The following is a 144,179-nucleotide window of genomic DNA, read 5'->3' on the forward strand; positions in this document are numbered from 1 at the left end:
CGCCCCCTCGGCCCCCTGGATAAACACAATCTACACGTACATACGAGAGGCGGCCACAATGGCCAAGAGCCGATAACCTGGCCGTTGTGCAGACACATACCTCTATGATGACGATGGGTCGAGCATGGCACTTAACCTCCAGGTTAGCAACCAGTAGGGTGGCAGGGCTGCTGGAGTAGTCGGGGCCATCACCCCTGCATAGGTGGCTCTGGACTGCCCTGCCCCGCCACTGGCGTAGGCGAAGTGGCCATCAGGGCAAGTGCCACGCCCACCCCAATGTGGGCTTTGTCATCTTGGAGTATTGAAAAATCGGCGGGGGGGGGGGGGGGGGGGGGGGGTGTAGGGGGCGAGCGAGGTGCAACGATGTACTCTCCCCCTAGGAAGGTACGCAGAGGAAGAAGGAAAGGAAGAGAATAGAGAGCAAGGGACACAGCGGGAGGAGGAGGATAGCGGCACAGAAGGGTGGGGGACCGTGGATGGATTGATGCCTGAGATGGGAAACTCCTGTGAAGCTGGATGGTGGGAGGATAGGTGAGCATAAGCAAATCTTCAGCTCGCGAGGGGGCACAGCAAAAGCACATTCTCCTACCCTACGATGACTACACCAATGTAAATAGGCGCTGGTTTGCGAGGTCTTCAGCCCAAGTTGAGCTGCTCGCAGAAAAATACTTTTCACTGTACCTCGGTACACGTGACAATAAACAAACCCAATTAGGGCTTGGCAAAAACACAGTCTGTGCTCCCATCCTGGAATGACACCAATGGAATCCAATGTCCTCCCTGCCAAAAGAAGCCGCTGATGTATGAGGTTTTCAGCTCAGGAGGGGCTCAGCAAACACACTTAAAACTGCATCCCCCTACCCTGGAACAAGCACACCTGATGGAAGAAGGAAGGCTTTGTCCTTGCTGGTGATGATTGGGAGAACCAGGCAGGGCGGCGACTGAATAAGCAGTCCAGAGGGTTCTGCTCCCACCTTGGTGTTGAAGTCGCCTTCTTCTTGTCCTTTTCTCCTCCCTTCCCTCACCTCTCCTTCCGCCAGGCAGCTCAGCAGCAACCAACACCGGAAACAGGCAGCATTCTGAGCAGCAGGGAGAGAGCACGAGCAGCAGCCACTCTCCACCACAGCAACTACCTCACAACTTCAAAGTCCGCACTGGGAGTGCCTGCTTCAGATTGGCCATACAAAATTGCCCCTTAGAATCCAAAGATGTTCAGGTTAGGTGGGGATTATGTGGTTACTAGGATAGGGTGCTCTTTCAGAGGGTCGGTGCAGACTCGATGGGATGAATGGCCTCTATGATTGTATGATATAGACATAGAATTTACAGTGCAGGCCATTTGGCCCATCGAGTCTGCACCGGAAAGACCAGCCCACCTGTCTGGTCTCTGGGTCTGGGTCAGAGCTGACATCTGCTGCACCCGTGTGATGCTCCAATGACATCTTGGTGAGTCTTCATTTTTTTAACCTTCCTTGAAGGATCTTTCTTCTCAGCCTTGTATCTTTTTTTAATTCACTGGGCCTTTTTCTCGTGGCACCATGTTTCATTGTGTGGTTGGGGTCTAGATCGAGATTTGGGGGATTATCTATTCTCCCAAAATGTACTGCTTATGCCTGTAGTTTCTCAAAACCTCTTTATTTAAAGTAATTACACATTTCAACCTCTATACAGGGTTGGAGATCTCCTTCCAGATCTCGCTTATTTCTCAGTCGTGATCCGAGATCATTATTTTATTAGCATATGTATACTTCTGATTTTAACCCATTACTCACTGACCACTTTCACAATGCTATTCATAGGCCTCAGCTGTGTGCAAATTGGCTGCTGCATTTTCTAGAATAGGGACTCACTTCAAAAGTACTTAATTGGTTGCAAGTACTTTGTTTGGGCTGTCCTGTGGTTGTGAAAGGTGATATACAAAGTGTTCACTAATCTAACAAAAGCTACCCTATTTTCGCTAATTCTATTCAGTAGTTTTGAGTATTTACTTTTTACATATTTCCAGCATTTGGAGTTTCGTTACTTACTTGTTATGCATTTTGTTGAAAAAGATAGTGCCATGATGTTGTATTGCAAGTTTACATTGCATATTATGTGCCTGCCTCTTACTCTGGGGTACAGTAGCCATTTGCCCGCCCGACCATATATCTCACCGAGATGGCTGTTGTTAATGCATGAACCGAGACAATGATTGTCGATGGATATAGCGCAAAAGAAGTGCTCAACAAATAGTATATGTGCATCCTCTTCTGCTTCATCCCACTGCATTGTTATCTTAATGGGTAAGCACAGCCGTGAGTCCGAACTGACCAGAATAGCACCTGCGCAAGTTGTTGGAGTAAACACAATGAGGATATTGTGACGACACTGCAATAGTGTCAAAGGGCGCTAGCCAATAGGAACACAGCACGGACTGGCGAGCGAGGCAGCCAATCATTGGAAGCTGGCAGATAGTTTTAGCCACTGAGGACAGGGATTGCTGAGTTCTGAGCCAATGGATGTACAGGGTTCTGTGCGTGCTCTGATTGATTGGAGACTATTGGAAAGGACTAATTGAATCGACGCATTGTACCTCATCATCACCAACAGCTAGCGGGTTGTGGCCAATGAAAGAGCGCCGGTGATAGCACGTGGTGTGTTTTTGGCGGTTTTTATTCAGTAGATGTGTGGGGGACATCTGGTGATTGAAAGTGGGTTTGTGCAGAGCGCGGGAGACAAAGGGAACGAACGAGAGAAGGAGCGAGGGTAAGGGGAGCGGGCAAGTGTCGCAGCTACATGCATGTACCGAATAACTGGGATTGGATTAAATTAATCATCTGGAAGGAGGAGGATTTAAATTTAGTTGTGATTTACAAAATATTTTTAAACGTTAGAATTTCGGACCAATGCAACAGATCGGTCTGGGAACGGGTAGGTTAATTGGGGTTAATGCAGATCTGCCGTGTGCAAGGGAATCCGACAATATTTAAGAAGGCAATAATTTATTGTAAAGTTAAAATATAGAAAGTAGTGTAATTGGTTTTTTTAACCGAAGTGGTGCAATTGATTTGTGCATCTTTGAAATCCAAATTATCCGTAGGTGCTTATTGCAAGACAAAGAAGGGAAGGGGGAGGGGGGCAGCGAGGGCGCTGTCTGCTTTGAGCAAGATGTCGGCTCGAAATACAAAAATGATTTGAGTACGTTTTGTTATGCTATTGGGGATCCAGCTTTTAAACTGTCGTATTTCAAACTGAAATCCGTGCAGGGCTCTGTAATATTCAAATCCACTGAGGGTTAAATGTTTTTTGTTGTTAACGGGTTATTGTCTGGGTACAGTCATCGAAGAAACCAGGGAGGGGCACCTAACCAGATATTTTGGGAGGGGAATTTAAAGGTGACGTAAAATATTTCAAGGTGTCAGTTGCAGCATTAAATTTATAATTGCAACATCCTTTGCACCTGTTTGAATTATTAAACACCGCTTTGGCAATTTGTTGGCACACGCGTGTTTGCACTTTTGTTTTCCTTCTGATCTTCAGTCCCTATGTTTTTCGGCTATCAAGAAATACAGGGACGCTTTGTTCCGAAATAACGTTCCTGGATTGCTTTTCCTGTCTTAGCACAAAGAGGGCTTCTGTGAACCGCTCAACACAAAAATGCAAAGTCAAGCGCTTTATTGAATTGCTATGAAAATAAGAATTTTTGCACCACTTTTTCCAAGGCAAGTTTCCCTCCGCCCGGGGACAATGAATCGCTTTGTATACCTGTAATTTTAATCGGCGGGGGGGGGGGGGGACTAGCGCTTCGAGTGAAATGCTGCTTTTGAGTCCCGTTTTGGGTGATCGACTTAGTCGCATTTACTTACAAAATCGTGCGTGCATCATTTTTAAACAAACTTCCTTTGCAGTAGTTTTTAAATCCATTAGTTGGGAGTTGGAACCATTTTTTTATTCCGCTGTTCGATATGCTCGCCTTGAAGCATTGTTAACTTCACACCGAAAATGCTAACTCTAAGCTGTGCAAATTGATTTTTTAAAAAAAACCTACATTTTAATTTGGTTGGTTTACAGACTATTGTCTGTTTATGGGGTATTAATACATTAACCGTTAAACTGGCACCAGAACAACTAGACTGTCATTCAGCTGAGTAGAACATGCTTTCACATCTGCCAGACTGTTGGTACTGCCACCATTTTCTTTGGCTTCAGGTGGCGCTCGAGTCTTGTTGCTGTCTGCAATGTCTGCCTTTGTGTGGGTTGAAGCACCTTCCCCCAGATTGAAGCTGATCCATTATCTATGGGCTAGGAATTTGGGAATGATGAGGAGTTTCCATCACATTTGAGGTTGTAAATGCTGCTTGAAATTTTTCAGCAACAACAAATTGTAGTCTTGTTGGCAGTTTTGTTTTACTCACTGGCAGGTCAGTTTCGCTGCCTTTGATAATTAATCTTAAGGCTGAATTATCTGGATGCATTCAATTCCACTGCCACTCAATTCCACTGCCACTATCAAAAGTGGATAATTCTCATCCTGTCAATACTAGGTTAGTTTAAAAATAGTGAGGGTGGGTGTCACTTGGCTGTCTGCCAGGAACCATTCACTTGTGAGAGGTGGGAGTTAAATATCTAGAATGATAAACACAAGATGATATTTGTGCCTGTGCGATCTCCATGAAAGAGCTATTGAATTAGTCCCATTTCTTGCTCTTCTCTGCTTTTGTACCCCCCCTTCTCTGCTCAGAGCACCCCCTCCCCCTTCTCTGCTCAAAGCACCCCCTCCCCCCTTCTCTGCTCAGAGCACCCCCTCCCCCCTTCTCTGCTCAGAGCACCCCCTCCCCCCTTCTCTGCTCAGAGCACCCCCTCCCCCCTTCTCTGCTCAGAGCACCCCCTCCCCCCTTCTCTGCTCAGAGCACCCCCTCCCCCCTTCTCTGCTCAGAGCACCCCCTCCCCCCTTCTCTGCTCAGAGCACCCCCTCCCCCCTTCTCTGCTCAGAGCACCCCCTCCCCCCTTCTCTGCTCAGAGCACCCCCTCCCCCCTTCTCTGCTCAGAGCACCCCCTCCCCCCATCTCTGCTCAGAGCACCCCCTTCTCTGCTCAGAGCACCCCCTTCTCTGCTCAGAGCACCCCCCCCTCTTCTCTGCTCAGAGCACCCCCCCCCCCTTCTCTGCTCAGAGCACCCCCCCCTTCTCTGCTCAGAGCACCCCCCCCCCTTCTCTGCTCAGAGCACCCCCCCCCCTTCTCTGCTCAGAGCACCCCCCCCCCCTTCTCTGCTCAGAGCACCCCCCCCCCCCTTCTCTGCTCAGAGCACCCCCCCCCCCTTCTCTGCTCAGAGCACCCCCCCCCCCTTCTCTGCTCAGAGCACCCCCCCCCCTTCTCTGCTCAGAGCACCCCCCCCCCTTCTCTGCTCAGAGCACCCCCCCCCCCCTTCTCTGCTCAGAGCACCCCCCCCCCCTTCTCTGCTCAGAGCACCCCCCCCCCTTCTCTGCTCAGAGCAGCCCCGGCTTGTCTAACCCCTCTGCTTGGGGAGGGAAGAGGAAGAAAGGTGTCTCCTCTAGACTGGCTGATGAAGGTCACTCCTGGTAATGTCAATACCATATTCCTGGTAACCCAACCTATCTTAATAACTAAATGTCTTCCAAGCCCTTGATTTATCAAAAATCCATTCCAGCTCACTGGTTGGTTGGCCTCTTTAGATTCTAATCCTACCCTGCTTTTACTTTGATGACCCCTTAACACACACAGACCTAGATACACTGGGTCAGTTATAAAAATCACACTTGTCAAAGAGACCTGATGACACTTAATGAGCATGAACCTGATGCAGTCTGTCACTTGTTGGTACAAGTGGAGCCTTGCAGGAAAACTTGACTGCAGATGTGGTGCACCCCAATCAATGACTCATCATTGAAGACTGTCCCTGACGAGATTGAGCACCATTAGGCCACTGTGGAAGCTATTGCCTGGCTTGGTGATTACTGCACACACTAAGTGTCGCCTCTAGTTATTAAGCCTGACACTGCTCTTCCATCTGTTATCAGTCCTCTGTTAACCAAATTAATGCTTTTTCAGTTGAAATGTGTATAGGCACTATCTAATGGCTACTGTATGCAGTGACTGTCTTGAACAAGCCTTCAATAAATATTACACTTATGCATTGTCCAGGTTTTCAGTTTATGGGATATGTACGCCACATTTAGGGTCAGTGTTTGTACAAACATCTCTCCATTTTTTGTTTCTTGCGCTGTGTGGTTTGTTAACTTGGGATTTTCCTCCAGTGTGCTAATATGATCCAAACCTAGAAGCAGGAGGAGGCCCCTCGAGCCTGTGCCGCCATTCATTATAGCAGATCATCAAGTTCAATACCCTGATCCTGCCACCCCCCCCCATATCCCTTTAGCCCCAAGAGCTATATCTAATTCCTCCTTGAAATGTCAACATTTACCAATTCTCATTGGTGATTTTGCTTCACTAGATCAAAATCCATTTTACACAAACTTTACTTGGTATCCTTGACTCTTGAACATGTTCAGGAGGTGGCTACTGGCATCTGAATATAATTTCATGTAGTGCAATGTATTAATGCACTTCAATTCCTTTCCAAATGCTGAGTAGTGATTGTGTTGACAATGACCAGTGTTAAGTTCCGCTTCTAAATGCAACCCGTAGATTTTGTTGAAAGGAATTTGGTAATCATGCATTTCTTGATGCAACTTGCTAATGAATTTAATAGCAGTTAGTGCAAAAATCTGAACGTGAACAATCAATGAGGCATAATCAGACTTTTATTTCACTATTTCAATAGTGTTAGTAAATAGTGCAGCCTGCTGTAATCAATGCCGTCATGGTGCCAATCATTCTGTCTGCAGTCTCCTCGTTTTAAGTGATTTAAACACTGCCAGATGCTACAGTTGCTAAAACATTAAATTGTCAAGGGAGTTTTTTTGTTTTTGTTTTGTCAAACTGGAAAAACAATACAGCTTTCAAGTAACGTCTAATCTTTCTGTGACTGTTGTCTTTGGCTTCCTCCAGGCTACATCTGGCTGGTCCTCTTTGTAAATCCTCCCTTGTCTTGACTGGCTGATTCTTAGCACGTGTTATTCCAAATAATTGCATCCTCTTGATTAGGAAGTTCAATTTTGGCAAAGAAAATGCAATTTGTCCATGTTTAACTCTTGTTTGCTCAGAGGCTTAACAGTTGGAAATTGGCATTTCTATGTTTACTAATCTCGGGAATGCCATTATCTGTGACTTGCACTATCAGATGCTCGACAGCAGCTCTTACGGATATATAAATTAACTGCACATTTATTTCCTGCAAGGACCTGTGAACTGAGCTGGGGATGAACACTTAACCTCTGATACAACATCAGTTGTACTCGGTACTGTACTTTCCTGGTGGTAGCCTATTTTCTAGTATTGGTTTAATTTAGGGGGTCCCTTGGTCCAAACTAAATTAATTTTTAACATGGGTATTTAAGATAGTAAACTGCACATAACATTATCATTATCATTATTTCTGCTTACCCAATTGATTACCAACTTAGCTTCTGTTTTCCTTGGGTAAACAAGACAAATTGCAAGTAGAGAAGCAAAATACTGTTGCTGGTAATCTGAAATAACTGGCAACACTCAGCAGGTCTGGAGGCAATAATCTGTGGAAAATTACCAAATTAGTGTTTCCGATCTCATCAGAACTGATTCTGATGAAAGGTCACAAACCTGAAGTGTTAACTCTGACACAGACCTGAAACATCATCCTTCTGCACACCAGTTATTCTGTTCAAGTAGACCTTCAGATACATGTTTTACAAGGGGTGGCATGGGTCGCAGTGGTTAGCACTGGGTTTGATCCCGGCCCTGGGTCACTGTCCGTGTGGAGTTTGCACATTTCGTGTCTGCGAGGGTTTCACCCCCACAATCCAAAGATGGATTGGCCATGCTAAATTGCCCTTTAATTGGGTACTCCAATTCATATTTTAAAAAAATTAAAAAGGCACCTTTTTACTGTTCTAGATTCCAATGTTCTGATTTTGCGACCCCAAAATAAAGCCAGGGTTACTGGCCAAGCTGTAATACCTTATGATGCCTCTGGCCTATTGGTAATCTGCTCCCTCTATTCCATGGTATTGCCAAATCCTGCTGGTTTCTGAAGTAGCCATGTGACCACCTGCCCCAATATTCAACCTCACTCCTAAATCACAAAGCTTGTCTTGCTATAAGATCTGAATTTGACAGCCCTTGTATGTATAGAACCTATATTCTAAAGATCCAGAGGCTGACTATTTTGGTGAGTATTTTTGTCAACCAGGTTAAACTCCTGGAATGACTTGCATATTAGTGTGACGCGCAAGCAGCACAGAATAGCTCCAATTTCTCATTCCTGGTGTTCCTTCATATTAGACAGCAGAAATTGGCTGAGTATTTCGAATCCTTTTGGTTTCTCATGAATTGGAGGGGACAGAAGGCATGTTTCTGGTTATGTAATACAAGTGTGGGCCTATTGAAGAAAGCTGTAGTTGTGGACATTCTAGATGGGAAAGAACCACCCTGGAGCTGCTTTTAATTTGCGTTTAGATTGATTTTGTTTTTCACCTTTTTGAGATCATAGGCTCTATATCAGCTATAGTAGTGACTAGCTATCCCTTTATATGATTAGCTGAATTGTTATCTGCAGGCAATTCTAAACTTGCCATGCTCAACAACAAATATTGGATGTTGAAAATGTGGTAATTTCTGAAAGCATGCTGCTCATTTAAAGTGTCTCATAATATCTGGGATATATTCTTGGCTTTATTGCTCCTGCAAGCATCTGACTTTTAAGCTAATGTTTCATCACCTCTATTTCTATTGTCCGTGAAAAGAAACTACAGCTACTAGAAATTTGGTATGTACAACAGCGGCACAATAGCAGTGGTTAGCACTTTCGTCACAGCTCCAGGGTCCCTGATTTGATTCCCAGCTTGGATCACTGTATGCGGAGCCTGCAAGTTCTCCCCGTGTCTCTGTGGGTTTCCTCCTGCAGTCCAAAGATTTGCAGGTTAGGTGGATTGGCCATGCTAAATTACCCTTTGTGTCCAAAATTAGTTAGGTGGGGTAACTGGGTTAAGGGGAATAGGGTGGAGGTGTGGGCTAAAGTAGGGTGCTCTTTCCAAGGGCTGGTGTAGACTCGATGGGCCGAATGGCCTGCACTAAATTCTATGAACAGGACCTTAACATGACTGAATCTGCACTAAGAGTAGTTAACATGTCTTTCAATACTGATGGTCCTTTTAAAGTGCCCAATTTGTTTTTCCAATTCAGGAGCAATTTAGCGTGGTTAATCCACCTATGCTGCACAACTTTGGGTTGTGGGGACAAGATCCATGCAGACACTAAGCATGTGCAAACTCCACATGGCCAGTGACCCAGGGCTGGGATTGAACCCAGGTATTTGGTGTCTTGAGGCAGCAGTGCTAACGACTGCGCCACTCGGGGTATGGCAGCTGCTCGGCCCAAGATCACTGCAGAGTGTGGTGAACTTAGCCCAACGCATCACACAAGCTTGCCACCCTCCCATTGATTCTGTCTACACCCCCTGCTGCCTCAGAAAGGTGGACAGCATTGCCAGAGACCCCTCCCACCTAGGTTTGCCCTCTTCCAGGCCCAAGTCTGAAGACCCACACATCCAGACATGGGATCAGCTGCCCCACAGCTACTAGACTCCTCAACAACTCCCTCGGACTGATCCGTTCCCTGTAGAACACTATACATGATGCCTGACTGATCTGTTCCCTGTAAGAACACTACACGAGACACTATACTGCTCTTGCTCATGTATTTGCTTTGTTTGACCCTTGTTCCGCACTCTAACCAATCACTGTCAATTATTCTTTTTGTCTACTATGTATATACTGTGTATGATCCGTTGGCCGCAGAAAAATACTTTTCACTGTACTTCGGTACATGTGACTAAGCAATCAATACTGACCATCCTGATATTGTGGCATTTATTTTCCTTTTTACAATATCCTGCTCTGTCAGCCTTGATTCTTCACAAGTTTGTTTGTTATTTTGGAAATTATGCTAATTTTTTGCCCTAAATGTTCTGACCACAGGATCTGTTCACATTTGGATAGCATTCAACACCTGAAAGTTCACAACCTGTCTTGTTACATAATGGCATCGGCATCAGCTGGTAAGTACAAGTATAGAATGAACTGAGCTTGTAGCCTGGGAGATGAGGGGAGAAATGTTTTGAATGCCAGCCTCTGTAGTCCCTTAAAATTGATAACAAGATTTTATAGTAATTAGGCTGATGCAATTGTTGTACACTTGACCTCGCATGGTAGCATAGTGGTTGCACTTACTTCACAGGGACTTGAGTTCAATTCCCAGCTTGGGTCGTTGTCTGCACATCTCCGTGTCTGCGTGGGCTTTCTCCGGGTGCTCCGGTTTCTTCCCACAAGTCCGGAAAGATGTGCTTGTTTGGTGAATTGGACGTTCTGAATTCTCAGTGTACCCGAACAGGTGTCGGGAGTGTGGCGATCAGGGGCTTTACATAGTCATTTCATTGCAGTGTTAATGTAAGCCTACTTTTGAGACTAATAAAGATTATTATTATTATATAACTATACCAGGAATGGAGCACATTTTAGTTTGAGACACTGGTGTCTTGCTGGGTGAATAAGTTGAATTTAATTTTACCAATTACAGCACTGATTTGGTTTGTGCTGTATCTTTAAATTCCAATTGAGAGAAATGCAGGACTCGATGATCTGACTGATGGTGAGGTTATTCTTGTTGAATTCAACACTTTCACATGCTACTATTTATGCAACTACAAAACAATACTTAACTATCACCATAGCACAATGTTGCTTTGTCAACCACAATAAATAATGTCTTGAGACATACTGGATTCAATGGTCAGTGGGCAGATTTAACATTTGACTGGTTTTGTACATTATTCAGTTTATTTTTGTTTTTTTATAAATTGAGTACCCAATTCATTTTTTCCAATTAAGGGGCAATTTAGTGTGGCCAATCCACCTACCCTGCACATCTTTGGGTTGTGGGAGCGAAACCCACGCAAACACTGGGAGAATGTGCAAACTCCACACGGACAGTGACCCAGAACCGGGATCGAACCTGGGACCTCGACGCCTTCAGCAATGCTACCGTGCTACCCGTACATTATTCAATTTAGAACATTCTATTGCCTGATTATGTCATCAAATTTGAGATGTAATTTTCTTGTCATTAGTGGATTGTCATGACACAGCTTTTCCTGACTGCACTGTTCTTTGAGGTCCAATTTATTCTCCTAAAGTTGGCAACTGCACTGAATAGATGTGTTTCTCAGATATCCAGGTGAAAGAATTGGACAAGCGATCTTCTGGCCAGGCTTTTGAATTGATCCTGAGCCCACCTGCAGCTGAAGCTATTCCGGAGTTTCCCCTTTCTCCTCCAAAGAAAAGGGACCTTTCGTTGGAAGAAATCCAGCGCAAACATGAAGCTGCAGAAATCAGGCGAAAGGTACATTAAAGCTGTTTCTGTACTTGAACAAAACTGCATGATTTAGATGCTACATTACTGTCCTGAGCTACAGGTGCTGCTGGATTAAATTTGGGCATTGCCCTTTGCTTTGACACATGCTGAACTAATGTACTGTAATGTTTAGGGGACTCTCCAGGAAGACTGTACTTTTCCATACTTGTAGTTTGAGATGCTTATTGTATTGTGTGTGTTCTTGTTAGCTCCATCTACCTAAATCTATTTATAAATTTGAGTTTCTGCCTCAAATTTGATGCCCACATTTCCTACACGCCAGGTATAGAATTTCACAAATAAACTGGTCAGTATCTAAACAGAAATTAGTAGAAATATACTCTGGGATAAAGCTAATTAAATAGTACACGGGGATTGGATTTAATCTGACACACAAACATCTTCAGTTTAATATAAAGGAAAAATTCATGGCAGGACAGCTCCATGGTGTGGTCTGCTCTTGCTCCATGTGGCAGGCTGGGGACAGTTCCAGTCCCCAGGGTCAGCATGTGTGCAGGAAGTGTCTCCAGTTACAGCTCCTGGGAGCTAGAGTTTCAGAGCTGGAGCAGTAACTGGAGACACTGGAGCATCCGCAAGTCGGGAGAGCATCGTGGATAGTATATATAAGAGAGGTGGTCGCTCCGCAGGCAGGAAGGGAATGGGTGACCACCAAACATAAGAACTAGGAGCAGGAGTAGGCCATCTGGCCCCTCGAGCCTGCTCCACCATTCAATGAGATCATGGCTGATCTTTTGTGGACTCAGCTCCACTTTCCGGCCCGAACACCCTAACCCTTAATCCCTTTATTCTTCAAAAAACTATCTATCTTCATCTTAAAAACATTTAATGAAGGAGCCTCTACTGCACTGCAAGAGAGCAAGGCAGGTAGTGCAGGAATCTCCTGTGGCCATTCCCTTACAGAACAGATATACCGCCTTGGATACTGTTGAGGGGAATGGCATCTCGGAGGGGGGGAGGGGACAGCTAAACTTGTGGCACCACAGTTGGTTCTGCTGCAAAGGGGAGGGGTGATAAGTGTGACAATGCAACGTTATAGGGGATTCAATTGTCAATTACAAGTGTTTCTGTGGCTGCAAATGAGACTCCAGGCTGGTATGTTGCCTGCCTGGTGCCAGGGTCAAGGATGTCTCGGAGCGGGTACAGGACATTCTGCAGGAGGAGGAGGGTGAATAGCCAGTGGTCGTGGTACACATCAGTACAAATGACATAAGTTTAAAAAAAGGATGAGGTCCTAAAACCAGAATACAGGGAGCTAGGAAGGAAGTTAAGAAATCTGACCTCCTAAGGTAGTGATCTCAGGATTACTACTGGTGTCACGTGCTAGTCAGAGTAGAAATGACAGGATATATAGGATGAATATGTGGCTGAAGGGATGGTGTCAGGGGGAGGGTTTCCGATTCCTGGGGCATTGGGACCGGTTCTGGGGGAGGTGGGACCTGTACAAACTGGATGGGTTACATCTGGGCAGGACTGGAACTGATGTCCTAGGGGGGGCTATTTGCTAGAGCGGTTGGGGAGTGTTTGAACTAATGTGGCAGGGGATGGGAAACTATGCAGGAAGTCGGAAGGTAGGAAAACGAGGGCAGAAACAAAAGGCAGTAAGGGGGAAAGTGTAAGGCAGAGAAGCCATAGTCAAAAATTAAAAAAGGTGACTGTACAAGGTACAGTGACTGAGGGGAGCTCAGTGACTAGGCCCAGTGATACGAAAATAAATAAAACGGGAAGTAAAAACATAAATGGAGAAGTGATGCGGCAGGTTGTTACTTGACAATATGGGTTCAACAGCAAGGAAAATTAGAAACGTTAAGAGGAAAAATAACTTGGTTATTTTTGGTTAATAAGAGGTTACTGATCAAGGTGTTGAGATTCAAAACCAAGTTATAAAAGCCAACATAAGTGTACTTTACCTGAATGCTCGTCGTATTCGGAATAAGATAAATGAGTTGATGGCGCAAATCATCGTGAATGACTATGATTTAGTGGTCATTACTGAAACATGGTTAAAGGATGGTCACGACTGGAAGTTAAATATCTGAGGGTATCAAACTATTCTGAAGGACAGTGGATGGTAAAGGAGGTGGTGTAGCTCTGTTATTTAAGGATGACATCCGGGCAATAGTAAGGGATGACATCGGTGCTATGGAGGATAAGGTTGAATCCATTTGGATGGAAATCAGGAATAGTAAGGCAAAAAAGTCACTGATAGTCTTTAGGCCACCAAAAAGTAACATTATGGTGGGGCAGGCAATAAACAAAAAAAAATAACTGATGCATGTAGAAATGGTACAGCAGTTATCATGGGGGATTTTAATCTACATGTCGATTGGTTTAACCAGGTCGGTCAAGGTAGCCTTGAGGTGGAGTTTATAGAATGTATCCGCGATAGTTTCCTAGAACAGTATGTAATGGAATCTACGTGGGAACAAGCGGTCCTAGATCTGGTCCTGTGTAATGAGACCAGATTGATTAATGATCTCATAGTTAGGGATCTTCATAGAATAGAATTTACAGTGCAGAAGCAGGCCATTCGGCCCATCGAGTCAGCACCGGCTCTTGGAAAGAGCACCCTACCCAAGGTCAACACCACCACCCTATCCCCATAACCCAGTAATCCCACCCAACACCAAGGGCAATTTATCATGGCCAATCCACCTAACCTGCACATCTTTGGACTGTGGGAGGAAACCGGAGCACCCGGAGGAAACCCACGCACACACTGGGCGGATGTGCAGACTCCGCACAGACAGTGACCCAAGCTGGAATCGAACCTGGGACCCTGGAGCTGTGAAGCAATTGTGCTATCCACAATGCTTCCACGCTGCCTCTTCTTGGAAGGAGTGATCATAATATGGTGGAATTTAAAATACAGATGGAGGGCGAGAAGGTAAAATCAAACCAGTGTTTTGTGCTTGCATGGGATGAAAGAAGAGCTAGCTAAAGTAGACTGGGACCAAAGACTTTAAGGTGAACCCGTGGAGAACCTTCCAAGCGATTTTTCAGTGCTCAGCTTTATACCAACAAAAAGGAAGGACAGTAGAAAGAGGGAAAATTGACCGTGGATATCTAAGGAAATAAGGGAGAGTATCAAATTGAAGGAAAAAGCATACAAAGTAGCAAAGATTAGTGGGAGACTAGAGGACTGGGAAATCTTTAAGGGGCAACAGAAAGCTACTAAAAAAGCTATAAAGAAGAGTAAGGTAGATTGAGTGTAAACTTGCTCAGATTATAAAAACAGACAGTAAAGGTTTCTGCAAATATATAAAACAAAAGAGTGGCTAAGGTAAATATTGGTCCTTTAGAGGATGAGAAGGGAGATGAGGAAATGGCTGAGGAACTGAACAGGCTTTTTTGGTCGGTCTTCACAGTGGAAGACAAAATAACATGCCAGTGACTGATGGAAATGAGGCTATAACAGCTGAGGACCTTGATGATTGTTATCACTAAGGAGGTAGTGATGGGCAAGCTAATGGGGCTAAAGGTAGACCAGTCTCCTGGCCCTGATGGAATGCATCCCAGAGTGCAAAAGAGATGGCTAGGGAAATTTCAAATGCACTCGTGATAATTTACTGAAATTCACTAGACTCTGGGGTGGTGCTGGCGGATTGGAAATTAGCAAACGTGACACCATTGTTTTTATTTAAAAAAAAAAAAGGAGGTAGGCAGAAAGTGGGTAATTATAGGCCAGTTGGCTTAATTTTGGTAGTAGGGAAGACGCTGGAATCTATCATCAAGGAAGAAATAGTGATGGAAATTGTCCCATTGGGCAGATGCAGCATGGGTTCATAAAGCGCAGGTTGTGCCTAACTAATTTAGTGGGATTATGAGGGCATTACCAGTGCTGTAGATAATGGGGAGCCAATTGCTGTCGTATATCTGGATTTCCAGAAAGCTTTTGACAAGGTGCCACACAAGATTGCTGCATAAGATAAAGATGCATGGCATTAAGGGGAAAGTAGTAGCATGGATAGAGGATTGGTTAATTAATAGAAAGCAAAGAGTGGGGATTAATGAGTGTTTCCCTGGTTGGCAATCAGTAGCTAGTGGTGTCCCTCCGGGTTCAGCGTTGGGCTCACAATTGTTTGCAATTTACATAGATGATTTGGAGTTGGGACCAAGTGCAATGTGTCCCAAGTTTGCAGGCGACACTAAGATGAGTGGTAAAGCAAAAAGTGCAGAGGACACCGGAAGTCTGCAGAGGGATCTGGATAGGTTAAGTGGATGGTGTAAGGTCTGGCAGATGGGATACAATGTGACAAATGTGAGGTTATCCATTTTGGTAGGAATAATAGCAAAAGGAATTATTATTTAAATGATAAAATATTAAAACATGCTGCTGTGCAGAGCGACCTGGTTGTGCTAGTGCATGAGTTGCAAAAAGTTGGCTTACAGGTGATTAAGAAGGCAAATGGAATTTTGTCCTTTATTGCTAGAGGGATTGAGTTTAAGACTAGGGAGATTATGCTGCAATTGTATAAGGTGTTAGTGAGGCCACACCTGGAGTATCATCTCCTTACCTGAGAAAGGATGTACTGGTGCTGGAGGGTGTGCAGAGGAGATTCACTAGGTTAATCTCATCTGAAGGGGTTGGATTACGAGGCGAGGTTGAGTAGACTGGGACTGTACTCGGTGGAATTTAGAAGGGTGCAGGGGGATCTTCTAGAAACGTATAAAATTATGAAGGGAATAGATAGGATAGATACAGGCAGGTTGTTTCCACTAGTGGGTGAAAGCAGAACTAGGGGGCATCGCCTCAAAATAAGGGGAAGTACATTTAGGACTGAGCTTAGGAGGAACTTCTTCACCCAAAGGTTGTGAATCTATGGAATTCCTTGCCCAGTGAAGCAGTTGAGGCTCCTTCATTAAATGTTTTTAAGATAAAGGTAGGTAGTTTTTTGAAGAATTAAGGGTTATGAAATGTAAATCGCTTGTCACAAGTAGACTTCAAATAAAGTTACTGTGAAAAGCCCCTAGTCGCCACATTATGGCGCCTGTTTGGGGAGACTGGTTGGGAATTGAACCCGCGCTGCTGGCCTGCCTGGGTCTGCTTTCAATGCCAGCTATTTAGACCTGTGCTAAACCAGCCCCGAAACCTTGGCCCATAACCAGGGTTATGGTGTTCGGGCCGGAAAGTGGAGCCGAGTCCAAAAAAGATCAGCCATGATCTCATTCAATGGCGGAGCAGGCTCGAGGGGCCAGATGGCCTACTCCTGCTCCTAGTTCTTATGTTCTTGGACAATAAGCAAACGTTCATGTGTACAGAGCAAGGAAAATTAAGATTCAATAGTGACTTTATTGCTGAATGCTTCAACAAACCTGGAGATGGTTTGCATTCAAAGTAGATGTACAAAGAACAACATTGGCCCCATTCTGCTAAAGTTATTGATATACATAGAGACACATAGAATTTACAGTGCAGAAGGAGGCCATTCGGCCCATCGACTCTGCACTAGCTCTGAAAGAGTACCCACGGCTCCACCCTATCCCAGTAACCCCGGCTAACCATTGTTTGAGCACTAAGGGCAAATTATCATGGCCAATACACCTAACCTGCACATCTTTGGACTGTGGGAGGAAACCCACACGGACACTGGGAGAATGTGCAAACTCCACACAGGCAGTGACCCAAGCTGGGAATCAAACCTGGGACCCTAGAGCTGTGAAGCAACTGCTAACATGCTGCCCACGTTCTTGCACTTTTCCTAATGTTTTATCAACCAGTGCTCTGCATTTTTTTCCAAAATCAAATTCAGGCTTTCATCAAGCTGCCTATCTCCTCTCCCTTCATTTCTGTAAAAGGGATGTTTTGTCTGTTTCCAGTACTGACCAAATAGTAGCATAAAAATGAACTATCCAGAGATCCAGTTTAATTTGTGAAACTATGCATTGGGTATTTGTCTCTCTCATAGTGAGTTTTTCTTCCCTAGTCACATGAAGCTGAAGTGCTAAAGCAGTTGGCTGAAAAACGAGAGCATGAAAAGGAAGTGCTTCAGAAAGCTATTGAAGAAAACAATAATTTCAGAAAAATGGCGGAGGAGAAACTGACCACCAAAATGGAAGCTAATAAAGAGAATCGTGAAGCTCAACTAGCAGCCAAATTGGAGCGCTTACGTGAGAAGGTATAGGAATAAACCTAATTGTCTTGTCACAAAATAGTAACTTATTTTCCTTTGAGTGAATTGGAATTTAACATTAGCTGATCCATTACTAAATAAAGTTTACAGTTTACTATTTTGTTCTCCGATCCTGGGAAATTTATTGCTTTGCTTTAATGATGCTATTGGTCCGAGGCATGCTCTAGTGAAGGATCAAGATGTTCCGCTGCCCCCAGTCTGAGTTTCAGCAATAGCTGCAGTATTAATTTAATACTATTGGAGAATCTCCCCTAGAGAGCTCCCCCTGAGAGTTGTATGTATCAGCCTTGTCTGCAAAACGGCTTAAAGTTGGCACAGACCAATGAATGAACTGTTGCTTAAAACTGGTTTACAAAGCTTCTAATTAGTCACCATGTTACTGGGTGAATGCATTATGCTTAAATCATGTGTTCGCATGAGTGCTCACTTCTGTGACGATCAAGACCTCTGTGTTTTCTTTTTGATTCTTCAGCTGTTTGATTTTATAAAAACAAATGTATTTGCCTTTTAGGAAAAGCGGATGGAAGAAGTCCGAAAGAGCAAAGAGATCAAAGAAAGTGAAGACTAACACATCCTCCCTTTTTTGTTTGGAATTTGACGGTTTTCAAACATCCAAAGATGTTTTTTTTTTTTAAATGGCCAGTGTGTGTTAATGGGAACTCCAATTTGTAATAACTGTTGTGTACAATTACAAGCCAAAAGCTGACTAGAGGGAAACTTGTATTTTGTATGCTTTCCACCTTTTTTGTAAGCATCCTTCGTGGGTCCCCCATCCCATGTAGATATATGGAGCTCCTGCATTTTTCTATAAAGTAGTGACTTCAATGGGATTGTTGGTTTGGTTATTCCTTTTTGTGAAATGTGTAATTTCCAGCATGCTTTACTGATGTGTTACATGTCTAGTAACTGTAAACCTGCCTAACCTGTTGCATCTGACTTTATTTCAATAAAACTGCACAATTGCTGTTGATGTTTGTTTCTTATTCAAGAGGAGCAGAGCATGTTCTCTTGTACGTAAGTTACATCAAGTTGATACAGTGGGCAGTAACTTCATTCATGTCATCTCTGGCCATGGGTCCACTAAAAATTCCTGTATTTATGCTTCAATTATTCATAGACTAATGATTCCCTTGGCTGCCCAATTGTCATCAGATCTGTAAATGCACAAGTGCTTCGTTAATTCCTGCTCTGGAATCACAACATAGTGAATTAACCCAAAATACTATAAACATTCCTGCAATTTTGGCTCGTGGCTGCCCAATAATTAGTCCAGTTTGAAAGGTGAAATATAATTACTGTCCATTATAACATGGTGAATATGCAGTAAATGCAACTGAATAACAAGCTAACCTATTACCACTTTTAACTATCCCACCCCTACCCACACAAATAATAAGGAAGGTCAAAGTCTCTTGTTTCCAATGGTGGTTCTGAAGCAGGCTTTCCTCCGCATGCTGGTTGATCAAAGTCTCTAGTTTTGAGATAGTGATCGTCTTACTGACAGTCAGTCACTCATTCACTATAGTGCTTGCAGGCAGCAAGCCTTCTGGAGAGTCACTTTAGTTCTTGGCCTTCAACTCTGAGACATTCTCATCAAACCCTGCTTCCAGCCTGTGGTTTAACTTCATGCCTTTGCAGAATCGTGAGAAGACTTGCTAAAGTGCTCAGTGACCTTATGAAGACTTTAGCTGAATCTTTTGGGAGAGAGTTGGTTGGAATCATCTACTTGGATTGCAGAATCAAAAGTGAAACTAAAATGGAACCTTGTGGTTCAGGGACATCCGTGAGGTAATATAATCACCACCTGTTGGGATCAGAGCAGCCTTTTGGGCCCACTTTAGCCAGTCAATTACTGTCAGTCTAAAACAGCACAGCTTTCTGGATCTTAGTTTGAATTAAAGGTGGAAACTGCTTTTCCTTGGAGTTACAGGACCAGTAAATGTCCATAGATCAAAAATGATAATGGCAAAATAAAAGGGGAAATGGAATAAAGCAGAAGAGCCCTGGAGCCCAGAAGAGAGACCCACTCTGTCCAGGAGTGCATAATTCCAGTCTGATCATGAACAAATGCAATAATCTCATATATTGAATTTCCATCGAGTGGTAGCTGAGTGCTGAGATGGCTCTTTGGACAGTAGCTTCCCACATCTCCCTTTCCACCAAATTGCAGACTGCACCCTGAAATACCTGCTTAAATTCTGCATATTTATCAGCTGGTATGACGGTGGGAGTGAATGATAATGGATGGTGTCAAGTCTAATTAGATTACTGGTTAAGTGATATAGAAGCTGCTGGGACATAGCTAAAGCAGAACATAATTTGTTTGCTAAAGTCTTGAGGTACAAAACCCAGCTCCCTCCTTAAAACTGATACCAAGATCTTGGCGCAGTGGCAGGACAGCTGCATGCCAAAGGTAGTCCCAGAAGATCAGATGGGCTTTACCAAGGGCAGACAGCTAACAGCAACATCAGGTACCTGCTGCACATTATCATGGACCCCATCCGGGGAGAGAACACTGGATGTGATCATCTCCCATACCAGCCTCCCCGAACAGGTGCTGGAATGTGGTGACTAGGGGCTTTTCACAGTAACTTCATTTGAAGCCTACTTGTGACAAGTGATTTTCATTTCATTTCCCTGGATGCCAAGGCCTTTGATGGGGCAAGTGGAAGTACCTCTGAGGTACTGGACAAGTTTGGGTTTGGGCCATGGTTTACTCTATAGAGCTCCCATGGCAAGCATATGAACAAACCACCAGCTCTGGATACTTCTGGCAATACCAGGCAGGGATGCCCTTTATCCCTGCTACTGTTTGTCCTGGCAATCGAACATCTGATGATCGCCCTTAGCGTGACGAACGGGTGGAGAGGTATCCAAAGGGGAGACCGAGCATATAGTCTCACTATGCAGTTAACCTGCTCTACATCTCAAACCGCCTGGCCAGCATGGAAGGGATAATGAAACTCCTAAAGGAGTTTGGAGCCTTCTCAGGTTACAAACTTAACCTGAGTAAGAGCTAAATCTTCCCTGTGAATCTGCCAGGGGAGGAACAGAGCTTGGGCAGGTTGCCGTTCAAACTGGCAAATTCCAATACCTGGGGATCCAAATAGTCTAACTGAACACCGATCCAATAAAACTAGCCATATTAATACTGTGGCTATCAGGGCAGGTCAAAGACTAGGAATTCTAGGGCAAGTAACTCACATCCTGCCCTCAAAAGCCTGTTCATCTACAAGGCACGTGTCAGGAATGTAATGGAATACTCTCCACTTGCCTGGATGAGTGGAGCTCCAACAACACTCGAGCTCAACACCATCGAGGACAAAGCAGCCCGCTTGATTGCTTCCCCCTTTCACAAACATTCAATCCCTCCACCACGGACGAAAGCGGCAGCCGTGTGTACCATCTACAAGATGCATTACAGTAACTCACCATGGTTCCTTAGGCAGCATCTTCCAAACCCACAACCACTACCATCTAGGACAAGAGCAGCAGAGACCTGGGAACCCCACCACCTGGAGGTTCCTTCCAAGTCACTCACCACCCTGACTTGGGCATTTATCGCCATTCCTGAACTGGCGGTAGGTCAAAATCCTGGAACTCCCTCCCTAACAGCACTGTCATTGTACCTACATCTCTGGGATTCTAGTGGTTCAAGAAGGCAGCTCATCACCACCCAATCCACCTATCCTGCACATCTTTGGGTCGTGGAGGTGAGACCCACGAAGACACGGGGAGAATGCAAACACCACATGGACAGTGATCCGGGGCCGGGATTGAACCCGGTTCTCGGTGCCATGAGGCAGCAGTGCTAACCACAGCGTCACTGTGCCGCCCTTCCAAAATTCATACATCATCTATTATGGTCCTCCTTCCCACCGCACCAATTTAACAAATATTAAGCCCCCCTCCTTAGTACTATTACTGGGATTACATTTTGCATATAGCACACTTATGGTGTCACATTTCTTTCCTATGACACTCGCCCTTTTTGGTTAATATCCTTAATAACAAGCATCCTTGGGCTCACTGAGCATGTCCACAGATGATCTGATACATATTAGTTTTGGTCTGGTCAAATGTCAGACATTCTATATCAAAATGTTCATATATATCCAAAGAGAAAGAATAATTTCATATGTAATTGTTCCAAGAGCCCACAATTTACAAACATCTGCAAACCTGTAAAAACTACTTGTCATAGGAATTACTAGATGGAAAAAAATCATCCAATGTATATTCCAGTAGTTGCAAGATACAACAATGGAGCTGTTGACTGCTATAATCAATTACAACAAACCCAGACATAACAAGGAAAATCCCCAGTGAAGGAGAACTTTGGGAACAACAGGTCCAAAATTATATATGCCTTCCACAAATGCTACACATCTCTCAAATCACTCGTACTGTATTCCGAAAATGTTACTTTTTAAAGAAAACCTAGCTGTATGTGTCAATACTAACTTCTGCCATCTCCCTAGAGAGCCTGTGCGGTAGATTGGCTGACACTAACATTGCGTTGCAGGTTACTTTTGCATTTACTCCCTTACATGCAGGGAAGTCCCAAAAGGTGTGCTCGTTAGGTGAATTGGACATTCTGAATTCTTCCTCTGTGTACCCGAACAGGCGCCGGAGTGTGGCGACGAGGCGATTTTCACAGTAATTTAATTGCAGTGTTGATGTAAGCCTACTTGTGACAATAATAAAAAGATTATTATTATTTGTGACCTCTAGATTTTACTGTCACAAGTGAATTAGGTCATTGTGGTCAGCATTATTTTCTCCCTTTAAATTCTAATAGGGCAGCACGGTAGCCTTGTGGATAGCACAATTGCTTCACAGCTCCAGGGTCCCAGGTTCGATTCCGGCTTGGGTCACTGTCTGTGCGGAGTCTGCACATCCTCCCCGTGTGTGCGTGGGTTTCCTCCGGGTGCTCCGGTTTCCTCCCACAGTCCAAAGAGTGCAGGTTAGGTGGATTGGCCATGCTAAATTTACCCTTAGTGTCCAAAATTGCCCTTAGTGTTGGGTGGGGTTACTGGGTTATGGTGATAGGGTGGAGGTGTTGACCTTGGGTAGGGTGCTCTTTACAAGAGTCGGTGCAGACTCGATGGGCTGAATGGCCTCCTTCTGCACTGTAAATTCTATGATAATCTATGATGATAATAGCATAAGTTGTGGTAATTATTGGATGTGCTAAAGACCAGCCTTACACCCTTCATCAACGCTTGCCAACCCTACTCCTTAAATTATGCAATCCCATTGGCGAAAGAGGAATAATAATAATTGTTGTGGCATCATCAATGTTGCATGTTATAAATTGTCAATCTGCATCAGAGCAATTGACCTCTAGCTGTCCCGTGAATGTGTCCATTTACAGTATGGCCTAAGAATGGAGGGGGTGGGAGTTCAGATCAGCTGAACACAGGTGTATCTCATAACATATACATCATGCAGTAGGCGGTGAAAATCTCGCCATGACATTCCACTTTGAGCAACGCCACGGGTGATCCAGGGAATGAGAGACACGTGCAATTCTTCTTGTTTGTTGCATGTCATTCAATGTCACTCTGCTTTCATACCACATTCGTGGTCGGGGAGCGGTGTTTACACTTCATCGGTGCTTGTTTTTTATATGCAATCACTGATTTTAAGGAAAAAAAAGTCAGGGTCCCTCAAAAGCACGTTGACCGGCACCAAGGGGTCAAATAACGTTATTTTAAAACGGCCGGGGTATTGGATAAGCGTGGTCAAAATCACTTAACTTCAAAGACACTTTAAGTTTTAAAAAAAATAACTCTGGTGGTCGGGCGTTGACCGTTAAGCCGTTGGGCACGAGACATATTTGAACGTAAATGGGCGGGGTCGAGTGGCGCAGCGCGCGATCTCGGGGGTGGGGGAGGAGGCAGTCGCTGTTGGGCTGAGGTAAAGGAAATTTGAGTGTCGAGGCGGCGCTGATAAAGTCCTTCCCTCGCAACGCGAGGTTTATCCGTGCTCGGTGTGTGCTGGGGGAAGGGGATGAATTTACTTAACTTTGACTGTTGCTCCCCCCCCCCATCAATTATCTCTGGCCTGGATTGCCCATGTGTTTTAAAGGGGCCAACAACTACAAAAATAGGTGTGTGCGGCTGTCTGCCCCCCACTCGCCCTCAGTCCGACCGCAACTGCATACGTTTCGGTGGACTCGGCTGGTATTGGGTCCCCATTCCTCGTTGTTGTCCACATCCCCATAAGAAAGAGTTAGTTGGAATTAATTGGAGTGTGATGCTTCCTGCAGTTGGATAGGTTGGCAGTTCCATTTGGGTTTTTTGTTTTTTGGGGGGGTCATATGGTTGCTTGATTGAAGGCAGTTGATACCTTGAAAGGAGAATATTGACAAATACGTTGTCAGGTCAAATCCAACACTTTTCCTAATGGGTTGGGATGTTTGTTAAATTTGTGACAGTTTAAAGGTAACACCAGTACCGTGTTTAGCGAAAGACTGGTAACCTGCTCGTTTTTAGAAGTTGGCCTTTTTCCATTGTGATAATTTGGCCATCATTCTACTTTGGTAGGTGTGGGTCAAACTTGAATGAGCTTCGTTGACACAACTTCCCTTTGAGAGGATCCTGGCCAAAGCTTTTCAGTTACATCATTGGAATATATCTGTTTGAAGATGTACCCTTAGTATGAACTTTTGAATTTAAAATAGTATTTGCTGCTAGGGCCTCAATGTACAATATCAAAGGCTACACAATGAGGATGTGTACTGTAACTGCCTCTGTTCCTGTTTTTTTAAAAGTGGAAAGTCGTGTTTTTGTTTCCCCAAAGTACAATAGAGAGATCACTGGGAGCCAAAGAAAATCATTCCACGAGATTACTTTTTTGTTGCTGTTTGAAAATGTTTCTCAAATGCTGTAATGTGATGTGTTTGTATTAATTGATCATTATTGAATATAACCTTTTAATTGTTCACTTTTCCCAGTGATCAAGAATATGCACTTTTTAAAATAATGTTCTCAAGTACATGACCTTGTTGCCTGTTTCTTCATCTGGAATGACATAACAGTCTATAAAATATGTTGCGGTTTGTTTAAGAAATTAGGCTAGGGAGATGCCCCTCTACTTCTTGGCTATTTTTATAAAATGCTCATTTAACCCACCGTTCACTTCCTTTTGCAGGTCAAACTTTTTAAAATGTATTTACGGGATGTGAGTGTCGCTGGTTAGACTGGCATTTATTGCCCATCCCTAGTTGCCCTCCAGAAGGTGGTGGTGAGCTGCCTTCCTGAGCCGCTGCAGTGCCTACGGTGTAGGTATACACAAAGTGCTGTTATGAGGCAGTTCCAGCATTTTGACCCAGCGACAGTGAAGGAAGGTGATAATTTCCAAGTCGGAGTGGTGAGTGACTTGGAGGGGAACCTCCACTCCAGGTGGTTGGGTTCCCAGTTATCTGCTACTCTTGTCCTTCTAGATGGTAGCGGTTGTGGATTTGGAAGGTGCTGCCTAAGGAACCTTGGTGAGTTACTGCAGTGCTTCTTGTAGATGGTACACACAGCTGCCACTGTTCGGTGGTGGAGGGTTTGAATGTTTGTGGAAGGAGAGCAATCAAGCGGGCAGCTTTGTCCTAGATGATGTTGAGCTTCTTGAGTGTTGTTGGAACTGCACTCATCCAGGCAAGTGGCGAGTAGTCCATTATACTCCTGACTTGTGCCTTCTAGATGGTGGACATGTTTTGGGGGGGGGGGGTCAGGAGGTGAGTTACTTACCGTCTGATTCCGAGCTTTTGACCTGCTCTGATAGCCACAGCATTAATATGGCTAGTCCGGTTCAATTTGTGATCAATGGTAGCCCCAGGGTGTTGATGGTGGGGGTTCAGCGATGGTAATGCCATTGAATGTCAAGGGGCAATGATTAGATCCCCTCTTGTAGAAGATGGTCATTGCCTGGCACTTGTGTGGCTCAAATGTAACTTGCCAGCCCAAGCTTGGATATTGTCCAGGTCTTGCTGCATTTGGACATGGACTGCTTCATTATCTGAGGAGTTGCGAACATTGTGCAGTCATCTGAGAACATTCCCACTTCTGACCTTGTGATGGAAGGGAGGTCATTAATGAAGCAGCTGAAGATGGTTGGACGCTATCCTGAGAAACACCTGCAGAGATGTCCTGGAGCTGAGATGGTTGACCTCCAACCACCACAACCAACTTCTTTTGTGCCAAGTATGACTGCAACCAGCAGAGAATTTTGCCGATTCTCATTGACTCCAGTTTTGCCAGGGCCCCTTGATGGCATACTCGGTCAAATGTTGTCTTAATGTCAAGGGCAGTCACTCACCTCACCTCTAGCATTAACCTCACCTCTAGCATTCCTGATCAACACCTCCTGGTGCTCGGATGTGGTGTCCCTAGCATGCCATTGCTCCCCAGACCTAGAATACTTAACCGTGAAGTGTCGCCCCTTCTACCTCCCACGTGAATTCACCTCTGTATTCATCACAGCAGTCTACATCCCACCCCAGGCGTAAGTGAAGAAAGCACTCGACGAACTACATTCCACCATCAACAACCAAGAAACAAATCACCCCAAAGCCCTGACAATCGTGGCTAGAGACTTCAACCACGCCAACCTCAGGAAGGTCCTACCCAAACTCCATCAACATATCTCCTGCTCCACCAGAGGTGCAAACGCCCTGGACCACTGCTACACGAGCATCAAAGGAGCCTACCGCTCCATTCCCTGACTTCACTTTGGCAAATCCGACCACAAGTCTGTATTCCAACTTCCGGCTTACAAACAGCAACTCAAGCGTGCTGAGCCAATCAAGAAAACCGTGCAGTGCTGGTCCGAGGAATCTGAGGACATCCTCCGCGACTGCTTGGAGACTGTGGACTGGTCCATATTCAAGGCCGTGGCAGCTAACCTGGACGAGTGAGTTGTCGTACGCAACCACCGTCACCGACTTCATCAGTAAGTGTGTCGAGGACTGTGTACCAAAGAAGACAATACGGGTATTCCCCAATCGGAAACCCTGGCTCAACCAAAAGGTTCACTCCCTGCTGAAGTTCCGGACGGAGGGGTTCCAAGTCTGATGATCCTGACCAATATAAGAAATCCAGTTATGACGTACGGAAAGCCATCATGGATGCAAAAGACAATACCGCATCAAACTAGAGTCCCAGGCCAACAACACTAAGCCACAACGACTATGGCAGGGCCTACACAAGATCACAGGCTACAAAGCAAGGCCTGGTGGAATATCTGAGGTTGGAGCATCCCTACCCAATTATCTGAACAAGTTCTATGCCCACTTTGAGCAGTCAGCCAATGTATCAGTGCCACCAGCCCCAACAGCCCTGGACACACCCATGCCCACTATTACAGCCTCAAGAGGTAAGAGCTGCCTTCTTGAAAGTGAATCCGCGGAAAGCGACAGGCCCCGACGGAGTCCCTAGACGAGCACTCAGCCTGCGCAGACCAGCTGGCGAGTGTATTCGCAGATATCTTCACCACCTCACTCCTCCACTCTGAGGTCCCCACCTCCTTCAAGAAGGCCACCATAATACCAGGGCCAAAGAAGAACAAGGTAGCCTGTCTCAACGACGACCGACCGGTGGCCCTAACGTCTGTTATCATGAAATGCTTCGAGCGGCTAGTCATGAGATGGATCACTGCCAGCCTCCCAGACGGTCTTGATCCACTGCAGTTTGCATATCACCGCAACCGGTCCACAGCAGATGCTATCTCTCTGGCTCTGCAATCAACATTCGAATACCTCAACAACAAGGACATCTATGTAAGACTGCTGTTCATAGATTACAGCTCCATCTTCAACACGATTATCCCAACAAGACTAATAACCAAACTCTGCCATCTTGGACTTGACCCCTCGCTGTGCAGCTGGATCCTCGACTTCCTCACCAACAGACTGCAATCTGTCAGGATAGGCAACAGCACCTCCTCCACAATAGTCCTCAACACCGGAGCCCCGCAAGGATGTGTGCTCAGTCCACTACTGTACTCCCCATACACACATGACTATGTGGCAAGATTTAACTCCAACTCAATCTATAAATTTGCGGATGGTACGGCTATGGTGGGCCACATCTCAAACAACGACGAATCAGACTACAGGAGGGAGATAAATCACTTGGTTGCATGATGTACCGAAAACAACCTCTCTCTAAATGGTGGAAAGACCAAGGAACTGATCATCGACTTCAGGAAGCGCAGCACGACACACACTCTCATCTGCATCAATTAGCGTTAAGTTCCTGGGGGTCAGCATCACCAACAGTCTGTCCTGGTCCACTCACGTTGATGCAACAGTCAAGAAAGCCCAACAATGTCTCTACTTCCTATGGAAGCTAAAGAAATTTGGCATGTCTGCATCGACTCTTTCAAACTTCTACAGATGTGCGATAGAGAGCATCCTATCTGGCTGCATCACAGCCTGGTATGGCAACTGCTCGGTCCAAGATCGCAAGAAACTGCAGACTGTGGTGAACTCAGCCCAACGCATCACACAAACTTGCCACCCCCACATTGATTCTGTATACACTCCTCGCTGCCTCAGGAAGGCAGACAGCATTATCAGAGACCCCTGCCACCCAGGCATTGCCTTCTTCCAGACCCTTCCATCAGGCAGAAGGTACAGAAGTCTGAAGACTCGCACATCCAGACATAGGAACAGCTACAGAACTTCTCAACGACTCTCCCTCGGACTGATCTGTTGCCTGTAAGAACACTATTCACGACGTCCTATGCTGCTCTTGCTCATCTATTTGCTTTGTTTGGCCCCTTGTTCCGCACTGTAACCAATCACTGTTTTGTTGATGTACCATTTGTCAATGTTCTCTGCTGATTATTCTTGTGTCTACTATGTACGTACTGTGTACGTTCCTCGGCCGCAGAAAAATACTTTTCACTGTACTTCGGTACATGTGACAATAAATCAAATCTATCAAATCAGCTCTTTTGCCCATGGTTGAACCAAGACTGTAATGAGGTCAAGAGCTGAGTGATTCTGGCAGAACCGAAACTGAACGTCCGTGAGCAGGTCATTGCCGAGTAAGTGCTGATTGATTGCACTGTTGATGACTCCTTCCTTCACTTTGCTGATGTTGGAGAGTAGACTGGTAGGACTGTATTGGCTGGGTTGGATTTGTCTTGTTCCTTGTCTACAGGACGCACTTGGGCAAGGTTCCACATTGCTGGGTAGATGCCAGTGTTATAGCTGTACTAGAACAGCTTGGCTAGGGGTGCAGCAAGTTCTGGAGCAAATGTCTTCAATACTATTGCTGGAATTTTGTCAGCGCCCATAGCCTTTGCAAAATCCAGTGTCTTCCATCGTCTCTTAGAATCCCTACAGTGCCGAGGCTATTCAGCCCATCGAGTTTGCACCGACCACTGAAAGAGCACTCTACCTAGGGCCAATCCGCACTCTATCCTTGGAACCCCACCTGGGGACAATTTAGCATGGCCAATCCATCTAACCTGCATATCGTTGGACTGTGGGAGGCACCCAGAGGAAACCCACACAGACACGGTGAGAATGTGCAAACTCTACACAGACCGGTTCCCGAGGTCGGAATCCGTCCCAGGTCCCTGGTGCTGTGAGGCAGCCACTGTTTATTGATATCACATGGAATGAATCGTATTGACTGAAGACTGACATCTATTTTGCTGGGGACCTCTGGAGGAGACCGAGATGAATCATTCATTCCGCACTTCTGGCTAAAGATTGTTGCGAATGCACATATGTGCTGGGCTCCTCCATCACTGAGGATGGAGATATTTGTGGCGCCTTCTCCAGTGAGTTGTTTAATCGTCCACCATCATTCGTGGCTGGATGTGGCAGGACTACAGAGCTTGGACCAGTAATGCAACTCCTCCACCCCTTTTGCCTCCCTCTCTATCCCTCCTAAAGCATCTGGACCCTGGGATATTTAGTTGCCAGTCTTGCCCTTCCCTCAACCAAGTCTCAGTAATACCAATAACATCATATTCCCAGGTACTAATCCAAGCCCTAAGTTCATCTGCCTTACCTGCTACACTTCTCGCATTGAAACAAATGCACCTCAGACCACCTGTCCCTTTGCATTCATCATCTCTTCCCTGTCTACTCTTCCCCTTAGTCACATTGAGTTTATTATCTAGTACCTTACTGGCTTTAGTTGCTGCCTCTTTACTGACCTCTAACTTCCTAATCTGGTTCCCATCCCCCTGCCACATTAGTTTAAAACTTCCCCAACAGTGTTAGCAAAAGCACCCCTCGGACATTGGTTCCAGTCCTGCCGAGGTATAGACCATCCGATTTGTAATGGTCCCATCGCCCCCAGAACCGGTTCCAATGTCCCAAAAATCTGAAACCCTCCCTCCTGCCATCTCTCAAGCCACGTATTCATTCTGAATATTCTTGAATTTCTACTCTGACTGTCTTGTGGCACTGGTCGCAATCCTGAGATTTCTACCTTTTGAGGTCCTACTTTTTAACTTATCTCCTAACTCTCTCAATTCTGATTGTAGGACCTCATCCCGTTTTTTTTTTTTACCTATGTCGTTGGTGCCTATATGCACCATGACAACTGGCTGTTCACCCTCCCCCTTCAGTATGTCCTGCAGCCGATCTGAGACATCCCTGACCTGTGCGCCCGGGAGGCAACATACCATTCGGGAGTCTCGTTTTCGACCACAGAAATGCCTGTCTACTCCCCTTACAATTGAATCCCCTATAACTATAGCCCTGCCAGTCTTTTTCCCGTCCTTCTGTGCAGCAGAGCCAGCCACGGTGCCATGAGCCTGGCTACTACTACCTTCCCTGCTGAGTCATCTCCCCCAACAGTATCCAAAACGGTATACCCGTTTTGGAGGGAGATGACCGCAGGGGACACCTGCACTGCCTTCCTGCTCTTTCTCTGCCTTTTGGTCACCCATTCCCTGTCTCCCTCCCCAATCCTAATCTGCGGTGTGACCAACTCACTGAGCATGCAATCCACAACCTCCTCAGCATCGCGGATGCTCCAAAGTGAGTCCATCCGCAGCTCCAGAGCCGTCATGCAGGAGCTGCAGCTGGACACACTTTCTGCACATGAAGGAGTCGGGGGCATCGGCCGCGTCCCTGAACTCCCCCATTGAGCACGAAGAGCATAACACGGGTCTGGGATCTCCTGCCATTTTTACACTTTACCTTAACTGATTACAAATATAATATCAAATAATGAATAAGTGAAAGGAATAAAGATTTTACTTGCCAATCACAATACTTGCCAAAACACGAAGAGTTAAATTTCTCCCAGCTACTGCTAATTGGAGCACTTTCCTTACCAGCCAATGAGGTTACTGCTTTGCTGTGATGTCACTCTTCAAGGTAAGTTTTTTAAAGAGGAAAACTTACCTTCCCGACAGACCCCTGGCCACTGCTCCCGCCAAAAACCTGAAGGCCGCTTCTAGGGCAGCTGTGGCCCCGCTGCTCTCCTCGCGCTCTTTTATTCTGTGTCCCCACCGCTCTCCTCGCGCTCTTTTATCCTGTGTCCCCACCGCTCTGCTCGCGCTATTTCACTATGCCACCGCTGCTCTCCTCGTGCTCTTTTACTGAGTCTCCGCCGCTCTCGTGCTCTTTTGCAAATGCACTGATGCAAATGTTCCCCGCAACAGCCAATCAGCAGCTCCGCTCTACTGCCCTCTGCTGGAGGCTTGCCTTGATTTGAACAACTAGTGTGTGTTGCTCATGTACACTTTCTGGATGCAGTGACCGCAAGGCACTGATGCAAATTTTCCCTGCAACAGCCAATCAGGAGCTCCGTTCTACTGCCCTCTGCCTTTTATTGTGGAATCACTTAGCTCTGTCTATTACTTGCTGTTTATGCTGTTTGCACACAAGTAGTCCTGTGTTGTAGCTTCACCAGGTTGACATTAATTTTTCTGTATTCCTGGTTTTGCTTCTGGCATGCTCTCCTGTACTCTTCTTTGAACCAGAGTTGATCCCCTGGCATGGGTGGTAATGGTGGAGTGGGGGATATGCAGGCCATGAGGTTGCAGATTGTGGTTGACCAGTGGTGTCTGGAACATTGTACGGTATTATTCTGTGAGTATGACTGTCAGACTGTTGCTTGACCTGTCTGTGAGATAGTGTGCCTTCATGGTTTCTTGATACAACTCTTGCATCAAGGAGGACGTTTCAGGGTTGACATGGCTGGGATTGCCGTTGTTGAAACGACAATGCCGGCTGGTCCGTCCGGTTTCATTCCTTTCTTGTGTTTTCATAGTGGTTGAATACAGCTGAGTGGCTTGCTAGAGGGCATTTAAGAGTCAATCATATTGCCTTATAAATAGAATCATACAAAAGCCATGACGTATGTTAATATCAAATGTTAATATATATTTAGGGCAACACCGTGTTTAGCACTGTTGTCTCACAGTGCCAGGGACCCAGGTTCAATTCCGACCTTGGGTGACTGTTTTGTGGAGTTTGCACATTCTCTGTATGCCTATGTGGGTTTCCTCTGGGTGCTCCGGTTTCCTCCCACAGTCCAAAAATGTGCAGGTTAGGCAGATCTGAAGTCACATACAAAGGATGGCAGATTTCCTTCTCTAAAGGGCATTCATGAACCAGATGGGGCTTTACGATGGTCATCATTATACTTTTAATTTCAGATATTTTATTGAGGCTTAAATTCTACCACCTGCTTTGGGATTCGAACCCGGGTCCCCAGATCATTACCCTGGGTCTCTGGCTTACTATCCAACTACTATCCAACGACAGTACCACTATGCCACTGTCTCTCCCTTTGACCATAAACTGAAATATTTGAGTATGTTCTTTTACTATGCAGTTAATGGGCATATGCACTTCCAAAAGCGTTTTTATAAAATATAGGTTTGTTAACTAGATTAAAGCCCATGGGATGAAAGGGGTAAGAACAGCATGGATACAAAATTAACTATGGGATTTTCAAAAATGTTGTGGTGGATAGCTCTTTTCCAGACTACACTACAGCATACTCTCAGCATACATTACAAAGACTACTGCTCTTTTTGATTTACACTGATGTGTTGAGGTAAGAGATTTTTCAGATTTGCTGGTAACATGAAATTTGTGTGGGCTAACAGTGAGTAAGATTGTAATACATGTGAAGTGGATATATAGATTGGTAGAATGAGTGGAGATGTGACATGAAAGTTTAATGCAAAAAAAGTGGCGATGTACTTTATAGAAAACCGCTGTTCAAGAAGGGAGGGAGGCAGAAGACGGGAAATTATAGGACGGTTAGCCTGACTTCGGTCATGGTAAGATTTTAGAGTCTATTATTAAAGATGAGATTGTGGAATACTTCGATGTGCATGATAAAATAGGTCTGAGTCAGCACAGTTTCGTCAAGGGGGGGGCGTCATGTCTGACATCTGTTGGAGTTCTTTGAGGAGGTAACAAGGAAGTTAGACAAAGGAGAACCAGTGGACGTGATTTATTTAGATTTCCGGAAGGCCTTTGACAAGGTGTTGCATAGGAGACTTCTAAATAAGTTAAAAGCTCATGGTGTTCAGGGTAACATCCTGGCATGAATAGAGGATTGGCGTGACTGGCAGAAGGCAAAGGGGATAAAGGGGTATTTTTCATGATTGCAGCTGGTGACTAGTGGTGTGACTCGCGGGTCGGTGCTGGGACCACACCGTTTCACAATATACATTAACGATCTTGAAGAAGGAACTGAATGTACTGTTACTAAGTTTGCAGATGATACAAAGATCTGTAGAGGAACAGGTAGTATTGAGGAAGCAGGGGGGCTGCAGAAGGATTTGGACAGGCTCGGACAGTGGGCCAAGAAGTGGCAGATGGAATACAATGTGGATAAGTGTGAGATTACGCGCTTTGGTGGGAAGAATAGTGGAATAGACTATTTTCTAAATGGGGAAATGCTCAGGAAATCAGAAGCACAAGGACTTGGGAGTCCTTGCTCACGATTCTCTTAAGGTTAACGTGCAGGGTCAGTCGGCAGTTAGGAAGGCAAATGCAATGTTAGCATTCATGTTGAGAGGGCTAGAATACAAGAGCAGGGATGTACTTCTGAGGCTGTTTAGACTCTGGTCAGACCCCATTTGGACTATTGTGAGCAATTTTGGGCCCTGTATCTAAGGAAGGATGTGCTGGCCTTGGAATGATCCCTGGAATGAAGAGCTTGTCGTACGAGGAATGGTTGAGGACTCTGGGTCTGTACTCGTTGGGAGTTTAGAACGATGGGAGGGATCGTTTTGAAACTTACAGGATGCTGTGAGGCCTGGATAGAGTGGACGTGAAGAGGAGTTTCCACTTGTAGGAAAAACTAAACTAGAACCAGAGGATGCAATCTCAGACTAAAGGGACGATCCTTTAAAACCGAGATGAGGAGGAATTTATTCAGCCAGAAGGTGATGAATCTGTGCAACTCTTTGCCGCAGAAGGCTGTGGAGGCCAAATCACTTGAGTGTCTTTAAGACTGAGGTAAATTGGTTTTTGATTAATAAGGGGATCAGGGATTCTGGGGAGAAGGCAGGAGAATGGGGATGAGAAAAATATGAGCCATGATTGAATGGCGGAGGAGACTCGATGGGCGAGTGGCCTAATTCTGCTCCTATGTCTTATGGTCTTAATTTCTGATGGGCTTGGCAAACAGGGCAATGCTGGGTCACCAGCTCAATATTCAATTTGATGCCTGGCCACCAGACGTAACTCCTGGCTAGCATTTTCATTTTAAAAACGTCCGGATGTGCAGCATGAAGGTCTTTTAGAACTAACAACTGGCCTCTTGCCGGGATGATGACTCTCGTGCCCCACAGGGCACCGTCCTCGACCGTCAGCTCCGACATCTTGGTAGAGAAAACCTTCAACCCCAATGGAAGTTGTCGTCGTGGTCCACTGGACAAAACTAAATATAGCACCTTAGCCAGCGCCGGATCATGCCGTGTCCACTCGCGGATGTAAGCAGCCATCACGGGCAGAGTCTCCATGCAATTTAGGGCCGCAACAATTTCGGCCATGGGCAGATCCACCAACACCATGGGCAAGGGGGACGACTCAACGCATCTGCATTTGCTATTGATGTGCCCAGGTGGTGTTCGAAAGTATACTGGTATGCAGCCAAACATAGAGCCCACATGTGACTAATGGTGCAGCCCGAGCTGACTAAATCGGCAGTATTGCCTTCACGAAACAGACCAAGCAGTGGCTTATGATCCGAAATTAGGGGGGAAAAATAATGGCCGTAAACATGCTGATGAAAACGTTTGATTCCGACACGACCGCCAAATTTGTTACGAAGCGGTGATAATTGATCAGACCCCCAGTAGGAGCGAAGCGCCATAGCATCACGTAATGCGGGGACTATCTTGATTGCCTGTACTTTGTTGGCGACTGGGTGTAGGCCATCCAAATCAACCCGGTACTTTAAATATGCCACTCCTTCGCATTGAAGACGCACTTCGCTTTACGTAGACGGATACCATACTCTGAGAATCGCTGCAACACTGCTTCAAGGTTTTTCAGGTGTTCAGCCTCCGTGGCCCTCGTGACCAACACAACATCGAGAGACTGCAAACAGCGAGAGGCCCTATAATATACCTTCTGTAATTTGCTGAAACACAGTGCATGCCGAAGAATCTCTCATAAGCCTTTGAGTATTGATTAGTAACGTATTTTCTCGAGGCCTCGTGCAGTTTGAACTGTGGACAAGCATTGCTCCTATCTAACTTTGTGAATGTAGAACCACCTGCCAGTGTGACATGGAGATCTTCAATTCGAGGAAGGGGGTAGTTGTCCAAACGTGAAGCCGTATTGGTGGTTTGGTGGTTGATTGGAATCGTCGCAAAGGTGGACAGTCCAATCCGGAACCACCGGCACCGTCCAGTTGATGAAACAAGCCAGTTGAATTATACTGAGTCTCTCCAATCACTGCAGCCCGGCCTCGACTTCACCAATGAGCATACAAGGGAACTGGCCAAGTACAAAAAAAATGAGACAGGGCCTGCAGATCCACTTGGATTTTCACCGTCGCTCTCTTAATTTTTCCAAGGCCAGGCCCGAAAACGTGGAAGAATTGCGGCAGCACCTCATATAAGCTGCCCATTTCCACCTTGAGTATGTGCTGCAAATGGTGCAGCCAATCCTGACCTAGCAGGTTGGGGCTGTCCCCCTGCATCACAATGAGGGGAAGGCTTAATGATTCATGGAATCATAGAATTTACAATGCAGAAGGAGGCCATTCGGCCCATCGAGTCTGCACCGGTCCTTGGAAAGAGCATCCCACCTAAGCCCACACCTCCACCCTTTTTGGACACTAAGGGCAATTTAGCATGGCCAATCCACCTAACCTGCACATCTTTGGACTTTAGGAGAAAACAGGAGCACCTGGAGGAAACCCACGCAGACACGGGGAAAATGTTCAGACTCCATACAGACAGTGACCCAAGCCGGGAATCGAACCTGGAGCCTTGGTGCTGTGAAGCAAAGTGCTAACCACTGTGTTACCATGCCATCCACTGTCCGTAGACCACCAGGGTGACCGTGGAGCCCACGATGGGCATATGTTCCCATGTATATGCAGTCAGGTGGGCGGCGAAATGGGCCAATGACAATCAACTCCTCGCCCCGTGTCGAATCCGGTCGAACATGTGGTGTGGCACATGACAGCAGCACCTGTATCTAACTTCATTTGAATTAAGTGCACGTTGACCCTTACAGGGATGCAAATAGGGGCCATTTGCGGCACAGCCGCGCAGTTCAGCTGCATTTCTGATTCGTCTCCAGCTTCAGGGTCATTCAATTATAGCATCTTAGTATGGGCCGACGCTTTCCTCGTCCCAGGCAGTCAGGGAGCTGTCCCTCACGCTGCCGGCAACCTCAGCGACTTGGTCTACACTTTTCACTGGGTGCACGCCGCAGCCTATGGCCTCGAGACTTTGGGCCTACTGCTTTGCAGCGGTCTGTTGTAGTTGCTGAAAGGCGGCGAGGGGGGTGGCGCCGAACAAATTTTACCTGTATTCCCTGAAGCTCGTTCACACCCCAAGCGGCACTCTCCTGTGAAAGAAATCTGCAGAGCCTGCTGGGATTTTCACCGGAACCTTCACCCACAATGTCAAGATTGTTAATACCGCAAACTAAGCGGTCATGAAGCATATGTGTCAACACAGCTAGATACTTGCAATTTTCATTCTCTTTTCCTCCTTCTCAAAGAAACCTGGTGGTACACAGTTTATATACGCTCAAAATTTTCCGTTTGCGAATGATTGCTGTGGCCACTAGGAACTAGAGATGGAAAAACAAGGGTCCCAGATCACAGCATCACTGTAGTTGGCAAAAGTATAATTTTTGAATATCAAATTTTTCCTATCAGTCTAGTCAAACTTCTTTGTGCCCCCTCTAAGACAAGTATATCCTTCCTTAGCTATAGATACTAAAATTGTACACACTACTCCAGGGGTTGTCTTACCAAGGCTCTAAACTATTGCGGTAAGACTTCTTTGCTCCTCTAGTTCTAACCTTTTCTAATAAAGGCTGACATACGTTTTGCTTTCCAAGTTGTAATTGGATGTGAACTCTTTGATTCATGTTCAAAGATATCCAGGTTTTTTGGAATAGCAGCATTTACCAGTCTGTCTCTGTTTTTTCTAAAAATCTACTTTTTATTTTCCTTTTACCAGAAGTGGATAACTTCACACTTGCCCACATTTGTGTTTCACATGATATTCTCCTTCATTATCTATAACCCTATCTAGCCCTTTGACCCCTTTTCATTTCTCATCGTCATGCTTCCTTTGATAGATTTTAAAACACATGGAAGTTCCACGTGTACGGTAATAGAATTTACTTTATCTTAACACAACCTCTTTTGACCCCTCCAATTCCTTACATTTGTCACGCTGGGTTAAAATCCTGGAACTCTCTTCTTAAAAGCATTGTGGGTGTACCGACACCAGATGTTCTGCAACAGATCAAGAAAGGGGCTCGCCACCAGCTCTCATGGGCAATAAATGCTAATCTAGCCAATGACATGCACCCATATCCCGTGAAAGGATTTTACAAAACCACAGCTTCTCGGACACCAATACGGGATGGGTGTATATATTCTCTCTCTAAATATTGGGAAGATTGAAGCCAGGCCATTTGCAGCCCTAGAACTGTGATTAACCTGCAGATGAGATTCCATCCACATCTTACTAAGATCGCCTCCTTCCAACTGTACAATATCAACCTTGTTTCAGCTCATCTTCTAAAGCCCTCATTTAAGCCTTTGTTGCCACTTGTCCTTGATTATTCCAAAGTCTTTTTGGGCATTTTCTAGTCTACATACACTTTTGCTCTTCCAAAATCCTGTTCCCTGATCTTCACTTGCTTTAAGTCTCATTTGTCTATGGGCGACACGGTAGCACAGTGGTTAGCATTGTTGCTTCCCAGCGCCAGGGACCTGGGTTGGGTCACTGTATGTGCGGAGTCTGCACGTTCTCCCAATGTCTGTGTGGGTTTCCTCTGGGTGCTCTGGTTTCCTCCCACAGGTCCCGAAAGACTTAGGTGCCGTTAGGTGAATTTGGACATTCTGAATTCTCCCTCCGTGTACCCGAACATGTGGTGTGGCGACTAGGGTATTTTCACAGTAACTTCATTGCAGTGTTAACGTAAGCCTACTTGTGACACTAATAAAGATTATTATTATTATTACCTGTCGCTCAAGTGCTTGTTGACCTACACTGGCTCATGATCTGACAACTCCTCAATTTTAAAACTCTCTTGTCCTTGTTTTCAAATCCGGACATGGCCTCACCTTGTATCTTTGTATCCCTTCTAGCCCATTGATCCTTTTGAATCTCTGTGTGAGTATAAAAACCTAACGGTAACTTCCTGTTTTCCAGGTTTTTTTTCCCCAAAAGTGACGTCAGAGGGAGGTTGTGATCTGATTGGTTGATAGCAAATCTGCCCCAAATTTATAAAAAAAAAACACAGCTAAACTCGTAAACTTAAATTAAACTAATTAATTAATTAGAGATGGCTGGTCAGGTGATGTGCTTGAGCTGCTTGATGTGGGAGCTGGCAGATCCCATTGCGAGCTGCAGCGACCACATCTGCAGTAAGCGTTGGCTGCTCGAGCTCCGGCTCAGAGTTGATGGGCTAGAGTCTGAGCTTCAAACACTGAGGCACATCCGGGAGGGGGAGACTTACCTGGACACTGTGTTTCAGGAGGCAGTCACACCTGTCAGAGTAAGTAGTTTAAATCCTGCCAGTGGCCGGGGACAGCAGGGTGTGACTGCAAGTCAGGCAGGTAAAGGGAACCAGCAGTCAGGAATTCGGGAGCCTCAGCCCTTGACCCTGTCCAACAGGTACAACGAGGCACTTGCTCCCTGTGTGGATGGCGAACAGGGCTGCAGGAAGGATGAGTCAGCTGACCAAGGCACCATGGTTCAGCAGGCCATTCAAGGGGAGGGAGGAAATAGGCAAGTTGTAGTTGTAGGGGATTCTATTATCAGGGGGATAGATAGTATCCTTTGTGAGCAGGATAAAGAGTCCCGCATGGTATGTTGCCTGCCCGGTGCTAGGGTGCGGGACATCTCTGACCGGCTTGAAAGGATACTGGAGAGGGAGGGAGAGGATCCAGTTGTTGTGGTCCATGTCTGTACCAACAACATAGGCAAGTCTAGTAAAGAGGACCTGTTTAGAGATTATAAAGAGCTAGGATTCAAATTTAAAAAACAGGTCCTCAAAGGTCATAATCTCCAGATTACTGCCCGAGCCACGTGCAAATTGGCATAGGGAGGCAAGAATAAGGGAAGTTAGCACGTGGCTGAAAGAGTGGTGTGGGAAAGAGGGGTTCCTTTTCATAGGACACTGGCATCAGTTTTGGGACAGGGTGAACCTATACCGTTGGGATGGTCTCCACCTGAACTGGGACCAGTGTTCTGGCGAAAAGAGTAAATAGGGTGGTCAATAGGACTTTAAACTAGAGATTGGGGGGGGGGAGGGAAAGTCAGGGAACCAAGAGGAGATTGGGGGGGGGGGAGGGAAAGTCAGGGAACCAAGAGGTGAAGTAATCAGTGGGAAGCGTAGCTGCTTAGGAATACAAAAAAGCATGAAAAGACAGAACTTAGGAGAGGTTACAATAGTCCCCATCTCACAAAATATGACAGTGTATGGAAAGGCTCAGTAAACCAAGGTCCACCACACTAAGAAAACAAAAAGGGACGGTCAATAGAGAATTAAAGGTGCTATATTTAAATGCGCGCAGTGTACGGAACAAGGTAGATGAGCTTGTGGCCCAGATTGTGACTGGCAGGTATGATGTGGTAGGCATCACAGGGACGTGGTTGCAGGGGGTTCAGGACTGGCATTTAAACATCCAGGGATTCACAACCTATCGAAAAGACAGAGGTGGGCAGAGGGGGCGGGGCTGCTTTGTTAATTAGGAATGAAATTAAATCAATAGCACTAAACAACATAGACTCCTGTGGGTAGATTTGAGGAATCACAAAGGCAAAAAACCATAATGGGAGTTATGTACAGGCCTCCTAACAGTGGTCAGGATCAGGGGCACAAAATGCACCACAAAATAGAAAGGGCATGTCAGAAAGGCAAGGTCACAGTGATCATGGGGGACTTCAATATGCAGGTGGACTGGGTAAATAATGTTGCTAGGGGACCCAAAGAAAGGGAATTCATTGAATGTTTACAGGAGGGCTTTTTGGAACAGCTTGTGATGGAGCCCACGAGGGAACAGGCCACTCTGGACTTAGTGTTATGGAATCATAGATTATCATAGAATTTACAGTGCAGAAGGAGGCCATTCGGCCCATCGAGTCTGCACCGGCTCTTGGAAAGAGCACCCTACCCAAGGTCAACACCTCCACCCTATCCCCATAACCCAGTAACCCCATCCAACACTAAGAGCAATTTTGGACACGAAGGGCAATTTATCATGGCCATCCACCTAATCTGCACATCTTGGGACTGTGGGAGGAAACGGGAGCACCCAGAGGAAACCCACACACACACGGGGAGGACGTGCAGACTCCGCACAGACAGTGACCCAAGCCGGAATCGAACCTGGGACCCTGGAGTTGTGAAGCAGTTGTGCTATCCACAATGCTACCGTGCTGCCCATAATGAGCCAGACTTGATAAAAGATCTTAAAGTAAGGGAACATTTAGGAGGCAGTGATCATAATATGGTAGAATTCAGTCTGCAATTTGAAAGAAAGAAGGTAGAATCAGATGTAAAGGTCTTGCAGTTAAATAAAGGTAACTACAGGGGCATGAGGGAGGAACTGACGAAAATCGACTGGGAGCAGAGCCTAGTGGGAAAGACCGTAGAACAGCAATGGCAGGAGTTTCTGGGAGTAATTGAGGACACAGTACAGAGGTTCATCCCAAAGAAAAGAAAGGTTATCAGAGGGGGGATTAGGCAGCCATGGCTGACAAAGGAAGTCAGGGAATGCAGCATATCAAAAGAGAAAGCCTATAATGTGGCAAAGAGTAGTGGGAAGTCAGAAGATTGGGAAGGCTACAAAAACAAACAGAGGATAACAAAGAGAGAAATAAGGAAAGAGAGGATCAAATATGAAGGTAGGCTAGCCAGTAACATTAGGAATGATAGTAAAAGTTTCTTTAAATACATTAAAAACAAACGGGAGGCAAAAGTAGACAATTGGCCACTCCAAAATGACGCTGGTAATCTAGTGATGGGAGACGAGGAAATAGCTGAGGAACTGAATAAGTACTTTGCGTCAGTGTTCACAGTAGAAGGCATGAGTAATATCCCAACAATTCAGGAGAGTCAGGGGGCAGAGTTGAATATAGTAGCCATCACAAAGGAGAAAGTGCTAGAGAAACTAAGAGGTCTAAAAATTGATAAATCTCCGGGCCCAGATTGGCTACATCCGAGAGTTCTAAAGGAGATAGCTGAAGAAATAGTGGAGGCGTTAGTTATGATCTTTCAAAAGTCACTGGAGTCAGGGAAAGTCCCAGAGGATTGGAAAATCACTGTTGTAACCCCCCTGTTCAAGAAGGGAACAAGAAAAAAGATGGAAAATTATAGGCCAATTAGCCTAACCTCGGTTGTTGGCAAGATTCTAGAATCCATCGTTAAGAATGAGATTTCTAAATTCTTGGAAGTGCAGGGTCGGATTAGGACAAGTCAGCATGGATTTAGTAAGGGGAGGTCGTGCCTGACAAACCTGTTAGAGTTCTTTGAAGAGATAACAAATGGGTTAGACCAAGGAGAGCCAATGGATGTTATCTATCTTGACTTCCAAAAGGCCTTTGATAAGGTGTCTCACGGGAGACTGCTGAGTAAAATAAGGGCCCATGGTATTTGAGGCAAGGTACTAACATGGATTGACGATTGGCTGTCAGGCAGAAGGCAGAGAGTTGGGATAAAAGGTTCTTTTTCGGAATGGCAACCGGTGACGAGTGGTGTCCCGCAGGGTTCAGCGTTGGGGCCACAGCTGTTCTCTTTATATATTAACGATCTAGATGACGGGACTGGGGGCATTCTGGCTAAGTTTGCCGATGATACAAAGATAGGTGGAGGGGCAGGTAGTATTGAGGAGGTGGGGAGGCTGCAAAAAGATTTAGACAGTTTAGGAGAGTGGTCCAAGAAATGGCTGATGAAATTCAACGTGGGCAAGTGCGAGGTCTTGCACTTTGGGGAAAATAGAATAGAGGCATGGACTATTTTCTAAATGGTGACAAAATTCATAATGCTTAAGTGCAAAGGGACTTGGGAGTCCTAGTCCAGGATTCTCTAAAGGTAAACCTGCAGGTTGAGTCCGTAATTAAGAAAGCAAATGCAATGTTGTCATTTATCTCAAGAGGCTTGGAATATGAAAGCAGGGATGTACTTCTGAAGCTCTATGAAGCACTAGTTGGGCCCCATTTAGAATACTGTGAGCAATTTTGGGCCCCACACCTCAGGAAGGACATACCGGCACTGGAGCGGGTCCAGCGGAGATTCACACAGATGATCCCAGGAATGGTAGGCCTAACATACGATGAACACCTGAGGATCCTGGGATTATATTCATTGGAGTTTAGGAAGTCGAGGGGAGATCTAATAGAAACTTACAAGATAATGAATGACTTAGGAAGTGGACGTAGGAAGTTATTTCCATTAGCAGGGGAGACTAGGACCCGGGGGCACAGCCTTAGAATAAAAGGGAGTCACTTTAGAACAGAGATGAGGAGAAATTTCTTCAGTCAGAGAGTGGTGGGTCTGTGGAATTCATTGCCACAGAGGGCGGTGGAGGCCGGGACGTTGAGTGTCTTTAAGACAGAAGTTGATGAATTCTTGATTTTTCGAGGAATTAAGGGCTATGGAGAGAGAGCGGGTAAATGGAGTTGAAATCAGCCACGATTGAATGGTGGAGTGGACTCGATGGGCCGAATGGCCTTCCGCTCCTATGTCTTATGGTCTTAATCTCTGTGCTGTATAGTTCTGTATGTTTCCAATTTAAATCACTGTCATCAGCTTTTTGCTGCCTTGGCCCTAAGTTCTGAAATTCTTTCTTTTTAGTTCTCTATCCCATATCCTTTTAAGATGCTCCTTTCAACTTACCATTTTGATCATCTATTGGCCAGTCATCTATCCTGCTATCTTCCTCTGTGGCATGGTGTCAAAAAATGTTTTTATTGATCTTGCTCAGCCTATTGAGATGGCTGGTTAAGTTAAAATGGTATAAAAATGCAAATTGATGAATTAACTTTGTACAATGCGACAACTAGACCAAGTTCCAGTTCGTTGTCTCTGTTTTTGAACAATATTTTTTTTAATAAGCTGTATAACTTGCTGGTTTGAACAGTTAGTTTTCTAAAAATGAGTGTTTTCTACATTTTAAAAAAAAAAATTGCTTTATGCTCATTTTACAGGTTCTGTTGTTTACATTGAACATTTTTCCTGAGTGGTCCAGTTTTGTTTCTGTTCCCTTTTGTTGAATATGGCCTGTACTGGTAAGTGTGACCTTGATTGGAAGCACAGAACTTTGTATATTGGGATGCCTAACTATGACTATTTGGGATTTTCGGTGTTGCGGGGGGCGCAGGAGTGGTGGAGTAGAAGGACTAGAGCATAAAGAAATGAAGAAACCGATTTTAATTCCCATTTACATGCGAGGAATGGTAACATGTATTTGCATTCCTTTGACAGTTTTTGTTGTTTTTATCACAATCTTAAAAGCTATTTTTAAGAACCCTGTTGATGTTAAATGTGAGAGTATCCCAAAACCCAGAGGGTAAGTGGGAACACCGGTTCTTAATAGTGTATATTTTCAATTTGATATACTGTAAGAAAAATATGTGAACCAGGAGGGAATAGTCCAGTTGTGTGAACAATTAATAAAGAATATTTATTAACCTAAAAGGACAAAACACTAAGAAGAACTATATTACACTACAACACAAGTACACTGATGGCTATACACGCTCAGTATTAAGGAAATTACCCCTTGATTCCAACTACCCATGTTCCCTGAACTCTGAGACGCCTTTGTTCTCTCACATCATTTTATATAACTCTTATGAGCTAAATCCAGCAATTAATTACCAGGTAGAGGTTATGTGGCCACATTTGGGAAAACTGTCTTCAGTTTCAGCGATGCCAAAATCTGCTCAGTTAAGTTTTGATCTTAACTGGTACCTGTTTCGCAATAACTTGTTTTTGGGAGACTCTGCAGCTCGTGATAGCTGTGTCTGTCTCTCTTTTTGTTAAATTGTTATACCATTTTACTCTGTTAGCACCTTATGAAGTTGACATTTTACATATACGTGTCAATTTCTTATAGGCTCCAACTAGTGGAAAAGATATGGGGCGCGATCTAATGGAAAAGTGTCATTTGTGGTGGGATTTGCTGGGAGTTTCTCACCGGCTCTACCGGCGAGTTCCCCACCACTATCTAACCACACTTAGTCACTTTTTGGTACTGGGGAGTTTTTTACCGATTTAGCCCACACTTATAGAATTATTTTCATCACTGAGAGCTGAACTCATTGGCCAGACCGGCTCCTCCGAGATTGGCTGCCATTTTGAAAGGGTGCCCTGATCTCTAAGTGAGCTTGAGGATCCCCCACACCCTCCACCCTCGGACAATGTCACCCGCGCACACATTGGGCATTACCCCACACCCCTCTGCCGACCCCTTGCAAAGCGAACTTGACCTTCTCCAACCACAGGAATTCTGCCAGGTCACTCACCCAAACCCTGCCTTCGGTGGCTCCAAGTCCTGCCAACACCACAAAATCCGTCTCCGGGCTATCAGGGAGGCAAGGGCTAATACATCGCCTGCTTTCCTCACCTGGACTCGTGGATCTTCTGACGCACCGAATATCGCCATCTCCGGACTCCGAACCGCCCCCACACCCAGAACCTCGGACATAACATCTGAGAACCCCTGCCAGAAACTCCTCGGTTTCAGACACACCCAGAACATGTTGGCGTGATTCGCGCCCCCCCAAACCGCCCACACCTGTCTTCCACTCCCACAAAGAACTGATTCAACCTTGCCACCGTCATGTGAGCCCTATGCACCACCTTAAACTGGATGAAGCTCAATCTCGCACACAACGAGAATGGGTTTACCCTCCACAAAGCCTCTACCTACATCCCAGCCCACACCTCCCATCCCAGCTCCTCCTCTCATTTGCGCTTAATCTCCTCCACTGGCATGTTCTCCCTTTCCATCAATTCCTTGTAAATATCCAACACCTCCTATATCGTCCTCCAACAACAACTTTTCCTACAACACCGGAGGCGACAGCCCAGGAAGGACAGCACCTCTCTCCTCATAAAATCTCTCTTGGAGATACCTAAAGCCGTTCCCTCGTAAAACTCCTCCAACCCCTCAAACCTGCCCCTTATGAACAAGTCCCGAAAGTACTCTATCCCCACCTGCAGCCACCCCCGGAACCTCTCATCCAGCCTCTCAGAACACACCTATGGTTGTCACATATCTCCAGCCCAAAATATTGCCTTTACTGGCTCCATACCCGTAATGCCGAAACCACCATCGGGCTCACGGAGTGCCTGACCATCTAGAACAGAAGAGGTGCCAACAACAGTGCCCTCAAGCTCTTCCCCCTATACGACACCACCTCCATCCTCCCCAAACCGATCTCTCCTCCACTGCCCTTTTCCTCATCATTGCAATGTTCTCTGCCCACACAAACCCCAAAATGATCCCTTAAGGGGCTGGTTTAGCAAAGGGGATGGTTTAGCACAGTGGGCTACACAGCTGGCTTGTAATGCAGAACAAGGCAGCAGCGCGGGTTTAATTCCCGTACCGGCCTCCCCAAACAGGCACTGGGGGCGACCAGGGACATTTCACAGTAACTTCATTGAAGCCTACTTTGAAGTGATTATTTTATTTTAATTTTATTAACTTCCCTGAAAAAGGACTTGGGAACAAAGATAGGAAGGTTCTGGAACACAAGATATTGGGCAACACCGTCATTTACACTGTCTGCACCCAGCTAGTAACAACAGCAATACATCCCACCTCTTGAAATCAGCCTTCCTTCATTCCTTCTGCCAATTGTGCCAAGTTCAATTTGTGTAGCTGGGCCCAGCTCTGCAGCACCTAGATATCTTAAACTCACCCCCAGCACCCTGAACGGCAGCTCCCCAAACCTCCTCTCTTGCCCTCTAGAATTAATTGGAAACATCTAGCTCTTCCCGATGTTCAATTTGTTGCCTGAAAACTGAAGAAATTTCCTCAAAATCTCCATAATCCCTCCAATGCTGCCACAAATTGTCCGCATAGATCGAGACCCTTTGCTCGGCAACCCTCCCGCTCAACCCCTCGACGCTCTAAGCGTCATTGCGAACTGCTCTATCGCCAAGGCGAACAGCAACAGGGAGAGTGGACACCCCTGTCCCATCCCACGATGTAACCCAAAGTACCCCAAACTCATCCGGTTCATCTGATCGCTTGCCTCTGACGCTCTGTACAATAGACAAACCCAATCCACAAACCCCTGGCCGAACCTAAACCGCCCCAGCAACTCCAACAAATACACGCACTCTACTTGATCAAACACCTTCTCTGCGTCCATTGCAATTACTAATTCTACCTCTTGGCCCTCTGAGGGCATCATAATTACGTTAAGCAGCCTGCGCACTTTCACGGACAACTGCCTCCCCTTCACAAATCCTGTCTGGTCTTCCTCTTTCACCCCCGGCATATAGTCCTCTCTTCGTGATGCCAGCACCGGCGAAGTTCAGCAACAATACCGGGCTCCCATGTCCTTATCTTTCTTTTAAGATCAGGACGATGGACGCCTGCGATAATGTATGAGGGAGCTCCCCTATCCCTTGCCTCATTGTACGTCCTTACTAACAACAGTCTCAGTTCTGCACCAAACTTATAAAACTCTACAGGGGAACCCATCCGGCCCCGGGGCCTTTCCTGCCTGCATCACCCCAGCTCCTGCAACCTCTTCCCACTCCATCTTGGGGAACTCCAAGCCATCCAGGAATCGCCTCCTCTCCGGCCAGAGGCTCCAACTCGTACACCCTCCTATAGAAGGCCTCAAATGCCCCATTCACCCCATCTGGGTCTGTCACCACTCTATCCTTGTTCCTCACCCTACAAACCTCCCGTGCCTGCTTCCTCAGCTGATGGGGCAGCATCCTTTTTGACTTTTCCCCGTACTCATACTCTGGCTCTCCACAACTGCCACACAGCCTACCCTGTGGACACTAACCCAAACTCCATCTGGAGCCTCTGCCTCTCCGTTAACCCCTACTCCAGCGCCACCAAGTAACTCCGATCTACCCTCAGAATCTTCTCTCCCAACTTCGTCCTTTCCTCACATACCACCCTCTCCCTATGCGCTCGGATCAAAATAAATTCCCCCCCCGAACTACAGCCTTAAGTACCTCACTTAGCGTGGTGGCTGTGACCTCCCCTGTATATTTTTTAAAATACATTTTTATTAAGAATTTTTCAACAATATTTTCCACCATATAAACAACCCCCCCTCCCCCCCCCCCCGTAACAAAGAAAAGAAAGAAAGCTCGTGTGGCAAGACATGAACATAGCAAGTCAATGAGATACAGAACTTCGTACATAGGATTCTTCCCGTACATGTCAGTTTCCGTATCATTCATGTATTTTCTTGCTCAAAAGCCCCCCAGAGAAACCCACCCTTCCTCCCCCCTCCCCTCCCCCTTAGGTTGCTGCTGCGGCCGTCCGACCCTCATCTAACACTCCGCGAGATGGTCTAGGAACGGTTGCCACCACCTGTAGAACCCCTGCATAGACCCTCTCAAGGCAAACTTCATCCTCTCCAACTTGATAAACCCAGCCATATTGTTTATCCAGGCCTCCACGTGTTGATCTCCTATTTTCTTTCTCTGTCAGTCTGGCCTCAATAAAAGTTGAGACGGATTCGCACGTAAACAGAAGTTATTTATTTAGCTTGCAAGCTTAATCATCTTACAGAATGTAACAGGACGTCCTGCCTCTTACACTCCAGAAAACGACTGAACTAACAGACAAAGGAATCTCTGCAAAATCAGTTCAAATGGTATCAAGTTTCACATACTCGACGGACATAGGTCAGCCTAGGTCCCTCCTGACCTGTTTAATCCATTCTGATTGGCTCACTTCCAATCCCTTTCTCTGGCCCCTATCAATGCATCCTCACTCTTATAGACACACCTCTTCCTGCTTTTTCCATGCGGTCCCAAATTCCTTTGTCCCTAACTAAAAGAATCAAAGTGGCTTATTTCTACATTACATTAACTAGTATCTCTAAAGTAACTATTTTATATCACATTCGTCATTCCCTCCTTTTATCATTCCATGATAACCGAACTATCCAATCTATAGCTACGGTTCCTCATCTAAAAAGATTCGTCGCTGCATTTCCAATTCCTGTCTTAGCCCCCCTTCATCTGCTTCACCCTCATGGATTTTAACAGTTAAATTTTTTTCTCGGTGATTGGGGCGGTGATCTGATCCAGTGCACCCAGCATTCTACCCATCACACATTTAAGGATGGCCAGGCCCACAAAGATGCAGCCGATAGCTACCACTAGATACATGGCCATATTTATCAACCAGTCCTTCCATCCTCCAAATCCCCAGTTACCCCAAGAGCCAGGATCCTGCATCCCGTCCAAGTGATCCCGTATGCGATCCATAAATTTAGTGATGTTAGCGGTCAAGTCTTGAACACCCATAATACACTTGCCCTGTACTATGGCGCATACCCCACCCTCACGGGCCAGAAGATAGTCAAGAGCATACCGGTTCTGCATTGCAAACAACCGTAGCTGAGACAACTCCTTAGTTATTGCCCCGAGGGCTCCCAAGGTTTCATTTCCCAAAAGGGTAAGGCCGCAAATAAAATAATTCCGATCACTAACAGCCAAGGAACCCCCCACACCTCCCAGTGTCAATACGCTCAGAATGCCCCACCCGGCTGAGTGGCCCCGGTTGGGTGCAAGAACCTGAATCAAGGCTAAACAGTCGTGGCCAGGTGCGTCTTCATGGACAGGGGGACCACTAAGAAAACAGGCTGGATTGATAGTGGTACAGTATTTAAATGTCAGACGTGGATTGTTCAAAAGGTATATCTCATACCTATTCTGACGAGCTGCGGTAAGATGCTGACCATTCGCCCCATATCCCTGGCATGGTACTGGTCATGGACCTGACGTGTAATATGAGGGCTTACCGAAGCTGACTGTGGCCATAAATGTGGTGATATTGTAACAAAATCGGCTGTACCTTCTTTTCCCGTGACTGTGGCTGTAACCTTGACTGGCCATTCGGTCTCAAGTAATGGCCAGTATTTGTCCTCCAACTCCCTGTTTCGTCCAGTTCTGTCATAGGCCAGGGTAACGTGATGCAGTGATAGTGGCTGTTCAATGTCTAACGTCCACCACTGGGGGGTGATAGAAATATAGCACTGTTGTCTCATCCTCCTCTTCGCTGATCCACCCACCCAAAGTCACTATATTGGAGCTCCTGCTGGTAAACTACCATTTCTGCCGCTTGTTGGGATCGCAGATCATCCTTTTTCATTACATACTCAGTCTTAACCTTTGTAACTGAGCCTCCTTCTTGGCCTACACCCTCCTTCCAGTAAAATCTGACTGCCCTTGCCATCTGGGAAGGGTCGTTCTCTGTCCAATTCATGTTATTACATTTCACAGCAGTAACCACAGAAGGTGGTAGGCAATGCATTAACATAGCACAGTATTGAGGGGAATTCTGACCATTTTGATACAGCAAATCGCCTGACTGCCCCCGGTAGATTTCATTAAAACGCCCCAGACATTCCTATGGCTCACCAATCTTCCTAGGTTTTAGGTCTAAGATAACAGAAAGATTCATGGGCCCCTGAAATGTGCTATTCAACGCATTCAAGATCTGTGTCCTTCTTTTCTCTATTTGCTCTCTTTTTTTTTTTTTAAACTTAAAAATGTTTGAAAATTCAAATTGAATTACTGCAACTTGCAAGCTTAGCTCTGATCTCAACTCAGAACTAAATTTACAATTTGCTTAACACAAACTTGTATAACATTTACAACTTAATTATTTCTTTATCTTAACAATTTTTCTTTTAACAAGTTTTTTTTCTGTTACATACATACTGTTATTAGCAAAATCAACTATCATAAGTATTAGCAAAATCAATTATCATCTTTAGATTGACATTTTTTAAAATGGTGTCCATGATCTTCTTTAAGTTTCTATTAATCTCCAGATAAAATGAGATAAACCTTATTTCAAGTAAGTAAAATTTAAGATTCTGGCAATTTCAATCAATTGCTTTCGAAAATAATAACTTTTATCAAAGAGGTGGAGAAACCCACTGGTTTCCTTTAATTAATTCAAAACGTAACTTTGCTGGTGTTCACTGACTCAAAGGAAAGGTATCCGATTACACTGCAGACTGTTATCTCAAGGCCTGAGTGAGAAGCACTGTCTGTTTTCAACTCCGCCTGCTGCTGTTAACCCTTTGAGAGACTTCTGCTTCAACCTCACAATCTCAACTAGACCTCGGAACTTTACAGTCCAAGGAGACAATTTTAGCTTAATCAACTATATATTTAAAACACTCACACATAGAGTTGAACCATCTTCAGATTTAAAAACAGTTATACTGGACTGAACCCCCATTTATTTAAGTCACATCAGCCTCTGAACCCCGATAATAGACTGAACCTTTATTATTTAAAGTCACATCAGCCTCTGAACCCCAATAATAGACTGAACCTTTATTATTTAAAGTCACATCAGCCTCTGAACCCCAATAATAGACTGAACCTTTATTATTTAAAGTCACATCAGCCTCTGAACCCCAATAATAGACTGAACCTTTATTATTTAAAGTCACATCAGCCCAAAACCCTAACCCAAGCCGAAACAACAATATGAAATCCCATCAATTAAAGTGCTAATCCCCAGACTGACCTGTGATTTCGTCGAGGCGGTCTTTCTGTGCCAACCGCGAGTGACCAGACTAATCAGACGATAAGAAGAGGGGAACAATCAATGCTGGTCGTTTTCCATTTCTACATTGAGGGCCCTTTGTTCCCGTCCTCCTGTTCATAATCAGTCTAATTCTGATTTCGCAGTTGGAACAGGATCGCCCAGAGAAATCCCGGGTTTCGGCACCAAATGTTGATCTCCTATTTTCTTTCTCTGTCAGTCTGGCCTCAATAAAAGTTGAGACGGATTCGCACGTAAACAGAAGTTATTTATTTAGCTTGCAAGCTTAATCATCTTACAGAATGTAACAGGACGTCCTGCCTCTTACACTCCAGAAAACGACTGAACTAACAGACAAAGGAATCTCTGCAAAATCAGTTCAAATGGTATCAAGTTTCACATACTCGACGGACATAGGTCAGCCAAGGTCCCTCCTGACCTGTTTAATCCATTCTGATTGGCTCACTTCCAATCCCTTTCTCTGGCCCCTATCAATGCATCCTCACTCTTATAGACACACCTCTTCCTGCTTTTTCCATGCGGTCCCAAATTCCTTTGTCCCTAACTAAAAGAATCAAAGTGGCTTATTTCTACATTACATTAACTAGTATCTCTAAAGTAACTATTTTATATCACATTCGTCACACGCTGGGGGGCTTCACCTCCTTCCACATTAGCAAGATCCTTCGCCGGGCTACTAGGGATGCAAAGGCCAATATGCCGGCCTCTTTCGCCTCCTGCACTCCCGGCTCGTCCACTACTCCAAATATTGCTAGCCCCCAGCTTGGCTTGATCCGGACTTTCACCACCTTAGATACTGTTCCTGCAACTCCCCTCCAGTGCCGGGCATGACCAAAACATATGGACATGGTTCGCCGGACTTCCTGAGCACCTCCCACATCTGTCCTCGACCCCAAAGAACCTACTCAGTCTCGCCCCCGTCATATGCGCTCTATGAACCACCTTAAATTGTATCAGGCTGAGCCTGGCACACGTAGAGGAATTAACCCTACTTAGGGCCTCTGCCTATAGCCCCTCCTCAATCTCCTTCCCCCAACTCCTCTTCCCATTTACCCTTCAGCTCCTCTACCAAAGCCTCCCCCTCTTCTTTCATCTCCTGGTATATCACCGACACCTTGCCCTCCCCGACCCATACGCCCGAAATCACCCTATCTTGAATCCACTGTGCCCCTAAGCTCGCAAACGTCCCGTCAATGAACAGGTCCCCCATTCTTCTAATCCCTGCCCGATGCCAGCTCTGAAACCCCCCCGTCCATCCTTCCTGGGACAAACCGATGGTTGTCTCTAATCGGGGACCATAGCGAGGCTCCCGTCGCACCCCTGTGTCGTCTCCACTGCCCCCAGATCTTTAGCGTTGCCGCCACCACCGGGCTGGTGGTGTACCTTGTCAGCGAGAGCGGCATCGATGTCGTCACCAGCGCCCCCAGGCTCGTTCCTTGCAGGACACCATCTCCAGCCTCTTCCACGCTGCACCCTCTCCCTCCATCACCCACTTACGGATCATTGCCACGTCGGCTGCCCAATAGTAACCACCCAAATTCTGCAGCGCCAACCCTCCTATATCTCTGCTACACTCCAGGAACCCCCTCCTTACCCTCGGGGTCTTACTCACCCACACAAATCCCATAATGCTCCTACTTACCCTCTTAAAGAATGCCTTAGTAATCACAATTGGGAGGCATCGGAATACAAAAAGAAACCTCGGGAGAACCACCATTTTAACCGACTGTACCCTACCCGCCAGCAAGTGGCAGCATGTCCCACCTTTTAAAATCCTCCTTCCTCTGTTCCACCAGTCGCGTCAAATTAAGTTTGTGCAGTGCCCCCCAGCTCCTAGCTACCTGAATCCCCAAGTATCGAAAGCTCCCTTCCGCCCTCCTCAATGGTAGGTCGTCTATCTCTCTTCCCTGGTCCCCCGGGTGGATCACAAAGAACTCGCTCTTTCCCACATTGGGCTTATAGCCCAAAAGGTCTCCAAACTCCCGTAGGATCTGCATTACCTCAACCATCCCCTCCACTGGATCCGCCACGTACAGCAACAGGTCGTCTGCGTACAGCGACACTCGATGTTCCTCTCCCCCTCGAACCACCCCCTTCCATTTCCCCGACTCCCTTAACACCATGGCCAAAGGTTCAATTGCTAATGCAAACAGCAGAGGGGACAGGGGGCACCCCTGCCTCGTCCCTCGATACAACCAGAAATACTCCGACCTTCGCCGGTTCGTGACCACCGGGGCTTTATACAGGAGCTTGACCCAACTGATAAACCTTCCCCCGAAGCCAAACCTCCTCAACACTTCCCAGAGATACTCCCACTCTACCCGATCAAAGGCCTTCTCCGCGTCCATGGCTGTCACTATCTCCACTTCTCCCTCCACCGATGGCATCATAATCACATTTAGGAGCCTTCGCACATTAGTATTTAACTGCCTACCCTTTACGAATCCCGTCTGGTCCTCGTGAATCACCCCCGGGACACAGTCCTCAATCCTCGTGGCCAAAATTTTTGCCAGCAACTTAGCATCTACGTTGAGGAGTGAGATCGGTCTATACGACCCACATTGCGGTGGGTCCTTATCCCGCTTCAAGATCAAAGAGATTGTCGCCTCCGACATTGTCAGGGGCACGGTCCCCCCTCCCTTGCTTCATTGAAGGTCCTTGCCAACAACAGGGCTAACAGGTCTACATACTTCTGATAGAACTCCACCGGGAACCCATTCCCTGCCTGCATGCTCCCCAGTCCCTTAACCAGTTCCTCCACCCCAATTGGCACCCCCAAACCAACCACCACCTGCTCCTCCACCCTTGGGAACCTCAATTGGTCCAGAAATCGCCGCATCCCCTCTTTCCCCCTGGGGGCTGGGACCTATACAGCTCCTCGTAAAAGGCCTTAAAAGCCTCATTCACTTTCCCCGCACCGTAGTTCCCCTGCCATCTTTGACTCCGCCTATTTCCCTCGCTGCCATCCTTTTACGGAGCTGATGTGCCAGCATCCGACTCGCCTTCTCCCCATGTTCATATATCGCCCCTGTGCCTTCCTCCACTGTGCCTCTGCCTTCCCTGTGGTCAACAGGTCGAACTCCGTCTGGAGACTTTGTCTCTTCCTGAGTAGTCCCTCATCAGGAGCCTCTGCATAGCTCCGATCCACCCTTAAAATCTCCCCCACTAACCTCTCCCTTTCCCTGCCCTCTCTCCTCGCCCTGTGAGCCCTGATGGAGATTAACTCTCCCCTGACCACCGCCTTCAGCGCCTCCCATACTACTCCCACCTGCACCTCCCCGTTGTCGTTGGCCTCCAGATACCTTTCGATACACCACCACACACTTCCTCGTCTGCCAGCAGTCCCACATCCAACCTCCAACGGGCGTTGGTCCCTCCTCATCCAGCTCTAGCTCCACCCAATGCGGGGCATGGTCTGAAATGGCTGTGGCCGAATACTCCGTTCCCTCAACTTTCGGGATCAGTGCCCTGCCCAGAACAAGAAAATCTATCCGGGAGTAGGCCTTATGTACGTGGGAGAAAAAAGAAAATTCTCTGGCCAAAGGCCTGGCAAATCTCCACGGATCTACGCCCCCCCCATCTGGTCCATAAACCCCCTAAGCACCTTAGCTGCAGCCGGCCTCTTCCCCGTCCTAGATCTGGAGCGATCTAATGCTGGGTCCAGCATGTGTTAAAATCCCCACCCATGATCAAGCTCCCTACCTCCAGGTCTGGAATAGGCCCCAACATCCGTTTCATGAATCCAGCATCGTCCCAGTTTGGGGCATATACATTCACCAGTACCACCTCCGTCCCCTGCAACCTACCACTCACCATCACGTATCGACCTCCTTTGTCCGCTACTATGTTCTTGGCCTCGAACGACACCCGCTTTCCAATCAGTATTGCCACCCCTCTGTTCTTCGCATCCAGCCTCGAACCTGACCTGATCTGCCACCTTCAGATGTGTCTCCTGAAGCATGGCCACATCTGCCTTCAGTCCCTTTAGGTGCACGAACACTCGGGCCCTCTTAACCAGCCGATTTAGGCCTCTCACATTCCACGTGATCAGCCGGATTGGGGGGTTACCCCCACCCCGCCAACTAGCCATCTACTATCTTAGGCCAGTCCCGTGCCCGCGCCTCCCGCACCCTCCAGTCCCCCAGGCGGGGAACCCCCGTCCCGACCACCTCTTCCATTTTCAGTTCCCCCTCGGACAGTGCAGCAGCAACCATAAAATCCCCCCCCGCCCCCCCCCCCGCTAGATCCACATCTAGCTCTTTTGCTCCCCCCATGTTGCTTCCGTGAGTCAGTTGACGTCTGCTGACCCCGGACCTCCCCTGTATTGTTCAACTCCTCCAAGTACCCTGAATGGCAACCCTCACCCACTCTCACACACCCTCATCCGCCAACAGCCCAACATCCAACCTCCCGTTGGATATCCCCCTCATCCACCCAATGTGGCTTTGTGATCAGAAATCACAATCGGCAAGTACACGAGAGTCGGCCAACCCCGCCAGCAGCGCCTTGGCCATAACTAAAAGGTCGATCCGGGAGTACAATGACTTGGGACTCGGCCGGTCCAAACTCGGATCTGTGACCATATTGAAATCCCTCCCCATAATCAGTCGATGCGTGTCCAGGTCTGGGATCCTCCCTAACAAAGTTCACATCGTCCCAATTCGGGGCATAAACTTTCACCAGGACCATCAGCATCTCCTCCAGGTTCCCACTGACCATCACATATCTACTCCCCGGATCGGCCACCATGTTCCTCATCTCTAAAGCCACTCTTATTAACCAACATCGCCACCCCCGTCGTCTTCATACCTAACCCCGAGTGGAACACCTGCTCCACCCATCTCTTCCTCAGCCTCGTCTGATCACCCAACTTCCGGTGTGTATCCTGCATGAACACAACATCCTCCTTCAAGCTCCACGCAACTGTTTAACTGACCCATTTAACTGGCCCCTCGCATGTTCCACGTGGCATGATCGGGGGCTCTCTTTCCCCCTCCCCCCAGCCCCCCACCCTTTCCTGCCGATCAGCCATCTTATTTTTTTAAACCAACACCCCTCCAGGCTTGCCCTCAGATATCTGCCACCATCTCTCCCCAACTGCGCTGCACCTATGCCAGAACCCCCTCCCTCCCAAACCAAACAAAGAGGCAACCCAATCTTCCCCCCCCCCCCCCCCCAAAGACCTTCCTCCTGCCATTCCCTCACTTCACTCCTATTAACTAGCCCACACAGCTGGTATGGTAGCCCCGCCCAGGACCACTGCCCCCCCCACCCACCACACACAAGCCCTCCCAGCACCAACAAACATAGTGAAACAAAAGGCACACTCATCATCAATGCTTCCCCCATCAAAACAAACCCCAATTCACCCACCCAATATGTCCCACAATTTACACACAACTCCTCTCCAAAGTTCAATGTTCTTATACTCTTACCAGTGCATGATCCCTTATCAAGCCCATTGCCATGTCTGGTGAGTCAAAATAAAATTCCCATCTTGATATATCGTCCACAAACAGGCAAAGTACAACACCCCGAGCCTCACCCTCTTCTTGTAGAGGGCAACCTTTATCCAATTGTACCAGACCTCCACTTAGCCAGCTCACCACAGGTCCTGGTAAATCCACAGCTCGCTACCCTCCCAGGTGCATTTCTTGGTCTGCCTCGCCTACCTTAGGATCCTTTCTTCATCCAGGAACCGGCGGAGCCTCACCACCATTGCCTTCAGCAGTTCCCCCACTTCCCCCACCTGCAGCCTCCTTCTCTGTGCCCTGTGTGCCCAATCCACCTTGAGGGGCAAGTCGAAGGCCCCCTCACCCATCAGCTTCTTCAGCATTCTTGCCACAAACTCTGCGGCCTCCGCTCCTTCGATGCCATCAGGCATCCCAACAACCCTGACATTCTGCCTCCTGGAGCGGTTCTCAAGGAAAGAGGCCTCTCTTGGCACTTTCTGGCTGCTCATCACCATCTCCTCCTCCAGCGAGGTCAGCCGATCCTCGTGCTCCACCACCGATGTCCTCCACCTTCTGGATCACCAGGCCTTGAGGGCTCCTGCCTCTGCTCCAATTGCTACCCTAAACGGCTCCACCATCTTGCCCAAATGCTCTGAGGCCTCTTTCCTCTGCTTCTGGAATTTGCCGTTCAAAAACTCCACCAGCTGCTCTGGCCACTGGGCAGGGAGCGCTACCCCCTTGCCTTAAGAATATAAGAACTAGGAGCAGGAGTAGGCCATCTGGCCCCTCGAGCCTGCCCCACCATTCAATGAGATCATGGCTGATCTTTTGTGGACTCAGCTCCACTTTCTGGCCCGAACACCATAACTCTTAATCCCTTTATTCTTCAAAAAACTATCTATCTTCATCTTAAAAACATTTAATGAAGGAGCCTCTACTGCTTCACTGGGCAAGGAATTCCATAGATTCACAACCCTTTGGGTGAAGAAGTTCCTCCTAAACTCAGTCCTAAATCTACTTTCCCTTATTTTGAGGCTATGCCCCCTAGTTCTGCTTTCACCCGCCAGTGGAAACAACCTGCCCGCATCTATCCTATCTATTCCCTTCATAATTTTATATGTTTCTATCAGATCCCCCCTTATCCTTCTAAATTCCAACGAGTACAGTCCCAGTCTACTCAACCTCTCCTCATAATCCAACCCCTTCAGCTCTGGGATTAACCTAGTGAATCTCCTCTGCACACCCTCCAGTGCCAGTACTTCCTTTCTCAAGTAAGGGGACCAAAACTGAACACAATACTCCAGGTGTGGCCTCACTAACACCTTGTACAATTGTAGCATAACCTCCCTAGTCTTAAACTCCATCCATGTAGCAATGAAGGACAACATTCCATTTGTCTTCTTAATCACCTGTTGCACCTGTAAACCAACTTTTTGCGACTCATGCACTAGCACACCCAGGTCTCTCTGCACAGCAGCATGTTTTAATATTTTATCATTTAAATAATAATCCCTTTTGCTGTTATCCCTACCAAAATGGATAACCTCACATTTGTCAACATTGTATTCCATCAGCCAGACCCTAGCCCATTCACTTAGCCTATCCAAATCCCTCTGCAGACTTCCAGTATCCTCAGCACTTTTTGCTTTACCACTCATCTTAGTGTCGTCTGCAAACTTGGACACATTGCCCTTGGTCCCCAACTCCAAATCATCTATGTAAATTGTGAACAGTTGTGGGCCCAACACTGATCCCTGAGGGACACCACTAGCTACTGATTGCCAACCAGAGAAACACCCATTAATCCCCACTCTTTGCTTTCTATTAATTAACCAATCCTCTATCCATGCTACTACTTTCCCCTTAATGCCATGCATCTTTATCTTATGCAGCAACATTTGTGTTGCACCTTGTCAAAGGCTTTCTGGAAATCCAGATATACCACATCCATTGGCTCCCCATTATCTACCGCACTGGTAATGTCCTCAAAAAATTCCACTAAATTAGTTAGGCACGACCTGCCCTTTATGAACCCATACTGTGTCTGTCCAGTGGGACAATTTCCATCCAGGTGCCTCGCTATTTCTTCCTTGATGATAGATTCCAGCATCTTCCCTACTACCGAAGTTAAGCTCACTGGCCTATAATTACCCGCTTTCTGCCTACCTCCTTTTTTAAACAGTGGTGTCACGTTTGCTAATTTCCAATCCGCCGGGACCACCCCAGAGTCTAGTGAATTTTGGTAAATTATCACTAGTGCATTTGCAATTTCCCTAGCCATCTCTTTTATTACTCTGGGATGCATTCCATCAGGGCCAGGAGACTTGTCTACCTTTAGCCCCATTAGCTTGCCCATCACTACCTCCTTAGTGATAACAATCCTGTCAAGGTCCTCACCTGTTATAGCCTCATTTCCATCAGTCACTGGCATGTTATTTGTGTCTTCCACTGTGAAGACCGACCCAAAAAACCTGTTCAGTTCCTCAGCCATTTCCTCATATCCCATTATTAAATCTCCCTTCTCATCCTCTAAAGGACCAATATTTACCTTAGCCACTCTTTTGTTTTATATATTTGCAGAAACCTTTACTGTCTGTTTTTATAATCTGAGCAAGTTTACACTCAATCTACCTTACTCTTCTTTATATCTTTTTTAGTAGCTTTCTGTTGCCCCTTAAAGATTTCCCAGTCCTCTAGTCTCCCACTAATCTTTGCTACTTTGTATGCTTTTTCCTTCAATTTGATACTCTCCCTTATTTCCTTAGATATCCACGGTCGATTTTTCCCTTCTTCTACCGTCCTTCGTTTTTGTTGGTATAAACCTTTGCTGAGCACTGAAAAATCGCTTGGAAAGTTCTCCACTGTTCCTCAACTGTTTCACCATAAATTCTTTGCTCTCAGTCTACCTTAGCTAGTTCTTCTCTCATCCCATTGTAATCTCCTTTGTTTGAGCACAAAACACTAGTGTTTGATTTTACCTTCTCACCCTCCATCTGTATTTTAAATTCCACCATATTGTGATCGCTCCTTCCGAGAGGATCCCTAACTATGAGATCCTGAATCAATCCTGTCTCATTACACAGGACCAGATCTAGGACCGCTTATTCCCTCGTAGGTTCCGTTACATACTGTTCGAGGAAACTATCGCGGATACATTCTATAAAGTCCTCCTCAAGGCTGCCTTGACCGACCTGGTTAAACCAATCGACATGTAGATTAAAATTCCCCATGATAACTGCTGTACCATTTCTACATGCATCAGTTATTTCTTTGTTTATTGCCTGCCCCACCATAATGTTACTATTTTGTGGCCTATAGACTACTCCTATCAGTGACGTTTTCACCTTACTATTCCTGATTTCCACCCAAATGGATTCAACCTTATCCTCCATAGCACCAATGTCATCCCTTACTATTGCCCGGATGTCATCCTTAAATAACAGAGCTACATACCTCCCTTTCCATCCACTCTGTCCTTCCAAATAGTTTGATACCCTCGGATATTTAACTTCCAGTCGTGACCATCCTTTAACCATGTTTCAGTAATGGCCACTAAATCATAGTCATTCACAATGATTTGCGCCATCAACTCATTTACCTTATTCCGAATACTACGAGCATTCAGGTAAAGTACACTTATGTTGTTTGTTTTTTTTACCTCTGTTCTGAATCTTAACACCTCGGCCAGTAAACTCTCCTAAGTTACATTTCCTCTTAACTTTTCTCCTAATTTTCCTTATCGTTGAACCCATATCTTCATGTAACAACCTGCCACGTCGCTTACCATTTATGTTTTTACTTCGCGTTTTATTCCTTTTAGTATTCCTGGTCCTATTCACTGAGCTCCCCTCAGTCACTGCCTTCCTCCATCTTCACCTGTGTCGCACTGTAAAAATGTTCCTGCTCCAACTGCTATCTCTTTCTTGTGGCACATCTTGTCTGCTGATCCATACACCAACCTCACCAGAAAAATATTACCTTCCCTGGGCACTCATACACCACAACATTCGGGTGGGGAAGGACCAAAAGAATCCACCTTGAGCGGGAGCCACCAACTGTGCAACCACTCATTCCATGGCCGTCACCAGAAGTCGTGGTGAATTCTGTTGATAGACTTTATTTAGAGATACTGAGGCGACCGGGAGAAGAGGTCTGCCCTAACATCCACGTAAGAAGTTAGACAAAACTTATCTCGGCTTCCAGATGTGAGAGCAGAGGTTATGTACATTTTTTAATGGTCTTATCATTTCTCTTTGCTCCTCCCCTTATTCTGTAGCTTGACCTATCCCTAACAAGTGATGTTTATTCACGACTCTCAAAATCTCCATGGTGACACGATTGTCCTTGTATCCGAGGAGTTTCCTGTAACCTTTAGAATTGATAATAGGTTACGCTTCTAGATGTTTACCAGCTGGAGATTCCTTCATCCTCCAGGGCAGGAATTAATAGCTGCCAATTCCTCCCGTCTGATAATGGCTAATGCCAGCAGCTAGGATTCTTGTGAAAACAAAATCAGTCTAATCACCTATCTGACCATGAGGCCCCACTAGCTGCTTACTCCGAACCTAGAAGCTACCCAAACCATTTTACTTTTAAAACATATGTTCATCTCTTCTAATTCACAGAATATTTTATACTGCTTCGTGTAAGATTATAATATGAATTATACTTAATGTTATACAAGGTGTGTTATTAATATAAGTGTCTATTCATGATTATCATTTATATGGTTATGCAGAGTAAATGTATAGCATTAATCACATTTCTAATGTGACATTCTACATCATTCCCTACATATGTTTTAATTAATTGATTCAACAGAAAACATTCTTGAGTGCATTTGTGGCGGGTTTTTCATGGAGTTTCCCTCTGGCTCTGCCGGCGAGTTCCCCACTGTTATCAAATGATACTTTGGGTGCGATTCTCTGGCCTCACTCAAGCAAAAAGAGGCCAGTGAATAGTGGGAGAGACAGAAAACGAGAACCGAGTCAGGCGCCAAACAGTTTACGATGCAACCAGCCCGTTCCTGAAGGCAAAATCATGATCCCGTGTGGTGAGAAACCAATTGTCACCACTTAAGCCCTATTTTCATACAATTAACGGGAGCGACCCCATACCTAAAGGTCTCCCGTGATTCATTGGCCTCCCCAGAAAGTGGCCACATGGTGCCGATTAGTATTCCTTTTAAAAAATGTGAACCTGGAGGAAGGGCTTCTGCGGGGAGCCGAGGCGGTGAGTAGCCATCTTTGCTCACAGGCAAAGAGCTCGGGGGTGCTGGGCTTGCCCCCAGTGATCGGTGGGGGACCCAAGGGTGGGGAGGCAGGGCACACTCGCAGGGGTGGGCCGCCATGCAAAGGGGGAATGGAGTGCAACTGCATATGGCACCAGCATGCCAACCCCTGGATCATGTATACCGTTCCAGGGGCAACCCGATCCCCTGCCCGTGTGCCCCACCGACTGCTGAGGCCTCTGGCCGTGCTGCTGAAGGCTATTGCTCATAGGGAATTGGCAATCATGCTTAAGTAAGCACTTCACACAACCCAAGTGGATTCCCATGGGTGGACGGGCCATGTAGCATGTGGGAGTCATGTCCACGGCTGGAGGGTGTGTGAGTGCAACAGGGAGGGGGAGATGCCTCGAGAGATGGGTCACGGGTTCGAGCAGCAGCCCACATTGCAAAAACAAGTGACAGAGGCGTCGTACTGCTTGTGGTTTTTACTGTGTCTGTGTTTTTACTGTGTACCCACTCTCCGAATGGTCCCACCCCACACCCTCCCGTAACCCTCAATGTGCTGGGCTCCACCACTATGTCCAGGTGTGTCTCCAGGATACAAATCTGAGGTGGAGGCAGCCAGCTGCTTACCATGTCCCATGGCCTTCGATGCCCCAGGCAGGCGCCGCTTGGGGGACTCTAGGGCTGGAGGGCCCCGGTGCACTTGTCGACGGCACATGCACAGCCGTTAATGACTGCGCCATGCCTTTGAAACCTCCAGTAATGATGCAGACGTTGTGCACCATTTTTTTCTATTGCGGTCGCCACCCTAGCAGTGTTGGCCTCAGTGCCATGAATTGCTGGTGACTTCTCCTGTGCCCGTAGCCTCTGGGACTCCTCCAATCGACTATGGGCCTGCTGGAGTCGCTGACATCTCTCTCTGAATTTCCAGGCCGCTTCCTAACGTCTCCCATCAGCTCCGGGTAACTCTGTTTCAGAGGCTAAGCGTCTGGCTGGGACCTGGGAACCAGCAGACCTCAGACTGCTGCCTCGCCTGGGCTTTTTTGCCTTGTGTACAACAACAGCTGTGTGGAGCCCACCAGATTATGCTCCAGAGGCCTGTACACTAATATTTCCCACCGAGGTATGTGTACCTGTGCTGGTGGAGAGTGGAGATGACAGCTGTGATGCGTCAACCATGGCCATGACCATGGCATCCTCTGAGCTCTCCTCCGAGGTGTTCTCCTGGGAGGCAGGGAATGGGCCAGCATTGTCGGCTGCAGGACCTGCGGGAGAATGGACATGTCGTCACTGGGAGGGATGGATCAGTCATGTATGGTAATAACAACTTGCGTGTGACAGGTCCTCCGGGTGGGGCCCAGTGGATCCTCACCTCTTCGCCGTGCGCTGACCTCCACATTGGTGACGGCTCTGTCCTTGGCCACCCCAGTCACCTCAAGGCCCGTTCCTTGAAGGTGGTGAGGGTTTGTATGTCCAGCATCCCTCTGCCGATCTGGACCCTCTCTGGCGATTGTGGGAGAGCTTCTACTGCGGAGAGACAGAGGGTATCATTAACCACGCGCCTGGTTCACAGTGGGGGGAGCGTGGTTGTATGTGTGTGTGCGAAGGGTTGGAGGGGAATTGAAGGGGGGAGGGGAGAGAGAGAGACATGGACAGGGCTGGCCTCCACCGCATCGAGGAGCCTCCCCAGTGTGAAGCCCCAAATCTTGGGTCCCGTCGTCTCGGCGCCATGGCTGCGAGCTGAGTGAGGCTGGCTGTGCAACTGCTGTTTAAGTGCTGCTCAACCTTGTTAGTGGGGGGGGGGGGCTGGCAAACGTAGCACCAGCGAATTGGCTGGCGAGCCTTCATTTGCAGCGAGAAGCCCGTGGGGCCTCATGACATGGCCCAATTAACTTTGAATCACGTTACGGAGCTTGCCAGGTCGAGCGTCAGGAAGCTTGCACGACAGTTCCTGCTCACTACCATACTTCGAAATCTTTCCAGAGAATCGCATGCCCGGTGACTTGTTTGATCCCTGGGGAGTTTCTCACCGGTTCAGCCCACACTTCAAATTTCAGCACTGCGGAGCTGAACTCCGAGATCAGGCCGCCATTTTGAAAGGGTGCCCTGATCTTGAAGTGAGCTTGTGGGTCCCCCACACTTTCCGCCCATGGGCAGTCATCCCCCATACACATGGGCACTACCCTGCACCCCCACCCTGTGAGGTCACCCCGCTAAGGGGTCCCTGGGGAGTTGCCCCTCCCTTCCAGGGCCCCTGCCGTGCACACCCTCCACCCGCCATTCATGGGCATGCCGTCCTTAGCCCCTGAGCCTTGGCAGTGGCACCCGGGCAGTGCCCCGCCACTTGGCAGTGCCATGGTGCCCATGTTCGAAGGGGAGGGCTAGGGAGCCACCCTGCATTATCCCTAACCACCCAGGATCTCTGATAGCCCGGTAGAGCTGCAGCCTCTAGTGAGCCGGTAGATCCTGGGGAAGTTCATCAAAGTCAGTTTATCATGGCGGCACAGTGGTTAGCACTGTTGCCTCACGGCGCCAAGGTCCAAGGTTCGATCCCGGCCCTGGGTCACTGTCCGTGTGGAGTTTGCACATTCACCCAATGTTTGCGTGGGTCTCACCCCCACAACCCAAAGATGCGCAGGGTAGGTGGATTGGCCATGCTAAATTGCCCCTTCATTGGAAAAAATGAATTGGGTACTCTAAATTTATTTATTTTTTTTTTTAAAAAAAGAAAAAAGTCAGTTACCAGTTACACAGTTGGCATGTGCCGTTTGGTCCTGCCCCTTTTAGGCGTGTTTCTGACTCTGATGCTCGCGGGACTTGGATAGATCCCACGAGGCATGAAGGCTGCCGGGAAACCTGCGGGAGGCCTCTCGCGTCATCCACCGGCCACAACGTGCTCAAGTGTGTCATTACGAGTTCGCCATATACTGTTACAAAGACCAATGCAGAGTCTTTTGTAACACTTTGAAGATAGATCATTGTGTTAACACCTGTGATTCTACTCCAGGTTTCTGATATCACAGTGTCTATTCTTTGTTATTTCTGCTGCTAGCAAAAAGTGGGATAGTCCAGTTGCTTTGGCAGATTCACACTACTGTGATCATTGGCTGTTCTTCGTTCACCTGGTCTCAGGCCTTGAATCGATGGGTTTCATAAACAGCCTTTTTGTTTAATGAAAGCCTCATTGAACTAGGCCACTCGAATATCACGTATTCTGCAAACGCTACAAGTTCTGTTATCACAAGCGGAGGCCCCTGTCTGTTGCCTCTTTAAGTTGATTCCATTGTCCAACCGAACAGATGTTGCTGAGGCAAAAGTCTCTTGTCAGAAGTCCATAAGTTATTTCTGGAAGCGAATGGAATGGCACCTGTTAATAAGCAGGGCCCAATGTCAAATGGCCATGAGCTACTGCTCAGAGCAGATAAGAGGAGCCAGTTTCCTTTGTGTCTGGTTTGCATGCTGTGTCCAAAATGAAGTTCAACTGAATTAACAGGTAGTCTGTTCTGTTCTGACCAACATAAAATGGAAGAACAATCCAAAATGGAGGAAAAACCAAATTCCAAATCCTTCAGGTGCTACCCGAGCATCTTGCAGGTTGGCAGTGCCAAGGAGCCTGCGTTCCAGGGGGAGAGCCAGGGGTCACCCCAGACTATCGCTGGCCACCCTGTGCCTCCGTTGGTCCGGGAGTCATTCTGCTGGCTGAGGTCACCCCGGGAGGCCGGTAGATCGCAGATAAGTATATGTAAGTAGGTTTAAAACCTACTTGAGCACGAGGCCTGGTCCCACCCATTGTAGGCGGGCTTCTGGGCTCGCCGCCTCGTGGGACTTGGCTGTATCCCGTGAGGCATCGCGGCTGCCAGGAAGCCTCGGGGGCCTTATCCGGCATCTACCTGCCACGTCGCACTCCCAGTCAGGCATGACGTAGCGGTAGATCACGCCCATAGAAGGATGCATTTGGAAGGAAATTTCAGGGAAACCATACAAATAATTATAACTGGTAACTTCAGCTATCCTAATGTAGACTGGGGTAGCAATAGTGTAAGGGCAGAGAGGCTGAATGAGTTTCTAAAGTGTGCTAATCCTAATTTTGTAGATAATACATTTCTGGTCCCAGAAGTGTGGTGATATGCATATGGGCAATATAATGTAGTTGGATGGTGTGTGACTTCCAACCAGCAGGTGGCGATACAGATACACCATGCAGTCTCTAGACCAAGGTCATGTGACCTGTGACTCGGAAATAAAGGGAAAGACATCCGGCCATCTTCCGAAGAAGATTGAGAGGGTAATAAGACATACATGTGAATGGTCAGTGCTAGGTGCAAATTCCAGAGAATAGTTAGCAGACTCCATGATAACGTGCTCTGTGTTAGATTGCTGTCTTACCACACGTGACTCAATAAAGGATTCCAGTTTGGACAAGTCAAAGTGTTTGGTGAGTTCCTTCGTGAAGTACAAAGGATCAGATATAACATGGTACTACGAGTTTGATGCACTATCAATTACTACAAGACGAGAGTAGAGAATAATCTAGGCTTTATTAAGCAGAGATGTGTGGCCTCCTGCAGCTGCTATCAGAATGGGAGCAGCTCCGGTGTGCGCACACACTTATATACCGCCTACTGGGCAGAGCCAGCAGGCAGGGACTTACCCCCATACCTCTAGGACAGGAGCCTTACCGTACTGCATTTAATATACAGTTACTACATCTAATATATAGTTAGTGGTGTGTTGGGCGCTCTGGATCCGTGGAACACATACAGGTCAATAACACTTGAAATAGTGCAACACTATTTTATTGAATCATTAACTGTTGTAACATACTCTGACTGTGCGTTAACACGATACTAGCTTTAACTAAAGACCTTTGCCTTGTCCTAACCAGTCAATGCACTCAGCACATGGTGAATGTCTGTGCTGCAGGCTGAGAGCTCTGTCCTCCTAGCTAGCTGCAGCTCGAATGAGCGGGAACTCTAATGCCCCCTGTCTTTATAGTGCGTGGGCTCTAACTGGTGATTGGCTGCGGTGTTGTGTGTGTTGATTGTTCCCATTGTGTGTCCATCATTGTGTGTCTGCACCATGATATACTGGTGTATATTATGACAAGTGGTGACTACGACATTCACCCCCAGTTTAAAAAAAAAAAAGAGTCCAGCGGGGTTGGTGGAAAAATTTACAGTTCAGGCACAATATACAGGTTCAGTCGGTCGGGTGCCTCAATCCTCACTGTGATCGCCTCGGTCCCGGTGGTGATGCAGCCGCCGACTTGGTCGCCTGTGACTCCGGGAGCGTGTTGGCCTCATCTTCATCTCCGAGTGGAAACAGTGGGAGGAGGGATTGTCCTGGGACGGGGGCTGTGGTGAGTTGCCCTGGGGGGAGGGGGAGTGGCGCTGGGGCAATCAATCGGAGGGGGGGGGGGGGGGGGCATGGGTGGGGATCGAGGTGGTGCCAGGTCCCGGAGGGAGTCTGTGTCCTGGCGCCCATTGGGGTGCGCCATGTAGGCGTACTGCAGGTTCGCGTGCAGTGGTTGTATTCTTTCGACCAACGGGTCCACCTTGTGAGTCCGCACGTGTTTGTGAAGGAGGACAGGTCCAGGAACTGCCAGCCATGTTGGGAGCGAAACCCCGGAGGTAGACTTTCTGGGGAAGGCAAGGAGACGTTCATGAGGGGTTTCGTTAGTTGCAGTGCAGAGGAGTGATCAGATGGAGTGAAGTGCGTCGGGGAGGACATCCTGCCAGCGGGAGACCGGGAGATTTTTAGACCGTAGGGCATGCAGGACAGCCTTCCAGACCGTCCCATTCTTCCTCTCCACCTACCCTTTTCCCCGGGGGTTGTAGCTGGTCATTCTGCTCGAGGCAATGCCCTTGCTGAGCAGGACCTGACGAAGCTCATCGCTCATAAAGGAGGATCCCCGGTCGCTGTGGACGTAAGCGGGGAAACCGAACAGGGCAAAGATGCTGTTGAGCGCTTTAATAACCGTGGCAGAAGTCATATCAGGACATGGGATGGCGAAGGGAAATCGGGAGTACTCATCGACCACGTTCAGGAAGTACGTGTTTCGGTCGGTGGAGGGGAGGGGCCCTTTGAGGTCCATGCTGAGGCGTTCAAAGGGGCGGGAGGCCTTCACCAGGTGTGCTCGGTCTATCCTGTAGAAGTACGGTTTGCACTCCGCGCAGACCTGGCAGTCTCTGGTGACAGCCCTGACCTTCGCAATGGAGTAGGGCAGGTTGCGGGCCTTTATGAAGTGAAAGAACCGGGTGACCCCCGGGTGACAGAGACTATCGTGTAGGGCCCAGAGTCGGTCCACTTGTGCGCTGGAGCATGTACCTCGGGATAGGGCATCGGGGGGCTCGTTGAGCTTCCCAGGACGATCCAAAATCTTGTAATTGTAGGTGGAGTAGAGCTCGATCCTTCACCTTAAGATTTTATCATTTTTGATCTTGCCCCGGTGTATTATTGAACATGAACGCTACCGACCGTTGGTCAGTGAGGAGAGTGACTCTCCTGCCAGCCAGGTAATGCCTCCAATGCCGCACAGCTTCCACGATGGCTTGGGCCTCCTTTTTGACAGAGGAGTGCCGAATTTCGGAGGCATAGAGGGTGCGGGAAAAGAATGCCACGGGCCTGCCTGCCTGGTTGAGGGTGGCAGCCAGAGCGACGTCTGATGCATCGCTCTCGACCTGAAAAGAGAGGGACTCGTCGACCGCATGCATCGTGGCCTTGGCAATGTCTGCCTTGATGCGATTGAAGGCCTGGCGGGCCTCAGCCGTCAGGGGGCAAAACTGTGGAGTGAATGAGTGGGCGGGCCTTGTCCGCATAGTTGGGGACCCACTGGGCATAATAGGAGAAAATCCCCAGGCATCGTTTCAGGGCCTTGGGGCAGTGGGGGAGGGGAGGTTCCATGAGGGGGCGCATGCGGTCGGAGTCGCATGCGGTCGGCGTCGGGCCCTAGAAGTCAGTTTTCCACAACATAGCCAAGGATGGCTAAGCGGTTGGTGCGGAACACACACTTCTCCTTATTGTACGTGAGATTAAGGAGTTTGGTGGTGTGGAGAAATTTGAGAAGGTTAGCGTCGTGGTCCTGCTGATCGTGACCGCAGATGGTGACGTTATCTAGATACAGGAAAGTGGCCCGCAGTCTGTACCGGTCAACCATTCGGTCCATCTCGCGTTGGAAGACCGAGACCCCGTTAGTGACGCCGAAGGGAACCCTAAGGAAATGATAGAGGCGGCCATCTGCTTCGAACACAGTGTATTCGCGGTCCGCCTTGCAGATGGGGAGCTGGTGGTAGGCAGATTTTAGGTCCACTGTAGAAAAGACCTGGTACTGTGCAATCTGATTGACCAGGTCAGATATGCGTGGGAGGGGGCACGCATCGAGCTGCGGTACTGATTGATGGTCTGACTAGTCGATGACCATCCTGTGTTTCTCCCCAGTCTTTATCACTACCACTTGGGCTCTCCAGGGGCTGTTGCTGGACTGTGATGCCTTCCCGCAGCAGCCGCTGGACCTCCAACCTGATGAAGGTCCTGTCCTGGGCACTGTACCGTTTGCTCCTGGTGGCGACGGGTTTGCAATCCGGGGTGAGGTTTGCAAACGAGGAAGGTGGATTGACCTTGAGGGTCGTGAGGCCGCATACGGTGAGGGGTGGTAGGGGTCCGCCGAATTTTAAAGTTAAGCTTTGGAGATTGCATTGGAAATCCAGACCGAGTAACAGGGCAGCGCAGAGGTTGGGGAGGACGTAGAGACGGAAATTGCTGAACTCTACGCCCTGGGTGGTGAGGGTCACGATGCAGTACCCCCGGATTTCCATAGAATAGGATCCAGAGGCCAGGGAGATTCTCTGGGTAATGGGCTGTACCACGAGGGAGCAGCGCCTTACTGTAGAGGGGGGGATGAAGCTTTCCGTGCTCCCAGAGTCAAGAAGGCAGGAAGCCATGTGCCCATCGATTTTCACCGTAGTCGTCGCGGTTGTGAGGCCGGCACTGGTCAAGGGTGATCGAGGCGAGTGGCTGGTGCTGGTAGGCTCGGGCTGGTTGGCGGTGGTGGCAGGCGATGAACGGCCAGACGAAGTTCCTGACGAGCAGGGGTCCTGAGGCGCTGTCCAAAATGGCGCCCATGGGGCGCACATGGCGGGCGGCGTTAAAGATGGCAGCACCCACGGCCACATGTGGTCTGTAGAGAAGAAGATGGCGGCGTCAACGGGCCGCATGTAGTCTGCGGGGACGAAAATGGCGGCGCCCATGGGTTGCACATGAGGGTTGTAGGAACGCTGGGCCTAGAAACAGCAGCGATCGACCGGGCCTGGTACACAGCAGAAAAATGTCCCTTCTTTCCGTAGGTCTTGCAGGTTGCGCTCCACGCCGGGCAGCGCTGCCAGGGGTGTTTGGTCTACCCGCAGAAGTAGCATTTGGGCCCCCTGGGGTTGGCTGGCTGCTGCGCGGCGCAGGCTGGGGGCGGTAGCTGGTGGGGCCCACGATGTCCATGAGGGTGCCTTGCGGTCGGGGGCGTACGACTATATGTTACGGGAGGATACTGTTAGCGAATTCGCGAGCTGCCTGGTTGCCGCAAGGTCAAGCGTGCCACCTTCCAATAGGCGGTGGCGGATGTTACGCCGACCCCATGCCCGTAACAAAAGCATCTCTGATTAAAGGTTCTGTATGCTCGACTGCCGAAACTGCCTGGCAGTCACAGTTCCTCGCCAGGATGTGCAGGGCATGCCAGAAATCGTCTAATGACTCACCGGGGAGTTGCTGTCTCGTGGACAGGAGGTGCCTGGCGTAGAGTTTGTTAACCAGCCGAACGTAATGTCCTTTCAGGAGCTCCATTTCTTCAGTGTAAGTGGGCGCATCCCGGATAAGGGAAAAAATATCAGAGCTCACCCGTGAATAAAGGACCTGGAGCTCCTTTGCGTCCGAGGGTTGTTCAGCCGATGATGAGAGGTAGCTTTCGAAGCAGGTTAGCCAGTGGTCGAAGGCCGATGTGGTGTTGGCTGCTTGAGGGTGCAGCTGTAGGCGATCAGGCTTGATACGAAGTTCAATCGCTGTAAAATCTCTGCTTAATAAATTGATGCACTATCAATTAGGACAAGACCAGAGTAGAGAATAATCGAGGCTTTATTAAACAGAAATGTGTGGCCTCCTGCAGCTGCTACCAGAATGGGAGCAGCTCCGGTGTGCGCGCACATTTATACACAGACTACTGGGCGGAGCCAGCAGGCAGGGATTTACCCCCATACCTCTAGTACAGGAGCCTTACCGTACTACATCTAATATACAGTTACTACATCTAATATACAGTTAGTGGTGACTACCACAGAGTGCTGAAGATTTAAAGATAGCGACGGCAGTGTCAAAATTAGGCATTCGGTTTGAAGACCGGTCTGGTGAACTGTAACCTGAGGCAACCCAAAGCGTAAGAAAATGCTGAAGGGCCCACCAGCAGCTTCAGGTGTCCGGTAACGTAGGCAAGAACTGGCGGCTGTTCAAACAGCAGTTCGAACTTTATGTTGCGGCCGTGGGCCTGTAGGCCCAGCCTGATGAAAGGCGAATTGTGTTACTGCTAACAGTGCAGGTCCACAAATGTTCGAACTGTGCAAGTCATTTGTCTTTGATAATGGGGAGGAACACAAGAAATTTGATGAAGTGATGAAGCACTTCGATAAGCATCGTTCCCCTGAGAAGAATGAAACATTGAGTGCTATCTGTTCCGTATGCATACCCAGAGACCTGGCGAATCATTTGACAATTTTGTCACAGACTTGAGGCTGAAGGCCCAGTCATACAACTTCAGTGACCTGAAATCTTCGCTAATCCGCGACCAAATTGTCTTTGGTTTACTGGATAAGCTTCAGGTGATATTATTGCGGGAGGAAGATTCAGTGAAATGAAAAAAATGAAAATCGCTTATTGTCACAAGTATGCTTCAAATGAAGTTACTGTGAAAAGCCCCTAGTCGCCACATCCCGGCACCTGTTCAGGGAGGCTGTTACGGGAATTGAACCGTGCTGCTGGCCTGCCTTGGTCTGCTTTCAAAGCCAGCGATTTAGCCCTGTGCTAAACAGCCCCTGGAGTGATGGAGATGGCAGTGAAGATTTGCCAGGTGAGCGAGATTGCTGCACGAAGATTAGGCGCACTCTGCTCAAAATTTTGGAGCCAACATGGAAGAAGCCAGCGCCATTAGTGCTGTTGACACACATCATGAAGAAACGTGGTCTCCAGTGCGGGTGGCCATTTTAAACAGCCAACGCCATCTTGTACCAAAAATGTGGCACTTGACAGGCCGGACGTTGCCATGGGGCATATCTAAAAGTTTGTTCCAAGTGCACCCGTGTTGGGCACTTTGCAAAACAATGTTTTGCGCATTCCACCATGGACTATGCACGAGCGGTGCAAGCAGTAGATGAGATAAACAAGGATGAACAGTTTTTCATCGATCTCATCGCAGCACTAGAAACCAAGGTGATCCAGCATGTCAATGAAGCCGCAGAAGTGGGCATGGTAGCACCACCCAGAGATGATGCGCTGCCTAAACCTCTGCAAACAACTGAATACCCAAAGACAGCCAGCGCAAAGGAAATGGATACTTGTCCGGCACAGTATGTAAATAGACACTTTGTAGTAAAACGTGCTCACTGTACCAGCTACATAAAATGAATTATATGTTTACTGTTACCTGTGAGAAAAAATTATCTCAATGTTTTGTGAGGAAGAGGGATGTGATGATATGCCTATGGGCTATATCATAGTGGGATGGTGTGTGACCTCCAACCAGCAGGTGGTGGTACAGACACCATGTGGTCTCTCGGCCAAGATCATGTGATCTGTGACTCTAATATAAAGGGAGACACGTAGAGGGTAATAAGACGTACATGTGAGTGGTCAGTGCTAGGTGCAAGTTCCAGAGGAGTAGTTATAACGTGCTCTGTATCAGATTGCTATCTTACCACACGAGACTCTAAAGAATTTTGGTTTGGAAAAGTCAAAATGTTTGGGAGTTCCTTCATGAAGTACAAAGAACCAAACACACCAAGAAGGAGGAGCATAGCTGAATTTGGTTCACTTGGGCAAGTGTGGACTAATTAAGGAGAGCCAGTATTAATTTGTTAAGGGCAAATAGTGAGTAAATAATTTGAGTTTTTTGATGAAGTAACAGCAATGGTTGATGAGAATAATGCAGTTGATGTGGACATTTCTAAAAGGCATTTGATAACTGGCTTGTCAGCAATGTTGAATGAAGCTCATGGAATGAAAGGGACAGAGACATTGGTATCATCAGTGGAAAGTTAGCTGAGAGATAGGAAAGAGAAAGTAGTGGTGAACAATCGCTTTTCAGACTCCAGGAAGGGGTATAAGTGAGGTCCCTGAAGGGTCATTATTAGGACCATCACTTTTCTCTATCCGTATTAATTGCCTAGACTTGGGTAAAGTTTCAAAATGTCACAAAACTTGGAATTATTGTGAACTGAGAGGCGGATTGCAGTAAACTTCAAAAGTACAAAGACAGGCTGGGAGGATGGATGGAGACCTAGCAAATGACATTTTAATGTAGGTAAGTGTGAGGTGATACATTTTGGGAGGAAGAACAAGGAGAGGAAATATAAAGGAAGGAATACAATTCTAAAGTGGGTACAAGAACAGAGACCTGGGGGGTTATGTGCACAAATGTTTTGGAGGTGGCAGGGCAGTTTGAGAAAGCAGTTAATGTAGCATACAGGATCCTCGGGTTTATATAAGAGATGCAAAAGCAAGAAAGTTATAGTGAAACTTTTGTAAAACACTCATTCGGCCTCAATTGGAGTATTGTGCCAAATTCTAGAAAGGACGAGAAGACATTAGAGATTTATGAGAGTTCCAGGGACGAGGGACTTCAGTTACTTAGATAAATTGGAGACCCTGGAGCTAAAGACCTTAGATAAATTAAAGCTAAGAGGAGATTTAATCAAGGTGCTCGAAATCATGAGGAATCTGAACAAAACCGAATGGAAGCAACTTTCTTTTGGGGCGAAAGGATAGAGAATCAGAAGACACCGATTTAAATGAATGGCAAAAGAACAAAGACGACATGAGAAAAAAACTTTTTTATGCAGTGAGTGGTTAGGATCTAGAATTCACTACCTGACTGTGTAGGCTAATTGAGGTTTTCAATAGAGAATTGGGTAATTGCCAAAGGAGAGAGATTTGCACGGCTGCGGGGAAAAGGTGGGTGAGTTCAACTTCTTTTAAAAACATTTTTTAAATTTCACAGAACCTGGGTATGACTGGCTAGGCCAGCGTTTTTATTGCCCATCCCTAATTGCCCTCGGTGGTGGTGAGCTGCTTACTTGAATTGCTGCAGCCCATGTAGTGTAAGTACACCCATAATGCTGTTGGGTAGGATGTTCCAAGATTTTGACTCCGCAACAGTGAAGGAACAGTGATATTGTTCCACGTCGGGCTTGGGAGTGGAGTTCCCATGCAACTGCTGCCCTTGTCCTTCTAGATGGTAGTGATCGTGGGCTTGGAAGGAGCTGTCAAAGGCCCCTTGGTGAGTTTCCGCAGTACACCTTGTAGGTAGTACACACCGCTGCCACTGTGTATCGGCGGTGGAGGCAGTGAATGTTGAAGGTGCCAATCAAGGGCAGCACGGTGGCGCAGTGGTTAGCGCTGCTGCCTTACAGCGCCGAGGTGTCTGGTTCGATCCCAGCCCTGGGTCACTGTCCGTGTGGAGTTTGCACATTCTCCCCGTGTTTGCGTGGGTTTCACCCCCACACCCAAAGATGTGCAGGGTAGGTGAATTGGCCATGCTAAATTGCCCCTTGATTGGAAAAATGAATTGGGTACTCTAAATTTATTATTAAAAAAAAAGAAGGTGCCAATCAAGCAAGCTACTTTGTTGTGGATGGTGTCGAGCTTCTTGTGATGTTGGAGCTGCACTCTTCCAAAGAGACTATTCCATCACAGTCCTGACTTGTGCCTTGTAGATGGTGGACAGGCTTTGGAGAGTCAGGAGGTGAGTTACTCCCCACAAAATTCCAAGTCTATGACCTGGTCTTGCAGCCACAGTATTTATATGGCTGGTCCCAATTCCGTTTCTGATCAATGATACCCCTCAGGATATTGATAGCGGGGGGAATTCAGTGATGGTAATGCCATTGAATGTTAAGGAGAGATGGTTGGATTCTCTCTTGTTGGAGATGGTCATTGCCTGCCACTTGTGTGGCGTGAATGTTACTTGTCACTTAACAGCCCAAGCCTGAATATCCGAGTCTGACTGTATGTGGGCACAGACTGCTTCAGGATCTAAGGAGTGGCGAATGATGCTGAACATTGTGCAATAATCATCGAACGTCCACACTTCTGACATTATGATGAGGAAAGGTCATTGACCCCAAATGGTTGGGCCCAGAACACTACCCTGAGGAACTCTTGCAAGAATTGACCTCCAACAACCATCTTCCTTTGTGTTAGGTATGACTACCACCAGTGGAAACTGACTCCAATTTTGCTTGCCAACTTGATGTCAAGCACAGTCACCCTCCCCTCTTGCCTCTTAAGTTAGGCTCTTTTGTCCATGTTTAGAATTTGAGTTTATTTGACAAGCTGAGTTGCTCTTCCAGAAAGCTGGCATGGCCTTGTAGGGCTGAATGAAAATTGTCTAAAATAAAATAAGAATTCCTGTTCTGTAACCATTCTGTGATTCTACCTGATACTTAATAAGAATTCATTAGTGTGTAGGGCAGAATGAAAATTGTCTAAAATAAAATAAGAAAATATTAAAAGCACTAAATGGGTCAAGCAGCATGGATGGAGAGAGAAAGATAATAGACCTTTCATCAGAACTGCTTCATACTTCCTGTGTCAGGTCTCCATTGACTTTATCTGTGATTCATTTGCAAAGCACTGACAGTAAGTTTACATCATGAACTTTTATTCTCCGAATTTCTCAAATGTTTTTCACATACGATGGATTATTTTGAAGTGCAGTTACTATTGCTAATTTCTGTTCATCATACTCATTCCTTCTACATTCAACAAAACCATGAACTACCGGTGGATGTTTTCTCCATTTGATATCTGAATGCTAATTTTGCAATAAACTTAATGTGCTTCATCTTAAATATGGGTTCAGTTTGAATATGGGTTCATATTTATATTTGTCTGAATCAGTACTTGTAATTTAGTGTATGAATTGAAATATTTGAGACATAAAGTATTATATAAATGTAAATTGTCGTCTGAAAAGAGTGTTTTTGTTGCGGCAGCTTTCAGTTTGTGCATAACAATGAATAACGGTTTATTTGAGTGCAGAAACAAGTGCAGAGTAAGAGAAGCCAAGTAGCACATAATGAGGAAGGTTGTAAATTGATTCAGCATTTTGGCAAGAGGTTGTAGATTTCTGTCACTCTTTGTAAGGGGGAAAAAAAGTCCCGATTGACCCAACTCTAATTTTAGATTGCTCCCCAGCCCATACCCCACCCCGGTTCTAGATATGCCCCACAGGGAAAACTTTATCTGCATCGAAACTGGTAAAAGGATTTGATGGGGTAAATTTCTCAATTAGATCAACTCTCTAAACTCAAGGGAATACGAGCAAAGCTTATACATCTTGCCCTTTAAGGTTGGTAATTCTGGTCAGTCCGCACTGTAACTTTTCATAGGCCCAAATACCTTTCCTGAGATGGTGTCCTTTATTATAAATTTAAATTTTGAGATTATTAACTTTAGTATGTTAAGCCTTGGCAGCAATCTTGTTATCTAACCCTCACAATTAATGCCTTTAGGAACTCTGTTGATCAAGATGGGCTAATGTTGCCATGACATTCTTTTTTTAAAAAATGTACCTCATTTCAGATATTAAGGTAAAGGAGCTAGACAAGCGTTCTTCTGGCCAGGCTTTTGAGATAATTCTGAGCCCCACAGCTGAAACCATTCCAGAATTTCCTCTTTCTCCCAAGAAAGATAGATCACTTGAAGATCTTCAAAAAAAAATGGAAGCTGCAGAGAACAGACGAAAGGTATTCAAATAGAATATGAACACTGTGAGCTGAATGGTGTTGACTGAAAAATCCTTTTGGCCAAATAACAAATGATGCCTAAATGGCAGGTGTTTTTGTTCTATGTTGTCAGTACTGTGCAAAGGTTTCCTTTTTGTGCATTGAGCACCCACACGCTTTGAACTTTTGATTTTCAGTGCTCAAAATCAAAACTGGTAAAGCACTACATATTGCTGACAAATCATCTTGAGAACGAAAACAATCGCTATGTATAGTAAAGGCCGGATGAGAATAAAGCTTTGTTATCCCAATCTTACAGAGCAGCCGAGTATTTTTCTTGTTTTGCACAACAGTAGCTTGCAAGTATGGAATCTAATCTGAAAATCATTATGTAAGAAACCCTAATTTGCCATACCATGCAGTCTGTGAAAGGGCTGTGAGGCTGTTTTTTAATATTTATATACAATTGGCACCGTAGGTAAATGTGCTGAGATCCATTTTCCATGTAATTTTATTCAGTAGAAGTAATAAGAAAAATGAAATCTTAAAATATGTAACAAGAATTGGAAAGATACAGCATCCAAAAGATGAAACCAGGCAAATATTTTGGAGATCTTTTTTGAAGTTTGAAGGACAAAGCATTAACCTATCTTTTTACTGACTTTTTTTATTTGATTAATTTTCTATCTTGTGTTATGTTCAATGTGTTTTATGCTTTTAATTTGCTTTGGCGCAATGTTCATCTGCTAAAAGAATTCTGGAGATGGAGAATTACCTGTTTAAAATGCCTTTTGTTCAGATTCAATGTTTTTCTTTCTTTGCAAAATACTTAGTGCCAGGATGTGACTTGCATCTCTGAATATGTAGAACTAATCTTGTGATCTCAAATGTTCAGCTGAACAATTGATCTCTGTTCTTTCCCTAGTCACATGAAGCAGAAGTTCTGAAGCAGTTGGCTGAAAAACAGGAGCATGTAAAGGAAGTGCTTCAGAGAGCTGTTGAAGAAAATACCAAATTCAGCAAATTGGCAGAGGAAAGACTGATTTCCAAGATGGAACTTATTAAGGAGAATCGTGAGGCTCAGTTAGCTGCCAAACTTGAGCGCCTTCGTGAAAAGGCAAGTTAACTATAACACCCTTTACACAGTAGAGGTGGAATCCAGATGGTTTATTTCCCTGGAACATTTATTTTCCAATTTTGTTGCTCTTATTCCTCTGTGTTGTGGCTGATGAAGAGGCAAGGTTATAGGTGCTGGCATCCCTCTGGCATCATGTCCAACTCACCAGTTTTCATGCAAGTCTAGACAATGAGCACTGTCAACTTATTGAGCCATGATGGGTTATTGAAGCTGAGTGTTTCTGTTCATGATTGCCATTTTTAGTCTGGGAGACCATGGTTCTGGGTGGCAACAGCAGCATGGATCACAACTTGGACCTTGTGGTTGAAACTATAATAGACCAATGCCATGTGATGCATTTGTACACTTGAACTATTGACACGTATGTTGGAAAATTCCAACCTATTACTATCTTTCAATCACAAGGTAAGTCATGCCGGAGTGTGTTTACTTAGACTTTGCAGTTGGTTACTTTGGAAACCTGGAGCTATATTTGAAATATGACAACACCTTTCTAAGAGATAAAATGTTGCTGGAATTCTGTACACACCATCTGATAAGCTGTAGGCAACATTACTCCGCATACTGGAGGAACAATGTAGTATTTGAGAGGGTGCAACATGGGGCAACTAGGGTGATGCAGATTTTGGTAATGTGAGTAAAGTTGACTTTCCCCTTGGGGAAAGTGGATCATAAATTTAGCATGTTGCTTGTCTTGCATGTTTCAGAAGCTCGGATTTGTTTTTTTGTTAAGTAAATGTAGAATTTAGACAACTATTTCTCACAAAGATAAAAGATATTTGGGATAAGGTATATGTTGAAGTCATTGAAACAAATTATGTCAAAGACTTCTTTCGGAAAGAGTAGAAGTCAGTACAGCACAGTGTATTCAAGGTCAATCAAAGGAAAATATGTTCGGTCATATGTAAGTATTTAAGTATCAGATTTTATTTATTTTTTAATACAAATTTAAAATACCCAATTCTTTCTAACCATTTAAGGGGCAATTTAGCGTGGCCAATCCACTTACCCTGCGTGGCCAATCCACTTTGGGGTTGTGGGGGTGAAACCCATGCAGACACGGGGAGAATGTGCAAATTCCACATGGACAGTGGGCCGGGATCCTCGGCTCCATGAGGCAGCAATGCTAACTGTGCCGCCCCTAGTATCAGATTTTAAATGAAAATGTCATGTTTTTAAAGTTGGTTGCAAGTTACTGAGGGAATTTCAGTTAGTCAGTCAGTGTGCTCTAGAAATATGAGCAAATAAAATGGTTGTAATCAAACTTGATCATATCCAATATCTGAATCTCGTCATAAGCGCATAAACAGTCTGCCATTTTTTGAGCCTAGCTCAATCTTTGTCTATAATCTCTTATTGAATGTTATTTGTACAAAGGTTTCCCAACATCTGCCTTGTTAGTTATCCCCTGCATTTACTAGCAAAGACTATTCAAGTTTGAATTCACCCATTTAGCCAAACTTGTTGATAAACTCCTGTTACAACAATAGCTTTGTTGCTAGCTTGCAGAGGATCAATTTATTCCCCCCCCCCCCCCCCCCCCCCCAACATCTTTTTATACGGGTTCCATTTCCATTACCTCCTGAGCCCAAATAAGGAAGCCCTTGGTTTCTTCATGGCAGAGATGGGAAACTTGATGTAGTACGTAAGGGTGATTGATGTAAATCTGCTTGGAGCAAGCACTCCTCCCAAGCATCATTAAACAATGCAGTAGCAGAGTATACTGAACCTCACCACTCTGACCCTCATAGGCACTTTTCATTACCACCACCCCCCAACTCTAGGTGAATGTCCTTACCTTGAAGGTTCTTATTGCTCTTCTTTTTCCATTTCCCTTCTTGCAGACTTTGGCCCTTTTCTGTACCTGTCTTGTTTGGTTAATAGCGTCAACAGCGACAGTGATTAGTGTGTGAATGATGACATTCCCATAAATTAGTAATTGAAACAATGTGAAGAGACTTTTGAAGAAGCTTTTAAATCGGAAGTAATTGTCAACTCAGAATAGCGTGTGCTGAATCTTTGCTGGCTGTTGTCTTCTGGGAGTTTTGGTTGAAGAGTGCATCAGCACTGAAAGCTCTTCCCTCAATTACCCTGTAGTAAATAGTTCATGATTGAGAAATATAATGCTTTATAAAGCATATTAACCACACTTCACAATGATTTGCTTTTCAACTGTTTAATGTTTAAATGCCAATGTTTAATGTAGGCTTTAATGTGATTGCATAATCCAGAAAGTTTATGTTGCTTTCAGTTCAAAGAATAGTTACACATTATATAGAGGCTATTCTCTGCTGTATTAGTTCATGCAACAACAATAAAAACACCTTTCTAATTTTTATTGTATAATTTAGGACAAACACCTGGAGGAAGTGAGAAAGAACAGAGAAAGCAAAGAAACTGAAGAACTTGTTTAACCGTGTGAATTTTTGAAATTGAGGGTTTTCAAAAATAGTTTTAAAAGAAAAGTTAAAGTCAACATGTTGAACAAACTCTCTAGATGCTTTAAAAACATGTAACCAAGAATAAGAACATATTTTGAATGGGGGGGGGGGGAGGGGGGGGGGGTGGCGGAGATGGGGAGAAAGGAAGAAATACAATATGGTTCTACCTTTGCTAGTCATTTCAAATATTACAGCTGTTGGGGTTTTTTTTTTTTTGCATTGCTGGTACTATATGGAGTCTTAAGAAGTTTTTTTAAATGTGTAGTTTACACCTTGTTTCTTCAATAACAGCTGTACATGCTAAATGTTACATTTTTAGTCCCAATGTGTGGTTGTCCAAGCATGCCTAAACTTAATCTTTAAATAAAGCTGCATTAATTGTTATTAAAGACTGAGCACATTGTTTTCTTTAATTCAGTAAGATGCTACTGTGAAATTCTAATGTGGGGGTGGTGAACTATTCTTCTGCAGCCCTGAGTCGAGCTATCTACGTCTGTAGTGGACATCCAACCCGGAGTACTGAACATGCAAACAGCTTTTGTAGAGCAGATTAAACCTAGTTTTAGTCCTCTTGATAAAAAAACAAGATACTGCAGATGCTGGAACTCTGAAAGAACCAATGTTGGAAACACTGGACAGTTCAGGCAGCATCTGGATAATCGAAGTGTTGAAGTCAGTCTTGAGTGTGGACCTCCAAGCTGGAAAGGGTCAAACAAGTATATTCATGTGATAAGAAGAGAAAGAAAGTAGGCCATCTGAGTAGGATAGTATAAAGAGTGGAAACATTGAGACAGTAAAGAGAAAAATAAGTGTAAATAGCCAAAAACGTATGACGCATGGGAAAACGAAATAAAACTGAAAAGGAGTGACAAGTGTAGAAACCAGTCTGTAAATTAGCTACGTCTGAAGCCACTTCATACAAGTGTTTTACAGGGCCTGTGGGAGAAAAATGGCATTGAATTTGATTCAAGTTTGATTGGAACAGAGTCAGATACTGGAATGGAGCATTTTGTACCTCTTCCAGATTGTGGGAAAAATTGACATTCCATAAGTATAAAATTACCTTTTCAGGAAAGGTGCTGAGTAGTAATAATGTAGTACATTGTTTTAAAAACCTAGTTACACCTCATTTAACATTGGTTTTCATAATGAGATTAACTGCAAAATATGGAAGATTTTGTCAATTCACTGATCTCTTTAGGAATGCACCCAGGGAGTCCTACATCCCATGAAGTGTAGAATCACTAACAGCAACTTCAGTATTTCCAAGTTGCTCTGCATGTGTGTGCGCTCTGGAAGTTTCTTCTAGTTTCGATGAAGTATTGACTGCCAACGCTGACAGTTTAATTATCATCATTACACAAAAATGGTCAGATTTAGCAGTGGTATTAGTTGCCCTTTCAGAATTTTATCCCCTTTAACCCACTATTCTGTGCCTTTCCACTTGTCTGTTTGGATGCTGCTCCAATTTTACGCACAGCCCCCCAGTTCCCTAACAAATGGCCATTCATTATTTAAGAGTTCTGGCAATGTATTGTGTTATTTTGCTGTGAAGTGTTTTAACAGTTGAGTTTGATTCTGTCCTTGTCCAAAATCACCCAACATATGCGCAATTTACAGTACAGCTCACTGGATGTGAGCTGACATACTTTGGGAGGGAGATTGTGAAAAATAGACTAAAAGGTAACATTTTAAAAGGAGTAACCGTTACGGACGGCTGGTCATCCCTCAACAGTGGCTAAGAGACTGGGCTAGATGCCATAACAATGCGGTGTGGAAAGATTGATCCGTTCCAGAAGTGATAATATAAAAAATAGGGTTTGGTTATTTTAAAAGAAAACAATATTTGAACTTACAAGTCTAACTCTAATTGTTTACATGTAGTTTCTTAACACTAGTTCCCATTAAACAATTCGAAAAGAACATACAGTTCTCGTTCCACTTATATAAACAGACAGCGGCAATACTTGCATTTACAAAGGAATTTTACTTCTGGTAGGGACATTCGTTCTGAACCCTTTTCTAAAGCCTGCCTCGGTGGCATCATTTTTGAGTTGAATCTTGTAGGTGAAAGGTAAAACACCAAAACCCTGAAAAACTTCTGGAAAAGCTTGTGCAATGGACTCCACTGATCCACTGTAAGTACTCAATGCACAGTCTGTGCTATACGCTCTTTTAACCAGTTCCAGCGCGTCACACGCTTCAACACCTAGCAGTGACTTCCGCTCTTTAGCTACTATGGAGAATTTGACTTTGTGAACTTTATCTTTTACTTGGACATCGAGTTCACACATCGTGAATGTGTCAATTTTCTGACCATTATAGTCCTTCAAGAAGACTGGCTTGTTTAATATTCTCGATTTTATTTTCATAGCTTCAATATCACTGATGCTTCTGAGGTTCGCTCTTGCTCCTGTATCTAATTTAACATGGATGAGTGATTTATTTATTAAGAAAGAAACTGTCCAGTTGTCTTTTGTTACTGTTGAAATATCACTTTTATAGTTTTTTTGTTGCTGTAGCTGACATTTTACCCTGTTTGGCTTTGTTGGCCCTGTCTTCATTCGAGACTAAATCAATGAAAAATGTGCCCTCTTAAGTTAATATCATCAGTAGTATTGATGGACTTTTCGAGATTAACTTTCTTGTTTGTAAAACATTGTTTGTCAAAATGTTTTTTGCCTTTGCACTTTGTGCAAATTTTTCCAAATACTGGACATTGCCTCGGTAGGTGCCTGTTTCCACATCTTTTACACGTAATGGCTGCTTCTGGCAAGCGTTTAAAATGATCTTCACTGCTGAGACCGTGTTTCATTTTTCAAGTACGTCAGCATCGATCCCAATTTTTGCGCCAAAACTCAATGTGTTTATATGCTGCGCAGCTGATTCACTGGCATGGCAAGTCTTACTCGTGTCTTCTAACTGAAACTCATTCTCCTGTAAGAGATGTTCCCGCACCTTATCATTATTAATTCCGAAGAATTTCTGATCTTGAATCATTGCAAAATTACAAGTTTGCGTTTTCAACTTGAGGTAGGTAAGAAAGCTGTCAAAAGGACTTGCCTGTTTTCTGCATGCGCGTTCTAAATGTGTGCCGCTGGAAAGTTTAGTGCTTTTCAGAGTACATTGCTCATCAAACTTCTTAATGATGGCATTGATGCTTTTATCATCTTCCTCCCATTCAAAACAAATGTTTTGTAAATCTCTATCGCCTGGGGGCCTGCTGCAGTTAGCAATAATGTTATTTTTCGTTCATCTGCGCTTGTAATCCTAAAACTGCCACGTACACTGAACTATTGCTTAAATGCGTGCCAATTGCCATCTACATTACTGGTTACTCCGAGATGTTGAGGCATTTTCGAACTTTCCATCTTCTACTGGTTCAGCGTTTTCAGGGATTACTTTTGATGTTTCTAGTTTGTTTTTTTCACAGCACCGTTTCCGAATTTGAAGACCATGGGCGGGATTCTCCGTTGCCCAATGCAGATATGTAATCGGCGATCGGGCAGAGAATCCCTTTTGACACTGAAATCGCGGGCAGCACCTGTTTTCAGATGCTCCGCCCCCTCCAAAACAGCATCGTCGTGGAGTACGCTGCACGCTAATGGGACGGCCTCAGGACGTCGCCTGAAGGCCCTCCCCCGATGCCCCACCCCTGATGGGCCGAGTTCACGATGGCGCGGATCACTTGGGCTCTGCGTTTTCGTCAACCTCGCGTGGCGGCTGCGGATTGTGTCCAGCCCACTACAATTGGTGGGGGGGGGGGGGTGGGGGGAGGGGGGAGGGCTTCGGCGAGGGCTGGTGGGGTGGTGGTCTGTGGGCACATGTCTCAGACAATGATTATTGCTTCGCATTTCAATCTAACTTTGAAGCCTGAACACTTTGCCTGAACTCCAGAAGCATCAGCAACATAGAGCCAGCAGCCAAAAATCAAACAATCGAGCTGGGCTTCAGCATTGGGGATATCCTTACAAGCAAAGGGTAACTGTGGATCAGGGAGGGAACCTCAGCACAGTCTCCCTAATGCTCCTGAGATCTGGGAGCTCTTGCTGTGGTCGGGGTTAAGTGTGCAGAGCGAGGTTTTCCAGCACATCTGACTCTGGATGGCAGTCTGAGAGAAGGCGGTACACAAGGGTGGGGGAGGCTAGGTGGATTTGAGGGTCCCCGGGTGGAAGCCCTAACTGATTGTCGGTCTTTCTCTCCTTTTCCAATTCCTTGCAGTTATAACAATATGGCTGGTTATGTCGGTCCCGCTGAGGTCCTGCTGATGACGCCGGCGACCAAGGCGGAGGGAGACCTGATAAAATTAGGCCCAAGTTGCCACCCGTGCTGTTATTGAGCGGTGCATCAGACTACTTGACATGCAGTTCCAATGCCTTGACTGCTTTGTTGTTGCACTGCAGTACACCCCCCAAAGGGTCCCCCACTTTGTGGTGGTCTGCTGTGCCTTCCACAACCTGGCACAGCAGCGGGATGACATGCTGGAGGAGGAGGAGGTGGAAGCGGATCAGGATGGGATGGAGGATGAGCCGCAAGGTGGAGGACGGGCAGTTACAAAGATGTGGCATGCCCGGAAGATCAGGGAAGCCCTCACCTTCGTCCGATTCTCATAAGTCAAGGTTTTGTCCACCAGCTCACCCCCATCCCCCCCCCCCCCAATCCCTCCCCCTCGCTCCCAATCCCCCACCCACAATCCACTCCTCCCAATCACAAATCCCTCCTTTCCCCCCCCCCCCCCCCCCACCCCCCATTCCCCTCCTTCCCACCTATTTCCCTCCTCACTCCCCCACCCCAGCTTACCCTGTGCAACCCTCCCAGGTTCTGTGTATCATCACCCAGGGTAATGGGTCTGTGATGGCACTGTCAGCAGGTCAATATAAGAAGCAGGAGAGTGATGATCACTCATTTAAGGTTCGCTCTGGTGCTCCTCAGATTATGCCAAAGTCTGACTCCTGTCTTTCTGCTGACAGCGCACTCACACCCATCCTCTGAATGGCATCTGCATCAGGGGCACTTGATCTTGGACCATTGTGCCCGGAGGGCAAGGATGGGAAGAGTGGAGAGCAAAAGGGGGTAGGAGTGCAGGCAGGCCCGCTGTGAAGATTAGCATGGCAGAGGCTTCACCTGTATCAGGTGTAACATGTTTTAATTGTGAACATTGGACATTTCCATTCCCCCCCCCCCAGCTACAGATAGTAAATCCCTCAGTGCCCAATCATTGCTGCTCAATCTTCCTTATTTTTCATGGTCCACTGCTACGTCAATGTGTGTCCCCAGGATGCACCACAGAGGTGGAAGCAGCCTGCTGCTTTTCGTGTCTTGTGGCCTTTGATGCCCCTGGCTGACGTCCTCTGGAGGGCCTGGAGCTTGGGGAAGGGGGGGTGCTGTTAGGGGGCCTGGCCATCTTATCGGTGCCACTGACATTGCCATGCCATCCTATTCCTCCTACTGCCCTTGAGATGCGCCGGTGTCAGGAGGGGAGGAGTCCGAAGAACTGGAGACCATTGTTGTATCTCCTTGGTGGCAGGTCCAGGGTTGGCCTCCAGTGCTTCCTCCTCCCTGATGGTGCCCGTAGAGCCCTGGTGGTCTCCATGGGACGGAGGGGCAGCTGAATTGAGTTCCAGAGGCCTCTGCGTCACCTGGCTTTGCCAGTCCTGACCGCTCCCCATTGTTTGCACCATGGTGTCGCGCCCTCAGTGACTGGGCCATACTCTGCAGTGCCTTGGCAATGTCCACCTGTGTCTGGGATATTTCCCTCATCGACTGGGACCTGATGTTGAGGCCCTTAGACATGGTCGTCATGGACTGAGCCTTGCCTTAGGCATCACCACTCAAGACACTTATGCCGTGTTCCAGGTTTTCCACTGTGGCCACCATCCTAGCAGTGTTGGCCTCGGTGCCATGCATTATCGGCATCATCTCCTACGCCTGTAGCTTTTGGGACTCCTCCAATTGGCTATGCACTCATTGGAATGTTACTGAAACCCTCTCACGAATCTCACAGCTGTGTCCTATCCTCTGCATCACTTTTGGGATATGCCAATGCGGCCGTTGAGAAACACCCCACCAATCACTCCCAAAATGACACTTCGAAATTCTTCTGTTAAATCGCGCCCTGGAAGGATGTTGATCCTTGAGCACGGGTGAATAGAAATTTGTGGACATTATGACGGTTAGGTGGCTTCAGTTATGAGGCTAGGTTAGAAAATAAACTGCCTTATGTTATTAGACAAAACTTGAGGTGATGAGATCGTTGCAAATAGGGAATCTATTTCCACTGGTTGATAATGAGAGGGATCAATTTGGACCTGGAGTCTTTTTTTTTTTTTAATGCAAAATTGTTTGGAAGTAGAATACTCTGCCGAAACACATGAATGCAGCAAAATCTAAAAGTTTAAAAAAAGCAAATGGGTAAAGGAAATTTGTTGAAGGAGGTGGGTGAATGAATTGAACAATTTTTGCATAAATCGGGCGCAGTGGACTGAAATGTCTCTTGATTTTAAGAATTCCACATTCCTATATTCCAATTGGTGCAAAATGGCCAACAGCAGCAATGCTATTGCTGTTCCAGCTACCTCCATTCAAGCTTGCAATCAAATCAATAGTGAATTTACCAACTGATTTGACACAATTTATATGGGCACCATTATGTGCAGGAAAGGTCAGTTACTCTGAATTGATATACTTTTCTCAAGATTTAGTCACAATAACCGATTGGATTTTTTTTACAAAGGCTTGGTTGACTTAGAAAATCACACAAGGACAGAATGTTGCTGGTGTGAAGGTCTCCCTAGTGGAATAGATTGTTTCTATTGTAGGCCTGATGTGATGAGTGACAATTTGGGTGAGATACAGGAGGATACGCACCCATGTAAAAATTGGCACCTTTTTAGAAGAGGAGGGAGAAAATTGGTGGCTGGAAGCAATAAATAGGGTGTGTGCATTTCAAGATTCCATTTGAGGTGTAATTTTCGGCTTGAACAGACGGTGGAGCCAATTCACTGAAGAAAAATAATTTAAAACCACGTGGATCTCTTATTTTTGGAAATTAATGTTCCAAAGATCGATTCTAAAATTTATTGCGTCATATTAAAGCAGCCTGGGTGAGAATTTCCACACCTTTGCAGAGGATATTGTCAATAGCAAAAGTGTGTTTTTCCCCTTCATCAGTAGTTTATTAATTTGCATCTTAGAAAATTGATTTATGGACATTGGGTTTGATTTTCACCAAAATCTGACAAAAATGATGACGGGTTTCTCAGTTGCCTGACTCCGAAATCGTGTTCAGCGATTGGGCGGAGAATGGGCTCCGATGCCGAAATCGGGGCCGGAGTCGGTTTGACACCGGTCAGCCATGCTCCGTCCCCTCTGAAATGGCGTCATCGTGACACGCTCTGCACGCAGTCGCAATGCCGCTAGCGCCTCATCGGCCGGCCCACCCGTGATGCTCCGCCCTAATGGACCGAGATCCCAATGGCGCAGGACACACCCGGCTGGGATCCGTACCACTGGCCGGGGGGCCTTCCACGAAGGCTGGGGGGGACTGGTGGGGGATGGCCAGGGGGTGGTCTGTGGGGTTGCGGATGACGGGTTGGGTCCGCGCACGGCCGGCGCCATGTTGTACGCCGTGACCACTGCAGGTCGTCAGCCGTGCGCATGCCCGGGATCCGGCCATTTACGTCATGGGAGGCGGGAGTTTCAGTCAGCGCTGGTGCCAGCCCCTCATCGGTGCAGGAATAGGTGAGGGGTTTGCGCTGATTTTTTTAACATAGGCCTTCCACGGATTCACTTAGCCGCAGGAACAGAGAATCCAACCCCATGTGTCTGAGCAATCCGGATATCTATAATCTGACAAAGCATATGGTAGCATTATTTCTGGCAGGTACAAAATTTAGGGCTGGATTCTCAGCTGGCCGCCACCAGTTGCTGAGTTCCCGATGTGGTGGAGAATCAGGGCTGGGGAAGAAAGAGCCAATGCTCCAGTCACTGCTGGCGGCCGCATCAGATTCTCCACACCTCTGTGATTCTCCGGCATTTTGGGCCAGGATTCACGTGGGTGTGGATTGGTGCAAGTATTTGCAGCATTGCCCTGACACGGCGGACCTCGTGCTTTTTAAAATTCATTTACGGGATGTGGGTGTTGCTGATTAGGCCAGCATTTATCGCACATCCTTAGTTGCCCTTCAGAAGGTGGTGTTGAGCTGTCTTCTTGAACCACAGCAGTCCTTGAGGTGTAGGTACACCCACTGTGCTGTTAGGGAGGGTGTTCAAGGATATTGTCCTAGTGACAGTGAAGGAACAACGATTTCCAAATCAGGGTGGCGAGTGACTTGGAGGGGAACCTCCAGGTGGTGGGGTTCCCAGGTATCTGCTGCTCTTGTCCTTCTAGATGGTAGTGGTCGTGGATTTGGAAGGTGCTGTCTATGGAACCCTGGTGAGTTACTGCAGCGCATCTTGTAGATGGTACACACGGCTGCCACTGTTCGGCGGTGGTGCAGGGTTTGGATGTTTGTGGACGGAGGAGCAATCAAGCGGGGGCTGCTTTGTCCTGGATGGTGTCAAGCTTCTTGAGTGTTGTTGGAGCTGCACTTATCCAGGCAAGTGGAGAGTATTCCATTACACTCCTGATTTGTGCCTTGTAGATGATGGACAGGTTTTGGGGGAGGTCAGGATGTGAGTTACTTGCTGTAGGATACCTAGCCTTTGACCTACTCTGGTAGCCACAGTATTAATATGGCTAGTCCAGTTCAGTTTCTGATCAATGGTAACCCCCAGGATGTTTATTATGGGGGATTCAGCGAAGTTAATGCCATTGAATGTGAGGGAAATTGGGGAGATAAAAAGTGATGTCTTCAGGAGTGTACATATTACAGAGATGGAGGTGCTGGAGGTATTATAGCGCATCAAGATAGACAAATCCCCGGGACCTGATGAAATGTATCCCAGGACGTTGTGGGAGGCTAGTGAAGAAATTGTCGGCCTCCTAAATAATCGACAGCCACAGGAGAGGTGTCTGAAGATTGGAGGGTGGCAAATGTGCCCTTGTTTAAGAAGGGCTGTAGGGATAAGCCCGGGAACTACCGACCAGTGAGTCTTACTTCTGTAGTGGGAAAGTTGTTAGAAGGTATTCTGAGGGGCAGGATCTACAGGCATTTAGACAGGCAAGGGCTAATTAGGGAAAGTCAGCATGGCTTTGTAAGGGGAAAGTCATGTCTCACGAATTTGATTGAGTTTTTTGAAGAGGTAACCAAGAAGGTAGATGAGGGCAGTGCGATCGACGTCGTCTACATGGACTTTAGCAAGGTCTTTGACAAGGTACCGCATGGTAGGTTGTTGCAAAAGGTTAAATCTCACGAAATCCAGGGCGTGGTAGCCAATTGGATACAAAATTGACTTGGCGACCGAAGCCAAAGGGTGGTTGTGGAGGGTTGTTTTTCAAACTGGAGGCCTGTGACCAGCGATGTGCCTCAGGGATCGGTGCTGGGTCCACTGTTATTTGTGATATAAATGATTTAGATGAGAATGTAGGAGGCGTAGTTAGTAAGTTTGCAGATGACACCAAGATTGGTGGCATAGTGGATAGTGAAGAAGGTTATATAAGATTGCAACAGGATCTTGACCAATTGGGCCAGTGGGCCGATGAATGGCAGATGGAGTTTAATTTGGATAAATGTGAGATGATGCATTTTGGTAGATCAAATCAGAACAGGACCCATTCAGTTAATGATAGGGAGTTGGGGACAGTTACAGAACAAAGAGATCTAGGAATACAGGTTCATAGCTCCTTGAAGGTGGAGTTGCAGGTGGACAGGGTGGTGAAGAAGGCATTCAGCGTGCTAGGTTTTATTGGTCAGAATTTTGAATGCAGGGGTTGGGACATCTTGTTAAAGTTGTACAAGACATTGGCAAGACCATTCATGGAATATTGTGTTCAGTCCTGGTCACCCTATTATAGGAAGGATATTGTCAAACTAGAAAGAGTGCAGAAGAGATTTCCGAGGATGCCACCAGGACTTGATGGTCTGAGCTATAAGGAGAGGCTGGATAGGCTTGGACCTTTTTCCATGGAGTGTAGGAGGCTTAGGGGTGATCTTATAGAGGTCTATAAAATAATGAGGAACATCGATAAGGTAGATAGTCGACATCTGGATATTGTCCAGGTCTTGCTGCATTTGGACATGGACTGCTTCATTATCTGAGGAGTCACAAATGGCGCTGAACATTGTGCAGTCATCTGCAAGCATCTGCACTTCTGACCTTATGATGGAAGGAAGGTCATTGATGGAGCAGCTGAAGATGGTTGAGCCCAGGACACTACCCTGAGGAACTCCTATCGTGATGTCCTGGAGCTGAGATGATTGACCTCCAACCACCAGAACCATTTTTCTTTGTGCCAGGTATGACACTAACCAGTGGAGAGTTTCCCCCCGATTCCCATTGACTCCAGTTTAGCTGGGGACAAGGGGGCAAGTATTTAACATAGGTGCTCCCAAAGTCCATCAGAGGGCCCCCTCCCTGTCACAATGCCTATCCTGCCCACACACCACCTCTCAACCGGTCCAGAGCCCCCACCAGAAACTCCCCGTTACAAAGAACTCCCCCCATAACAAGGGTGCCCCCCATAACAAGCAACTCACCCCATAGCAGCGAACCCCTCCCCATTAGAATAGAATGTCCCCAGTAGCAGAGAACCCCCATTGGAAAGAACCCCCTCATAACCGAGAACTCCCATTAGCAGAGAACACCCCTTACAGCAGGAATCCCCCCATAGCAGACAACCTCATCATCAGTCACCCCCCTCCCCCACCTTCAGTCACCCCTGCCTGGAAGCTAAAGAGCAGTCGAGACAGAAAGTGGAAAAAAAAACACCGCTTTTTCACTCACCTGTTCCTTACACATGGGGATTGTCTGCTATAGGGGGATTCCTGCTATAAGGAATGTTCTCTGCTAATGGGAGTTCTCGGTTATGCGTGGGTTTCCTCCGGGTGCTCCGGTTTCCTCCCACAGTCCAAAGATGTGCAGGTTAGGTGGATTGGCCATGATAAATTGCCCTTAGTGTCCAAAATTGCCCTTAGTGTTGGGTGGGGTTACTGGGTTATGGGGATAGGGTGGCGGTGTTGACCTTGGGTAGGGTGCTCTTTCCAAGAGCCGGTGCAGACTCGATGGGCCGAATGGCCTCCTTCAGCACTGTAAATTCTATGATAATCTATGAAAGCACCTCCTCTTCCGATTAGGCACATTACAGCCTTCCGGACTTCACAATGAGTTCAACTTCAGACTGTGAACTCTCCTTTCCACCTTCACCCCATTTTTATTTCTATCAATTTATTTTCATTTCCCCCATTGATCCATTTTTCCCTCACCATTGTCTCCCCATCCCCTACCCACTAGGGCCAGCTGTTCCCTATTCCAATTTGTCCTTTGACACACTGCTTACCTCTGTTCTGCCATTACACCTTCTGACCTCTTAATGTGCCACTATCAGCACCCTTCTTAGTCATGATCACCAACATTTAAATTGCAGTTGTCTTTCTGTCCACAACATCCTTGTCAATCTCCACCTATTGCTGGCCCTCTATCCAGCCCCACTGCTCCACGCCCCCCACCCCCCTTCCCATAGTATGAATCTCATCCTATTTCCAGTTTTGACGAAGAGTCATTCAGACTGGAAACGTTAAGCTCTGTTCTCTCTCCACAGATGCTGCCAGACCTGCTGAGATTTTCCAGCATTTTCTATTTTTGTTTCACAGTTGTGCTTGGCCAGTAGGGCTGGGCTTACCTGTCCAATATAACATGGGGCAAACCCAAACAAAGTTTGTTTAGCCTATCAAACTTATTTTCCTCTGGTGCTTGTATTCTCCCATCATCGCATCCAGCTGTATTTTGAATGACCCAAATATCAATAAAGACATTTTCCCTACCTTAGGCGTTCTAAGGTTTTGTCAATAAACTCCTGAATTTCTGTTTTCCTAACTTGAAGCAATATTCAGGGTTTTCATATCTGTATCATCTGTAGCTTATTTATACATCCACCTTTCGTGTAGGGTTGGACCTGCTTAAATTATTTTTCATAGCTCATCCCCTTCACACTCTGGATCAATCTTGTTGCCCCTGCCACGTTTTCAGTATATCTACATTTTTACTTTGCAAATCTGGTTATCTTGACATGCGTACTTTACTGTGGCTCTGCATCAGTGTTCTTTCATCATTTTAAATTGCTTATTACATTGCCTAAATATTGAAGATGTGTATTCTACCCAGCCTATTAGCTCTGCCCCTGTCAACCTAGTCCCATTCATTCGATACTTACTATGAACATTTATTAAAAAATTGGAAAAACCCAAACAAAAAATATATTTTTAAAAGACTGAGAAAATAGAAGTGGTAGATGTTCAATCAAGGACAATACTTTACATGTAACCGCTTAATCTCAGTTACAGGTTTCCTTCTCGGTTTGCTTAACCAATGTAATTCCTTTTGTAAATTTTCTGGTGTGTCATCTACCACTTCTATTTTCTCAGTCTTTTAGACTGTGTCCACAGGGTCCGGGTGTTCACCTAGTGCCGGAGGGGCAGCCCCGGCTGCCCCTGCATCATCTCGCCCTGCCAGCCCTGGCAGCTCCCCGATGTCTGCACTGTGGTGATGTGCATCAATGTAAATGCATGTAGGCTAGCTAGACACTAGAGGGAGCACACAAGACATCACACACACACACTCAGCCAATAGATCAGTTAGATAGGACACGACCAATGGACATTCACGATACACACAGAGGTGACACGACCACAAGAGGGCATTACACCAACCCATATATAAAGGACACCACTGACATGATCTGCCTCTTTCCAGTGGAGACAGTCAGTGAGTAGAGACATAGGGTTGATTCAATATTACACCCACCACGTGGATTGTAGCAAACTGGTTAGTCAGTCTGGGTAGCTATAGTAGGATTAGCAGTAGTGTCGAACCCGAGTAATAGAAGTGTAAATAGTTTAATAAACATGTTGAAGTTATCTCCACGTCTGAACCTTCCTTTGTCAAGTGCACCACAAGGAAGCCGCTTATGTTACATCTACAACATAACAAATCATGGTACCAGAGTGAACTGTTTCAATCCATATTGCCATACCTCAGCGTACAGTGACAACCAGCAATGATACCCAGGCAAGATGTTTGAGATCCGGGTTCCGCAGCAGCTCCAGTGCCACGGCGATCTCCGCGAAAACTGGCGGGTATTCCGGTAAATGTTTGAAATCTTCCTGGTAGCAGCCGAACTAGAAGACGTGGCCGATGCTGAAAAGACAGAGCTTCTGCTCACCATCGCCGGTGCCAGAGCAGAAGAAATCTTTTAAAAATTCAAGTTCTCCAAAGGGCAAAACCGGAGCGACTTCCAGGCAGTCCTGGACAAATTCGGCAAATACTGTGAGGAAAACACACTCCAGCCAGCAAGAAAAGGTAAGAGAAGCACCAGTACTCACCACGAGGCCGAGATCCCGGAGCAGAGAACAATTGTGATCGGCGGCCATCTTTCTAAAGGGACTGCACTTGCACAGTTGCGCGAGAAGCGCACAAAACGGGAAGGTCCGTTTGCGCATGTACGAGAAGCCGCGCATGCGCAAATAAGAACAAGGCCCAAAGTAAAGGAACAGCAATGTGCGCATGCGCAATCGCTTCCTACGCGCTACGTCACATGCGTCATGACATCAGAGGCCCTGGACCACGCCCATTTAAAGGGGAAACGTCCCAAATTAAAGAAAAAATCTTTTAAAGCCGTAAAACAACCTTATTTCACCTGGAATGACAACACAGTGCCTCAAATTGAACCAGGAAATGAAATTAACCTCCGAAGAACCATGCAACAAGCAGTTACCTATGCTCAAACCGATGATTCCGACCTTGAATACTTCGAAACCGACCTTTACATTTTCTCTGGACCTCGTGAGCCCAATGCCAGCTCCGACGCAAACAGTGATAATATGGTCCTAGAAGACAACGGCTCAGACAAACCTTTCACCTTGGGAGGCTACCCCAGTACCAAATCCGAACCGCAACTAGACGTGTTGCACATTGACGACCCCGACGACGAGTTCTTCGGATTTGAGGATCTTCAGCCCAGCAGATATGACATCCTGACTCGTGAGTGCAGGATTATGCTGCGGCCTGACACCAAGAGACAGAGAGCGGTACAGGCCCACAGAGAGCGGCCTGCTGCCACACAGAGCATGGTCCACGCACCGCTCTGGGTTCCTGACTCTACGAAAGAAGACACGCAAGACTCCACACCGCAGTCCTTGCACGAACAAGAAGTGACTCCAGTGTCACAAGTCTCCACAGCGAGCTCGTGGACAGACTCCACGATAGAAGAAACGCAAGACTCCAGAGCGCAGTCCTTGCACACACAAGACATGACGCCAGTGTCACAAGCCTCTGCAGCGAGCTCGTGGACAGCCTCCACGATAGAAGCAACGCAAGACTCTGACGCTCAGTCCTTGCAGGAACAAGACCATGAGGGTCTAGCAACCTCCTCTGACCACCTAGCGGCAGGCAATGCAAGTCTGCCATGCTCAAGTATACAGCAAGAAGACTATGACAGTCTACCACACTCCAGTGCACAGCAGGACGACCATGACGGTCTATCATGCTACAGTGAAGAACAAAGCGACGATGACAGTCCAAGCCCAAATGAAGGACAACAGCAAGACCATGACAGTCCACCCACATTGTTTGCACCACCAGATGAAGACTCTGACAATTTACCCAACCCAAGTGAACAACAAGCAGCTACTGAGGCTCTGCCCATGGTAGGTGAGACGAGTGACGACAGCATCCCACTTCCCATGCAAGATGTGCAAAGTGACAGACCTCAGCTAGTGTGTACAGAGGCACTCGATGATCACTGTGAGACCACTTCTGACTCCGGTGACACCATGATACTTCCACCCTCATTCACTCGAACCTCTCCACAAGTCAATGCATTCCTGCATGTTCCGACTCCAGACGTGCAGCTTCAAGAAATCCCAGCTGACTCCAGTGAACCTGCTAAGACTCCGGACGGGGAGCATCAACAAACCAACACTGACTCAGTTAAGACAGACCAGACTCCAGATGGGGAGCAACCAAACGCCGACTCTGATTCACGTAAGCCGGACTTTACTCCAGACAGGGAGTGCCGCAACCTCAGTGATGGCACGCTCAGGGTGATAGCAGATGCCACAACGACAGGAGATGGATCACTTAACAATTACACTGGGTCAGTAATAACAAGCAGCGACTACAGTCCAAGAGGAATACACCAATATTCACCACAGCTATATCCACACATTTTTTTCCACACCAGCAGTGCAGCCAATGACAGCTCATGCTGGACAAACCAAGCATTCAGGCATGCAGCAGCCAGCAGTCTATGCAGCATATTCTCAAACAGGCCAGCACTACGGATTGCCCACTAATGGAATCAAGACCGAAGGAGGACTACCGCAAGCTCAATCTGCACTAGACTGGATGCCTTATTACAGCACAGGATTTGCTGCACCCCAGCCTGGCCAGACGGCATATTCCTATCAGATGCAAGGTTCTAGTTTCACACCATCACCAGGTATTTATGCGAGCAGCAATTCTGTTTCCAATTCGACAAGCTTCAACGGTTCTCAACAGGATCACCCTTCCAGCACAGCACATGGCCAGAACCCGTATGTACAGTCTTATCCAACTGCAACATATGGCACATCCATGACCTCGAATGACACTGTTGATGGTACCTCTTCAACGTCAACACCTTATCAGCTACAAGATACCATCCGACAGCACCATCACAAACATCGAAAAAGAAAGGGACTCCAAATCAGACAACGTTGATGGCGTTCATAACCAAGACAGACATTTGACTATGATGATTGATGGTTTTTGGACTCACACGAATGATTTGGATTTATTGTTTAATCACTGTTCCCATGATTTGTATATACCCTAACCTATCTACCTGTTTTTTGTTCAATTTTCTTAAAGTGTACAGAAAATATGTAACACATAAAAAAGGGGGGATGTGGTGATGTGCATCAATGTAAATGCATGTAGGCTAGCTAGACACTAGAGGGAGCACAAGAGACATCACACACACACGCTCAGCTAATAGATCAGTTAGATAGGACACAACCAATGGACATTCACGATACACACGGAGGAGACACGACCACAAGAGGGCATTACACCAACCCATATATAAAGGACTCCACACACATGATCAGCCTCTTTCCAGTGGAGACAGTCAGTGAGTAGAGACACAGGGTTGATTCAATATTACACCCACCACGTGGATTGTAGCAAACTGGTTAGTCAGCCTGGGTAGCTATAGTAGGATTAGCAGTAGTGTTGAACCCGAGTAATAGAAGTGTAAATAGTTTAATAAACGTGTTGAAGTTATCTCCACGTCTGAACCTTCCTTTGTCAAGTGTACCACAAGGAAGCTGCTTATGTTACACCGAGAACATAAAAAAATCATGCACCATCATGTCGATGCGCTCAGCGATGCTCCTCAGAGACTGGAACGTGCTCTGCAGTGCCTTGGCAATGCCCACCTGCGACTGGGACAAGCTCTGCAGTGTCTCGACCATTCCCATCTGAAAGCAGGACATGTCCTGCAGAACCTCATCAAGGTCGGCCTGGTACTGGGTCACAACCCCCAGCAATTCGGACATTCTGCTGAGATCCTCAGCCATGGCCGTCACCGACTGCACGACACCTTGGACACCTCCACCAATGGTGCTAACGTTGTACACCAGGCTTTCCACTGCAGTCGCCATCCTAACAGTGTTGGCCTCGGTGCCATGCACTGTCGGCGACATTTCCAGTGCCTGTAATTCAGCTATGGACCTGTTGGAGTGTCGCTGACATCTCTCTCTGAATGTCCTGACCACATCCATCAGCTCCAGGTGTAGGTTGTAGACCTATTTTTCGGCACTGGAGGCCAGTCCTCCTAGTCATACAGCCAATGCTTGCAGCCACTGCCACCTCGTCCCAAGCAGCACTGGCTGCCTTGTGGTTCACCCTCCAAGACCCATGGGGAATTAGAACATCCCTCCGGCCTCCACTGCGTGTAGGAGTCTCCCCAAGTCCGCATCCCCGAATCTTGGGGCCGGTCTTCTCAGCGCCATTGTTGTGAGCTGACTGGGGTTGACTGAGCAAGTGCTGATTAAGTGCTCATTGACCTTGTTAGCGGGGGGGGGGGGGGGGGGGGGGGGGGCTGGCGAGCGTGGTGCAGGTGAATCAGCTGGTGAGCCTTCATTTGCAGCGAGAAGCCCCTAGTGCCTCGTTAAGTGGACCAATTAACGTTGAATAGCTAGCCGGGAAGCTCGCGGCAGTTTGAGCTTGCTGCCACACTGAGAAACCTTTCCGGAGAATCACTCCCTCAGTCTCCCAGGTGGAGAGTCCTGCCCTATATGGCCAACTCATTTTCTATGAGCTTAAGTACCTCAAAATATCCCACTACATCACTGGCAGTGGTAGGGAGAGAAATTGAGTGTTTGTGAGGAGTGAGGGGAAGGAGAGTATGTGACAGGTGTGGGGGGGGGGAGGGGGGAGAGAGAGGGTGTGGGGGGGGGGTGGGGGAAGAGAGAGGGTGTGCGATAGTTGGGGAGAAGAGAGTGTGTGCGATGGGTGGTGGAAGAGTGTGTGTGCGAGAGTGGGGAGAAGTGAGAATGTGTGCGAGGGGTGGGGAGAAGTGCAAGTGTGTGCGAGGGGTGGGCTTCGGCCTTTATATTCCAGGGGTGGGGCTATTACACAGAGCCCACAACATGTAAATCCACTTGGTAGCAATGGGGCCAGATATTCATCTCTCTAGCCTGAGGTTCTGAGATAAATTTTACCTCCACCCTCTATCTCTCATGTAGCTGAGATTAGAAAGATCGGCACTCTGGGGATCAAAACCGCATTCTGGCCTGTTTGGATCAGTACTAAGCTGCTTCATAACATACCCCCCCTAAACCTCTCTACCCCCATCTATATTCTTTAAATCATCTAATTAAAGCCCATCTCTCTGACGATGCTTTAGGTCACTCTTATTTTTCTCTCCTTTGAGTCAGTGTCTATTTTACTCATGCCTCTCTTCCAGGGTGTTGCTCTGGTATGCATTTAGAGGCGTGAACACATTGTTGTGTAATTACAGCAAACCAAATCACCTTGAAATATTTTTCTTTGGATTAGAATGCCCCAGATTTGTTGCAGATTAGACAGTGAAATTTCTGATTACTCAATTGGAATGGAAAGCAGGGTGATGTGATGCCACATTTCTGTTTGTATACTGTATGTTTTTATTAGCATTGCCCTGCCACCTGGTGCTAGTGCAGTATTAATGCAATATAATTCCTGGGTCATTTTTAGCTATTGAGCAAGTGAAGCAGCCATACCACAAGCTACTTAATTCTTAATCCATCCCCACATTGCAGCACTGATTGCAATGATTCAATGATTGCAGGATTTCAACCTCCACCAATTAAATTTAGAGTACCCAATTTATTTTTCCTATTAAGGGGCAATTTAGCGTGGCCAATCATCCTACCCTTGCCATCTTTGGGTTGTGGGGTGAGATCCATGAAGACACGAGGAGAATGTGCAAACTCCACATGGATCGAACCCGGGTCCTCAGCGCTGTGAGGCAACAGTGCTAACCATTGCGCCACCATGCTGCCCCAGAAATTCATTCTAAGTTGAACAGAGAAACAGGAGGAGGTCATTGTGAGTTTAGTCTTCTATACCTTGCAAAGGAATCCACCAAATACATAGATTTGCCCAAACCGGGATCTTTATTGAATCACATGTGATAAGATAGCGATCTATTACAGAGCAAGTTCGCATGGAGTTTCTTTGTACTCCTCAAGAACTACACCCAGCACGACTGTTCACTTGTATGTCTTACTACCATCTCCTACAACCATCAGGTGATGGCCGAATGTGTCACCTCGGCCATTCCCATCTGAGAGCGGGACATGTCCCTCAGAACCTCACCAAGGTTGGCCTGGTACTGGGTGACAACCCCAAGCGAGGCAGACATTCTGCCAAGACCCTCAGCCATGGCCGTCACTGACTGCACGACACCTTGGATGCCTTCAATAATTGTGTCGACGTCGTGCACCAGGCTCTCCACTGCGGTCGCCACCTTAGTAGTATTGGCTTCAGTGCCACGCATTGCCGTCGTCATCTCCTGCATCCCTAGCCTCTGAGACTCTTCCAAGCAGTTATGGATCTGTTGGAGTGACGTTGACATTCCGCCTCTGAATGTCCTGGCTGCTCCCTATAGTCTCCAACAGCTCTGGGTAACTCTGCTGCACAGATTCAGCATCTGGCTGGGACCCAGCTGGATCCTGGGATCGAGCAGACCTCCAAGTTTCACCTGGGGGTTCCTGCCTCCACCTGATGTACATCAGCAGCAGTGTGATGCTCACCAGATTGTGTCCTAGACGCCTGTCCACTAACATTTCCCACCGAGATGTGTGTATCTGCGCTGGTGGAGGGTGGGGATGACAGCTGTGCCGCTGGTGGCATCCTCCGAGGTGTTCTCCTGGGAGGTTTGAGAGGGGGCCACCCGGGATGGGCCAGCGGTGTCAGCTGGAGCACCTGTGGGAGAATGGACATATGGTCAGTGGGAGGGATGGGTCAGTCGGTCAGTAAGGCAATAACAACTCACGTTTGACAGGTCCTCTGGGTGGAGCCCGGTGGTTCCTCACAACTGCGGCATCCACCAGCCTCCGTGTTGGTGACAGCCCTGTCCTCAACCACACTAGGCACCTCCAGGGCAAGCTCCTCGAAGGATTTGGATTTTGTTTATTGTCACGTGTACCTAGGTACAGTGAAAAGTATTTTTCTACGAGCAGTTCAACAGATCATTAAGTACATGAAAAGAAAAGAAAATACATAATAGGGCAACACAAGGTACACAATGTAAATACATAACATAAGGCTGGCACCCCTCCTCCAGTCTGGACCCTCCCCGACGATTATGGGAGAGCTTTTCCTGAGGAGTCACAGAGGGGTCATCATTAGCCACATGCGTGGTTCACAGTGGGAAAGGGGGGTGTGAAGGGAGGGTTGGGGGGGTTAAAGGGTAAGGGGGTGGAGAGTGGTTTAGGGGTCGCATTGAGTGTTGGGGGTGGATACTGGTCACCCTGGTCACACTCCTGACGCTCACAGCCGCCGCCACCTTGTCCCATGCGGCACTGGCTGCCCTATGGCTCACCCTCCGGGACCCCTGGGGGAACAGGACATCCCTCCTGGCCTCCATTGTGTCCCCCAGTGCCATTGCTGTGAGCTGGCTGGGGTTGACTGAGAAAGTGCAGCTCAACCTTGTTAGTGGGGGGCTGGCGAGCGCGGTTCCGGCGAATCGGCTTGGAAGCCCTCATTTGCGGCAAGACGCCCGTGACGCCTCATAAGTGGACCAACTAATGCTGAATAGCATTGCCAGCCTCGCTGGGCTGAGCGCTGGGAAGCTCGCAGCAATTCCCACTCGCTATCACACTTAGGACCCTTTCCAGAGAATCGCGCCCAGCGTGTTCTAGATTTTCACTACCCTTTGTGTGAAGAACTGCTTCTTGACATTCACCAGTCAGCAAATGTACAGAGCAGTTGGCCTGTACTGCAGTGAGACCTGGACTGATTATCAGTGACACATAAGAGCGCGAGAGAAATTCCATTAGCAATGCCTCTGCCACATCCTTCTGATTTAATAAGAGATCCATCAGACAAGTGCGAGCATCCTTGAAGCCAGCTCCATGAGCATTCAGGTACAACTCCTGCAAAATTAACTTCAATTGAGTAAACACTGTTTGGATGTCTGAAAACAGTCTGCTTCGCCAGGTTCTGTTTCCTGAGCTCTCAAATAGCCAACATTCTAGGGAGGACAAAGAAAGCGCTTCAAGGCCACTCCGAGGCTCTCCTTGAAGCACAGCAGTATTAACATTCATGACCAGGGGAGCTTGCTACAATCGTTCAGAATGGTGACATGCCCATCAAGCTGCATCACGCTTTGAGTCAGTGTCCTAATGATAAGGCACAGCAAGGGCAGAGAAGGAAATAAAAGGAAGCAAACCATGGATCCTACTACCTCGTGGGATATCCCGTCTCATATGTCCAAAGATCTGCAGGTCGAGAATCCACCTGTTCAGTCACACGAAGACCCATGCCAGAAACCCACAACCCCACAGTAGATAGCAGCCTTGAATTGAGGGACAGTCAATAGGTTTTCTGTACTCAATGAAATACAGACTTACCTGTTGATGCGCAATCAATTACTCTCGAGACAAGGTGAGTCATAACTAATAGGCTTTACTCTGCTAGAACTGTTCCCCAGCAGCTTCGATACAGAAAGTGAAGGCTGCTGGGATGGCATTGGTTCTTATACTCCGCCTCTCAGGGCAGTGCTATGTACATCAGCCAATGGTAGACACCTGGGTCTAGCCAATGGTCATCCACCTCTCAGGTACTGCAATACCTGGTATTACCACATTCACCCCCTGTTAAAAAAAAGAGCCTGGCGGGGTGATGGCCAGCGTTAATGTCGCCTTTCGCATGGTAGGACCAGGTATGGAGGTGCCGTGATGTCGAGGGTAATAGCAAAGTGTTCATGGTGCAGCAATCAGTCAGTCGATCAGGTGACCTGGTCGTCCTTCTGGAGCGTCTGGGCTTCGGCGGTGATCCTGGTGGGGGTCCCGGCGGTTGCGACTCCGGGAACGTGGTGTCGTCCTCCCAAGCAGCTTTGTAACCCCTAGGCGGCGCTGTTGGGGTGAAAAGTGGGCAGGGGGGGTGCCTGTAGGGGGCATCGGTGCTTGTTCGGGCCTAGGCAGGGGCGGCGGGAGTACTGACACTCCGATCAGGTGCTGCGGGGAGGGTGGGGGTGGGGGCAATGGTGCGGGTGCGTGTGGGGCTCCGGCGGGCGCCAGGTCCCGAAGGGAGACCGTGTCTTGGCGGCCATCAGGGAACGCTACATAGGCATACTGGGGGTTAGCGTGCAGCAGGTGGACCCTCTCGACCAACGGGTCCGACTTGTGTGCCCTCACATGTTTCCGAAGCAGGATGGGTCCGGGTGTCACTAGCCAGGTTGGGAGCGAGGTCTCGGAGGAGGACTTCCTGGGGAAAACAAGGAGACGTTCATGAGGTGTCTGATTTGTGGTAGTACAGAGCAGCGCCCGGGTGGAGTGAAGGGCCACTGGGAGGACTTCCTGCCAGCGGGAGACTGGGAGATTCCTGGACTGTAGGGCCAGCAGGACGGTCTTCCAGACCATGCCGTTCTCCCTCTCAACCTGCCCGTTTCCCCGGGGGTTGTAACTGGTCGGCCTGATCGAGGCGATGCCTTTGCTGAGCAGGAATTGACGCAGTTCGTCACTCATGAAGGAGGACCCCCTATCACTGTGAATGTATGCGGGGAAACCGAACAGTGTAAAGATACCCTGGAGGGCTTTGATGACGGTGGTTGTGGTCATGTCTGGGCAGGGGATGGCGAATGGGAACTGGGAATACTCGTCAATCACATTCAGGAAGTACGTGTTGCAGTCGGTGGAGGGGAGGGGGCCTTTGAAATCCAGACTGAGGTGTTTAAAGGGACGGGAAGCCTTTATCAGTTGCGCCCTCTCTGGCCGGTAGAAGTGCGGCTTGCACTCCGCGCAGATTTGGCAGTCCCTGGTGACAGTCCTGACCTCCTCGATGGAGTAGGGCAGGTTGTGGGTCTTGATGAAATGAAAGAAACGAGTGATCCCCAGGTGGCAGAGGTCCTCGTGGAGGGATCGGAGGCGGTCCACATGTGCGTTGGCACATGTGCCGCAGGACAGGGCATCAGGAGGCTCGTTCAGCTTCCCCGGATGGTACAAGATCTCGTAATTGAAGGTGGAGAGTTCTATCCTCCACCGCAAGATCTTGTCATTCTTAATCTTGCCCCGCTGCGCATTATCGAACATGAAGGCAACCGACCGTTGGTCCGTGAGGAGAGTGAATCTCCTGCCGGCCAGGTAATGCCTCCAGTGTCGTACAGCTTCTACTATAGCCTGGGCCTCCTTTTTGACCGAGGAGTGGCGAATTTCGGAAGCATGGAGGGAATGGGAGAAGAAAGCCACGGGCCTGCCCGCTTGGTTGAGGGTGGCCGCCAGAGCTACGTCAGACGCATCGCTCTCGACCTGGAAGGGGAGGGACTCGTCGATGGCGCGCATCTTGGCTTTAGCAATGTCTGCTTTGATGTGGCTGCAGGCCTGGCGGGCCTCCGTTGACAGGGGGAAGGTTGTGGACTGGATCAGGGGTCGAGCCTTGTCTGCGTAATTGGGGACCCACTGTGCATAATAGCTGAAGAAGCCGCGGCAGCGCTTTAGGGTCTTGGAGCAGTGAGGGAGGGGGAACTCCATGACGGGTGCATGCGCTCAGGGTCGGGGCCTATGACTCGACTTCGCAATACGTAGCCTAGAATGGCTAGACGGCCGGTGCTAAACACGCATTTATCCTTATTGTAAGTCAGATTAAGGATATTTGCGGTCTGGAGAAATTTTCGGAGGTTGGTGTCATGGTCCTGCTGGTCATGGCCGCAGATGGTGACGTTATCAAGATACGGGAACGTTGCGCGTAAGCCGTACCGGTCAACCATTCGGTCCATCTCTCGTTGGAAGACCGAGACCCCGTTCGTGACACCAAAGGGAACCCTTATAAAAGTGATAGAGCCGCCCGTCTGCTTCGAAGGCAGTGTACTGGCAGTCACCATTACGGAGGGGTAGCTGGTGGTAGGCAGATTTGAGATCCACCGTGGAGAAAACCTTGTATTGCGCAATCCTGTTCACCAGGTCGGCTACACGGGGGAGAGGGTACGCATCCAGCTGCGTAAACCTGTTGATGGTCTGGCTGTAGTCAATGACCATCCTATGTTTCTCCCCGGTCTTTACCACCACTACTTGAGCTCTCCAGGGACTGTTGCTCGCGTCGATGACCCCTTCCCTCAGCAGCCTCTGGACCTCCGACCTGATAAAGGTCCAGTCCTGGGCACTGTACCGTCTGCTCCTGGTGGCAACGGGTTTGCAATCCAGGGTGAGGTTCGCAAACAGGGAAGGCGGGTCGACCTTCAGGGTCGCAAGGCCGCAGACAGTAAGGGGGGGTATAGGGCCGCCAAATTTAAAAGTCAGGCTTTGCAGGTGGCACTGGAAATCCAGCCCAAGGAGGGTAGCTGCACAGAGGTGCGGCAGGATGTACAGATGGAAATTGTGGAATTTCCTGCCTTGGACAGTAAGGTTTGCTAGGCAGAACCCCTTTATCTCCACTGCGTGTGACCCGGAGGCCAGGGAGAACCTTTGGGTTATAGGATGGGTGACAAGAGAACAGCGCTTTACCGTGTCAAGGTGAACAAAGCTTTCTGTGCTCCAGAGTCGATCAAGCATGCCGTCACGTGGCCGTTGATGGAGATCGTCGTTGTAGCTTTCGCAAGCGTCCGGGGCCGACTCTGGTCCAGAGTCACCAAGGCCAGCAGCAGTAATGGAGAGTTCTGGTCGGGCAGTGTGTATCGGCTGTGCTGGGGGCCTGGGGCCCCATCCAAGATGGCGTCAGCCATGGGTTGCACATGGAGTCCGGGTATGAAGAAGATGGCGGTGGCAAGGGACAAAATGGCGGTGCCCAGCCGTCCAGTGTGGCCTGAGGATAGGGGTGTGGCGGTGAGCGCTGGGCGGCCGGGGCCTGAAAGGGGGGCTGCCAATAGTCGCTGGAGACCACGGCCACGGCGCGGGCCTGGCAGACCCTGACATAGTGGCCCTTCTTGCCGCACCCTTTGCAGGTGGCGGTGCGAGCCGGGCAGCGCGGGCGGGGACGATTCGCCTGCCCGCAGAAGAAACAGCGTTGTCCGGCGGCGGTAGCGGGCCATCTCGCCGCGCAGGCTTGCGGGGTCAGGGGAAAAGTCTGAGGGGCTGCCGCAACGGGGTGCCACGCATCCCAGGGGGCCGCCGCGCGTCTGGGAGCAAAGGCCAGCGCGTTTTTATAGGCAACGTCCATTGACCCCACCAGGGCCCGTGCCTCAGTAAGTCCCAGAGTGTCCATTTCTAGGAGCCTTCGGCGGATATCGGGGGAGGTCATGCCTAAGGAGATCCATCCTTTCAACTGAAGTTGTAGCAGATTAAATAAATTGATGCACAATCTATTACTCTCGAGACAAGGTGAGTCATAACTAATAGGCTTTAATCTGCTAGAACTGGTCCCCAGCAGCTTCGATACAGAAAGTGAAGGCTGCTGGGATGGCATTGGTTCTTATACTCTGCCTCTCAGGGCGGAGCTATGAACATCAGCCAATGGTGGACTCCTGGGTCTAGCCAATGGCCATCCACCTCTCAGGTACCGCAGTACCTGGTATTACCACACCTGTGCAATCCAGAACACGCTCTATATAAAGAACGTCCAAACGTCAATCATAGACTTACCTTCTTCTGGGTTGAACCCTGTCAATGTCCTAATCTCACAGTTCAATATAAAGCTGTTTTCCAGTCTAAATTCCGCCATAATTTCTCAATAAGAGCACTTCTCAAACTCGGCCTTTTCAAGGGGAATAGCACAAATTTCTGCGGTCTTTGTAGCTCTTGCAATCCTCATCCTGTTTCTTCTAGATCAGGCATGTCATTTAATTGAATATTTGAGAGCATTTAAATGTACTTGAAACAACATTTAAAAGGAAATTGGGCAGCACGGTTGCGCAGTGGTTAGCACTGCTGCCTACAGCGCTGAGGACCCGGGTTCGATTCCGGCTCCTGGTCACTGTCCGTGTGGAGTTTGCACATTCTCCCCGTGTCTGCGTGGGTCTCACCTCACAACCCAAAGATGTGCAGGCTAGGTGGATTGGCCACACAAAACTGCCCCTTAATTGGAAAAAAAAGAATTGGGTACCCTAAATTTATTTTTAAAAAACATTGTGAAATGATAAGCAGGGACATGCCAACATTGGTATGTAAAGCATTTAGTGAGGTTGTAATGTAGGGAGGGTGGAGGCTATAGAAGGAGCATTAAATGAGAGTAAGGATTTTGAATTCAATGCTTTGCAGGGTTGGGGGGCCATTGGGAATCAGCAAGGACAAGGGGAAGGCAGACGATTTGGTACAGGATATGATTCAAAGAGCAGAGCTTTTGACAAGTAAGCCTAACTTTTGGGATGTACTTTGAGCTTTTAAAAATTCAACCGTTAAAAAACAATTGGTAGCGAATACAAAATACCAGAGCTAGGAAACAAGACAAGTTGAAGCAATACAAATTGCAAAGCACAGATGTAACACAATGCCCTCACTGTTTACTTCCCACCGACAAAGCTGAGCTGAAGATGACCTGTTTGTCACTTGTGCAATAGAAACCATAGAACGTCAGAACAATTGCAGTCATTCTGCACTGTAACATAAAGGTTAGCTACAATGTTTTTGCGAATCTCAATAATTTAAACAAGAATCTTGCTAACGGATCATGTGATAAATCAACGGCTCAGTTGCCTTTGAGTCATAGTGTTCTGGGTTCCAGGCCCACTCCAGGAATTGAGCAGAAAATCTCAGCTGATGGTCCATTGCAGGCATTGTCAGACTCGGGGGCGCGACCAGTGGATGGGTCGTGTGCGGGTGTTGGGAGGGTCACAGAGCCGTCCGTCGCGGTGCTCCCGATCGCACAAATCTGCGCACAACAGCCACAGCAGCCTGCTGTTAATAATGCCGGCTGAAAGCGGCCTTCAAAACGGCCGCGAACATGTAAAGAAAATGTGGCCGCACTGCGCTTGCGTGCCAGATCATCGGCGCGCATGCGCAAAACTATGCGCAGTGCGGCTGCTTTTTTTTTAACGGTCGCAGCTTTTTGTTTTACAAGTTCGGGGGGGGTTATTCATTTTATTCATTTATTTTATTCATTTTTTTTTACAAGTTTGGGGGGGCTTTATTTGATAAAATTTTACAGGAAAAAAATGCAGAACTTCGGACAGATGGAGACTCCATACTTTCCGACGCCGGAAGGCTTCACCTTCATCCAACAGGTTCCATAGGAAGAGCATGTACAAGGGCCAAAGGGACCCAAAACCATTTCCTCCATTTTTGTCAGCAGCAAACAAGGGGCACAATTCTCCCATCGGGAGACTAAGTCCCGACGCCGGAGTGAAAACCGGAGTGTTTCACACCGGCGTCGGTGGCTGCTCCCAGCTCCCTATTCTCCCGCCCCCCGGGGGGCTAGGAGCGGCGCCGCGTCATTTACGCGCGCCGGGCCTTGGCGCCGCTTAAAAGCGACGCCGCGTAAATGACTCGGCCAGCGCCGCGTAAATGACGTCATCCGCGCATGCCCGGGTTGGCCGGTGCCAACCCGCACATGCGTGGTTGCCGTACTCCCCGCGGCCGCCCCGCAAGAAGATGTCGGATGGATCTTGCGGGGCGGCGGAGGAAAGGAGGTCCTCCTTCAGAGAGGCCGGCCGGCCGATGGTGCCCCTTTTCAGGCCCCCCCGGTGCAGGAACCCCTCCCCCCCCACCACAGGCACCACCCCCCCCCCTCCCCCCCTCCCCAGCATTCCCACGCTGTTCCCGCCGGCAGCGACCAGGTGTGGCCTGCGCCGGCGGGAACATGTCGTGTTGGGCAGGCCGCTCGGCCGGGGAATCGCCGCTCGCCCGTTACAAACGGCAAGCGGCGATTCTCTCAGCGGCCAGCCGTGATTCTCGCCGCACCAGTTTTGGGGGGGGGGGGGGGGGAGAATCGCGTGCAGGTGCCGGGGCGGCGTGGCGGGACTCGCGCGGCGCCCGGGCGATTCTCCCACCTGGCGTGGGGGGGGGGAGAATTCCGCCCAATGTAAGAGAAAATGGTGGGTCGCGCAGGTCGGCCAGCATGGGTCACGAAAGCCGGCCGGCGTGGGTCGTGAAGATTGGCCGGTTGGTAAAAATGGGTCCCCAGAAAAAAGTTTGAAGGACACTGGTCCAATGCAATACTCTGTTACCTTTTGGATGAGACAATAAAATGAGGCCCCTATCAGCGGCTTGGTTGGATGTAAAAGATCGCATGGTATTGCTTTGAAGTAGACTACAGTGGAGTTTATCACCGGAGTCCTGGCAAATATTTATCCCTCAATAAACATCTATAAAAAAACCCGAAAATGCTAGAAAAACGCAGCAGGTCTGACAGTATCTGTGGAAAGAAAAACAAAGTTAACGTTTTGAGTCCGTATCACTCTTCTTTCGAGTTTGTGCTTAGTTGTTCCAGCACTTTAACTTTTTATTTCAGATTTCTAACATTCACAGTATTTTACATTTGTCACAAAAAACTCTGATTGTCTAGTCATTATCACATTGCTGTTTGTGAGGGTAAACGTTGGCTGTGCAATTTCCGACATTACAACAGCAACTACACTTTAATTGGTTGCAACAAGCTTTGAGACCTCCGGCGGTTGAGAAAATAGAAGTTTGTCTTTTTCAAATACACGTTTAAGACACTCGATGAAACTAGAACAGCCACACTTATGCAGTCCCTTCTGTGATCTCAGAATGGAGTAGTGGTAATGTTACTGGACGAGTAATGCTCTGGATGCATAGAATCATAGAATTTACAGTGCAGAAGGAGGCCATTTGGCCCATCAAGTCTGCACCAACCCTTGGAGAGATAATCCTTTTTTAAAAATAAATCTTTTTATTGGCATTTCCCACATTTATAAGCAGTTGTATATATACACATCACATTTTTCTCACCCGCGCTAATTTCCTTTCTTTTTAAAAAAATAAATAATTTTAATTCAAATTTTCACAAAATATCAACACCAAAATACAGAACGAAAAGAACAACCCCCCCCCTCCCCCTCCCCCATATAGATAAATAGTAAATGAACAGCCTTCATCGACACAAAGGCAAAAATACACGCCCACTCAAGAAAAACGAACCCCCCCGCCCCCCGCCCCCCCGCCCCCCCCCCCCCCCCGGGTTGCTGCTGCTGCTGGCCATCTTCTAATGTTCTGCCAGGAAGTCTAGGAACGAATGCCGCTGCCTGAAGAACCCTTGTACCGATCCCCTTAAGGCGAATTTCACCCTCTCCAATTTAATAAACCCCGCCATATCGCTGATCCAGCATTCCACGCTTGGGGGCCTCGCATCCTGCCACTGAGGAAGAATCCTTCACCAGGCTACCAGGGACGCAAAGGCCAGAATACCGGCCTCTTTCGCCTCCTGCACTCCCGGCTCCCCTGCCACCCCAAATATTGTGAGCCCCCAACCCGGCTTGACCCTGGAACCTACCACCCTCGACACCGTCCTCGCTACACCCTTCCAAAAGTCCTCCAGCACTGGGCAAGCCCAGAACATGTGGGTGTGATTTGCTGGGCTCCCTGAGCACCTAACACATCTGTCCTCACCCCCAAAAATCCGGCTTATCCTTGCCCCGGTCATGTGAGCCTTATGCAGCACCTTAACTTGTATGACGCTGAGCCTCGCGCAAGAGGAGGAAGAGTTCACCCTCCCCAGGGCATCCGCCCACATCCCCTCGTCAATCTCCTCACACAACTCCTCCTCCCACTTACCCTTTAGCTCCTCCACAGAGGCCTCCTCCTCCTCTTGCATCACCTGATACATTGCCGAGACCCTCCCCTCTCCCACCCACCCCCCGACAGCACCCTGTCCTGGACCCCGTGTGGCGGCAACAGTGGGAACTCCACCACCTGCCGCCGAACAAACGCCCTTACCTGCATATATCTGAAGGTGTTCCCCAAGGGGAGCCCAAACTTCTCCTCCAACTCACCCAGGCTCGCGAACTTCCCGTCCACAAACAGGTCCCCCATCCTTCTAATACCTACCCTGTGCCAGCTCAGAAACCCTCTGTCCATCCTCCCCGGGACAAACCGGTGGTTCCCCCGTATCGGGGACCACACCGAGGGCCCCACCTCCCCCCTGTGACGTCTCCATTGCCCCCATATTTTGAGGGTAGCCGCCACCACCGGGCACAAGGTGTACCTCGTTGGAGGAAGCGGCAGCGGCGCCGTCACCAGCGCCTCCAGGCTCGTGCCCACACAGGACGCCATCTCCAGCCTCTTCCATGCCGCCTCATCCCCCTCCCATCACCCACTTACGCACCATCGCCACGTTGGTGGCCCAATAATACCCACAGAGGTTAGGCAGCGCCAACCCCGCCATCCCTGCACCGCTCCAGGAACACCCTTCACACCCTCGGGGTCTTCTGCGCCCACACAAACCCCAGAACGCTCCTGTTAACCTGCCTGAAGAAGGCCCTTGGGATCAGGATGGGGAGGCATTGGAACAGGAACAAAAACCTCAGGAGCACCGTCATTTTAACTGACTGCACCCTACCCACCAGGGAGAGTGGCAGCACGTCCCACCTCTTAAACTCCTCCTCCACCTGCTCCACCAGCCTCGTGAAGTTAAGCTTCTGTAGGGCCCCCAGATCCTAGCCACCTGGACCCCCAGGTACCTGAAACTCCTCTCCGCCCTTTTTAGCGGGAGCTCACCAATCACCCTCTCCTGGTCCCCCGGGTGCACTACGAACAACTCGCTCTTCCCCATATTAAGCTTGTACCCGGAGAAATCTCCAAACTCCCCAAGGATCCGCATCACCTCCGGCATTCCCCCCATCGGGTCCGCCACATATAGCAGCAAATCATCCGCATAGAGCGACACCCGATGCTCCTCCCCACCCCGCACCAGGCCCTTCCAGTTCCTCGACTCCCTCAACGCCATGGCTAGGGGTTGATTCGCTAGTACAAAGCGCAAGGGGGACAGGGGACACACCTGCCTCATCCCCCGGTGTAGCTGGAAATACTCTGACCTCCTTCTGTTCATGGCCACACTCGCCACCGGGGCCTCATACAGCAGCTTCACCTACCTGACGAACCCCTCCCCGAACCCGAACCTTTTCAACACCTCCCACAGGTACCCCCACTCCACCCTATCAAAGGCCTTCTCCGCATCCATCGCCGCCACTATCTCCGCCTCCCCTTCCATCGCCTGCATCATTATAACATTCAAGAGCCTCCGTACATTAGTATTCAACTGTCTCCCTTTCATGAACCCCGTCTGATCCTCGTGTATGACCAGCGGCACACAGTCCTCTATCCTCATGGCCAAAATCTTTGCCAGCAACTTTGCATCTACATTTAAGAGTGTGATCGGCCATATGACCCACACTGTAGGGGATCCTTGTCCCGCTTCAGGATCAGGGAAATCAGCGCTTTAGACATTGTCGGGGGCAGAGCCCCCCCTTCCCTTGCCTCGTTGAAGGTCCTTACCAACAGCGGGCCCAGCAGGTCCGAATACTTCTTGTAGAATTCAACCGGGAACCCATCCGGCCCTGGTGCCTTCCCTGCCTGCATGTTCCCTATCCCTTTGACCAACTCCTCCAACCCAACCGATCCCCCAACCTCGCCACCTGCCCCTCCTCCACCCTCTGAAACCTCAGCCGGTCCAGGAAGCGACCCATCCCTCCCTCTTCCAGTGGGGGCTCCGACCGGTACAGTTCCTCGTAGAAGTCCCTGAAGACCCCATTGTTACCCACCGCACTTTGCACCGTGCTCCCTCCTCCATCCCTAACTCCCCGATCGCCCTAGCTGCCTCTCGCTTCCGAAGCTGGTGCGCCAGCATCCGGCTCGCTTTTTCTCCGTATTCATATACTGCCCCCTGCGCCTTCCTCCACTGCGCCTCCGCCTTCCTGGTGGGCCCCCGCCCCCCGCTTCGGCTGTGCTTTTCTTTTATTTTCCGGACAGAGTGGAGAAAAAAAAAGAAACAAAAGGGGAGTAGCCCCCTCCCTCATTTCTCAAATTCCTCTACACCGTCCGACTCCTTAATTTAACCTACAATAAGGAGAAATGCGTTTTCCGCACAACCCGGCTAGCCATCATCGGCTATGTCGTGGCAAACGGTGTCCTAGGGCCCGACCCCGACCGCATGCGCCCCCTTCTCCAGCTCCCCCTCCCCCACTGCCCCAAGGCCCTGAAACGATGCCTGGGGTTTTTCTCATATTATGCCCAGTGAGTCCCCAACTACGCGGACAAGGCCCGCCCGCTCATTAAGTCCACCATTTTTCCCCTGACGGCTGAGGCCCGCTTGGCATTCAACCGCATTAGAGCTGACATTGCCAAGGCCACGATGCACGTTGCAGATGAATCCCTTCCATTCCAGGTGGAGAGCGATGCGTCTGACTTTGCCCTGGCCGCTACCCGCAACCAGGCAGGAAGGCCTGTCGCCTTTATTTCCCGTACCCTCCATGATTCCGAGATTCGACACTCCTCCGTCGAGAAGGAGGCACAAGCCATTGTGGAAGCTGTGCGACACTGGAGGCATTACCTGGTCGGCAGGAGATTTACTCTCCTCACAGACCAACGGTCAGTTGCCTTCATGTTTAATAACACGCAGCGGGGCAAGATTAAGAACGACAAGATTTTGCGGTGGAGAATCGAACTCTGCACCTATAACTACGACATCTTGTATCGCCCTGGGAAGCTCAACGAGCCCCCAGATGCCCTGTCCCGCGGTATATGCGCCAGCGTGCAGACAGACCGGTTACGGGCCACCCACAATGACCTCTGTCACCCGGGGGTCACCCGGCTTCTTCCCTTTGTCAAGACCCGCAACCTGCCCTACTCCACTGACGATGTCAGGGCTGTGACCAGGGATTGCCAATTCTGCGCAGATTGCAAGCCGCACTTCTATCGGCCGGACAAGGCTCACCTGGTGAAGGCCTCCCGCCCTTTTAAACGCCTCAGCATGGACTTCAAAGGGCCACTCCCCTCCACTGACGGTAATGTGTACTTTCTCAACGTTGTTGATGAGTACTCCCGCTTCCCGTTTGCAATCCCTTGTCCTGATATGCCCTCTGCCACTGTCATCAAGGCCCTGCGCAGCATTTTCTCCCTGTTTGGTTTCCCCGCCTATATACATAGTGATCGGGGCTCCTCTTTTATGAGTGAGGGCGTCACCTCGAGCAGGACTACCAGCTACAACCCCAGGGGGAACGGCGAGGTGGAGAGGGAGAATGCTACGGTCTGGAAGGCCGTCCTTCTGGCCCTACGGCCTAGAAGTCTCCCAGTCGCCCACTGGCAGGAGATCCTCCCTGACGCGCTCCACTCCGTCCGGTCGCTTCTGTGTTCTGCCACAAACGAGACCCCTCACAACCGTCTATTTGTCTTTCCCAGGACGTCGATCTCCGGGGTCTTGCTCCCAGCCTGGTTAACGAAACCTGGGCCGGTTCTCCTACGGAAACATGCGAGAAGCCATAAGGCCGATCCCCTGGTTGAGCGGGTTCAGCTTCTCCACGCAAACTCTCAATACGCGTATGCGGCACACTGCGATGGACGACAGGACACAGTCTCCCTCTGGGACCTGGCTCCCGCGGGTACCCCCGCGCCCATTATCACCGCACCCCTCTCAGCCACCTCCCCACCCACTTCTCCACCTATACCTTCACCAACATCTCCCGCAGGGTCCTTTAGCCCTGCCTCTGCGTCATCACCCTATCTGGGACCCTGTTGTGCGGACGATGTGCTCCGGGAGCCGAAGGTTTCGACGCCAGTGTCCACGCCGCAGCTGGAGCTGAGGCGTTCACAGCGAACAATTCTTCCGCCTGTGAGACTGAACTTGTGAGTCCCTTTCACCCCCGCCGGACTTTTTTTTAACGGGTGGTGAATGTGGTGAGCCACGTATGGCTATGTAAGATTGTTGTATATACTTATTGTTATTGCTGTTCTGTTATTGGTTGTTGCTGTTGTACTGTTGGAATGTTATTATTGGTGCTGCTGTTGGCTCCGCCTGTGGCTCCGCCCAGCTGTGGAGGTATAAAGCCTGTTGACCTGGGTCAGCCCTGCAGTGCGGGAGGAGCTACAGGTCAGCACATATTTAGTTTATTAAAGCATTGGTTCACAGCTTCTCAGCGTCTCGTTTGAATTGATCACTCGCCCTGCTCCATGCCCGCCGAGGCCTGTGTTCATGCTGCTTATCTTCCTCACCCTTCTCTTTGCTTCTCTTCTGTTCTGCACTCTCCCCCGACACCTTCCTGCCCTCCCGTGTTGGCCGTCCTCACTAGTTTGAGAGATAATCCTACCTAAGCCCACATCTCCACCTTATTCCCGTAACCCAGTAACCCCACCTAACCTTTTTGGACACTAAGGGCAATTTATCATGGCCAATCCACCTAACCTGCACATCTTTGGACTGTGGGAGGAAACCGGAGCACCCGGAGGAAACCCACGCAGACACGGGGAGAACGTGCAGACTCCGCACAGACAGTGACCCAAGCTGGAATCGAACCTGGGACCCTGACGCTGTGAAGCCATAGTGCTAACCACTATGCTACCGTGCCGCCCTTGGTTCAAATCCCACCGCAGCAGCCTGAAATAACACTTCATGGTAATTACACATGGACAACAAAAAAAACTTAACAGCCAGTGGAATGCCTAGGAAATGTGGCAACCAGTTTGTGCACAGGAAGCTTCCTCAAACAATGAATCAAAGACCCAGATAACCTGTTCTGATGAAAGGTTATTGATCTGAATTGTTAACTCACTTTCTCTCTCTAGAGATGCTGTCGGACCTGTTGAGTATTTTCAGCATTTTTTTTTTAATTCGAGTTAATCTGCTTCAAATCTTGTTTAAAAGATTGGCCAAGACACTGAGGAGGACGCCACTGCTCTTTCTTTGAATTATGCCGTGGGACTGTTAACATCCACCTAATAGAGCAGATGGAACTTTGGTTAATCACCTCATTGAAAAGTGGCACCTCCTGTAGCGAGGCACTTCCTCAACACTGCACTGGAATGTCAGTATTGAGCATGTGCTCAAATCTCTGGCACCGGACTTGAGCCCACTGTCTTAAACTGATTTGCTACTTCTTCAGGGATAGCCAAATATGGTACAGTACAAAAGCAAATTACTGCGGATGCTGGAATCTGAAACGATAGAGAAGATGCTGGAAAATCTCAGCAAGTCTGGCAGCATCTGGAGGGAGAGAAAAGAGCTAACGTTTCGAGTCCGATGACTCTCTGTCAAAACTAACAGACAGAGAAAGTGGGAAATATTTATACTGTGGAGTGAGAATGAAAGATGAGTCATGGCCACAGAAACCCAGGGAAACCGGGGTTGCTAATGGCCACAGAAACCGAGGGGAAAGAGTGCTAATGGTAGTCCCCAGAGAGAACAAAAGATGTGAAAGGCCAACTGGAACAGTACAACACCTACACAGTGCCCCAGGAAAAATGAGTAAGAAACTCAGAATAAAACAGCAGCTGCAATACAAAATGTCCGATGTTTTGCAAAATGTTTTTCAGCAATCCCACACTCATTTTAAACAAGTGCTGACCTGCACACTGACTGATAAGTCCTTTTCTTCCACTTCCTACAGAAGCTTCCCACATCTCACTCAAACTCATTTCTTCTCAGTATCTGAAAACTATGGAATTCCTTGCACTCTCAGCCTGCTCCTCTTCCTTAAAAACCCAGTTTAATAATTACATCTCGATTTATCTCAATTTCTCACAGCAACGGCAACTTGCAACATAGCAAGAGCACAGAGACAACATGGCACCTTTAACATAATAAAATCGCCCAAGGTGCTTCACAAAGAATTTGGCACTAACTCCATAGGGAGATATTATGACGGTGACCAAATAAATGGTGATCAAAAACATATGGCTGGAATCTCTGTTTCTAAATGCTTACGGTGGGACCAAATGTGTGGTGTTCTATGACCCTGAAAGTGGTGCTGGTCCCAGAGCAATTCAGGATCTGTTTCTGGAATAGCACCGGCGCCACATGAACTGGTGCAATTCCAATGCAAAACCCATCCGATTCGCCGGGGTCGCGATTGACAATCGAGAGGCTGCAAGCTGCAGCCACATATCAGCTCTCCACTCCCCACACATGCTCATCCCAGCCAACAAGATGGCACCCCGAAGAGCGGCAAGCCGTTTCGCAGATGTGGAGACCGTGACCCTGCTGGAAGCCATGGAGGAGAGGCGGGGCACCATATTCCCTGGGGTGTGAAGGAGACTGCCACCCGCCGCTATACACCAGGCCTGGGTGCAGGTGGCAAAGTCTGTGAGCCCTGTGGGCCCCACTGCCAGGACCGGCCAGTAGAGCCGGAAAAAGCTGTTCGACTTCCTTAGGGCGGCCAGGGTGAGTAACCAGCACTGTGCCCCTGGCACCAACCCAAGTCCCACGCACCAGTACCCACCCCATTCCCCCACCCAGAGGGCGATCAAACCCCACCCGGCAACAGTCTGCTCGCACCCCACTGCACCACATGCCAACACCCATACCCCATGGCTGGGTGCCCTGCACACATAGGCCACTAGCTGCCCACCCCCTGTGCTGCCCGCATCCGACTGCCTCACACTGTGCATCTTCTGTCCCCTCCCTCCACACCCCGCACGAGAGAGAGCAAACTGGAGGGGGCCTGTCAGACATGCGGCCCCTCACTGTCACGGAGCGGCGGGCATTGGACGTGGTTGGTGGGCCTGGAGAGCGGGCAGTCACTGAAGCGGAAGTCGGCATTGGGGAACAGAGTGAGCCCCTGCTGACTTGCGGTGTCCCGAAGGCACGCGCGGCACCACTCCCACCCCACCCCACCACCTCCACGCGCCACTCCACCACCCACATCCGCAATCCAACCATGCATCATGTCTTGTGTCTTGCAGGATTACCTGGCGACGAGGCAGGATTTCTGCTGCCCCCGTCCCCGGCCACAACCCTAGGACATGTCAAGTGACGAGGCTACTCTGGACAGCGACATGAGCCCCCAAACACCAGCCCATGCACCCCGGAGCACCAGTACGGGGACGACACCAGCGTTCTATCATAGCTGTCTCCCACACCCTCCACCATACCAGAGACACTCACCTCGGTTGGGCATTATAAGTGAAGAGGCACTATCTGTGGTGCGCACCACACACGTGAGCGGCACATCAGGTGGAGATAGGAAACCCCCAAGGGGCAGATGGTCGGATGGCGTACCAACCCCAGGGACTAGCTGGTGCCCAGACGGGTCTCGGGCTTCTGGAAAGGGCGGTCCCATCGATGCTGGAGATGCAGACGCAGAGCCAGGGACTAAATGAGGGGGTGTCAGCGACCATCCAGCACCTGCAGGTGCAGTTTGAAGAGTCCAGCCATCTGCAGGGGCAGGAGGTGGTGTTGAACATGTGTGCTACCCAGGCCAACACTCAACAGGTGGTGTCCGCGGTGGAGGCTCTGAGGGCGAAGGTATTGGCCATGGGTCAAGATGTCCAAGGACTGTAACACTCTGAGCAGTGGCCGAGGCACATGGCAGGACGGCCCTGTCACAGGCAGCCATGTACCAGCCTGGACATTGCAGTGGTGCTCCAGAGCTTGGCCCAGTCACAACGGGTCATGGCTGCAGACGTCAACGGCATTGCCCGGGTGCTGGTTGACCTTAGCCAGTCACAGAGGGATATGATACAGTCCCAGAGGGAGGTAGCTGGTCAAAGCGAGAGCTGGCCTCTAGGCCAGGCAGTGCCAGGTGGCGGGGGAGCACCTGGAGCTTGCTCAGCCACAACCCCATCCCAAGGAGTAGCTGGGGGTCATTGGCCATCCGATGGGGCCCATTCCGGTGACCCCTGCAGGGAAGGTGCCAGAACATCACGGCACCTTAGACCCCCCCCCCCCCCCCCCCGCACTCCCTCCTGTCCCTCGTACATCCGATGGGCAGCGGGCAGAACACAATGGCACCATGTCACCTGGGACTCCCAAGAGATTGCTGGGCCTGTCCTAGTCCAGTCGCTCCAGACGACGGCCGCCAAAGGGGACCTAGGTCACAGGATGGGAATCACAGCAGGCCACCTCTGTGGTGATGTGCATCAATGTAAATACATGTAGGCTAGCTAGACACTAGAGGGAGCACCAGAGACATCACACACACACTCAACCAATAGATCAGTTAGATAGGACATGACCAACGGACATTCACGATACACACAGAGGTGACACGACCACAGGAGGGCATTACACCAACCTATATATGAAGGACACCACACACATGATCTGCCTCTTTCCAGTGGAAACAGTCAGTGAGTACAGACACAGGGTTGATTCAATATCACACCCACCACGTGGATTGCAGCAACTGGTTAGTCAGTCTGGGTAGCTATAGTAGGATTAGCAGTAGTGTCGAACCTGAGTAATAGAAGTGTAAATAGTTTAATAAACGTGTTGAAGTTATCTCCACGTCTGAACCTTCCTTTGTCAAGTGCACCACAAGGAAGCCGCTTATGCTACACCTAGAGCGTAACAAATCAACCTCCACTCCTGATGTACCGCCTGGGGATCCACCTAGATGGAGCGTTAGGGTCCATAAGGCCAGAAAGGTAGACACCAGTTAAGTTGCCATGGATGCAGCACACAGGATAGCATTAGGGGCTAGGGCACAGCCTGCAGAAATATGTTCACCTGTGCTGTGCACAATAAACAAATGTTCCAATCTGCCTTGGTGACAGAAGGGTGTGAGGGATGGGCTGGCTGCAGAGGGGGGGAGGGAATGGGCAGCCGTTGGGGGTGGGCTCAGGCCAGGGCCCCCAGGTTCGGCCACCACACATAACCCCGGTACTGACCCCACCCTCTCCCTCTCCACAGCGCCCCCACTCCCAACCCCCCCCACCTGGGATCCTGGCCTCACCTCCGACACACCAATGGTTCGGTGGGACTGTGTGATGGAATGGCCAGCTCGCATGCATGGATCACCCAGGCGGACGGTTGAGAGTGCTACCGTGGGGAGGGCTCAGATATTGTCAAACGATTCTGAGCACCAGAGCGGGTGGTCATTATCGTCCATCCCGTGGACCAGACCCGCTGATACTACCAACCCAGGGTCATACCCGCAGTGAGGCATGTAGAAATCACAGTAGGGATGCTGGTGTGTGTGTGTGTGTGGGGGGGGGGGGGAGGGGGGTGCAAGGAGTGTGGACATGGAAGGGAGTGGTCGGCTGGGTGGGGGGGGCGCGGTGGGATGGGATGTTCATGCCACTGTCGGCCAGGCCCCCGTCGGTGAACCTCGAGGTGATTAGAGCAGCCCGTGCACAACGGCTCTGGCGCACATGATGTATGATTTCCTGTGCCTGTCCAGACCCCATGCCATGCCCATCCTTGCCCTCCACCACATCCCCCTTGTCGGACGAGGCCTGGCGTTCACCCCCTCCTCCAACAAGTCGCCTCTCTGCTGTGCAATATCGTGCAGGATGCAGCAGGTGACCACAAGGTGGGAGACACTCCTAGAGCTATACTAGAGGGCCTCTCCAGAGCCATCCATGCACCTGAACCGCATATTCAGGATGCCAGTGCACTGCTCAATCATTGCCCAGTCACAGCCTGGGCATCGTTGTACCGGGTCTCCACGTTGGTCTGTGACATCTGGATAGGCGTCATCAACTATGACCACAGTGGATAAATCTTGTCGCCAAGGAGCCATCCCCTCAGGCAGAGGTGCGCCTCAAAAGTGTCGGGAACTGTCAAATGTGCCTGGATGAAGGCATCGTGCACGCTGCCTGGGTATCAAGCGCTGGAGTGCAAGATGTGCATCTTGTGGTCACACACCAGCTGCACGCTCATGGAGTGGAATCCCTTTCAGTTTGTGAAGGCCACCCCCTCATGCGCCAGTACTCGTACAGTACATGTGTCACCCGCTGGACCTGGGTCATCCCACTGTCAAGGTCCATTGGCTGTCCATCAATTTGCAGAGAGATCTGGATGAACGCCACTCTTGTTGCAGCCAGGCAGTGTAACTGCTGGTAGGTGTCGTCGTCATCTCCCACATAGTAAGCCCTGCCACGTGTGTGGCGGTCACACCAGTCAGGTCAGCAGGTGGGTAGATCCTCATGGGGCCTCCTGTTCCCCTGGTCTTTGTGGCCTGTTGCAGCCCCGGCTGGTTGGTGGTTGAATTCCCGTTCCTCATGGACAGGAGAGAACGTCCAGTGGCGTTCACGGCCTCTACTACAGCAGTCCATATTCCTACGGTAGGTGTCCCACTGCCAGGGGCTGGCTTCCTCAGGTCTAGCAAGTGTGGTTGGTGCTCGCTTTGGCTCCCAGATGGAGCACTGCAATCCGTGGAGTTCCTGGACCCCTTGTTTGGTGCTTTCTCTGGAGATGGCTATGTCCAGCCCGCCTTGAAGGTCCAGGTGGGCCTCAGCTAGTAATTTCCGTTGGGTGGCCGCATTGTGGAGTCACACACCAAGTGGTCCTGGAGAGTCTCATTCAACGGCACTCGGAAGTCGCACGTCACAGCCAGTTTTCGGAGGTGGGCCAGGTATTCATTCACCGACTTGGCCTGGGCCTGAGCAGCTGTGTGGAACCCGACACAGTGCATGATGAGCAGTGGTTTTGGGTCGAAATGCTCGCCCACTTGGGCTATCAGGGCAGTGGAAGACCAGGTATCTGGGGGGTATCTGGGAGTCTGGCTCTTTTTCACACTGTAGGTAGGCCCTCGCATGCCGTTAGCAATACTACGGTTTGTCTCTCATCGCTGGTAATCGCATTCGTTCGAAAAAATATATATCATACATCCTACATATTGCTCTCTGTCATCTGTACCTGCGTTAAAAAGTTCCAGCTTTCCAATAGGTGGCATTTTGACGGTTAGTAGTGGGGTCTCTGGAAACTCAGATGAGGTGTCGACAGTAGCTCCACGGAATCCTTGTCGCCAGTGTTGAATCCATGGTAAACAGAACGCATAGACGATAGTAGAAATTAACAAACAAAGTTTATTACAATACAATTCCAAAACTCCTCCACTCCCCTCAGGGTCACTCCCCTCAGGGTCTCTCCCCTCTGCACCCAGGCCAGGGTTTTTATTCAAGCTTGGGCTCTCCTTGTTTAGGGAAACCCCACCCTCTTAAAGGGGAAGTTCAGTTCATATTCTGGGGAAGTCATGGGAAACAGTATGGTCCTGTTCCTGGGACTTCTATTGGGGTTCTAACACATAGGTTTTAAAGACTGACTGAAAAGAGAGAGGTAACAAGACAAAAAGGTTTAGGGGGGGAATTGTAGAGCACTCTGATCTCATAATTCCCTTCTCATTAACACCCCATCTGGTATCTGTATTGCTATTATATAGTCTGATCCTGAGATTTGAAATTAATTACTCGCACTAAAATTATTTGTATTATCGAACAAATGGAATAAAGGCAAAACAAGTAACACATCAAAGAGGAAATTTAGTGCTAAATGTTTGCCATTGACAAATAATTTGAGGTGAACAATTCTGAATTTCGAGTATTGTGCTTTTCTTCTCGCAACTCTGTTGACTTTTATGTTTATTGAAGTGAGGGATATATTCTGAGATTTTAGGACCTGGATAAGAGAAGGCATGACCATTAATGGTGGGGTGATGAAAACTGGGGATGTTCAAGAGGCCTGAATTGGAGGAATGCAGAGCCCTCATAGGATTATAGGATTGGAGGAGATTACAGAATAGGGAGAAGCAAAGGCCATGAAGGGATTTCAATACATGTATGATGATTTTAATTTTGAGGCATTGACAGACGAGGAGCCAATGTAGGTCAGCGCCCACTTTATAAACTGACCAAAGTCATGGGGCTAGATTCGCCGCTGTCGGAATTCTCCGTTGCGCCAGCAGCCTGGGGATTTCCCGACGGTGAGGGGCTGCCCACAATGGGAAACCCCATTGACAAGCTAGCGAGACGGAGAATCCCAGGGGTGCACCGGAACCAGAAATCTGGTGCAGCGGGATGGAGAATCCCACCCATAGAGTGTGGTTTTGAGTCACTCAATTCACTTCCTGAATACCAAATGAGACTAGAGATGCTCTGTCCTCCTTACAACAGAGAAGGCTCGGGGGATTTGATAACTTGTGTAAAGTGAACGCTTGTACGAGGGATTGTAATCAGAGGATTTAAAGTAAAATAAATTTTTTAAAATTCTGCAGATGCTGGAAATCTGAAAAACAAATGGAAATGCCGGAAATACTCAGGTCTGATATGTCAGGAATAAAAGAATGACTAGGGTAAGAGTAGAGCCAGTCAAGGACAGTAGTGGGAAATTGTGCATGGAGTCCGAGGAGATAGGAGAGGTGCTAAATGAATATTTTTCGTCAGTATTCACACTGGAAAAAGACAATGTGTCGAGGAGAATACTGAGATTCAGGCTACTAGACTAGAAGGGCTTGAGGTTCATAAGGAGGAGGTGTTAGCAATTCTGGAAAGTGTGTAAATAGATAAGTCCCCTGGGCCAGATGGGATTTATCCTAGGATTCTCTGGGAAGCTAGGGAGGAGTTTGCTGAGCCTTTGGCTTTGATCTTTAAGTCATCTTTGTCTACAGGAATAGTGCCAGAAGACTGGAGGATAGCAAATGTTGGCCCCTTGTTCAAGAAGGGGAGTAGAGACAACCCCGGTAACTATAGACCAGTGAGCCTTACTTCTGTTGTGGGCAAAGTCTTGGAAAGGTTTAGAAGAGATAGGATGTATAATCACCTGGAAAAGAATAATTTGATTAGAGATAGTCAACACGGTTTTGTGAAGGGTAGGTCATGCTCACAAACCTTATTGAGTTCTTTGAGAAGGTGACCAAGCAGGTGGATGAGGGTAAAGCAGTTGATGTGGTGTATATGGATTTCAGTAAAGCGTTTGATAAGCTTCCCCACGGTAGGCTATTGCAGAAAATACGGAGGCATGGGATTCAGGGTGATTTAGCAGTTTGGATCAGAAATTGGCTAGCTGGAAGAAGACAAAGGGTGGTGGTTGATGGGAAATGTTCAGCCTGGAATTCAGTAACTAGTGGTGTACCACAAGGATCTGTTTTGAGGACCGCCCCCGCACACTTACCTGCCAGGTCCCGAAGTGTATGAGGTGAGTAATTCACTCCGGCAGGACTGGGCAAAACTGTACGGCCACTCGGCCCATCGGGGGCCGGAGAATCACAGGGGGAGCCGCTGTCAACAACCCCCCGCCAGCGTGGCAGGAATCACGCCAGCCCCTGAAAAACGGCGGCGGAGAATAGTGCAGCCGGCTGCGGGGTGGCGGGGCGGGGATTCGCGCCTCCCCCCAGGCCGGGTCGGAGAATCCCGGCCAAGGTCATTGGCAAAAGAATCATGGGGAGTTGGGGAGAAATTTGTTGACCTAGCAATCTGCTTTAAAACATGCTTCAACATTTGTGATATCTGAACTTTGCCTCTCTGGGTTTTCCACTTTCACTTATCGGAATAGAAACCAAAGTTAATTCCAAATTTCACTGGCAGACACTGCATGCATGAACATGAACCTCCAATTGGTGTAAACTATGTTAACAAGGAATAAGGACTCATCAGGGAGTTTCCAAACAGACCCAGTTCTTGGCAATTTCACTGGCCTTCTGCCATGTTGGATAGTTGGAAAATTCAGGTTGCAGTCAAGTATTTCCACTTACTAGAAGTTATGTCTTGAACCTTGGTTAGACCACATTTGGAGTTTTGTACACAGTTCTCGTCTCCGTATGAGGATACAGGATTATAGTGCACTGGAGAAATTGCAACAAATGGTTTAAAAGGATGATAGCAGAATTGAGAGGTTATAACCAAATTCAACAGGCTGAGACCCTTTCCCCTAGAACAGAGAAGGCTGAGGAGTGACCTAATAGAGATTGTTAAAATTAAGGAAGTGTTTGATAGGGCGGACATGGAGAAGATGTCTCTCCTTATGGGGGAGTCTAAAGCTAGGGGCCATAAATATAATCTAATAAATCCACAGAGGACATGAGAGAGAAAGGAACAGAGGGAACTGTTGAAAGGATTAGATGAAGTGAGGTGGTTGGAGATTGGTGTGGCACTTCAACAAGGGCTTAAACCAGTTGGGCCGAATAGCGGTAGCATTGTGGATAGCACAATTACTTCACAGCTCCAGGGTCCCAGGTTCGATTCCGGCTTGGTTAGGTGGATTGGCCATGATAAATTGCCCTTAGTGTCCAAAATTGCCCTTAGTGTTGGGTGGGGTTACTGGGTTATGGGGATAGGGTGGAGGTGTTGACCTTGGGTAGGGTGCTCTTTCCAAGAGCCGGTGCAGACTCGATGGGCCGAATGGCCTCTTTCTGCACTGTAAAAAAAAAATTCTATGAGAATGACCTGTTTCTGTGATGCAAATTCGATGTAATATTTCCAATTTCTGTCCCTCACTTTTCAGGACTCCCCACAGTCTAATAATTCATTAGGATCTCACTACTAAGACCCTGCACAAAGAATGGCCATTTGGGCGGGGAACAAATACATAACATGCTGGAACTGCTCAGCAGCTCAGATAGAATCTATAAAGTGAGGGCAATGGTGTTATAACAGTTTCAGATATAATTCTCTGATGACGTCACATGTGACTCTTGCACCAGAGTCCAGAAAGATTCTAGTTTGACGCCACACTCCAGGAACTTGAGCACAGGCTGACACTTCACCGTCGTGCTGAGGGAGTGCTACACTGTCAGTGGTGCCATGGTTAGGATGAAGTGTTAAACCCACATTTTGGCTGCCCGCTCGGGTGGATGTAAAAGATCCCATGGCATTATTTTGAAGAAAGGCAAGGGAGTTTTCCCTGGTGTTCTGGGCATTATTCATCCCTCAACCAACATCATTAAAACAGATGATCCAGGCATGATCACAGTGCTGTTTGTGGGAGCTTGCTGCACAAAGTTTGGCTGCCACATTTCTTACATTATAAGAGTGGTATGAATTCTCCACTGGTGGGATTCTCCGTTCCGCCGGCAGCGCTTCCCTTGTTTCCCGGCAGCGTGAGGTGGCTGCCATGGAAATTCCATCTTTCCTGGAGAAAGTCCAGAGTGATTCTCTGTTTTGCAGGGGGGCTAGCAGGGCCCCGGAGTGCTCCTCGCAGCTCCGGCTGCCGATACGGGACCCTGCACTTCCGGCCGCGGGTTGCGCATGCGCACGGCGGCTGCCTGTGGCGGCGGCCCCGTGCAACATGCCCACACCGTGGGCCGGCCCCGACAATATAGACACCCCCCCCCGAGCCGATCGGTGGCCCCCCAATCGCGAGCCTGGCCGTCCTGGAGGCCCCGCCCCGTGACGGATCCCCCCGCCCCCCACCAGGGCGCCCGCGGACTGAGTCTGCAGCCACCACTCCGAGCCCCCACCGGGTGGAACCATGAGTGAACCACGCCAGCGGGAACTTGGCCAGTTGTCGGCGGAGAATCGCCGTGGGGCCTCTTTCAATGGCCCCCGACCGGCGCCACGTCCACCGGCGGCAGTTCTCCGGTCCCTGGAGAATCACGGGAGCGGTGTCGGACCCAATCGCGGGTCTGATGCCCATTCTCCGCCGCCGCGCCGAGCGCGATTGCAGCGCGGATGCTCAGAGAATCCCGGCCCATGTTTCTCCTTAGGCCGAAGCAAAGAGAGGTGATGATGTAATGACTTCCAGTTGAAAACTTTTACTCCACCCATTTTTCAAACAAGCAGAGAATTAACCCTTGCCTGTTAACAGCTGAAGATGTATTTGTATTTTACAGGGATTGGGAATGATAAATTTTAAGTTTGAATTGTCAGATATGTTCGGATTAATTAACCCATTTTGCCCCAAGCAGAATGGATCTTTTACTTTACAGGTAACTGCAAGTGGAACAAGATTTGCAGTAACTTCAGGAATTTGCGAATTTATTTGATAAATTTATTTGAGTCAAGCATCATAGATTCACAACAGTGCAGAGAGGCCATTTGCCTTTCGGTCTGCACTGACCCTCTGGGGAAAGCCCTGCCCGGGCCCACTCCCCCGCTCTATCCCCATGTACCCAGCTAACCTACACACCCTTGGATAATGGCCAACACACCTACCCTGTATATCTTGGAAATCCATTTAGAACACCCTTGAGTGCAGATTCTGAACATAGGGAGATTGAAAATGGTCTCAGATGCTAGAAGGGCTCAAGAGGAGTGTCTATTACTTGAATGGATGGGTTACAGTAGTTAAGATCGGAGGAAGCGAGACAGACAAAATCCAGGATCCTGGTTGCGCAAACACCAAAAGGCCCGGGCCAAAAAAAAAGTTTATAAAAAATCGATGGTTCCTGTTGATCAGGATGTATGTTGAACGCTTCCGTTCTGTGTTTATTAAGAGTTCCAGAATTGCTATAGACACTGGTATGCCAGCACTCATTAATGCCCTTGTACAGGGGTTGCAGCCTGATCTTAAGAGAATGTTTACACTGACTTGTGTTGGTTGGGAGAGTAAGCAAAATCTGCCTGATATTATTAGCGCTCGACAACACTGTGAGCGACAGCTCCAGTAGCAGAAACCTAAATTAGCAAACAAAGGCGCCGACAAGATCTTATATGCCTGTCCACCCGGACCTGGTGGACAGCAACAGCGATGGTCTCAGAATGGTGGACGTGGGAGAGGTAAGCAAGCAGACCGAGGAGGGAAGAGTGGCGCTTGTTATACGTGTGGTCTCCAGGGGCACTGGTCCCAGAATTGCCTTCAGAGACAGCAGCCGCCAACCCCCGCTGTCATGTCACTCTCGCCTCCACCACCTCCGACCCCCAAAGCTGTTCCCTATACCATGAACAATCCCTTTGGTCAACCAGGACCCATCTAATAGGGATGCCACACCCGTCAAATGCCTATCATTACTACTGAAGAACCTATTATACCATTGGTAGTTAATGACTGCTCAATGAACTTTCTCATCGATACTAGCGCCACTTACTCGACTAATTGTGTGGATGAGGCTCCTAACATTCGCCCTTCACAGCAAACTATTGGTGCTGTCGGAGTATCGGACCAACCACTGTCTTTATCATAGAATCATAGAATTTACAGTGCAGGAGGAGGCCATTCAGCCCACCGTGTCTGTACCGGCTCTTTGGAAAGGGCACCCTACCTAAGCCCAGAGATCCACCCTATCCCTGTAAACCAGTAACCCCACCTCACCTTTTTGGACACTAAGGGCAATTTACCATGGCCAATCCACCTAACAAGCACATCTTTGGACTGTGGGAGGAAACCGGAGCACCCGGAGGAAACCCACGCTCACCCGGGGGGAACGTGCAGACTCCGCACAGACAGTGACCCAAGCCGGAATCGAACCTGGGACCCTGGCGCTGAAGAAACAGTGCTAACCACTGTGCTACCGTGCCGCCCTCTGTCGGAAGGATTCCTGTTCTCCCTCGCAGGACAACCTGGTGAACACCGACGCCTCCTCGGCTCTGATGTTCCTATCAATCTCCCGGGTCATGATCTCCGCTGCAAGCTAGGATGCATGCTCGTTTGTTCCCCCAAAGGTGTCCACCCCGACGTCCCAGAGGCAACTTACCCAACAGTCTGTGCTTTACTACAGGTCACTGAACACTTCTTACTACCCCATGTGTGGTGGTGGAACTATGGTAACATCAACCTTACGTCCTGCCTGTGAAATATATTCCTTTAGCTACTGGCTGATGAGCAGATTCCGGAGGACCTGGGCGACTGTTCTCAATCCCTACTGGCATGACCAGCTCCACTGTACAGCCCATTACTCGGTGGATGATCCCGATCCTCAGTACGACCAGGAGGTATCTGCCCACTTGGGTGAGTGTTACGTTCTGACCATCACCTCCTTTGCATTGGCCCCGAGGGCGTCACTGCCTCTGTCACCATACCACCCTCTGCTGGGTCCCATTTTCAAGCCCCTCTAAATGTAGCCCCGCATGTCACTCTTACTGTGATTCGTGATTCCCAAGCCAAGGATCTTGGCCCTATGGTTTCTTGGAGAACCCAAAATTCAGTTTGAATGGAGGAAAGGGGTATTGGCTATTTATGAGCAGGCTGTACAGCTCCATTTTGCTTTGCCTTCCTTGCGTTTGATAAGGTTCCCCACAGTATCCTATTGCGGAAAATACAGAGGCATGGGATTCAGGGTGATTTAGCAGTTTGGATCAGAAATTGGCTAGCTGGAAGAAGGCAAAGGGTGGTGGTTGATGGGAAATGTTCAGCCTGGAGTCCAGTTACTAGTGGTGTACCACAGGGATCTGTTTTGGGGCCACTGCTGTTTGTCATTTTTATAAATGACCAGGAGGAGGGCGTAGAAGGATGGGTGAATAAATTTGCCGATGACACTAAAGTCGGTGGAGTTGTGGACAGTGTGGAAGGATGTAACACGGTACAGAGGGACATAGATAAGCTGCAGAGCTGGGCTGAGAGGTGGCAAATGGAGTTTAATGCAGAAAAGTGTGAGGTGATTCATTTTGGAAGCAATAACAGGAAGACAGAGTACTGGGCAAATGGTAAGATTCTTGGGAGTATGGATGAGCAGAGAGATCTTGGTGTCCATGTACATAGATCCCTGAAAGTTGCCACCCAGGTTGAGAGGGTTGTTAAGAAGGCATACGGTGTGTTAGCTTTTATTGGTAGAGGGATTGAGTTTTGGAGCCATGAGGTCATGTTGCAGCTGTACAAAACTCTGGTGCGGCCGCATTTGGAGTATTGCGTGCAGTTCTGGTCGCCGCATTATAGGAAGGATGTGGAAGCATTGGAAAGGGTGCAGAGGAGATTTACCAGGATGTTGCCTGGTCTGGAGGGAAGATCTTATGAGGGATGGCTGAGGGACTTCAGGTTATTTTCTTTAGAAAGAAGAAGGTTAAGAGGTGACTTAATTGAGACATACAAGATGATCAGAGGATTAGATAGGGTGGACAGTGAGAGCCTTTTTCCTCGGATGATGATGTCGAGCATGAGGGGACATAGCTTTAAATTGAGGGGTGATAGATATAGTACAGGTGTCAGAGGTAGGTTCTTTACTCAGAGAGTAGTAAGGGCGTGGAATGCCCTGCCTGTAACAGTAGTGGACTCGCCAACATTAAGGGCATTTAAATGGTCATTGGATAAACATATGGATGATAAGGGAATAGTGTAGATAGGCTTTAGAGTGGCTTCAAAGGTCGGCGCAACATCGAGGGCCGAAGGGCCTGTACTGTGCTGTAATGTTCTATGTTCTATGTTCCTTATCAGGCTGCCACCCCTACTCCGTCTGTTACTCATGCTGTTGATTTATTTCATGTTATTTATTTACAGTCCATTGCTCCTCGTTCCGAACAGGATGCGTGGGTATGAGCCCAATGCACTCAGCGCTCCGATGGCCTTTGGTGTTCCCCGGAAGGGCGAGCTATCACCCCTGAATCACTCCTGCCCTGGCTTGCCCGCATGCTACAAGAGTTTACTCATGTGGGCAAAGGGGGGATGATAAGGATGGCGTAGCAGGTATGGTTTGCACCAGGATTTTCTATCATGGCAGGGTAGGTTGCTGCCCAGTGCCTGCTCTGCCAATGCCGTAACCATGGAAAGACACCTCCAGTGACTGCAGTGGTGGGCCCACAGACGTGGGGCCCTTTTGTGCATTTACAAATGGACTTTATACAAATGCCTAAATGTATGGGGTATGGCTATGTGCTTGTTGTTGTGCGCTTGTTTTTGCGATGGTAGAAGCATAACCAATGAAAAAGAATGATGCTGTTACTATAGCCAAGTTACTATTACGCGAATAGGTGCCTAGGTTTGGGATCCCTGAAATCGTATCCAGTGACAATAGTCCCCATTTTACAGGAAAAGTGGTATGTGAATTGCTGATAGCAATACAATGTAAACACCACCTCTCCTGTCCTTACCATCCCCAGTCTACTGGAGCGGTGGAAAGGCGGAATGGGATACTAAAGAGCAAGTTGGCTAAGTTGTGTGAAGAAACAGGTCTGAAGGCCTTACCCTTGGCTCTCATGACCATGTGCTCCCATCCCAACCGTACCACCTCCCTGTCACCATATGAGAGAGTGATGGGATGTCCCATTCGCTTCCCTGTTTCCCGGCCCCTCATGGTTAAGCAGATGGTCATCCACTCAATGGATGAGGGAATGCTAGATTATTGCATAGCATTGACTAATTCTCTTAAAAGCTTACATTCTCAGGTCACAGAGGCGCAGAAGGAAGCTACCACTGAAGGGTGCCACCAGTACCAACCGGAGATTTGGTCCTCGTGAAGATCTTCCAGAGGAAACACTGCCTGAAACCTCGCTGGGAAGGCACTTACCAGGTGCTGCTGACCACTCACATGGCCATGAAAGTTGAGGGACAACCTTTGTGGATCCATGCCTCACACGTCAAACGGGCACCCTCAGAGATGCGATTTCTGGCCCTCCTCTTGGATTCTGCATGGTCCTAAGGTAGTGACAGGGCCCTCATCTGCTGTATGCCCACTTGGAAGCGGCAGCCCACTTCTGTGGCCATTAAGGGGTCAGCCTGGCAATGCATTAGAAGGAACTACACCTGGGGTAGTACTGGGTAGGGTGAGTTACCATTAAGTTTTTGTGGCTACCTTGCTGATTATGATTATCAGGGAACCTGATTCCGCTTTTATAACCAGTCAACCCCAATGGCATCCTTTTGGGAATACAAAGGGAATGTGTCGACATTCCTACCCCAGGCCCCTTTCTCTGAGACCAATCTCACATATACTAACTGGACTGTGAGCGGGGGTATAATCTGACCCACGGCAACTCCGCAATCATTTGGGCCTCTGATGGCTACGTCGAAGGAGGGTTTGGGCCCTTTTAATTACAGAAACGCTACTGGGTGCCCGGACCTATTGGCACGATGAGCACTATGACGTAGTCGGACCTGTCGAAATTTGTTGGTATGCCCAGCCCAATTCTACTTTTGTTTAGAACTGGCTTAGATTCTGTCAGAACCATGGGCAGGATTCTCCGACCCCCCCTGCTGGGTTGGAGAATCTCCAGGGGGGGTGGCGCGAATCCCGCCCCACCGCCCCGACGCCGGCTGCCATATTCTCTGGCGCCGTTTTTCGGGCAGGTGCGGGATTCCCGCCACGCCGGTCGGGGGCCTTTGACAGCGGCCCCCCCGGCAATTCTCCAGGTCCCGATGGGCCGGGTGGCCGTCCATTTTTGGCCAGTCCCGCAGTCGTGAATCACTCAACTCACGTACCAGCTGGACCTGGCAGGGAAGTCGGCGGGGGCGGTCCTCGGGATGGCGCGTGGGGGATCGCCCCCAGGGGGGGGGGGGGGCCACAGTGGCGATCGGGCCCACCGATCCGCGGGCGGGCTTGTTCCGTGGGGGCACTTCTTCCTTCCATGCAGGCCCCTGTAGGGCTCTGCCATGGCCGGCGCGGAGAAGAGCACATGCGCCAAAAAATGCCGACCGGTCTGCGCATGCGTGGTACCATGCCGTTCCTTCGCCGCATGCGTGAACTCACGCCGTCCCTTCGGTGCCGACTGGAGCGGCGCCAACCCCTCCGGCGTCCACCTAGCCCCCAAAAATGTGGAGAATTCCGCCCTTTCGGGGGCTGTTGATGCCGGAGTGGTTGGCGCCAGTTTTCCCACTGGCGTGGGGACTTAGTGGCCAGAAGGGAGAATCCCGGCCCATACCTTTTGGTACCCTACCCTTGTTCGCATTGGTTCTTCTGGCTTTGTGGACATAGGGCCTATAAGACCCTTCCCGTTGGTTGGGCATGGGAATGCATCATTGGCAATTTCATTCCTGAGGTCTTTGGGGCCAAACGCCTTGCTATTCACCCCTTCCATAACCACCTGGGACCTCTGGGGCATTATAAACGATCGGTCTTGAACCCAATGGTTACCATAGTACCGGGTTCTACCAGTTTGTCCATGGCCTCATCCCGGGTCTAGGAGTCTCAGAATTAGAAAAGGTTATCATTAACATTTCTGCCACTATGGAACTCATTGAGAATAAAACCGTGGATGCCAAGTACCTTGTGATAGGTCTTCTTATCGTCCTGTACGTGTTCATAGAGCTCCTCCTTTGTTGTGTTCGCTCTGGCTGCTGATTAAGGACCCTTCAAACCCTGGGCAACAACCCAGCAGCCCAGCTCCTTCTCTTCCTCAATGATGACAACCTGAGGGACAAGGAAGCCCAGCGACAAGGGGAGATAGAGCTTGAGTAAGGTTGAGTAAAGTTCTGAGTTGTCCTTGAAGGACACAAGGAGGGGGGGGAAATGTGGAATCCATAATAAACTATTCCTTAGCGAAGGCTGTGGGTTTGCTGAGCTCAGAATGACAAAGGTAGCCAAAGAAGATGCACTCTCTGTAAATCAAAACAACCACCCAAGGACAGATGGGGAGATAAGGGGCCAGTTCTCCGATTTTGAGACTAAGAGCTGACGCCGGTGTGGGAACAGGGTGTTTTACGACAGCAAAAACGGCGCAATGCGATTCAGCAACTCTAAATGGGCTAGCACCATCGCCATGTGAGGAAGGCCGCCAGGCTCCGCCGTTCGCCTTGCCTGGGTGCAGGTGGCAGACGCGGTCAGCGCCATGGGGAATGTCGGCCAAACTGGCATCAAGTGCTGGAAGAAACTCCTCAGGGCGGCCAGGGTGAGTAGGCAGCGCTGTGCCCCTGGCACCAACCGCCCTCACCCCCCCCCCCCCCCCCCCCCCCCACACACACACACATATGTAACCCGGACTCACCCCCCTGGGGGACGGCCGAACCCCCACCCTGCCAACTATCTAACAGTGTCATTGTTTCTGTGCCCCACCACCACCACCCCCCCAGTCCCCAAGGAGAAGGCCGGGCACAACCGCCTGGAGCAGGAGAAGTCCGGAGGGGGACCATCAGACCTGCGCCCCATCACCATGTCCGAGCAGAGGGCACTGGACGTGGTCGGCGGCCCGGAGGAGAGGGAGGTCACTGACGCAGAGGTCTGCGGCGGGAGAGCAAGTGAGACCCCCTGCTTAGTTGCAGATTCTAATGATGGATATGTGTACACACACCCCCTCCTCACCTTCACGCCCCCCCCCCCCCCACACCCTCACCCTCCACACCCCCCTCACCTGTCTTACAGGTCCTGCCGGAGATGGGCCCGATCCATCCGGAGCCCCCAGCCAGTGCCAGAGCCGTTGCCCCCCAGGCGGCAGAGCACTGACGGGGAGAGCAGTCTGAACACCAGCCCCCTGCCCGAGACTCAGGACACCCCAGAGTTCGGGTCGGAGGGGGACACTGACTTTCCGTCACAGCTGTCTCCAACACCCTCCAGCATCCCAGAGACTATCACCTCGGTTGGGCACATTAGTCAGGAGGCTCCTGGGACACTGCCTGGTGCACACCACATAGTCGGTCCGGTACAGCAGGTGGAGGTAGGAGCAGTCGAGGGGCCGACGGTCGGAGGGCAGCCCGGCCCCAGGAACCAGCTGCCACCCAGATGGATCCCGGGCGCCTGGAACATCCAGTCCCAGCCCTAGTGCAGGTGCAGTCAGAGACCCAGGGACTACGGGAGGGGATGACGGCCGGTGTCCAGCAACCTATAGGCGCAGGTGGAGGAGTCCATCCACGTGCAGCAGCTGGGGGTGGTGCTGGTCATGTATGCCACCAGGCCAACACCGCATGGGATGTGGGTCAGCCTGTACAAGGCCTGGGGCATTCTGTGCAGGCGGGGGCCGAGGCCCAGGAGAGGGCTGCCCTCTCACAGGCAGCCGTGTGCCAGAGCCACCTTGACATTGCAGTGGTGCTCCTCAGCATGGCCCTGTCACAGCAGGCCATGGCTGAGCGCGTCGCCGGCTTTGCCAACCCAAGCCCTGGCTCATTCGGCCCACACCCAGAGGGACGCGGCCCAGTCACTGGCTGATGTGGCACAGGCCCTCAGGGTGGTGGCACAGTTCCAGAAGGAGATGGGCCACTCCCTGTGCTCTATGGCCATGAGCGTGCAGACCCTTGTCGAGACCAGAGTGGGCCTCCAGGACTTGCACGTAGGTGGCGGGGGCGCAGGGGTGGGGGGGGCAGGGGGCATCAGGGGGTGGCCCAACACACGCCCCAGACCCATGGAGTAGCCCGAGGGCCATCGGGCACCCCGAGGGAGGAGGATGTTCTGGGGCCCATGCCGGTGACCCCCGCAAAGGAGGTGCCGGAACACTACAGCACCTCGGCCTCCTCCCACCTCCTGTCCCTGGGTGGGCAGCGGGCAGAACAGGGCAGCAACACGCCACCCGGGATGTCCGAGGAGCAGCCGGGCCTTTCCAGGCCGGATCGCTCCAGCAGACGTGCGCCAATGGGGACCCTTGTCGCAAGGCAGATGTCACAGCAGGCTGCCTCCACTCCTGTTGTACCATCTGGGGAACCACCTAGGCATAGTGTTAGGGCCCATAAGGCCAGAAAGTTAGACACCAGTTAAGTTGGCATGGGTGCAGGGCACAGTTGAGTTATAGGGGCTATGACACAGACTGTATATATCTGTTCACAATAAACACCTATTAATACCGTTTAAACCTGCCTTGGTGCTCTGTCCGATGGGTGTGGAGGTGGGGCGGTCAGTGCTGGCCAGTGGGAGTGGGGGTTGTGGGACGAGAGAAGGGCCCGTGGGTGGACCGTGCTCCCCCCTTCCCTCCTCCGGCCCCGACCGTCCCCAGCACCCCCACCCCAGGGACTCGAAAGGACCTTGTGATGGACGGGCCAGCTCACATTCAGTGATCACCCAGGAGGAAGGTGCTACTGTGGTCACGATTCAGAAATTGTCATACGATGTGGAGCTCGAAGCTCATCACAGAGCAGGTTGTCATCATCCTCCATCCCACGGACCAAACCCGCTGTCACTGCCAACCCAGTGCCCCCAGCTCATCGCCTCGCAGGTATGTGTCGTGGAGGGGGTGTGCATGTGGGTGGTTTGGTGGCGTGCGAGGTGAGGGGATTTGGTGGTGTGGGAGGTGAGGCCATGTGGGTCTGGGATGGTGGTGTTCGTGCCCCTGGCCAGCAATCCCCCTCCTCCTCTAGTCGGTGAAACGTGAGGCAGCCAGCCCTGCAGACGGGGGTGGGGGGGATCACCGAGCGTACCAGTATGAATGCATCGTGCACGCTGCCCAGGTATCGGGCGCAGATGTGCATAATGCGCATCTGTTGGTCACACACCAGCTGAATGTTCATCGAGTGGTACCCCTTTCTGTTTGTGTACAGCGGCCTGTTATCCGTTGGTGGCCGCAGGGCGACATGCATGCCATCGATCACCCCCTGGACCCGTGGCATCCCGGCGATGGCATTGAACCCCGCTGCCCGTGTCATGATATTCAAACACACACATCATGATAGACACACCAACAGACAAATCAGAACACACAACACCACAACCAATCACAGAAAGATATAAAAGCACAAACACGACACCCGGTGGTCAGTATTAGCTGGAGAGGAGGACCAGGACAGACCTGCTACACGACACACTCAGGGAGACAGCACGTGCAGGGTTTCCAGAACGAACTGTATTATAAGAGTTAAAATAAAATAGAGTTGTACCACATACAACTGTGTTGGCTCATCTGTGCACCAGAGCACCCAACACCACATGGTACAGGAGTGGATCGATACCTGCCGGCATACCTCAGTGTACACAGACAACCAGCAGTGCCCAGGCAAAATGATAGAGCTCCCGGTTCCGCAGCCGCTCCAGTGCCACGGCGATCTCTGCGAAAACTGGCGGCGATTCCGGCAAGTGTTCGAATTGTTCCTGGTGGCAGCTGAACTCCAAGACCTGGATGATAGCGAAAAAATTGAATTTCTCCTCACCATCGCCGGTGCAAGGGCAAGAGAAATATTCACAAGGTTCAGGTTCTTCAGGAGGCAGCAAAGGTACGATTACCAGGCAGTCCTGGACAAATTCTCCAAGTACTGTGAAGAAAACGCAATCCAATCGGCAAGTAAAGGTAAGAAAAGCGGCAGTACTCCCCTCGTGGCCGGGATCCCGGAGCCCGAATGCCCAGAGGCCGAAATCCCGGGTCTGAGAGAGGGCTGGGTCGAGGTCGGCGGCCATCTTGCTAAAGGTATCACGCTAACACAGTTGCGCGAGCAGTGCGCAGAACCGGAAGTTTCGTTTGCGCATGCGCGAGATGCTGCGCATGCGCAGGCAGTCAAGAAAACGACCATCGGTAAAGGAATAGCGATCTGAGCATGCGCAGTCGCTTCCTACGTGCTACATACCGAGCGTCAGGATGTCAGAGGCCCCAGACCGCACCAATTTAAAGGGGAAACGTCCCAAATCCAATTTAAAAGGGAAACGTCCCAAATCAAAAAAACAAAAATCTGTTAAAGCTGTAAAACAACCTTCCCTCACCTGGAATGACAGCACATTGCCGCAAATTGACCCAGGAGATGAATTTGACCTCCGAAGAACCCTCCGACAAGCAGTTACCTACGCACAAGCCGATGATTCCGACCTCGAATACTTCGATGATGATCTTTACAGTGTTTCCGGACCTCGCGAGCCCAATGATAGCTCCGTGGTCCTATACGACTATGACTCGGACAGACAGACAGGGAGCGGTGCAAGCACACGGAGAGTGCCCTGCTACCACACAGAGCGTGGTCCACGTCCCGCTCAACGTTCCCGACTCTATGAAAGAAGACATGCAAGACTCCAGAGTGCAGTCCTCGCATGAACCAGAAGTGACTCCAGTGTCACAAGCTTCCACAGCAAGCTCGTGGACAGACTCCACAATTGCAGAAATGCAAGACTCCAGAGCGCAGTCCTTGCACGGACAAGAAGTGACTCCAGTGTCACAAGCCTCCACAGAGAGCTCGTGGACAGCCTCCACGATAGAGGCAACGCAAGACTCCAGAGCGCAGTCCTTGCACGAACAAGAAGTGACTCCAGTGTCACAAGCCTCCACAGAGAGCTCGTGGACAGCCTCCACGATAGAAGCAACGCAAGACTCCAGAGCGCAGTCCTTGCACGAACAAGAAGTGACTCCAGTGTCACAAGCCTCCACAGAGAGCTCGTGGACAGCCTCCACGATAGAAGCAACGCAAGACTCCAGAGCGCAGTCCTTGCACGAACAAGAAGTGACTCCAGTGTCACAAGCCTCCACAGAGAGCTCGTGGACAGCCTCCACGATAGAAGCAACGCAAGACTCCAATGTGCGGTCCTTGCAGGAACAAGACCATGAGGGTCTAGCAACCTCTCCTGACCAACCAGCGGCAGACGATGCAAGTCTGCCATGCTCACGTGAACAGCAAGAAGGCTATAACAGTCTACCATGCTCCACTACACAGCAGCATGACCATGCCGGTCTCTCATGCTACAATGAAGGGCACAACGCTGAAGACTGTTCCAGCCCAACTGAAGACAAGCCAAAGGAATCGCCTCTTCCAAGCCCGAAGAAAAAAGGTTTATGCGCTGACCTTCAGGATCATTATAGCCGAACAGAGATTAATAATGCTGCACGGTCACAGAAGGATGCTGAGGATTTGCTAAAGAAATTAATTGAATGTTTAACTTGCAAGGAGCAGACTGAGAATTGCCAGTGTTTTAGTACGGATCGAAAAAATGGACAAGACATTGATCCTCAGGTAATGGAAATAACTCAACCTGAATCATACCTACAGCAGGGACAAATGTCTCCCTTCAACACAACGCCGCAAAGTCCCAACTTCGGAGACCAGCAGTTAGTCAGTAATGACTCTTCAAACCTTATGGGGAACATTAATTGCATTGAACCTATACACACTCCACTGATAAATGAGCAGAACATTGGAGCAAGAATCCTGAGGACACCGACATCAAGTAGCCAGATAACAAATTTAAAACCCGCAGCAGTTTCAAGTGAACCAAGTGTGCTTTCCACTAATGGTGAAGATGCAGATAAGGTCGACCCGATTATCCATTGTACCACACTAACCCCAGTGATTAAGCAGTTATGTATGGGGAGTATAATGTGGGCAATTGAGAACAGTAAAAGAGAGACTGTGACCATGCCAGTCCCAGCAAAATCAGACCCAGAGACCATGAAGGCATGTACATTAGACAAAGATACATATGAGGTACCTGAGAAGAAAAGTGAAACGGAATGTTCTTTGGAAAATAGTACAATGTCGATAGAAACATTGGATCCTATATTCGAGACCATACATATGGGAGAATTTGGGGGTAATAAACAAGGTTCTGCAATGTCTGGGGGAAGATTTAAAATTCCAAAGAAGAAAAGCCCAAATGAAGGACAACGGCAAGACAATGACAGTCCACCAACATGGTGTGCACCACCAGATGAAAACTCTGACAATTCACCCAACCCTAGTGAACAGCAAGCTGCTAATGAGGATCTATCCACGGGATGTGAGACGAGTGACGACAGCATCCCACTTCCCATGCAAAAGGTGCAAGGTGACAGACCTCGCCTAGTGCGTACCGAGGCACTCGACGATCACGGTGGGACCACTGACGACTGCGGTGGCGGTGCACCGCTTCCACCCTCGATGGCTCGAGCCTCTCCACTGGTCGGTGCATTCCTGCATGTTCCGACTCCAGAAGTGCAGCTTCAGGGAAGCTCGGCTGCCTCCAGTGAATCTGTTGGGACTCCGGACGGGGAGCATCGACGGAAGGCAGACCGGACTCCAGATGGGAAGCAGCCAAGCGCCGACTCTGATTCGCGCACGCCAGACCTTGCTCCGGACGGGCGGTGTCGCGGCCTCGGTGATGGCACGCTCAGGGTGACGGCGGATGCCACGGCGACAGGGAATGGATCGCGTGGCAGTCCCACTGGGTCGGCAGTGGCGACCAGCACCGGCGGTCCAAGACGGACACACCAATTCGCGCCATCGCCAGACGTTGATGCGAGCAACAATTCTCTCTCCAAGGCAACATGCTTCGACGTTTCTCTGCGGAGTCGCCCTTCCGGCACAGCAGGTGGCCGGAACCAGCGTGCACGGTCTCGGCCAACTTCCACATCTGGCACAGTCATCGCCTTGCATGATATTAGTGATGGTGCTTCTTCGATGGCAACGACCCATCGGCTACAAGATGCCGTCCACCACAAACATAAAAAGAAAAAAGACTCCACCTTGTTCCTGGCATGCAGGGCGGATGGATTGGTGCGTAGGCGCAATCAGCGAGCTTTGCGCCACCTTCCACGCTCGCAACTGAACCGTACGCACACGCCGGATCCTCCACTGGTTCCCAAGGATGACTTCGTGGAGATGCCACGGATCATGCCCCTTCCATCGCCACCAGAACCAAACCACAGCCAAGGCAACACTAACAAAGATGTTGAATGTTATATTTGCACGAATGAAAAACCAAGCACTGCACGAAGTACAACAAATGGAAAAGTAGAGACTTCGGCAGCAGCATCACCTCCAACAGTCCAAGGTGAACCAGTGTGAACCCAAATCTCCACAGCTGAACCGGCTTGAGAACCAGCCTATTCTTGAGGCGGTCACCCATTAGACTGGACTTATAACGCTGTTCATACGTTCAAAAAGTCAAACACTTCTGTATTATAACCTGTTGTTGTTTATCGTTCCAGATATCGTCTGACCGGACCACTGTTCAAGTTTTTTTTTCTCTCGCATTCATGTTTTGTTATGGTACAACCTTGTTAGTGTGACGCACCCGACATCGCCCCATGTAAATAGTTACGTCATATACACACGCTGTACACAACACAGACACACACTCTTAGATGCACTCACGACACGATTATATTTATAACCACGTAGGCACATACCTTTGTAAAAAGGGGGGATGTCATGATATTCAAACACACACATCATGATAGACACACCAACAGACAAATCAGAACACACAACACCACAACCAATCACAGAAAGATATAAAAGCACAAACACGACACCTGGTGGTCAGTATTAGCTGGAGAGGAGGACCAGGACAGACCTGCTACACGATACACTCAGGGAGACAGCACGTGCAGAGTATCCAGAACGAACTGTAGATAAGAGTTAAAATAAAATAGAGTTGTACTACATACAACTGTGTTGGCTCATCTGTGCACCAGAGAACCCAACACCACAGCCCGGACATCCTGGTGGGTGCAGTCCACCTGGTACTGTAGGTACCGCTCCGCCTTGGCATACAGGCCATTCGTGACGGCACGGATGCACCTGTGCACCGCTGTCTGTGAAATGCCCAGCAGGTCCCCACTTGGCGACTGGAAGGACCCCGTGGCATAAAGCTTGAGGGCGACCGTCACCTTGACGGCCACCAGGAGCGGGTGTCCCCGCTCCCCCCCCCCCACCCCCCCCCCCCCCCCCCCCCGCCCCCCGCCATACCCCAGCGGTGCCAGGTGCCATCATCTGGCAGATATGTCTGACAGTCTCTCTGCTCATACGCAGTCTCCTTCTGCATACCCGGTCTGGCAGGTCCTCAAACGACATGCGGTTGCAGTACACGCGGGGCCTCATCCAGTGCCTCCTTGACACCTCCTCCTTGGCGGTTTGGGCGGCTGGCCCTCCAGCCTGAGCAGCTGCCCCTCTGCAGCCCGCTCCTCTGCTGCAGCCTCCGCCTCCTCTCTGAGCCGCCCCGCTCATGCTGCCACAGGGCATGATACAGAGCTGTGGCCATCGCCACGCTGGCCAGCATCGCGGGTTGATGTCCGAACGACATTGTCTGCAGGGGTTGAAAGGCCAACATGTCAGCATGGCACATACTCCCATGCCCAACCAGGTACCATGGGCTGCATGGTTGCCCTGGTTGGCACTGTGGGTCCCATCCACGCAGGTCCCCCCCTCACCCCTGCACTCAGGCCCGACGGTGCCACTGGTCCTGGCACCACTGGTCCTGCTGCCAGGGGCACCATTGGCTGGCACAACCCTCACTGGGGGCTGCCATCGATATGGCCCTGGGTGGTCCCCCGGTGGTTGTTTGCCGGTTGGGTGGCGTGTTGGGGATGGGCCGGCACACCCATACGGCCGGTGTCACTGTGTAGAACCAGGGGCCGGGTGGGTGGTCAGCAAGATGGCTGCTGTAAAGGCGGTCGGTGCCTGGGCACCACCCCAATCCTGTGGGGATGGCCCCCCGGTTGCTCGGCCCGCCCTCCCCCCTCCCTCCCCCCCCCCCCCCCCCCCCCCCTCCCTCCACTTCCCCGGCCCTGTCAAGGGCCCCTGCCGCAGACAGCACGGCCGGTGTCCGAGCCGGCAGCTCGCAGTCACTGCACGCCATTTCCTATCTCCTCTCTCTCGCTCAGCAGGCAGGACACCAGGTTCACGATTTTTACAAGCACAAGTGAACCACGCCGTCAGGACCTCAGCCCATTGGAGGCGCTGAATTGCTGAGGCCCCGGAGCATCGGGCATCAGGCCCGCTATCGATATGCCTACTGTACTTTCAGGCCGCACGGCGAACGCCACATTTATACCATTGTGGGGGTGCATCCTGATTTGGAGTCAAATCGGTGTCTACCGCGATTTCGGCGCCGGAAGCTATTCTCCGCCCAATCACGCTTCCTGATTTTGAGGTCGGCAAACGGAGAATCCAGCCCAAGATCTGCAAACGAAGGATTGAAAATACTCATTTTCTATTGGTCCACTTACCCTGTTTTCTATTGGCTAGAAATGCTGTCCTTTCATTAGTTTAAAATAAAAGTTTAACTGTGATATTATTGGTGTGTTGACATGCAAATAACCATAAGACCATAAGACATAGGAGCGGAAGTAAGTCCATTCGGCCCATCGAGTCCACTCCACCATTCAATCATGGCTGATTTCAACTCCATTTACCCGCTCTCTCTCCATAGCCCTTAATTCCTTGAGAAATCAAGAATTTATCAACTTCTGTCTTAAAGACACTCAACGTCCCGGCCTCCAACGCCCTCTGTGGCAATGAATTCCACAGACCCACCACTCTCTGGCTGAAGATATTTCTCCTCATCTCTGTTCTAAAGTGACTCCCTTTTATTCTAAGGCTGTGCCCCCGGGTCCTAGTCTCCCTTGCTAATGGAAACAACTTCCCTACATCCACCCTATCTAAGCCATTCATTATCTTGTAAGTTTCTATTAGATCTCCCCTCAACCTCCTAAACTCCAATGAATATAATCCCAGGATCCTCAGACATTTATCGTACGTTAGGCCTACCATTCCTGGGATCATCCGTGTGAATCTCAACTGGACCCTCTCCAGTGCCAGTATGTCCTTCCTGAGGTGTGGGGCCCAAAATTGCTCACAGTATTCTAAATGGGGCCTAACTAATGCTTTATAAAGCTTCAGAAGTACATCCCTGCTTTTATATTCCAAGCCTCTTGAGATGAATGACAACATTGCATTTGCTTTCTTAATTACGGACTCAACCTGCAAGTTTACGTTTAGAGAATCCTGGACTAGAACTCCCAAGTCCCTTTGAACTTCAGCATTATGAATTTTGTCACCGTTTAGAAAATAGTCCACGCCTCTACTCTTTTTTCCAAAGTGCAAGACCTCGCACTTGCCCACGTTGAATTTCATCAGCCATTTCTTGGACCACTCTCCTAAACTGTCTAAATCTTTCTGCAGCCTCCCCACCTCCTCCATACTACCTGCCCCTCCACCTATCTTTGTATCATCGGCAAACTTAGCCAGAATGCCCCCAGTCCCGTCATCTAGATCGTTAATATATAAAGAGAACAGCTGTGGCCCCAACACTGAACCCTGCGGGACACCACTCGTCACCGGTTGCCATTCCGAAAAAGAACCTTTTATCCCAACTCTCTGCCTTCTGCCTGACAGCCAATCGTCAATCCATGTTAGTACCTCGAATAACATGGGCCCTTATTTTACTCAGCAGTCTCCCGTGAGGCACCTTATCAAAGACCTTTTGGAAGTCAAGATAGATAACATCCATTGGCTCTCCTTGGTCTAACCTATTTGTTATCTCTTCAAAGAACTCTAACAGGTTTGTCAGGCATGACTGCCCCTGACTAAATCCATGCTGACTTGTCCTAATCCGACCCTGCACTTCCAAGAATTTAGAAATCTCATCCTTAACAATGGATTCTAGAATCTTGCCAACAACCGAGGTTAGGCTAATTGGCCCATAATTTTCCATCTTTTTCCTTGTTCCCTTCTTGAACAGGGGGGTTACAACAGCGATTTTCCAATCATCTGGGACTTTCCCTGACTCCAGTGACTTTTGAAAGATCATAACTAACGCCTCCACTATTTCTTCAGCTATCTCCTTTAGAACTCTAGGATGTAGCCCATCTGGGCCCGGAGATTTATCAATTTTTAGACATCTTAGTTTCTCTAGCACTTTCTCCTTTGTGATGGCTACCATATTCAACTCTGCCCCCTGACTCTCCGGAATTGTTGGGATATTACTCATGTCTTCTACTGTGAAGACTGACGCAAAGTACTTATTTAGTTCCTCAGCTATTTCCTTGTCTCCCATCACAAAATTACCAGCGTCATTTTGGAGTGGCCCAATGTCAACTTTTGCCTCCCGTTTGTTTTTAATGTATTTAAAGAAACTTTTACTATCATTCCTAATGTTACTGGCTAGCCTACCTTCATATTTGATCCTCTCTTTCCTTATTTCTCTCTTTGTTATCCTCTGTTTTTTTTTGTAGCCTTCCCAATCTTCTGACTTCCCACTACTCTTTGCCACATTATAGGCTTTCTCTTTTGCTTTGATGCATTCCCTAACTTCCTTTGTCAGCCATGGCTGCCTAATCCCCCCCTCTGATAACCTTTCTCTTCTTTGGGATGAACCTCTGTACTGTGTCCTCAATTACTCCCAGAAACTCCTGCCATTACTGTTCTACTGTCTTTCCCACTAGGCTCTGCTCCCAGTCGATTTTCGTCAGTTCCTCCCTCATGCCCCTGTAGTTACCTTTATTTAACTGTAACACCTTTACATCTGATTCTACCTTCTTTCTTTCAAATTGGAGATTGAATTCTACCATATTATGATCACTGCCTCCTAAGTGCTCCCTTACTTTAAGGTCTTTAATCAAGTCTGGCTCATTACATAACACTAAGTCCAGAATGGCCTGTTCCATCGTGGGCTCCATCACAAGCTGTTCCAAAAAGCCCTCCTGTAAACATTCAATGAATTCCCTTTCCTTGGGTCCACTGGCAGCATTATTTACCCAGTCCACCTGCATATTGAAGTCCCCCATGATCACTGTGACCTTGCCTTTCTGACATGCACTTTCTATTTCGTGGTGCATTTTGTGCCCCTGGTCC

At 48.6% G+C, this 144,179-nt stretch overlaps 2 protein-coding genes across 5 annotated transcripts; both read left to right on the plus strand.

Moving 5' to 3' along the window:
• Positions 1–2,597: 2,597 nt before the first annotated feature.
• Positions 2,598–18,624, plus strand: LOC140415284 (stathmin-like). 2 transcript variants are annotated; one of them, XM_072501042.1, is made up of 6 exons: positions 2,699–2,745; positions 3,601–3,701; positions 10,073–10,152; positions 11,320–11,492; positions 17,450–17,641; positions 18,168–18,624. In XM_072501042.1, exons 2-6 carry the CDS (start codon positions 3,667–3,669, stop codon positions 18,222–18,224), a joined length of 537 nt encoding a protein of 178 aa, XP_072357143.1. In that variant the 5' UTR covers positions 2,699–2,745; positions 3,601–3,666; the 3' UTR covers positions 18,225–18,624. The 2 variants fall into 2 exon arrangements, with proteins under 2 accessions (XP_072357142.1, XP_072357143.1); XM_072501041.1 differs by lacking the exon at positions 3,601–3,701 and having other exon boundaries at positions 2,598–2,745.
• A 4,935-nt stretch (positions 18,625–23,559) lies between these two features.
• On the plus strand, positions 23,560–80,443 carry LOC140429816 (stathmin-like). Of its 3 annotated transcripts, none has more exons than XM_072517276.1 (5): positions 23,560–23,578; positions 43,511–43,591; positions 76,621–76,784; positions 77,689–77,880; positions 80,253–80,443. In XM_072517276.1, exons 2-5 carry the CDS (start codon positions 43,579–43,581, stop codon positions 80,313–80,315), a joined length of 432 nt encoding a protein of 143 aa, XP_072373377.1. In that variant the 5' UTR covers positions 23,560–23,578; positions 43,511–43,578; the 3' UTR covers positions 80,316–80,443. The 3 variants fall into 3 exon arrangements, with proteins under 3 accessions (XP_072373377.1, XP_072373387.1, XP_072373368.1); XM_072517286.1 differs by lacking the exon at positions 23,560–23,578 and adding an exon at positions 23,633–23,651; XM_072517267.1 differs by lacking the exons at positions 23,560–23,578; positions 43,511–43,591 and having other exon boundaries at positions 76,605–76,784.
• Positions 80,444–144,179: the final 63,736 nt, after the last annotated feature.

This window comes from Scyliorhinus torazame, chromosome 1 (genome assembly GCF_047496885.1).
Source record: "Scyliorhinus torazame isolate Kashiwa2021f chromosome 1, sScyTor2.1, whole genome shotgun sequence".
NCBI lineage: Eukaryota > Metazoa > Chordata > Chondrichthyes > Carcharhiniformes > Scyliorhinidae > Scyliorhinus > Scyliorhinus torazame.

Excerpts from the sequence above, each read along its gene's own strand:
- LOC140415284 (XM_072501041.1), top strand. The coding sequence starts at position 2,663 with ATGTGTGGGGGACATCTGGTGATTGAAAGTGGGTTTGTGCAGAGCGCG. Across the intron at positions 2,746-10,072 it reads GAACGAGAGAAGGAGCGAGG|GATCTGTTCACATTTGGATA; the intron begins GTAAGGGGAGCG and ends TTCTGACCACAG. Across the intron at positions 17,642-18,167 it reads TGGAGCGCTTACGTGAGAAG|GAAAAGCGGATGGAAGAAGT; the intron begins GTATAGGAATAA and ends TTTGCCTTTTAG.
- LOC140429816 (XM_072517267.1), top strand. The coding sequence starts at position 76,605 with ATGTACCTCATTTCAGATATTAAGGTAAAGGAGCTAGACAAGCGTTCT. Across the intron at positions 76,785-77,688 it reads CTGCAGAGAACAGACGAAAG|TCACATGAAGCAGAAGTTCT; the intron begins GTATTCAAATAG and ends TTCTTTCCCTAG. Across the intron at positions 77,881-80,252 it reads TTGAGCGCCTTCGTGAAAAG|GACAAACACCTGGAGGAAGT; the intron begins GCAAGTTAACTA and ends TGTATAATTTAG.